General features: G+C 35.1%; 4 protein-coding genes across 4 annotated transcripts in view; 3 read left to right on the top strand and 1 right to left on the bottom strand.

Annotated features, from left to right (window-relative positions):
* LOC111620901 (hsc70-interacting protein-like) overlaps positions 1-19,751 on the bottom strand; it is a 25,127-nt gene extending 5,376 nt beyond the window's left edge. Inside the window, exons 1-18 of the mRNA XM_023362927.1 lie at positions 19,658-19,751; positions 18,345-18,476; positions 15,065-15,158; positions 14,183-14,246; positions 13,296-13,366; positions 12,591-12,657; positions 11,028-11,112; positions 9,262-9,372; positions 7,947-8,049; positions 6,910-7,029; positions 6,608-6,721; positions 6,058-6,071; positions 5,890-5,983; positions 5,008-5,071; positions 4,121-4,191; positions 3,416-3,482; positions 1,853-1,937; positions 87-197 (exon numbers count right to left, since the gene is read on the bottom strand). Of these exons, the coding sequence (XP_023218695.1) occupies positions 87-197; positions 1,853-1,937; positions 3,416-3,482; positions 4,121-4,191; positions 5,008-5,071; positions 5,890-5,983; positions 6,058-6,071; positions 6,608-6,721; positions 6,910-7,029; positions 7,947-8,049; positions 9,262-9,372; positions 11,028-11,112; positions 12,591-12,657; positions 13,296-13,366; positions 14,183-14,246; positions 15,065-15,158; positions 18,345-18,476; positions 19,658-19,668 (1,478 nt within the window). The 5' untranslated portion in view covers positions 19,669-19,751. The remainder of the gene's footprint in view (positions 1-86; positions 198-1,852; positions 1,938-3,415; positions 3,483-4,120; positions 4,192-5,007; positions 5,072-5,889; positions 5,984-6,057; positions 6,072-6,607; positions 6,722-6,909; positions 7,030-7,946; positions 8,050-9,261; positions 9,373-11,027; positions 11,113-12,590; positions 12,658-13,295; positions 13,367-14,182; positions 14,247-15,064; positions 15,159-18,344; positions 18,477-19,657) is intronic.
* Positions 19,752-80,153: 60,402 nt separating this feature from the next.
* LOC111620538 (cadherin-related tumor suppressor-like) lies at positions 80,154-136,976 on the top strand. The gene is made up of 4 exons (XM_023362470.1): positions 80,154-85,784; positions 134,988-135,299; positions 136,398-136,631; positions 136,702-136,976. The coding sequence occupies exons 1-4, from the start codon at positions 80,535-80,537 to the stop codon at positions 136,969-136,971; spliced, it is 6,066 nt and encodes a 2,021-aa protein (XP_023218238.1). The 5' UTR covers positions 80,154-80,534; the 3' UTR covers positions 136,972-136,976.
* Positions 120,202-122,244, top strand: LOC111620546 (diaminopimelate decarboxylase-like). Its single transcript, XM_023362481.1, has one exon. The coding sequence runs from the start codon at positions 120,418-120,420 to the stop codon at positions 121,672-121,674; it is 1,257 nt and encodes a 418-aa protein (XP_023218249.1). The 5' UTR covers positions 120,202-120,417; the 3' UTR covers positions 121,675-122,244.
* Positions 136,977-142,065: 5,089 nt separating the features above from the next.
* The window catches only part of LOC111620531 (cadherin-related tumor suppressor-like), a gene marked incomplete at its 3' end in the record, with an annotated part of 10,254 nt that continues 8,140 nt past the window's right edge, over positions 142,066-144,179 (top strand). Inside the window, exon 1 of the mRNA XM_023362458.1 lies at positions 142,066-142,078. Coding sequence (XP_023218226.1) covers positions 142,066-142,078 — 13 coding nt within the window. The remainder of the gene's footprint in view (positions 142,079-144,179) is intronic.

The following is a 144,179-nucleotide window of genomic DNA, read 5'->3' as shown; positions in this document are numbered from 1 at the left end:
TATTATTTCAAACATTTATAAAAACAAAAACTATATTTATAATCACTTAATTTAAGAAACTAAATTTTAATTAAGCATTAACATACCTTTGAGCTCTGCCACGAAATTTATAAGCTATGGGCTGATCAGGATTTAGTTCCAATGCTTTGTTACAATCTCTAATAGCTGCATTTGGTTTTTGTAGTTTAAGAAATAATCTATAAAAAATATATATATATAAAATTGTAATTTTTTAATGTAGATTATCATTTCTAATATAAACTAGTGTTACAATATCTAATTCATACTTTCATATAATTTTATTTACAGTAGCTATAGCAGGAGTGGCCAAACCTTGTCACGATAGGAGCGTATCAGCAATATAAGAGAACCACATCCCATATTGTAATGGTTTTTTAATATTTTACCTATATAAACTGTATGCACAGAGAAACTAAGAGCCAAAGAAGGGGATCCTATCCCTTATTACTTAGGTTTAGGACTCCTTACCCCTAAGTTATAAAAATCAGGGGTCCTATATACAAGAGCCCTATAAGCCCTTTTATTGAGACAAAGCATTAGCAAAGCCTCTTCTATGTGGCTTGTAAAATTGTGTTCATTCTCAAAATTTGATTGGTCAATTTTGATTAAACTTTGTCATTTTACAAAATATGAGACGAGGATAAAAATGTAATAAAAATCAGGAATCTGTGATTTCATTTTCAAGATACAGTGAGGTCAAAGTGACAATATCCAAGATCTCTAGCAAGAGTGCAAGCAATTTTTTTCTTCTTTTTATTATTTTATATGCCAGCAGCAACACCATTGCCGCAGTAGTGGCAAATGATTGTCATAGCTGGTCCCCCAAAATATTACTATTTACTTGCTAACACTTTGAATTCTTAGTTCCTGTTTGAACATAAAATGAACTGTGCATAGTTATATCTTGATCTTACATACTTTATAAATCTTATTTGCTTAGAACATTTTAAAAGATGTATTTCTAAAATTTGAATTATAAAATTAAAAGTGTAATTGATTTTCTCTCTTAGATGTATTTATTTAAATTACTGAATTAAACTGTCAAATAATAATCAATTTTTATTTGCTATTTTTATAAAATTCTAGAGAACTACACTTTGACTTATTATTCCTTAGCCATTCTTCAGTTTCTTGCAGTATTTCAACAATATTTTGTATTGTTTTTTAACAATTATTTCCTGAAAAAACAGAGAGAACAGCTGATAGAAATAACAACAACATATAATGAAGTTCGCTGAAATTTTTTAAGAATTGCAAAAAGTTCTGCGTAAAACTTAAATCAGGAATAGCAAAACTATAAGGATTTGATTGGTAATGATAAAAAATTAACAGCATATTTTATATTTCAATTTGGTATTTGAATAAAAAATTTACATCAAAACTACATTTAACTAATTTACATAAATAGATTAATAATCTTTTCCTCTTATGTCATAGTTTTTAATTTTTTTCCCCATTCATTTTAAGTTATTCCAGATATCACGTTTGTTGAAATTGCAGTTTCTCAACCGGAACAGCAAAGCAAGTTTTTATTTCCCAACTCAAATGTGATTATTTTACAGAAAAATTCCTGGACATTTCATTATGTAATCTCGTGAATTTGTTTTATTTAATTTGATATTAAAATTGATATTTTTATGCAAATATTTTCTTATAAATTAAAATTTTTTTTCATACAAAAGAGTTAATGATAAACTGCAAATAAGTTTATTAAAAAAAAATCAAATATAAAGTGTCTAGGAGGAAGTTGAATAAATAAGACTTATGTCCTTATATAAAGTTTGTATTATTATTATTATTATTATTTTAAAATAGTTGTTACGATTCTTACCCTGCTCTTTTTGCATATAAAGCTGCACTTTGTGGATTCAGCTGTATAGCTTCGGTGTAAAGATTAATTGCTTCTTCAAATTTTCCTGTAAAAAAAATTTAATTATAAATTAAAAATTGATAAAATTCTGTATCACTATCTGTCATAGAACAGCACAGATAACAAGTTTTGAAAAAGTTCCTCAATTATAAATTATTTCAAAATTAATACAGGAAATCCTCATCAGTTTGAAATTCAAGGGACGAAATAATCACTTCTAATTATCTGAGATTTACATATTTCTGTACAATATGCCAAATGCCAGTAACTGATGTAATTTATTAAGCAAATAGAATATGGCTACATTTACAGAAAGCTATTTTTGTTAATTAATAATAATAATATAAATAAATTGCAGCTAAACAACATGTGTCTGGTGAGACTTCACAGGTTGCCAGATAAGTTTTATAAAAAATAAAGCAGAATTCCTCAAAATATACCCCAAATTATTTTTGAAGTGTCCCAAAAACTAGTAAGTCACCCAAATGTAGTAGTTTCCTAGCAAATATCGCAATCTGCTACTCGTAGCCCAATCTTGCAATCCCAAAACCCAGCTGTATTTTATGAGATAAAGGAAAAAAGGATAGTCTGTGGGTAAGGTGACAACCAAAAATATGTTTATTACTGTAAAATCAAAGCAATATTGACCAGATTAAAGTCATTCTTGGTCTATTGTTCTTTTATAGCACAGAGGCACTTCGATCTAAATGAACGAGTTAACATACGTATATCGCAGATCTGACAGAATTTTCACTTTGAATTTCAACATAGCCATATCGAACTAATAAAATTCCTTAACATGTAAATCTCTATATCTCCAGACAGACAAAAGTGCAGTTACGAACTAATGAGATTTCAAATTATCAGAGTTTGAATTAACAATAATTTCCTGTATTTCAAAATTATTTAGTATTAATATCAGTATTTCAAAATTAATATTAAAACTAAATAGCAGCTTCTGAAGAGAAAATGTTTTTATGCTTTGATGTGAAATATACTGTACATCCGACAACATGAAATTACAATTTTATAGCTATGGTTTTAAATATGGCAATAACGCAGTAGAAATATTAAAGACAAAATATCAAAATCAAAAATGTTTAATTTTATAACAAATGTAACTAATATATCCGAATAAATCTAGTGTTTCTGAACAGAAGATAAACACAAAATTCTAAAATATTATTTAAGATATTCTGAATTGATGAGGTAATCATCAATTACTGAAAGGTATCAATCAATACAATCTAGCACAACTAATCTCGGTTATCTTTATGTTAAGTTACTGAGCAACATTTAAGGTTTCTTCAAGTACTCGAAACTGCAGAGATATTTACAATAATGTAATCCTTTGAAAAACAAAATTAAACAAACATGCATCTGGATTTCTTCTTTACTACAGTGTAAAGAGGAAATTCAGCTGCTTGTCTATAGAAATTGTATTCCTACGCTTATTATTTAATTCTTTTTCAAAGTTATATCAATTTTTATTAATACACGTAAATTAATGATTAATTTACTTGCCTTCGGAAGCAACGCTCATTGCCTGTGATCTCTTTTCGTTACTTTCTTCGATCATTTCATCCGTTACCTAAAAAAATGAACATTTAACAAAAGTTTCGACAATTTATTTTTCTCATATAATTGCATCGTAATAAATATAAACGTAAATATAATAAATAGTTTGTTATAGTGATTAACTATAAAAGTATCTAAGTGCAATATCATTCACTTATTGCAATTTTTTTTTGACAGCTAATTATGTTATTCTTCTAATGATTTATTTATTCATTCAGATCTTTAAGTGTCACATATCTTAGTGGATAAGTACATAACAACCAGAAAAAACTTTTTTCCCTTAAAAGAACATATAATTCAAACTTAAAATGTATGAAGAGAAAATGACGACATACAAGACTATTAGAACAGGTTACACCAAGTAGAATTTTTCTATCATAAATTTACATTTTGACTGATACGCTGACTTGCAAAACAACACTATCGTCCTTCTCGTCTTGCAATTTTATTGTCATTTCCCTCAGTATTATGCTATCTAAGTTAATTAAAAAACTAATTTCGAAAATTTGAAATTATTTCTTCCAAAAACAGTGTCGGAGCACATTTGATCTTGAAAAAATAAGAACTTATATACAATCAACAGCAAATGCTAATTGTTAAAACTAAGATATACTCATTTATATGTAATTAATGCAAACAGAATTTTCTTACGTCTTTGCTTTCATCGCCCATAGGGAGAGGTTCGTCAGAATCAGGCTCGATTACGCCTGAATTATCTAATTCTGAAACGAAAGAATTTATTATAAAAACTGAAAAACTTTTTCGAATTGCTATAATTAATGACTAAGTTTGACAGAAATGTTGCACATCTTTCAAAAATTAATAATTTTATTTGGTTTTCCTTTTCACTTGCTTAATTAAAAATAAATATATCTATAATAACTAACCTATTGGTTCAAATTACCAAGTACTGACCACCCTACAAACGGCAAAAATTTACAAAGAATAAGTGTCCTTAGTAAATTTCTGCAGGTTAGGTTGTCAGTACTTACTTGCTGTACTTACTCTAATTTTTATTATTCGTAGAATATAAAAATCAAATAATAATTTTATACATGTATAAGTATTAATATAGATGGCCAGATAGTTGGCCTACTGCTCTGTTAATCTAGGATCAAATCTGGGAGAGCTAATCCAGGAATTTTTCATTGGCGGTCTGTCCCAGATATACAAACGTACAATTGAAGATGACCCAACTGTATCCTGTGGAGTCTAAATCCAGATATCCATGCCTACAATGGAGTGATCGAGGCACTCATATTGAAGGCACAAATAAATCTATTGTAGGTGTAATTTAAAAAAATCCTATTAGTGACACAAGGAAGAGAGTAAAAATATCAATACATAATTATTGGAAGTTTTCCAACTGTATTTAAAATGTTTTATCTGAATATAACTTAATGATTTGTTAAAAAGAAATTAATAGATTTTCATTCTGAATAACTAAAAACAATTTTTGAAAATAAAAAGCTTACGCTACACTTCATTTTCTGAATTTTATTAGAGTTAATTGATCATAAAATAATTTATTTACTTACCAATATCGCTTTCTTCACTTTCGCTTTTTTCGGTGGATGGTGGATTCGGTGTCTCTTCAGGCTCCTAAATATTTAAATCCATAAAACAATGTTACAGAGAAATTTAAGAGGGATTTTTTATTTGTGTTATAAATTCTTCTTTAATTTAATTAGAATTTGATTTCTTTTAATCTTAAGACAAGAGACAAGTGATATCAGATACAATAAGTCCTCACATAACATAGTCAATAGGTTCTTGGAAAGAGACTTTGGAATATTTGTTCTAATTACGCTACTGTTCTTATTGAATTGTGTTTGCAACCTCCAGCATTTAATTCAACAGTAATAATTGAAAACTAATTATAAATGTAACTGTATTTTTTTCTCATTAATGTTATAATGAAACGACGTTAAGTGAGGACTTAATGTATAAACATTAATCAATTCAATCTACAGATTAGGATAATTAACAATTGTTTTATAGTTACTTTTAATTTTATAAAACATACAAATCAATATGTAGAATAAACTCAATTTGCATACATATATATCATATTAATTAAAAATTTGCCTGAATCAGCTCCACACATTCGGTATTTGCAGATTGCAGAATAATTGCCTTTCGCCAAAGTATGTGCTGAAATGTTTGTCGTGTGACGAGCACACGTACAGTACATACAACGATTTGCCGAGATCAGTTTATTATGGGAATTACATACGGTACTGTTTGTCCGAGAATAGTCCCTTTGACGTGGAACAACATACTGAATATTTGTCAAGCAAAGTTGCGAGTAAATCATCCACATTACTCGGTAGTGGCCAAATGTTTGTTTGGCATTTGGCAAATACCGAACACGCGGAGCCACCTTTGTAATAACTAAAATTATCACGCAATATCATTACTGTAGTTATTTCTTCTGGTTGTTCTTCTGGTTGTTCTTCTGGTTTTGATTCTTCTTCCGGTTCGCTAGGCATCTTCGGAATAGTTGCTCCTAAACTGTAATAATGTTTATACGTTTCTGTTATTAAAATATAACATGTAGCATAAAATTTAAACATTTTTAATTATACTTATTCATATAATTCTNAAAAATTAGTGTTGTTTTATATTTTCTTTTTTTTTTTTAATTTTTATTCACTGCTTTTTGCTTTCTTTCCTTCACTTCCACCCAGCACTTTCACTGGATAGAGGTCGCTTGATAAAATATCTATCCAAAGAGGTTTTGCTTTGCCTACTTTTTAAAATGTTTCTAAAATGACTTAGGCAAATGTTATTACTCCGAGCAGCAATACGGCCAGTGTGAACCTTTTCGGAGTGTTTCTTTTCAATAAAATCAGTCACTTTCTGATAATACCTCAGGATTTCCTTTATCGAGCGAGATCCTTCCACGACGAAGCAAACACGCAGACTGAGACCAACGAACAGAAGTGAATAAAAAATGGCGCTGCGAACTAATGTAACATCGTATGGTGAGTTTTTGTTTGTATCATGGAGCAAAAATATGTTCGAATTTCGTGTTGTATCCTGAAAATTTCGTATGCTGGGGCGTTCGTATCTCGAAGTACCACTGTAATTGTAAATGATTTCAGAAACAAGAATGAAAATTTATATAACATTAACCTGAAAAGCTTGCACAATTTCTGGATCTTGAAGTATCTGTTGGATATTTGGTGTAAATGGCATTCCTCCAGGAAAACCTCCAAAATCACCTGCTTTTTGCTGCTGTTCTTGAGCCTATAGATAAAGTAAAATGATCATGTTATGTTGTAAATAAATTCTCTTTCGTTACATTCAAATTGTTTTCAAATTCAGTTCAAATTTTAATGAAAAATATAGCATTAATTAGTCTTATTAATATAATAAAGAAATACAAATTTTTATCAATAAATAAATGAAGAGTGAAGCTATTAAAAATTATTAACTTCTTTTGCAGCTTTCTCCCTTTCTTCTTGAATCTTTTTCATTTTCTCTTCCCTTTCCTTCAGTAATTTTATCTCCTGCTTCCTCTCATATTTCCTCTTGTGTTCCTGTATTTTTTTTGCCTAGAAAATGTGAAAAGTGATTGTTACTTAATCTTCAATCTTTTTCAAATGTACTTTCTTATTTTTGATAACGTCACTAATATTTCATACTTATCTTTAATGTAATATCTGGAAAATCAATATTTAAAAAAAAAAATCAGTATTTAAGAGATGAGAAGTTACTGTGTTTTTACTGTTTACACCAGTGGTGCTCAAACTGTAGCCAACAGCACACATTAATTCAGCCTATAAACATATATGCAAACTTATATAACTTATGCAAAAAGTGAGTATATTTGTTTTGTTTATATGGGACTCCATAAATTACATAACAATATTTTTATACTTTTCAAATTTAGCCCCCAAAATTTCATAACACACATCACTGATCAAGCCCCTTAATTGCAGTAAAAAATAATACACAGCTTGGTGTACTGAACATTACATTATTTTATTAATTACATGTCCAACAAGCAAAGTAGTGAAATAAACAATAAGGTTTCCTCTGTAACACTTTGTAACAAAGCTGAGCCTGACCGACAGCCTTAAAATGTTCCCCTAATTTAGTTTAAACAATCCGGTTTTCTTAAAAAAGCTTTTTCATTACTTTTTGTTACAGATGATTGTTCTGTTACCTGAAGATTGAGACACTAGCAATACCCAATATTGTAAACACCCCCATCTGAATCATAACAATTACCCACATCTACGTCATGTAATTTATGTACTGTACAGCTGCCATGTGGAATAAACATAACATTTTGATCCCACCAATCAAATCTGTTTCCTTTGCTATCTAACAGGCTTTAAAATTTTTAATATTTTAATTTATAAGCAATGTTTAAAACTAAATACATAATCTCACTAAATAACATATAAATCTCACTAAATAACACTAAATACATAATCTCACTATTAACAAGGAAAATCTTACTTACATTAGGTGTTACTTCTTTCAACCATTCATTTGCTTCTTCGCTGTAATCCAAGTTGCAAGCCATGCTTAAATCTTTAGCTGCCTCAACCCAATTTCCAAGCAATCTAATTATTAAATTAAACACGAATAAACACGAAATTTAAAGCATTTCCTACTATGAAAAGTAATTAGTTTCTACGTAATTATTTTTTAAAATAATTAATTACAAATAAAATTGCTTTATACATTTTTGAATTTTTGTTCAAAATAGTGTAAAAAATGTTTGTTTAAAATATCTGAAAGCATTTTAGATATTAAAAATACTGTAATAATGGATTATGTAACGATTTGAAGGTCAAAAACATGTCAAAATCCTAAAAGAAATTTTTTGTTTAAAAGAATATTCAATTTTTAGATAATTTACAAACTTATATATCAATAGATTATTAACCAATCTTTTCCTTTAATAAACTTATTTCCGTCTTAATGTAACAAGAATTTCTTTCACAACATGATTAATAGCATGATTGTTATAATAAAAAAAAGTTTGTGTTTCATTTGTAAATTGCTTATTTTTTTCCTTCCAATGAAGTTGTGGATCCTATGCAGCATTTTTCTGCAGGATGCACATACTGTACTTTTTTATGCAATATTTTATTTTTATGCAGTCTTCTTTGGAGCATGTTCACCACTCAAAAAGAGGGATAGGTGTGCCTTCTCAGCAGTAAAAAACAACTGGAAGGCGATGCAACAGACTGAACAGTGAGAGCTGACAAGGTATCCAGTTTTGATACCTAATGCCGATATTGGCCGGTATCTACACTTTAAAACTACTCATTATACCAGTATCAATACTTTTGTGGTATCAAGATATCCCTAGTCAGAGCAAACAAAAGGAATTTCAGCAGCAGTAAGACACCATATTATTGACTAATTATATGAGTGCCTATAGAATTTAATTGTGTGAAAATATATTTCATAGTCCATTTACTACTTAATTGCATTAGTGCATTTTAATTTTTCTGTCAGGACATATGCTCCACCCTTTATATCTATAGTTTACTAGAGTATAAAAAGTGATTTTATACTCTAGCTAAAAGTGCATATAATTTAAAAATATAATTAAACTGAATTATTTTACCAAAGACTCAATGGAAAAATACAACAAAGACTATTATTTTTCAAGCAGTTCATGTAAATAATAGTATTTGTTACATTACATAGGCCTATATTATGAACATAAAAAGACATTATTATTTCAAACATTTATAAAAACAAAAACTATATTTATAATCACTTAATTTAAGAAACTAAATTTTAATTAAGCATTAACATACCTTTGAGCTCTGCCACGAAATTTATAAGCTATGGGCTGATCAGGATTTAGTTCCAATGCTTTGTTACAATCTCTAATAGCTGCATTTGGTTTTTGTAGTTTAAGAAATAATCTATAAAAAATATATATATATAAAATTGTAATTTTTTAATGTAGATTATCATTTCTAATATAAACTAGTGTTACAATATCTAATTCATACTTTCATATAATTTTATTTACAGTAGCTATAGCAGGAGTGGCCAAACCTTGTCACGATAGGAGCGTATCAGCAATATAAGAGAACCACATCCCATATTGTAATGGTTTTTTAATATTTTACCTATATAAACTGTATGCACAGAGAAACTAAGAGCCAAAGAAGGGGATCCTATCCCTTATTACTTAGGTTTAGGACTCCTTACCCCTAAGTTATAAAAATCAGGGGTCCTATATACAAGAGCCCTATAAGCCCTTTTATTGAGACAAAGCATTAGCAAAGCCTCTTCTATGTGGCTTGTAAAATTGTGTTCATTCTCAAAATTTGATTGGTCAATTTTGATTAAACTTTGTCATTTTACAAAATATGAGACGAGGATAAAAATGTAATAAAAATCAGGAATCTGTGATTTCATTTTCAAGATACAGTGAGGTCAAAGTGACAATATCCAAGATATCTAGCAAGAGTGCAAGCAATTTTTTTCTTCTTTTTATTATTTTATATGCCAGCAGCAACACCATTGCCGCAGTAGTGGCAAATGATTGTCATAGCTGGTCCCCCAAAATATTACTATTTACTTGCTAACACTTTGAATTCTTAGTTCCTGTTTGAACATAAAATGAACTGTGCATAGTTATATCTTGATCTTACATACTTTATAAATCTTATTTGCTTAGAACATTTTAAAAGATGTATTTCTAAAATTTGAATTATAAAATTAAAAGTGTAATTGATTTTCTCTCTTAGATGTATTTATTTAAATTACTGAATTAAACTGTCAAATAATAATCAATTTTTATTTGCTATTTTTATAAAATTCTAGAGAACTACACTTTGACTTATTATTCCTTAGCCATTCTTCAGTTTCTTGCAGTATTTCAACAATATTTTGTATTGTTTTTTAACAATTATTTCCTGAAAAAACAGAGAGAACAGCTGATAGAAATAACAACAACATATAATGAAGTTCGCTGAAATTTTTTAAGAATTGCAAAAAGTTCTGCGTAAAACTTAAATCAGGAATAGCAAAACTATAAGGATTTGATTGGTAATGATAAAAAATTAACAGCATATTTTATATTTCAATTTGGTATTTGAATAAAAAATTTACATCAAAACTACATTTAACTAATTTACATAAATAGATTAATAATCTTTTCCTCTTATGTCATAGTTTTTAATTTTTTTCCCCATTCATTTTAAGTTATTCCAGATATCACGTTTGTTGAAATTGCAGTTTCTCAACCGGAACAGCAAAGCAAGTTTTTATTTCCCAACTCAAATGTGATTATTTTACAGAAAAATTCCTGGACATTTCATTATGTAATCTCGTGAATTTGTTTTATTTAATTTGATATTAAAATTGATATTTTTATGCAAATATTTTCTTATAAATTAAAATTTTTTTTCATACAAAAGAGTTAATGATAAACTGCAAATAAGTTTATTAAAAAAAAATCAAATATAAAGTGTCTAGGAGGAAGTTGAATAAATAAGACTTATGTCCTTATATAAAGTTTGTATTATTATTATTATTATTATTTTAAAATAGTTGTTACGATTCTTACCCTGCTCTTTTTGCATATAAAGCTGCACTTTGTGGATTCAGCTGTATAGCTTCGGTGTAAAGATTAATTGCTTCTTCAAATTTTCCTGTAAAAAAAATTTAATTATAAATTAAAAATTGATAAAATTCTGTATCACTATCTGTCATAGAACAGCACAGATAACAAGTTTTGAAAAAGTTCCTCAATTATAAATTATTTCAAAATTAATACAGGAAATCCTCATCAGTTTGAAATTCAAGGGACGAAATAATCACTTCTAATTATCTGAGATTTACATATTTCTGTACAATATGCCAAATGCCAGTAACTGATGTAATTTATTAAGCAAATAGAATATGGCTACATTTACAGAAAGCTATTTTTGTTAATTAATAATAATAATATAAATAAATTGCAGCTAAACAACATGTGTCTGGTGAGACTTCACAGGTTGCCAGATAAGTTTTATAAAAAATAAAGCAGAATTCCTCAAAATATACCCCAAATTATTTTTGAAGTGTCCCAAAAACTAGTAAGTCACCCAAATGTAGTAGTTTCCTAGCAAATATCGCAATCTGCTACTCGTAGCCCAATCTTGCAATCCCAAAACCCAGCTGTATTTTATGAGATAAAGGAAAAAAGGATAGTCTGTGGGTAAGGTGACAACCAAAAATATGTTTATTACTGTAAAATCAAAGCAATATTGACCAGATTAAAGTCATTCTTGGTCTATTGTTCTTTTATAGCACAGAGGCACTTCGATCTAAATGAACGAGTTAACATACGTATATCGCAGATCTGACAGAATTTTCACTTTGAATTTCAACATAGCCATATCGAACTAATAAAATTCCTTAACATGTAAATCTCTATATCTCCAGACAGACAAAAGTGCAGTTACGAACTAATGAGATTTCAAATTATCAGAGTTTGAATTAACAATAATTTCCTGTATTTCAAAATTATTTAGTATTAATATCAGTATTTCAAAATTAATATTAAAACTAAATAGCAGCTTCTGAAGAGAAAATGTTTTTATGCTTTGATGTGAAATATACTGTACATCCGACAACATGAAATTACAATTTTATAGCTATGGTTTTAAATATGGCAATAACGCAGTAGAAATATTAAAGACAAAATATCAAAATCAAAAATGTTTAATTTTATAACAAATGTAACTAATATATCCGAATAAATCTAGTGTTTCTGAACAGAAGATAAACACAAAATTCTAAAATATTATTTAAGATATTCTGAATTGATGAGGTAATCATCAATTACTGAAAGGTATCAATCAATACAATCTAGCACAACTAATCTCGGTTATCTTTATGTTAAGTTACTGAGCAACATTTAAGGTTTCTTCAAGTACTCGAAACTGCAGAGATATTTACAATAATGTAATCCTTTGAAAAACAAAATTAAACAAACATGCATCTGGATTTCTTCTTTACTACAGTGTAAAGAGGAAATTCAGCTGCTTGTCTATAGAAATTGTATTCCTACGCTTATTATTTAATTCTTTTTCAAAGTTATATCAATTTTTATTAATACACGTAAATTAATGATTAATTTACTTGCCTTCGGAAGCAACGCTCATTGCCTGTGATCTCTTTTCGTTACTTTCTTCGATCATTTCATCCGTTACCTAAAAAAATGAACATTTAACAAAAGTTTCGACAATTTATTTTTCTCATATAATTGCATCGTAATAAATATAAACGTAAATATAATAAATAGTTTGTTATAGTGATTAACTATAAAAGTATCTAAGTGCAATATCATTCACTTATTGCAATTTTTTTTTGACAGCTAATTATGTTATTCTTCTAATGATTTATTTATTCATTCAGATCTTTAAGTGTCACATATCTTAGTGGATAAGTACATAACAACCAGAAAAAACTTTTTTCCCTTAAAAGAACATATAATTCAAACTTAAAATGTATGAAGAGAAAATGACGACATACAAGACTATTAGAACAGGTTACACCAAGTAGAATTTTTCTATCATAAATTTACATTTTGACTGATACGCTGACTTGCAAAACAACACTATCGTCCTTCTCGTCTTGCAATTTTATTGTCATTTCCCTCAGTATTATGCTATCTAAGTTAATTAAAAAACTAATTTCGAAAATTTGAAATTATTTCTTCCAAAAACAGTGTCGGAGCACATTTGATCTTGAAAAAATAAGAACTTATATACAATCAACAGCAAATGCTAATTGTTAAAACTAAGATATACTCATTTATATGTAATTAATGCAAACAGAATTTTCTTACGTCTTTGCTTTCATCGCCCATAGGGAGAGGTTCGTCAGAATCAGGCTCGATTACGCCTGAATTATCTAATTCTGAAACGAAAGAATTTATTATAAAAACTGAAAAACTTTTTCGAATTGCTATAATTAATGACTAAGTTTGACAGAAATGTTGCACATCTTTCAAAAATTAATAATTTTATTTGGTTTTCCTTTTCACTTGCTTAATTAAAAATAAATATATCTATAATAACTAACCTATTGGTTCAAATTACCAAGTACTGACCACCCTACAAACGGCAAAAATTTACAAAGAATAAGTGTCCTTAGTAAATTTCTGCAGGTTAGGTTGTCAGTACTTACTTGCTGTACTTACTCTAATTTTTATTATTTGTAGAATATAAAAATCAAATAATAATTTTATACATGTATAAGTATTAATATAGATGGCCAGATAGTTGGCCTACTGCTCTGTTAATCTAGGATCAAATCTGGGAGAGCTAATCCAGGAATTTTTCATTGGCGGTCTGTCCCAGATATACAAACGTACAATTGAAGATGACCCAACTGTATCCTGTGGAGTCTAAATCCAGATATCCATGCCTACAATGGAGTGATCGAGGCACTCATATTGAAGGCACAAATAAATCTATTGTAGGTGTAATTTAAAAAAATCCTATTAGTGACACAAGGAAGAGAGTAAAAATATCAATACATAATTATTGGAAGTTTTCCAACTGTATTTAAAATGTTTTATCTGAATATAACTTAATGATTTGTTAAAAAGAAATTAATAGATTTTCATTCTGAATAACTAAAAACAATTTTTGAAAATAAAAAGCTTACGCTACACTTCATTTTCTGAATTTTATTAGAGTTAATTGATCATAAAATAATTTATTTACTTACCAATATCGCTTTCTTCACTTTCGCTTTTTTCGGTGGATGGTGGATTCGGTGTCTCTTCAGGCTCCTAAATATTTAAATCCATAAAACAATGTTACAGAGAAATTTAAGAGGGATTTTTTATTTGTGTTATAAATTCTTCTTTAATTTAATTAGAATTTGATTTCTTTTAATCTTAAGACAAGAGACAAGTGATATCAGATACAATAAGTCCTCACATAACATAGTCAATAGGTTCTTGGAAAGAGACTTTGGAATATTTGTTCTAATTACGCTACTGTTCTTATTGAATTGTGTTTGCAACCTCCAGCATTTAATTCAACAGTAATAATTGAAAACTAATTATAAATGTAACTGTATTTTTTTCTCATTAATGTTATAATGAAACGACGTTAAGTGAGGACTTAATGTATAAACATTAATCAATTCAATCTACAGATTAGGATAATTAACAATTGTTTTATAGTTACTTTTAATTTTATAAAACATACAAATCAATATGTAGAATAAACTCAATTTGCATACATATATATCATATTAATTAAAAATTTGCCTGAATCAGCTCCACACATTCGGTATTTGCAGATTGCAGAATAATTGCCTTTCGCCAAAGTATGTGCTGAAATGTTTGTCGTGTGACGAGCACACGTACAGTACATACAACGATTTGCCGAGATCAGTTTATTATGGGAATTACATACGGTACTGTTTGTCCGAGAATAGTCCCTTTGACGTGGAACAACATACTGAATATTTGTCAAGCAAAGTTGCGAGTAAATCATCCACATTACTCGGTAGTGGCCAAATGTTTGTTTGGCATTTGGCAAATACCGAACACGCGGAGCCACCTTTGTAATAACTAAAATTATCACGCAATATCATTACTGTAGTTATTTCTTCTGGTTGTTCTTCTGGTTGTTGTTCTGGTTTTGATTCTTCTTCCGGTTCGCTAGGCATCTTCGGAATAGTTGCTCCTAAACTGTAATAATGTTTATACGTTTCTGTTATTAAAATATAACATGTAGCATAAAATTTAAACATTTTTAATTATACTTATTCATATAATTCTACATAAACCAATTTATTAAACATATTTAGTACCTATTTATGATAAAGTCTATTTTATTGTAAATTAAAAGATTTTCAACAAACTAATTACATAAACTGAATTTAAAAACTTAAATAAGTTTAAAGATACAATTATAATAAATTTTTCTTTACAAAGTTGTTATAAATCTTATAGTTGCATTCCATGCTGCATGTTAATTACCTTTTCTTTCTTTTATAACCGTAAAAATAACCAAATAACATCAGTGTTTAATAATCTAAGAGAAAATAACAAGCTGTTCAACAACTTTATTTTTATTCAACTTGTTTACTCACTAAAATAATTTTTATTCGATATTTATTTTCAATGCAGACAACTAGTCGTGACTAAATTTATATCTATTCGTGACACTTAATTGAATTATTAATATTTTCTTTCAAACAAGTGACCAAATCAACAACTTTATAATCAATCTTACTGCATCCTGAACCGGTTAAAATCCAGTATTTGTGATTTTAAGAAGCAATGCTTAGGTGAATAGTGTAGAATGATAGGCACAAATACTTTAGTTATGAAGTGTTTCATTCACACTTTCTCCTGACATGCCAGGACGCACACAAAATTTTGATCGTAGGGGTAAGTGCACCCATCTCCTTTGCATTCTACACACAAGACTCCTCAATATCTGGTAGAAGAAAGCATACCAGTGATTAATTATTCTGTTGTTATGAAGTTTCCAACAAAAGTCAAGTGTCCAACATTGTGTTGGACAATTGTTATTATTGACTTTAATAAACAGAGTGAAGTTTATGTACTGTGCCTTATTAAGAAGAAATCTAAGAGAATATTTGTATTTTCCGGTGGCCAAATGTAGAAAATTATACTGACATTACTCTCCAAGACGATGTCAAGTGTCTGGATCAAAAATGCCATGCTGAAAGACAGTTTATTTACTTTTTATTGCAACTTTAGTCTTATAACCAGGAATAAGATGCTTCAAAAGTAGTCCTAGACTATCTTTTCAAGAGAAAGTTACTGTCAAGCAATTTCATCTTGTTTCGTAAATCACTCTATATTTCTATTGCAATTAGGAACCTAAATTACAATAAATAATGCTGATTTTACTGTTGCCTTTTAGTATGCCATTGTTACTTCATTTTCTATTGTCATATTTGCATTGGAGCATACTGAAGTCTGTATACAAATGAAAGATTATTGTCACACTGATTTGACAGCTCTGGCAGTTGATTTCATTTGTATCTTCCTAGCTATTACAATGTAGAGTGCACTTATACCCCATGATATTCACAAACTATTACTATGAAACCAGGTCAGTTATGATTTTTTAAATCAGATAATCTTTACTCTGCTTCATTGGCTAAAAAACTCTCAATTCCAGAAATGCACTTACCCCACCCAACCCTAACAATTACAGATATGGTCCAATTGCATGACAGATAACAGTCAACAGCATGCCTTAAAATTGGTAACCCAGTATCCTATAAAAAAGCTTGCAGATTTACTGTGTTCAGAATTTTCAGCATACCTGTTGTTTGGAGGTCTTTGAATGCCAGGTATTCCTGTATGATGAAGTCAGACATTGTGCACAGCTGAAGGAGTTTAAAAAAGGCTGTATCTCAGGCTAGTGAAGCAGGATGGAAATTTCACCAAACTGCTGCTATCATAGCTGTTCTAACCTGCCTGATATGCTGAAGGCAATGGCTACATCAGGGCATAAATACACAATGGAGACTAGACACCCCAGACAGATCAAAGGAAATGTGATTGTGTTATTGCGTGATGACCATGAACAGCTGTAATGGCATCTTTGTCCACCATACAGAGACAGGTGGAAGCCTCACTACAGATTTCCAACTCTATATGCTAGTTGCCTGCCGACGTACATCAGGCAACTAGCAGAGGCCTGATTTGTATGCACAGCAACTGCTATGCATCCTATCATAAGCACACCAACATCATTAGTTTCATCATTTGCAGTGATACTGTGAAAGACACACAATGACTGTTACATACTGGCAACATATCACCTTTAGTAACCGAATCTGTCGTCTGGGAACAGACAGCCACCACTTTAGTGTATGGTGCACCACCAAGAGCACTTCAATCTTGCCTTTTCTGTTGAGTGGCCCACTGTTCCACTGCTGAATATCCCCAGACCCATCTTGTATGAAAAACAATCACCCCTAACAGTAATATGATAGATGTTGACAGCAGAGCAGTATGTTCAGAAAACCCTGCACCCTCATATTGCCTTTCATGGCAGGGATGCAAACAGCCCCTTTCCAACAAGATAATACTCAGCTGACAAAACTAGAGTTTCCAAAGAATGTCTGTTATGTTGTTACACTTCCTTGGCCTACTCATTCTCTAAACTTATGAAACCAGATGGGAAACCAGCTTCAGCCATGTGACAGTATAAAAAGTTTGGAGTGACAGTTACATCTGTGGGCAAATATGTCGCAGAATAGCATACAATGTCCATATGACTCCAGGCACAACTATAACACTGCATGTATCCTGGCAAGAGAAGATTCTGCAAAATAGTAAAGGTTCCTTTAAATTTTTCTGCTGCTTGGTACATAACCTTTTGAAAGTTTATAAGATACAATCTTTGTTTCAAAACTTGTATCAGTAAAATTTTCATTAAGTCCTATCCCAGACAACATATGACTAATGAGCCCTAGAGTTACATAATTTGAAATTTAATAGCCCCGATGCCCCTTATATACAAGTTACCATGCCTAATTTCATTTCTTAATCTTTAACCAATTCCGAGATATTAAAGTAGATGCCAACACTACACACATACAGAATTTTTTCTCCTTTATTCTGGGTTCGGGGGTCTGAAAACATTGAGATCTGCAAAATACCGAGAGGGCCAAATCTGACATTATTGCGACACTTTCCTCTGTTATCACAGCTGAAAAGTAACGACTACATCGACTCAAATATTAACGTTAAGTTAGTCGTATCAAAAAAAAGTTTTACACAAATAATATTCTTTGACGTAACAAATCTATAGAAGTTCTACGCACGTAAAAAAATCTATTTCGAGAAATTAACACTTAATTATTATAACAAACAAACCATTTTTACCTTTCCATATAATCCTTAAAAAAATGTAATTCTGGCATATGTAGAACAGCCGGATTTTCTTTGCAAAGATCTACAAATTGCCTCAACTGTGCTAGTTGTTCTTTATTTATTGGAGCCATTGTATCTCTTGTACTGTATTAAAAACAAAAAATAAAATATCTTTTAAAATTATTGTTACATTGTCATAAGAAAACGGCATCTATCACAATATATCAATGTTTAGTTTGGCTGCTATTCCAAATATTCACAATTATGATTCCATTAACTTCTAAAATTTGCAATATAATACTCTATAATAATGCAATGTCTTTACTTAAAATTATCAGATTATTTTTATAGTATGACTCATAATTTTTGATTTGATAAAATGTTATCTATCCTTCTTTAGTCATTTATATCCGAGCATTCGGAAACACAACAGGAAATACATATATATCGCTTCGAAATAGTCTTAATGTTGATAATATATACACATTTAATTCCCATTCGTGTATTTTTAAAGAAATATTATGAGTCAATGATAGTAATAAACCTTCACATATATATTCTGCATAGAGCATATAGTTTTATAATTTTAATTTCAGAACCGTTGAAATAATCACCATATATGAACAATATTATACTGATAAAAAGTTTTAGTATTTTCCGAATGAGTAGTTCAGATCCCAAATTTTAGATCTCCAGACCAATGTTTTTCAACAGTTGATGCACGAAAAAATTTCACCGGTATGCAAAAGCCGGCGTTGTCAATTACGGGTGACATTTAAATAGTAATCTAGAGTCACTCTATGTACTTTGTTGCATACAATAACTCCAGATAAGCATAAATACACTTAATAAATAAGCATAATGCATAGTAATTATAAAATTACTCAATCCAAGTAAAATTATCCACAACTTTACAAGAAAATAGTCAAAAAACACCGCTCCACACCACTAAACGAGTCAAACGAACCAAATCTCTAACTGCCACCCACGGAAAGTTAGAATATCCGACTAGGCCGTTCGTTAAACATGCAATACAGTGTGCGCATAGCTCAATCACGCAATGTTAACGTGAATATTAATAAAGTTCCTAGATGGCCAGATGGCCGAGCGGTCAAGGCGGCAGCCTGCCGATCCGGGGGACCCGAAATCGAATCCGGACGGGTCGAAAAATCCCTGGGGAGACAATCCGACCGGATAAGTCAGTCCCCCATCCTTCATCACCATTGTAGGTCTGGCCGAATCCATAACGCCCTGCTAAAAAGAGGCCCTCTTTAGGCCTCTTAGGGCCTCTATTTCGAAGAAATAAGCCAAAAAAGTTTTATTACGTAAATTCCATAGATTTTCATACAATTTTCCGAAATTTACTTCGAATTTAACGTGTTTGAAATCGACATTTTGGGGAAAAAGAAAAAAAAAAAATTCCAGTCACACGTCACACAAGAATTTCGTCTCGTGTTTTAAATTAACAAAACGTAAACACATACATTACAAATGCTAATTAATAACACTTAACGTGTGTATTTTTATAAATAAATGTAATATATAAGTATTATACCTCCAAATTTCCTTTTTAAAAAATATTCTTATCGCACCTCGACTATATTTTATTCGTATTTCCGATTTGAAATTTCTAACACTGGGTGGCGCTTTTAAAACTCTTCGTCCATTTTGAGTTTTTTTTTTTTTTTTTTAAATTTAGTTCTTTAATCATTAATTTAAACATTTAAATATTGTTGTAACTTTTTTGAAATTGCCACTTAATTTATGATAAATAATAATTTACAAAAACGTTAATAAATATTAATGTTTCGTGTTTAGATTAGATAGGATATTTTTTTTATATATAACTCTTTCTGCTCTTTGGGCGCTGAGGATCCGTTATGGGTTTGTCCAGGCCCTCAATGGGGTTGATATATTCGGACATATCACTCTCCCGAAAATTTCCTGGAGTTCTTGACCAGTCCGGATTTCGGGTTCTTAGAGTGGTAAGCTGCCATCTTAACCGCTCGGCCATCCAGTCGTGGTTTAATGGGATAGGTCTATGCAATACATGGGAAATTTACTAATGGGAATGCCTCCTGGAAGAATTTTCTACGGGAAACTGTTGAAGAAATCCCGGAAAACTTCACCTATTCCCTTTCAAGAGGCACGAATCCGCGGCAAACTATCAATGTTTAGTGGTTTTATCCACTCGGTCATTGATGGGAGACCCGGTATCGAATCTAGACGGTCAAAAAAACTCAGAAATATTTTGGGGTGGTCTGTTCCGGATATGTCGGGCCTTATCCTTTCCCACCCAGCCGCTCCATTGTAAACTTGGCTGAACCTGCGATGGATATAGTCGCACAGCAAAAGATCCCACACGGAAGAATGACTTAATAATATAACTGGTAGATGTTTCTCGTTATATGATAAAAAATGCAAAATCTTAACCCCTTTCTGGCACTTCCTGAACACTGGACTACTGGTGGCCGGATGGCCGAGCAGTCAAAGGTGGCAGCCTACCGCTCTGGGGGACCCGGGCTCGAATCCGGACGGGTCGAAAAATCCCCAGGAGTTTTTCGGGGGTGGTCCACTCGGATATGTCGAGCCCCGTCTCTCACCATCCGGCAGCCCCATTGTGGGCCTGGCCGAACCCAAAATGGGCTTGCAAAAAGAGGCCCTCTTAGTGCACAGGGCGGAAAGAGTAAAAACAAAAAAAAAAAAAAAACACTGGACTACTGTATTTCTCCAGAAGTTATTCAGTGCTCAGGAACCGGTTTGTCCCGGGTTCGCGCCTCATCAACCGGTTTTTTTCGTGTGTCGGACGCTTCAACAGAGGTCAGTTTTCCATAGAAAATTCTGCAGTAAGATGCCAAGTCTCACCTTAGCAGATTGCCACATGTTGATTTGTCGTATTTTCTCAAATCAAATCTTACTACACTAAAATCAATATATAGAATAAGTAAACAAATAAACAAACTGACTTCCAGCTTCATCTGAATATCAACTTATGCGCGATAAGAACAATACTATTTAACATTGTTGAAAACGGAGGTTTAAAGTCTCACCCGAATCTATAGTACACAGGATAAATTTACAAAACAATTTTCGTAAGATAATTTACAGACAGAAATCGTTAAATCATTGCCACGTATACAGTCGACCCCCTTATAACACGGTAGATACGTTCCGGTTTTTATGAAATCCATTTTCTACGAGTCCTTAAATACATGAGCCAATGACAGCCCGGCACGTATGCAGTTTACAGACTACGGTTGTTTAAAAGGTTTTCTTCCATAAAATTAATCGATTCTAGACTAATTCGACTCAACATTTCCAAAATACTGTACGTATAATTTTTTGGGAATAATCCATATATATCCATATCATCCATATATTGGGAATAATCCATAATCTATGCTATAAACAAAAAATTGTAGGATTACTTATCGAGCGTGCACCGTTCGACGACGCCATTGCTTAAGCTTGTTTTCGTCGTGGAGATTGTCATCGAATGGCGCTCGCGTGCTTCCTGATAAATTATTTTTTTTGCGAAAAATTCGCTGAACTTTAGAGACATCATTAATATAAATATAATTTTTATGGACGTTAAATAATAAATGGTTTCTAGTAGGTCCGCTGCTCGTTTAAACTCAACGGTTTGAGCAATATCCGCTATTGGTCTAGCTAGATTCGACCAATCCTGTCGCGACACGAGTCAGCGATGACGTTTTACTGAATTATACGAGTCTCTTTTAGCGTGTTTATACGAATACGGTGGCAATTTTTCGCCGTCATATAGGAATCCGAACTATATGAACCCGTTTTATAGGGAGTCTATTGTAGTGCAGTGAATTAGTTTTAACTTCATTGTCATTGATAATTCTATATCACCTTATCGAATATATAAAATAATAATTTTAAAAATGATCTTTTTATAGAAAATGAAACATTCCACTTTTAAATCATATCTAACTGTAATAAATGTATACAGTATATACTGTATTACTTTATTATTTATGTTTTTACGTTTTATTTTATTTATGAAAACATTTTTTTAATTTAAATACTATCTTAACAAGAAATAAAATGTGAGATAACAATCGAAATAAAAACTTTTTTCTACAAAAAAAATATCGTCTGTTTACAAAATAGCGAAACTGAGCATGCGCGAAGTGACAGTATCGTCTGGTAAAGTAAATACGAGTAAGTTCAAACTTTTATATTTATTTATTCGGAAAATAATAATAAATGTAGCCGCTGTGATAAATGGNGTATATCGCTATTAACCTACTTCGCGTTGAATTTTCATCGATGTTAAGCCTAACAAAAATTTTTTAAAATAATAATCGTCGCTATTGTATCGTTAAAAATTAGAAAATTAAGCCTCGTTTAAATACTGGCTCCCTTTCACGGTCGAATGAGTATTGCCAGCTAAAACACGTAAAAATAATGTTAAAGTAGCCAAGACAGCCAAATATTTTAGCGCCACATCACTAGCGGACATTTGAAATTTGCCGACTAGGACGATCGGTTAACCGAGGTGTCGGTTAATCGGGGGTCGGATAATCGAGGCTCTACTGTATTTGTTTAATTATTGTACGATTTAACGAATAAAATATCTAATTATTCTTAATACAATGTTTTACTATATCGTCCAGAAAATTGTTTTTCTCCCCCCAAAATATAAATTGTTACTAATCGCCCCCTGAACATGGAAAAACACCCACATGGGGGCGATATCGCCCCCGTTGAGAAACACTGCCCTACATAATACATTAAAAAACTTTCAAAATTGATTTCTCGCTTTTTCGTTTGCAAATCGGTCGATCACTTTCTTTAGATCAAGTTGATAAGCGATTGTTTTTTCAATTGATATAGACAGGGGCGGATCTAGGTTTTTCGAGGCATTGTGCTTATTGAAGTCCAACGGGAAACCATTTTTTATTACTACAGTAAACCCCTATAACACTGTTGCTAATTCCGTGTTATACGAATTCCATGTTGTACGAGTCACTTTGATTTTACAAATACTATGTGCCGGGCTGTGAACGGCTCACGTATTTGTAAAATCTAAGTGATTCGTACAACATGGAATTCATATAACACGGAATTATCAACAATGTTATAGGGGTCTACTATACAAATAACACTATAAATTATCATTATTATATTATTATTAATATTAACTATTTTTTACTATACGATAAATGCTCATTGTTAATGAAAAAGTATTAAGAATTTATGATAATTCAATTTTTGTGGGCCCGGGGCTTAAGCTCTATTAGTTTCTATGTAGATCCGCCCCTGGATATAGTAATCAGAGTTAAGACCTTTTAGTGTGACACGATGCTTCTTAAATAAGGTTTGATTAATTTTAGTTTTGCAAAACTTCTATGTCGTCGCCCGTAAAGTTAAAAAAATGAGGCATGCTGCAATAATGTCGGAAAACCTATTTGAGGCTGCGGTGTGAAATAAAAGTAGTTCAGCAACTTCGCTTATAGAAGTAATTTCTTTTACCTGACTACAAAAACACATTTTAAATCTAAGCAGTTGAGGTCCAAAACTAGACGAATATGCCGATTGTAACAATTCTGACTGTTTCAAAATATTTTTATCAGAAGCGCGACAAGATATGCAGGCGAAAAGCACTTGAAAAGTGTACATAATTGTCGAACTGATTCAAATCTAATAGTTAATTGATTAAATATTACATCCAAAAATTTTTCTACAAATGTTTTTACAAGTTTTTATTTTGCCCTTTATAACTTGGCGCCCTCATGATTCGTGCGCCTGGAGCAGTTTGATCCAACTGTTTCACGGTAGCTACGCCTCTGAGGCCTGTTATTTCCTTTCTGCACCCCCTCTGCAGATCTCTTGATCCTCTACTACAGGGGTGTCCAACCTTTTTGTTTTTCTGGGCCGCATTGAAAGAAGTCAAGGAGTTTTGGGCCACAAGTATATATAATATATACTTGTGGCCCAATATACAAGTATATTTAAAAATTAACATGTCTAGATTATAATAATAAGTATTAAAACTTTATCAAGAAAAAAGGATATTTTAAAAAATTACATCTAAAGACACTTTCAATTTTTACTTAGAAATAGATAAATTCATTTATTATAAAAGAGACTATAAAAAATTTATTTGAAAAACACAAATATTTGTTTTATTTGGGTATCTAATTAATAAAAAGCGATGAAACACCATTTTAAAGTGCATTTTTATTCAATTAATATAATTATAAATAATATGTAGCCGAAAAAAGTAGCCAAAGCGCCAAATGATATTTTTTACGTCAAGCAAAAAAAATGTAGCCACATTTGGCCCAATGTAGCAAAATCTTGCAACGTTGGAAGGAATACTAAATAAAGCAGGAGTTATGAATCAAAGGATTATAGACCCAAGTGCGGGGAAAAAGAGGCAAAGGACAAAAGATAAAGAAGTGAAAAAGGTTGAAAAATTACGGCTCCATATTTGCTTAACAGAAGATCTATTTAACGTTTCTCATTACTACATCTTTTGTCCTTTCTCTTCTTTCCTTCCTTTCCCCAAATTTGGGTCTATAATTTTTTGAGTCACAACTCCAGCTTTATTTAGTAATCCTTCCGCATTCACACATCTCCAAGTATTTGAAAATATTTTCTTTCCATTCAAAAATAAAATATGAATAAAGGTTTACGGCTTTGTGAAACTTTTTTTTTGAGTTTATGCCGTTGAAATAAATAAATAATAAAAAAATTAAAACATTTGTCAGTTTTGTTTACACGTTTATTGGGCCGCATGCGGCCCGCGGGCCGCGGGTTGTACACCCCTGCTCTACTATTTTGAACCATGTGTTTTTAGAATTTAATTATCGTACCCATCCTGACTGATTCCAGGATGGGCATGGCCGGGAATTGAGAATGGTCAGAGTTAAAGTGGCTGGATGATTAAGGGACCATATATTTATACACACTATACGACTGTTTTAAATTGCTTTTATTGAAAATATCTATACCCGTTTTACAGTGTTACAATGTCGTATACAGTATTTTCCTAGCCACATCAAATTATGCGATAAGAGTTAAATGTATGGTGCAATCTCCACACAAATGGGAAGTTGAATGGAATTTGTACAGTTTGTCATACAGTATTGTACATTAGACACGATCACTTGCTATTTCAAATGCCGTATTTCGAAACGCTGTTTCCTATACTACAGTGTGGGTGGAAAGTAACTAGGCATTGAGAAGTCGCTGTAATTTTTTACTTCTAATGCAAATATGATAAATGTTATTTGACGTGTATTTCATTATATTAAAATACGGATACATACCATAAAATACAATATAAAATCCAGACCATCCACTAACAACACGTTTTCCTCAAATCATTCTTGCGCTCGCTCCCGAACAGATAAGCGGTCGGCCATCTTTTTCTGCCACTGCGTGTGCGGCCTCTGTCATTCACTGCATACATAAGCAATGAGGGAATTATAAAATTTCATTGACTGGTGTACGTAAACACAAATTTTCTTACGATTGTATTAATAATACAAAAATTATAGCGATTTCTCGATACCTACTTACTTCTTACCCAGTCTGTAGATTTGAAGTTAAACAAAGATACAGTGAATTTATTTTTGTGAATAAGTTCACATGTATTCCATGACATGGTCCTAGATCCCAGATGTCAGTCATCTTTATTTCTTTTTTGGAGGATTCATTAATATTGTGTACCAAACGCAAAGTAGTGGAGTAGATTTGCTTCGGAGGATCGTTGCTGCTTGCAAAACCATCACTCTGCAGATGCCAAATACCCCTTGCATCTCCCACATCAAAACGTTGTAGACTGGTCATAGAGGCCACGCCATCTGTCACGTTACAAATGGAAGCACGTAAAGATTTACTGAAGTCCATAAATATTCGACAAGCTCCTCTATCTTGTTGTATATATGCTTTGTAAATTACAGAACTTTCATATTGACAGTTTTCATCTCGAAATGCTGTATTTCCAAATTATGTAATAGGAGAAAGGTACGGCCGGATGGCTGAACGGTAAATGTGGTAACCTACCGCTCGGAAATTCCAGAATCGAATCCGAGCGAGTAAACCCAGGAATTTTTCGGAGTAGACCCGTCCTATACATGACCACAAGTATAAAATCACTAAAAGCTGGTACATAGTCGCGGTTTCGTACCTCACCGTACGGAGTCTTCTGGGTTTTTTTCCCACAAAACACCTAAATACAGATCAGTTACTTATAGATAAGATTGGATTAAAGCAACGTATCACGATGATGATTTGCTAAAGGGAGATGCATGCTGATAATTGGTGACGGTTTCAAGCCTTCTCAATAGATTGCCCGCGTGCAAATTTTCAGGTGTTCTTCATGCGTCTAATACCCAAATAGAAATAACTTTCCTGTAGAAAGTCCTCCTGGGAGGCACCCCTTAGTAGTGTTGCACTGCGTTATCTCATCGATCCTACAATCCTATTCCTATCTGAGATGCTTGGATTATATTGACGAGATAATTTCCCATAGAAATCTATCTGGGAGGCAACCCATTAGTAGTGTTGCGTTGCATTATTCCAAGAAAAATGCATCCTAAATAAGTTTTCTATAGGATACTGACTCCTATTCAGATGAAAAAAACCCAAAAAGATGCCAACCCGCGACCAGTGTTCGGTGATTTTATCTTCTAGTGATTTCTCCCAGGTGTTTGGGCTTATAAACAGTTTTTAATCCTCCAAATTTTTTGACATTTCGTCAAATTCCAGTTTATATTTAAAGTAAATTTGTCACTTCGTTCTCTATTATTAATCCCGACAAGAACAAGCTTACTGTCAAAAAAACCGCACAAGAATACACCAAAAAAAAACAGTAGAAAAAAAATTGAATTTCTGTATTTAATACAGCCAAATTAACGTATTAAGTGTTATAAACACCAAATAACACTAGCCAAAATCTACGTATAGGGTATTAAAAATGTTTTAAAAAAGTAGGCCCTCTCTTTGTATCGTTATATTGTTCGATAATTATAAGCATTTTCTACACACTCCGGGTATAAATCTTACTTGTTACGAGGGTAATCACCCCAATTACCCCCTCTAGATCCGCCCTTGTGCATAAATATTCAACTTTAGCCTACAGTTTAGGAGGGTTAAGTTTAAAAAAAAAAAAGAAAAAAAATACAAAATGGCGTAGGAACAGTTCAAGTCGATAGTCTCTATAGGGCAATTTTGGGCTTTAAATACAAAAAAGTTCAATACTTTAAGCGCAATAATTAAGTATATTATTCATTATTGCTATATAATGGTGTCCCATTACCTACCTCGTTGTATATGATGAAGTATAGCGATGTATGATGTCATTTAACCACTCCCTTTCGGGCCAAAAGAGAAGATAAATACATTCTTTTAAAATTGATAACGAGCTTCCCTCCTAATCTCTTTATCTAGTACTTATACAAACTTAATTCATTTAAATATATTTATCAGAATGTATTTAATTAACTCGTGGGTTCTTATCTCTTTCCCGAGGAAATTTGAGGAAAAAAAAGACATATTAAAAATGCGCTTTCGGTTAGTTTCTTCTTCGTGTGTTTTCCTCAGAAATTCGGGTGTTTCGAGTTTTGGTTTCGATTTCCGACACCAGATGGCGACTTTGAGGTTTGCTCTGTTCTCTAGTGTTTGATACTATAGATATACACTGATGTATTATACGCAAAATAAGCCGATATCGTGTATAATGCTACGATACAGTATAGTATTTAGCATGGAAAGGCCTTTGGGCATGGTAAAAAGGCCCTCTTATTGTCTTACAGGGCACTAAGAGGGTTTTTTCTTCCAAACTTTACACCGCAGTTTTCTGTACAATACGCAAAATGAGTTGATATCCCATGCGCGAGACTAGCTACAGCTTTAGTATTTAGCGTGGAAAGGCCTTCTTAGAACCCTGTAAGACACAGTAAGAGGTCCTCTTTCATTTCCAGCGTAGATTCGACCAGGCCCACGATGGGGTACGTTATACACCGGATAATTCTCTGTATAATACGCAAAATGAGCTGATAATCTTGTATAATGCACACGCACGAGACTAGCTACAGTATCGTGCTTTAGCGCTTTACAAATAGTCCTGTCAAGTATGCAAAGTGGACAGTTTCCGCCTAAAATATATGCAAAATATAGATCTTCGCCATATTTGCATACCAGTGGGGGAGAGAGAGAAATTTAATATTTCGTCGGCGAACCAAACTTTCAATACTCTCCACCCTTCGATAATTCGCACGGATCCGTTCGAATTAGCAAGAATAATCTTGCCTGTAAGGTACTAAGAGGGCCCTTTTTTCATAAGTACCTACAGTTAACATCGTTAAGACTAAATTATAATTAATTCAATTGTGTTTTAATTAAACACCTTTCCACCAATTTTGTAGAGAAAAGCAGTGATTCGTGGCCCAGTTCGGCCTATGAGGCCTCGTGCCATGACTAGTGCCGGATTTGCTCATAAATTAAACTCACACGAGCCATTATCTGGTGAAGGGAAGGGCCTATTTCATACAGTTTTATAGCTAAGGGCCTCACTTAAGTCATTATTTGGATGAAAAGGAAGGACTATATATATTACAGTTTAGGGCCCCAAAAGATCCAATACCAACACAAAATTCAGCTTTATACCGGCGAGGCGCTAGAGCGCGATTAACTGACTTAAGGCCTACCCCAAACAGCAGACAATGAACGAGTAAAAAAAAAAAGGCCTTTATTTTTCTTGGTTTTAAGACAGTCGCATCGACTCAAAAGTAAGTTATTCTAATTGAAAATTCCTTTGTTTGTCGTCACAGCCGGTAAACACCGCAAATGCACTTTTACAAATTACAAAAAGGGGGATTGTATAATTCCAAAAAGGCATTCAATCTCAATTAATTGCAATTTTAGAATTAATTTTGGATTCCTCTTAGGAGAAAAATTTCAAAGGGAGGGAAGTAACATTAGAATTTGTTCCCATTTTCATTTTGATGAATGCAATTTCTTGGAATTTGATCTAAACAATTCCAATTTATGACTAGGAAGGGAATTATTTTCATGTAAATGAAGTTACCTAAATGGTATTTTGTATAAAATTAGGTAAATTAAATCGGAATTCTACCATTTATATGTGTTTAATTAATTAAAGGCTAGACACCATCGTTGTTCTTTATCGCGTGAATTCTAGGGCCTAATCGCGTGTGAAACGTGATTAGGCCCTATAATAAACTTTTATATGTGTTTAATTAAAGGCTAGAGTAAGAACTGTGCGAATTATAGGGCCTAATCACGTTTAACACGCGATTAGGCCCTATAGTTCACGCAAGTTCTTTGATTTTGTTCATCTTAAGTGCTGTGGAACGAAAATAAGGGACTAATCGTGAATAGGCCTTAGAAAAGGCACTTACGTTAGTGTTTTCTGCTTATTAGTAGAGAAAACACTAAGAGCATTCTCAGTAAAAAAAAAAAACATCGGGGGAAAACACTAGACAAATAACACATAAAACCGGGCATAGAGACATGGACAACTTTAGCTCCAATGGGGTTAAGTTATGCCGCTCGACCCCCCAAAACTAGTTAGATAATAAGCAAATTATAAATAGTTCTACATTCAGGCCGTAAACACGAGGTCTTATCGACCTATCCCATAGACAGAAGGGTGGCATAAGCTTATTCTTCGACTATAATTACGGTCGAAGAGAGAATTGCCAGTGTGTTGGTCCCCCCCCCGGCCGATTCTTCCGTGTTGTTATTAAGTGATATTACCCACGAAACAGAATAGGTCCGGCTGGAGGTGCATGTCTGATGAGATTATTCGCAGTGTCTGAATTTCCCAATTATCGAGGGAACGAAAGAAAAACGGAAACACCGGGGCAGAGAAAATTGTCTATCCTCTAGACCCGGGCACACTTGGGTTGGGTCTAAAATTACACACACCCCCAGTTTAGCGTGATATAAATTATAACCCTGTGCCATGCGTTGCTAGTGTGACGTAACCGAAGAGGGTGTTCGCAGAAGAAAAAAAATAAAAAAAACGCTCCAAACCTCTATCAAATGCTTCGCCCCGTTGTTAGAAGGGTGAAGTTTAAATTCGTTAAATCGGGGGCGAGACAGCACCCTCGATACAACGTCCCTGTTTATTCTTGGTGTTTTAGACGGCGATTCCTTCTTTTTACAGATTTTCTTTGCGGTTAACAGGGATTATTATTATTACTATTAAGCCTCTCTGCACCGATCAGGGGAGGACATACTCCTCTCGAGGCTCTGCCTCCCTCGGATTTAGCATCGAAGAGGCTCGGTAAATTGATAATTATTAATACAAATTGTTTACTATGTTTTAAAGTGCAAATTGGGGCCCTGAGAAATTGTATTTTCTTGTGCGTTTTTCCCCCGGGCCTTTCAAAATTTGTGCCCACCAGTCGTGGGTTTGAGTATGACCACGTGGAGTGTTTCCCGTGTTTTCCTCGCGTGTCTTATCACCCGAATAGGGGACATTTTAAGTGCAAATTGTCATGCCACAATCAGGGCCTCGTCTCACTGTTCGTTCATCATAATATATGTTAATTCTTCTCAAGGAATTAAATCCTGAAAAGGCCTTAAATCGATTACAGAGTGAAAATTGTCAAGTGCCAGCATGAGAATTTCTTAACAAAGTGCCCAAATCAAGCTCCTTATAAGTCCGGTCGGATTTCAGTGAGGAATACCTATATACAGTAGTGTTGAATTCAGACATTTTTCTTCATTTTTACAGGGAATATTTTCTTATAAAAAAAAGATTGGGGGCCCCAGGCAGTTGCCCTTTTTGCCCACAGAATAACGCCCACTTTTCAAGATAATAACTTTATACGTAATATAAATGGGCCTAATTTCGATTACGGATGTGATGTATAGCGGGGGGCCTACACACTAATACCTGGAAGTATAAATCACTCGAACAAAGGAAGTGACCTTGACCGGAAGTTGCAATTGTCAAGTCATATTGTTCTAGAAAATGGTCGAAAGGAGACTATTTCCTCCATCCTTACCTATAAATGTGGAAGGAGGGGTGAGAAAAGGCCGCCATTATTCAAGTCGAATCCTCTGTTTAACCTGTTGGATTGGATTTAGGTAGGCAGAGAAAGTACATATGTTTATCTTGTTCGGTGCCAGCACGTTAGAAAGTAGTGTCCCCACCCTAACCAATGCTCCTCCCTTTTTGGGATGCCAGGCAGTTGACCCGATCAAACAATCAAGTCGATCCTGATTACGAGACTATCCCAAAGGCATAAATTCCACGGAATTTATGCCTCTCGAAATTTATTCCACTCGAAAATCTACCATTTCTCCATAAAATTCTACCCCTTATAAAAGCAGCCACCCCCGTCACGTGTGCAGAACCTAATTAAAAAACGACCCCCCCTCAAACGACTAATTAATTAATTACATAAATCGATACGAAGGGGGGGAAGAAGAAGTGATTGGCATAAGTGTCGAAGGCCAATTATGTGTTAAACTTGGAGCCAATAGTTAATTGCAATTAAATGGTATTAACGGTTAAAATTTCTTCGTTAATTGCATTTAAATGGCTCGAAATTAGTTCAAAATTTCCACACCAGATGACAGTAAGGCTGTGTTTGGCCTGTCCGCGACTCCATATTGTAAGGCATTATCGGAATTCCATTCGACTTTTAAGGACAATTAAATGGGGTTTTTTAAAGCTACAAATCTACGTTAACAACGATTAGTTAAACTCAATTAAATAATGGTTAATTGTGACGTGTGTTGATCTAGTGTTCTGTGAGAGAAGACGTCACACCTAACCGTAACAATGCCTTACTTAATTGTAATTAGTGTGACTTTTTAATCGTGATTAACAGGAAATAACTTAATTGTTTTGTAGTGTAGCGACACAAGGACACGTGTTTTATGCCCTATTGTCAAAGCCCAGTCAATCTTTGGTAAGAAGAATTAAAGCAAGAAAAATATATATCAAATCTGTCAGTTGACAAGTCATGACGAAACTCGCCTTGATCCATTATAATACTTTTATTTATTTATTTATTTAATTCCTTTCTATGCAGGACACACGGACAATGACGAAAGGCTCGTGACTCTGTGTAATTTTCTTCTACAAAAATTGTCTTTCTTAAATTACAGCAGAAAGTATACAATACGAGTCTAACCTCCTAATGACGGACACTTGCCAATAGCGGTTACCTCTAAACAACGGCCATTTTCTCGGGAAAGTTTCTTTCGAATGGGAATGTTTAGCTCACTGAATAACCTCCGAACGACGACCGTAATATTATGTCCCCCCTCTCTCAGTGGCCGTTGTTCACAGATGTATCTATATATGTATTTTATATACGTTATAATTTTGTATATTTTTACAAATTTGCGTATAAAATAACCACGTTAAACCGGAGATATAACCGAGTAAATAATTTGTCGCAGAGGACAGAGAGGGGGGAGTGAAAAAGAGGTCAAACTGTGGGAAGTAAAGCAACTTTTATCATTTCCATAAGACCTTGCTATTGTTCTAAAATACTTTTACAAGTGATTTCTCTCTTCTATTCAAATCTGGAAGATCTGAAGTCGAGCCTAAAAAAAAAAGAGATTAACATTGACTTAATTTTCGGGCCGATACACTTACCGACCGTCCGTTTCTTCCCCCCCATTAAACGAAATCGATAGGTCACGCACTCGTACTTTACGAGACTCGGCCTTCACACGGTCACGTCACCGGTTAACTAGTGTTATTTAGTGTGTTAGCCCAAACCTTCCCTTAAGTTTATACCTGTTTACGTAAGAATATCGTTGGAGATGTTTACGGGGGGGTCGAGTTTAAGAGGAAGACCCCCTGAGGCTACATGAATGACTCCTTGCAGGCACTCGAGTCAAACCGCCACTTACCTTGTCCGTCGTATAGAGAGCGAGACGTCTAAAGGTCTCCCTTTTCCGAATACATACTAACGACCGGTTGCCATAGTAACAGACCGGGGGGGGGTCGTCACTTCATTGACCAATCATTCGCTTCGATAATTGACTAGAGCTGTAAAGTGTGACCCCTTAGGTAAGTAATTCATTTTCGACAGGACACACCAGAACGTCACACACACACACGGGCGCGCGACGGTGATGCTAACGACACTCAAAAAAATAAATAAATAAATAAATAAAAAATGTAGGGCCCATTACACGTTAGAGGCGGGTTACAGAACGTAATTTTAATTTACAAGAAAAAGTTTGATTAATGTCACAATTTACATAATTATGTCCTTATATCAAAATGCTCATAGCTTCATTGTGCAGTATCAAGAAGGAATTCTTTGACTTGGCCAGTGTGTATCCTCAGCACGTGCACTTTTGAGGAAACGCCCTACCTCGGAGGATATACTAGAGCTGAAATAATTGGGTACCTCTTTTTTTCTTTTTCTTTTTTTTTCTTCTTGTTTTTATTTGTACTACCCTTCTCCCCTGTGTAGATATATATATATATATACTCCTTCTCCTTCATGCAATGGCCACGCCTTTGATTTACCTTGAAAATTTCGACCCCTTTTCTTTTCTTTCGCTCCTCCTCTAAAGCGTGGCCAGCAATGGGGAGAATGTTAGATTTCTCCCTCCCCCTCTTTCTCTTCTCTCCTCTCCCTTCTCCCGCTTGCGAAGTGGGGCGCGATGACGTCAAAATGTCGTAAGTCTACATATTTGTCGGACTATCTCAGAAGAATGAAGGGGTCGTATCCATCTCTTCACCGTGACTCGATATGTCGGCAGAAAACCGCCCACGCCACTCACTTGCCCTCTTGGGTCACTTAAGGGTCGTGAACCTAGACGGTCGATTCCCTTTCCGGTTGTTTGACCCTTGAGAATCACCTTTGAATCACGTTTTGGACCGACACACACCTGTATGGCGAAAAAAAGAGATATCGTATTGTTCTCATAAGAAGTGATGAGGTAGATAAATGGCATCTTTGTTTAAATATGAGGTAGTTCCATTTCCATTTTCGGTTGATATCAATGCCAGGGGTCTTTTCGATCACGTGACTCGTTGGGACACATTTCGTTACGTGTTAGGTGCGTGTAACGAAGGGGAAAGCACAAGTATTACGTGATTGCCCCCTTCTTACTTCATCTATCTTTTTTTGTGAAATAATTTCCCTTGTTTTCGTGATATTCAGAAGGTAATTTCATCATTTAATTGTCGAATATACAGAAAGTGACAGTAAAAATATACTGTAGAGAGTGTATAGTTTCTTTAATGTAATTATAATAAGTTCCGTGGTAAATTAATCACATTATACGATACAAATATAAACTTTATGCTCGGATACTTTACTGTTTATGACGTAATTACAGTAGTTACGTTGTTAAGTATAGAAGCGCTTTATAAATTAAGTGTTAATAGCATTACATGCATTCTTCTTCTACTATAAATTGACATTACATAAATCATTTTATTTAAATTTGTATTAATTAAAATTTCTCGATGTAACATACCTCTCAACGTATTCCTGTTTCAGAATGGGTTGAAAATATTTTAAATGTTTCTCCAGACTAAAAGAAGAGACCGTAAGAATGTCGGGGGCATCTTTATATTGTTCTGTACCCTAATCTTGTGAAGCATCTTCCCATACCATTCTCGCATTGTCCTACTCCTTAACTTTGTCTTTCTATTTAGTCTTTTTCTAGTCTTAAATGGTCCTATTCCTCAGCCTACTTTTTCTATGCAGTCTTCTCCTACTCTTCTATTACCTTCCATTGTACTACTCTTCAATCTACTCTTTCTATCTAGTCTTTTCCCTACTCTTGCATCGTCCTACTCCTAATCCTAGTCTTTGGAAAATATTTAATTTTTCCCTACTCTTTCATTGTCCTAATCCTATTCTTTTACGTGTTTCTGCCATCTTTATTAAAGTATCATCTTCTTCTTATTTAAGTGTCTTAGTCTTTATACCACACTTATATCGATATGTTTATCGACACGGGTTTAGTATAAAGACTAAGACACTTAAATAAGAAGACTAGGACAGATGGCACACCAAGAGGGGAATAAGAACTAATAACAGTTAGTTCTCACCCCCCCTTAGTGTTCCATCTGGTCCGTCTATTTGTCAGATGCCTATAAGATAGATACGAAGAATTCAAAGCATGCAAAATCGCATTACGTTTGTTACGTTTTGTGTCAATCAGACACAGGAGAAACACATTTCTTTTGTCTTTTTTCGCTGTAGGACATAAACAATTTACTTGTAAAGATCTCGATTGTCTTCTCTAACAAAGAAAAAAAAGTAATTAAAAATGAAGGCAGAAAAAGGGGAGGGATGTTATTTACTGAAGATTTCCTAAAGGGGAGGAGAAAAATTCCCTGAATATTCCCTAAAGGAGAAGAAAAGAATTCCCTAAAGATTCCCTATAGGGGAGAAAAAATTTCCTAAAGGGGAAGAAGAATTCCCTAAAGAGGGATTTCCCTTAAAATTCCCTAAAGGAAAGAATAATTTTCTGAAGATTCGCTAAAGGAGAGGAGAATTTCACAAAGAGAAGGATAAAATTCCCTGAAAATTCCCTAAGAGAAAATTTCTTGAATATTCCTTAAAAGGGGAGAGATTTCCCTTAAAATGACTTTTTATTTATATTTGAATATCATACTCGACGAAAATTATATTTTTGTGTTTTCTATTGAATTGATTAATCTGTTCCTCGCAGGCAGGTCCTTACTACAGTGGAGTTGCTATTATAAAAGCCGGTACAAGGACGAATGAGTGGCATGTGGCAAGATTGATTCGAATGGCTCCAGGCCATAGCAATAAACAGAAGATCGGTAATGGCGCCTTCAGGTGTAGGAGGTGATTGACTCGGCAAATCACAGTTTGGCAAATAGTGCTGTCAGGACAAATCCTTTCTGCTATTCGCAAATCTTATCAGTCCTGCTGGTTTTACTCGTTCTAAATCCTCCCTAGCACGTTAATGTGGCGTTACTTAAAGCCTAACCGTCCATTGTAACAACACTGTCGACTCGGCCTCTCGATCGTTTTTTTTTATTAGTTTTTTTTTATTACGTACACGTCAATAGGGTAGACGAAAATAAAATGGGCGTGTTTTCAAATAAATTAAGGAATTTTTGCATTCACCTCCCCTTACCCCCTCGGAGACAAAAACCCGAATGAGTTCCATGTAAAAAAAAAAAGGTGGGGACCAATACGAGAAGCCACATTCTACCCCCCTTAATATAGACTCTGAGTCGATAAATACTTGAAGAATTAATATTCCAAAACGGTCACGCAGTAAATCACCCCCCTTTGAAAGATTTACTGTTTATTGCAGGATCAGAAAAATTTCTACCTCATTTTTTTCTTCCCTGTGTAACAAATGTCGGTTCGTCCTACCTCCTTACACAACCTCACTAAAACACAGCAGTTATTTGTTTCAAATGAGGTGATAATTAAAGCGTGCCTCATCCCCTTATTCTTTAATTACTTTATTTTCGTGAAAACCTGAATGAAAAACACCAAGTTTTTATGAACAGATTAGACCTTTTGTTTTTAATTGCTTCTTAAGTTTTCATCTTATTTGACGTTATCTTTCAGATTTACTAAAGTGTTCGGTCCGTCAGGCTGTAAGACATCTTTCTATTATAAAATGCATATAGTGGAGAAGACATTGAGTAGAATGTCGAGATAAAGAAAACGATAAGACATATGAAGGGATGTAAGAAGTAAGTTGTTAATGCCTCTTTCTCTCTCTCTCCTTTCTTACAACGATAAGTTATTTATGGATAGGGCCTATTCGAAAGTAACATAAAAATTTAATTTACTTTTTTTCTAGTTAGCTTCCAGGTTATAAAACTGGTTATAAAAGTGAGCTTTTGTTATTTTTTTTAAAATAAATATATATATATATGTATATATAAAATTATGAAATCTTATGCCTTTTTTTTCTCTCGAAAATTTGTTTCTCGCGTGAGAACTAACATCAAATTTATGAAATTCTGAGTCAGGCATTGTTCGTTCCAGAAAATTACTCGTTTCCGTACGAAATTAAGGTGTTTTATAGGCATTTTAATTGTTTGTAACTTAATAATTATATATTTAAGATGCATAAAAGGGTTATATTTAAGTGTTAGATGCACGAACGTCCAAGAGATTATCCTCGTGAGTTACTTTCGATCCGATATTGAGATTGATCGATAATTACTTTGATAGTAATTTTGTAGAATTGGGTAATTTTTGGGACTTTTTTTCCAGCGATTAATTATAAAACTAAATAGATATGTTTTTGGGTTATGTTTTAGGTATTATATTGTGAGGTATTTCTCCGGGTTTTTTCAAAAATCAAAAAGTGTTTTCCAGTTTCCGTCTAAAAAGCGAAGATTTTTGCCAGTTTCCATAGAAAAAAACAAAGATTTTTGCCAGTTTCCATAGAAAAAAACAAAGATTTTTGCCAGTTTCCATCAAAAAAAACAGATTTTTTGCTAGTTTTCATCAAAAACTGAATTCCTTTGCAGATAAATTTATATTTACCCTATAAACAACGAGCTTAATAAATTTGTAACTTCAAATAAATAAATAAATAAGAAACGATTACTCTGACACGAAAAGAGACAGACACAAAAATATAGAAAAAGGAATATATATTATAATATTCCGATTCAAAATCCATTGGAATCTCTGCAATCTTCTGTGAAATGTGTGTGTGTGTTTAACGAATTATAGTTTAAAAATGAGATTTTTATGAAGTAAACACGACTAACCTACAGTAGCTCGAGTTACACAATTTCCTCACCTTGCACCAGTCACGCGACTCTCGACCCGGAGTCACGTTATATGTGACTGGCCGACCCATTGTGGTACAAGAAGACGGAAGAATAAAAAGATAACGAGAGTAACGATGAAGGGGAAAAAAAGAAACGAGGTCGAGACGTTTCGTCACACCACGACGACGACGACGACGACGACGACGACAATCGGTGAGGGGGGTGGTGGCCCGGAAAATTTGTCTACGTAACCGATGACGTCGAGAACAATAAACCGGTGTTCCGATTTTGAAATCTGTTCCGATTGTTGACGTCACTCTCCTTTGTCGGATGCGGGACGATTCAACTTTCTTTTACTTTCAAATTTCTGGCCGAGTTTAATGGTAAAATTGGGCAAAAAATTTCCCTTTCTCCCCTCTCGTTTATTACCTTCATTGATTTCTTAACAGGGATTTCAGGAATTAAAGCCTTCTTTTTGCCTCCCGGACTTATAAAGGGTGGGCCAAAAGTCAGTCAACCGTGCATATCCCGGGTTTACTTAGGTATTGAGGCTTAGAACAATGCGTTTTTCCATTCGTTAAATTGGCAAAACCCAGATTCAAGGATTCAAAAATCTTTCTTAAGGAAGACACCAGGAAATACACTTATATAAAGGATGATAACTATGTTGGATCAAGAGGGTTGGATATGGAACTGCTTGGAAAGACCTTAGAAACTGTTAAATAATATAGGCTATCTATCCTATCTTTATGCTTTATAAAGAGATCCTAGATAGCCTACATTATGGCCTTTGTTAAAGCCTCTTTAAGTGACTTAAAGAGGCCTTAACAGATAGGAAAGAGGTCTAGATAGAAAAATGACCAAGAACAGAATGTCGTGATGCAGTTGGACACACGACAACTCCATACAAAAAATGGTCATGTAGTCTTCATGCCAAATAAAGAAGGGACTAAACAGGAGAGACGTCCGTATTATGGCCTCTGTTAAGGCCCGTTTACAACACATAAAGAAGGGCCTAGGTAAGAGAATAACCAAAAACATAATGCCACTATCCAGACAGATTCACAACGACAAAGTCATACTAAAAATGGGAGTACGAAGAAAAATTAGATCATACGGAAGAACAAACAGGAGCCAAATAAATTACAGTATTTAATTTTACTTAAATTAACACTAGAATCAGTTCTAAAGCTAAACAAGTGACATTATCACGGGGTCACGAGGGGTGTAGTTTGTATCGATAGCGAGTAAAATGGCGCATTGACGTTATGCTAACGTGAATGCCAATTTGAAACTGGGATAACTACATTGACGGAAGCTGTAAATGCTGTGTTTGTTTCTTTATAAGAAAAAAAGGGAATTAGTGGGAAGAAAATGTGAGGTTTTGTTCCCAAACTCGGGTCTTCGAACTCGAAAAAATTGTTATCAAGGTCGAAATATTTTATCAGATCTCAGTATCAAACGTTGTCTGTCCTGCTATCAGCAGTCGCTTTAGCATTTTTATGCTCGAACTAACTTGTTGCTTTTGTCTACTTCGGCACGATTGTACAAAAATCGTGCTTGTAATTTCTAACTTTCTATTCTCTAGCGGTTTTTCGACTGTGGGACGAGAAAATGTTGTGTTTTTTTACGCGCCATTGCACCTCTGATGGTCGTTTATTTATAACGATTTAAGATCTCTTCCTACCTGAAAAATTACCATAAACTTTAAATGGTATTTTAAAAAGGGATCAAAATTGTAAATATATGTTTATAAGTATGTATGTCTGTACATGTGTTTGTTAAGTAAAGGCTTCTCACTTCTAAAAACTACCCCCTGTTAACTGTTAAGCCCGAGAAGTTTTCTGTGTTTTGCAGTAAAATCTCGGGTCAATAAATGCACATTTTACTTACTAACACTTTCATCACCCCTCTCAATCCAAGAGGTTGGGTTGAGAGGTGGTGATAAAAACAATGGATACACATCTATTAATTCTATAAAAATCCCCAAATCTCTAAGGGATAGTTACGTTTCACACGCGTGCTTTGAACGTAGATGTTAATCTTTACACACTACTTAGAAAGCAGACTATTAAGGAAGCAGACTCGAAGGACTGTTAGAGGATTAATTTATCAAAACAAAGAGATTTTGACCTTCTCTTCAAAGAAATTTAACATAGAATTACGTATTTAGAATTCAACCTGCATCTGAAGGCGTTTTCGTTCGTTAAAAACAGTCTCTGTCGTGAAGGACGTTCGTTTATACTTATATTTTTTATTACAGATTTCTAAGATAAACTAATTAATATCGTGTGAACTGTATAAAGATAATTTTTTTAAGCACAAATTATACATTTTCCAGTGTATATTTCTGTAAAATATCGTAAAATTTACGGCTTAAACACTTGTACCGTATAAAATATATGTCTGCTTTTAAGCGTGAGTTATCTTCGAAGCTCGTCTTGGCACAAATTTCTTCTAAAATTGCATTATATAATTACGGCCTTGAAATGCAAATGAAGTTTTGTCGTTTTCGTTTGAAAATTATTGTCAGGAAGTCTATTTTTCTTAAATGAATTTCTCGTTTAAATAAGTCAAGGATAAAGTTGTAAAATTCTTCTGTTACTTTGTAAAAATGAAAAAAAGGTCTCCAGAATAGAATAAAATGCAATTACGGTTCGATTTTGTTTGAAATCGGAAGCAGTCTCGCTCTCTCCTATTGCTTGAATGAGCAACTTACTCACTCCTATTGCTTGAATGAGCAATTCACACTCACTCCTATTGCTTGAATGAGTAATTTACTCAACTCCTATTGCTTGAATGAACAATTTACTCACTCCTATTGTTNAATCGATACGAAGGGGGGGAAGAAGAAGTGATTGGCATAAGTGTCGAAGGCCAATTATGTGTTAAACTTGGAGCCAATAGTTAATTGCAATTAAATGGTATTAACGGTTAAAATTTCTTCGTTAATTGCATTTAAATGGCTCGAAATTAGTTCAAAATTTCCACACCAGATGACAGTAAGGCTGTGTTTGGCCTGTCCGCGACTCCATATTGTAAGGCATTATCGGAATTCCATTCGACTTTTAAGGACAATTAAATGGGGTTTTTTAAAGCTACAAATCTACGTTAACAACGATTAGTTAAACTCAATTAAATAATGGTTAATTGTGACGTGTGTTGATCTAGTGTTCTGTGAGAGAAGACGTCACACCTAACCGTAACAATGCCTTACTTAATTGTAATTAGTGTGACTTTTTAATCGTGATTAACAGGAAATAACTTAATTGTTTTGTAGTGTAGCGACACAAGGACACGTGTTTTATGCCCTATTGTCAAAGCCCAGTCAATCTTTGGTAAGAAGAATTAAAGCAAGAAAAATATATATCAAATCTGTCAGTTGACAAGTCATGACGAAACTCGCCTTGATCCATTATAATACTTTTATTTATTTATTTATTTAATTCCTTTCTATGCAGGACACACGGACAATGACGAAAGGCTCGTGACTCTGTGTAATTTTCTTCTACAAAAATTGTCTTTCTTAAATTACAGCAGAAAGTATACAATACGAGTCTAACCTCCTAATGACGGACACTTGCCAATAGCGGTTACCTCTAAACAACGGCCATTTTCTCGGGAAAGTTTCTTTCGAATGGGAATGTTTAGCTCACTGAATAACCTCCGAACGACGACCGTAATATTATGTCCCCCCTCTCTCAGTGGCCGTTGTTCACAGATGTATCTGTATATGTATTTTATATACGTTATAATTTTGTATATTTTTACAAATTTGCGTATAAAATAACCACGTTAAACCGGAGATATAACCGAGTAAATAATTTGTCGCAGAGGACAGAGAGGGGGGAGTGAAAAAGAGGTCAAACTGTGGGAAGTAAAGCAACTTTTATCATTTCCATAAGACCTTGCTATTGTTCTAAAATACTTTTACAAGTGATTTCTCTCTTCTATTCAAATCTGGAAGATCTGAAGTCGAGCCTAAAAAAAAAAGAGATTAACATTGACTTAATTTTCGGGCCGATACACTTACCGACCGTCCGTTTCTTCCCCCCCCCATTAAACGAAATCGATAGGTCACGCACTCGTACTTTACGAGACTCGGCCTTCACACGGTCACGTCACCGGTTAACTAGTGTTATTTAGTGTGTTAGCCCAAACCTTCCCTTAAGTTTATACCTGTTTACGTAAGAATATCGTTGGAGATGTTTACGGGGGGGTCGAGTTTAAGAGGAAGACCCCCTGAGGCTACATGAATGACTCCTTGCAGGCACTCGAGTCAAACCGCCACTTACCTTGTCCGTCGTATAGAGAGCGAGACGTCTAAAGGTCTCCCTTTTCCGAATACATACTAACGACCGGTTGCCATAGTAACAGACCGGGGGGGTCGTCACTTCATTGACCAATCATTCGCTTCGATAATTGACTAGAGCTGTAAAGTGTGACCCCTTAGGTAAGTAATTCATTTTCGACAGGACACACCAGAACGTCACACACACACACACACGGGCGCGCGACGGTGATGCTAACGACACTCAAAAAAATAAATAAATAAATAAATAAAAAATGTAGGGCCCATTACACGTTAGAGGCGGGTTACAGAACGTAATTTTAATTTACAAGAAAAAGTTTGATTAATGTCACAATTTACATAATTATGTCCTTATATCAAAATGCTCATAGCTTCATTGTGCAGTATCAAGAAGGAATTCTTTGACTTGGCCAGTGTGTATCCTCAGCACGTGCACTTTTGAGGAAACGCCCTACCTCGGAGGATATACTAGAGCTGAAATAATTGGGTACCTCTTTTTTTCTTTTTCTTTTTTTTTCTTCTTGTTTTTATTTGTACTACCCTTCTCCCCTGTGTAGATATATATATATATATACTCCTTCTCCTTCATGCAATGGCCACGCCTTTGATTTACCTTGAAAATTTCGACCCCTTTTCTTTTCTTTCGCTCCTCCTCTAAAGCGTGGCCAGCAATGGGGAGAATGTTAGATTTCTCCCTCCCCCTCTTTCTCTTCTCTCCTCTCCCTTCTCCCGCTTGCGAAGTGGGGCGCGATGACGTCAAAATGTCGTAAGTCTACATATTTGTCGGACTATCTCAGAAGAATGAAGGGGTCGTATCCATCTCTTCACCGTGACTCGATATGTCGGCAGAAAACCGCCCACGCCACTCACTTGCCCTCTTGGGTCACTTAAGGGTCGTGAACCTAGACGGTCGATTCCCTTTCCGGTTGTTTGACCCTTGAGAATCACCTTTGAATCACGTTTTGGACCGACACACACCTGTATGGCGAAAAAAAGAGATATCGTATTGTTCTCATAAGAAGTGATGAGGTAGATAAATGGCATCTTTGTTTAAATATGAGGTAGTTCCATTTCCATTTTCGGTTGATATCAATGCCAGGGGTCTTTTCGATCACGTGACTCGCTGGGACACATTTCGTTACGTGTTAGGTGCGTGTAACGAAGGGGAAAGCACAAGTATTACGTGATTGCCCCCTTCTTACTTCATCTATCTTTTTTTGTGAAATAATTTCCCTTGTTTTCGTGATATTCAGAAGGTAATTTCATCATTTAATTGTCGAATATACAGAAAGTGACAGTAAAAATATACTGTAGAGAGTGTATAGTTTCTTTAATGTAATTATAATAAGTTCCGTGGTAAATTAATCACATTATACGATACAAATATAAACTTTATGCTCGGATACTTTACTGTTTATGACGTAATTACAGTAGTTACGTTGTTAAGTATAGAAGCGCTTTATAAATTAAGTGTTAATAGCATTACATGCATTCTTCTTCTACTATAAATTGACATTACATAAATCATTTTATTTAAATTTGTATTAATTAAAATTTCTCGATGTAACATACCTCTCAACGTATTCCTGTTTCAGAATGGGTTGAAAATATTTTAAATGTTTCTCCAGACTAAAAGAAGAGACCGTAAGAATGTCGGGGGCATCTTTATATTGTTCTGTACCCTAATCTTGTGAAGCATCTTCCCATACCATTCTCGCATTGTCCTACTCCTTAACTTTGTCTTTCTATTTAGTCTTTTTCTAGTCTTAAATGGTCCTATTCCTCAGCCTACTTTTTCTATGCAGTCTTCTCCTACTCTTCTATTACCTTCCATTGTACTACTCTTCAATCTACTCTTTCTATCTAGTCTTTTCCCTACTCTTGCATCGTCCTACTCCTAATCCTAGTCTTTGGAAAATATTTAATTTTTCCCTACTCTTTCATTGTCCTAATCCTATTCTTTTACGTGTTTCTGCCATCTTTATTAAAGTATCATCTTCTTCTTATTTAAGTGTCTTAGTCTTTATACCACACTTATATCGATATGTTTATCGACACGGGTTTAGTATAAAGACTAAGACACTTAAATAAGAAGACTAGGACAGATGGCACACCAAGAGGGGAATAAGAACTAATAACAGTTAGTTCTCACCCCCCCTTAGTGTTCCATCTGGTCCGTCTATTTGTCAGATGCCTATAAGATAGATACGAAGAATTCAAAGCATGCAAAATCGCATTACGTTTGTTACATTTTGTGTCAATCAGACACAGGAGAAACACATTTCTTTTGTCTTTTTTCGCTGTAGGACATAAACAATTTACTTGTAAAGATCTCGATTGTCTTCTCTAACAAAGAAAAAAAAGTAATTAAAAATGAAGGCAGAAAAAGGGGAGGGATGTTATTTACTGAAGATTTCCTAAAGGGGAGGAGAAAAATTCCCTGAATATTCCCTAAAGGAGAAGAAAAGAATTCCCTAAAGATTCCCTATAGGGGAGAAAAAATTTCCTAAAGGGGAAGAAGAATTCCCTAAAGAGGGATTTCCCTTAAAATTCCCTAAAGGAAAGAATAATTTTCTGAAGATTCGCTAAAGGAGAGGAGAATTTCACAAAGAGAAGGATAAAATTCCCTGAAAATTCCCTAAGAGAAAATTTCTTGAATATTCCTTAAAAGGGGAGAGATTTCCCTTAAAATGACTTTTTATTTATATTTGAATATCATACTCGACGAAAATTATATTTTTGTGTTTTCTATTGAATTGATTAATCTGTTCCTCGCAGGCAGGTCCTTACTACAGTGGAGTTGCTATTATAAAAGCCGGTACAAGGACGAATGAGTGGCATGTGGCAAGATTGATTCGAATGGCTCCAGGCCATAGCAATAAACAGAAGATCGGTAATGGCGCCTTCAGGTGTAGGAGGTGATTGACTCGGCAAATCACAGTTTGGCAAATAGTGCTGTCAGGACAAATCCTTTCTGCTATTCGCAAATCTTATCAGTCCTGCTGGTTTTACTCGTTCTAAATCCTCCCTAGCACGTTAATGTGGCGTTACTTAAAGCCTAACCGTCCATTGTAACAACACTGTCGACTCGGCCTCTCGATCGTTTTTTTTTATTAGTTTTTTTTTATTACGTACACGTCAATAGGGTAGACGAAAATAAAATGGGCGTGTTTTCAAATAAATTAAGGAATTTTTGCATTCACCTCCCCTTACCCCCTCGGAGACAAAAACCCGAATGAGTTCCATGTAAAAAAAAAAAGGTGGGGACCAATACGAGAAGCCACATTCTACCCCCCTTAATATAGACTCTGAGTCGATAAATACTTGAAGAATTAATATTCCAAAACGGTCACGCAGTAAATCACCCCCCTTTGAAAGATTTACTGTTTATTGCAGGATCAGAAAAATTTCTACCTCATTTTTTTCTTCCCTGTGTAACAAATGTCGGTTCGTCCTACCTCCTTACACAACCTCACTAAAACACAGCAGTTATTTGTTTCAAATGAGGTGATAATTAAAGCGTGCCTCATCCCCTTATTCTTTAATTACTTTATTTTCGTGAAAACCTGAATGAAAAACACCAAGTTTTTATGAACAGATTAGACCTTTTGTTTTTAATTGCTTCTTAAGTTTTCATCTTATTTGACGTTATCTTTCAGATTTACTAAAGTGTTCGGTCCGTCAGGCTGTAAGACATCTTTCTATTATAAAATGCATATAGTGGAGAAGACATTGAGTAGAATGTCGAGATAAAGAAAACGATAAGACATATGAAGGGATGTAAGAAGTAAGTTGTTAATGCCTCTTTCTCTCTCTCTCCTTTCTTACAACGATAAGTTATTTATGGATAGGGCCTATTCGAAAGTAACATAAAAATTTAATTTACTTTTTTTCTAGTTAGCTTCCAGGTTATAAAACTGGTTATAAAAGTGAGCTTTTGTTATTTTTTTTAAAATAAATATATATATATATGTATATATAAAATTATGAAATCTTATGCCTTTTTTTTCTCTCGAAAATTTGTTTCTCGCGTGAGAACTAACATCAAATTTATGAAATTCTGAGTCAGGCATTGTTCGTTCCAGAAAATTACTCGTTTCCGTACGAAATTAAGGTGTTTTATAGGCATTTTAATTGTTTGTAACTTAATAATTATATATTTAAGATGCATAAAAGGGTTATATTTAAGTGTTAGATGCACGAACGTCCAAGAGATTATCCTCGTGAGTTACTTTCGATCCGATATTGAGATTGATCGATAATTACTTTGATAGTAATTTTGTAGAATTGGGTAATTTTTGGGACTTTTTTTCCAGCGATTAATTATAAAAATAAATAGATATGTTTTTGGGTTATGTTTTAGGTATTATATTGTGAGGTATTTCTCCGGGTTTTTTCAAAAATCAAAAAGTGTTTTCCAGTTTCCGTCTAAAAAGCGAAGATTTTTGCCAGTTTCCATACAAAAAACAAAGATTTTTGCCAGTTTCCATCCAAAAAACACAAAGATTTTTGCCAGTTTCCATCAAAAAAAACAGATTTTTTGCTAGTTTTCATCAAAAACTGAATTCCTTTGCAGATAAATTTATATTTACCCTATAAACAACGAGCTTAATAAATTTGTAACTTCAAATAAATAAATAAATAAGAAACGATTACTCTGACACGAAAAGAGACAGACACAAAAATATAGAAAAAGGAATATATATTATAATATTCCGATTCAAAATCCATTGGAATCTCTGCAATCTTCTGTGAAATGTGTGTGTGTGTTTAACGAATTATAGTTTAAAAATGAGATTTTTATGAAGTAAACACGACTAACCTACAGTAGCTCGAGTTACACAATTTCCTCACCTTGCACCAGTCACGCGACTCTCGACCCGGAGTCACGTTATATGTGACTGGCCGACCCATTGTGGTACAAGAAGACGGAAGAATAAAAAGATAACGAGAGTAACGATGAAGGGGAAAAAAAGAAACGAGGTCGAGACGTTTCGTCACACCACGACGACGACGACGACGACGACGACGACAATCGGTGAGGGGGGTGGTGGCCCGGAAAATTTGTCTACGTAACCGATGACGTCGAGAACAATAAACCGGTGTTCCGATTTTGAAATCTGTTCCGATTGTTGACGTCACTCTCCTTTGTCGGATGCGGGACGATTCAACTTTCTTTTACTTTCAAATTTCTGGCCGAGTTTAATGGTAAAATTGGGCAAAAAATTTCCCTTTCTCCCCTCTCGTTTATTACCTTCATTGATTTCTTAACAGGGATTTCAGGAATTTAAGCCTTCTTTTTGCCTCCCGGACTTATAAAGGGTGGGCCAAAAGTCAGTCAACCGTGCATATCCCGGGTTTACTTAGGTATTGAGGCTTAGAACAATGCGTTTTTCCATTCGTTAAATTGGCAAAACCCAGATTCAAGGATTCAAAAATCTTTCTTAAGGAAGACACCAGGAAATACACTTATATAAAGGATGATAACTATGTTGGATCAAGAGGGTTGGATATGGAACTGCTTGGAAAGACCTTAGAAACTGTTAAATAATATAGGCTATCTATCCTATCTTTATGCTTTATAAAGAGATCCTAGATAGCCTACATTATGGCCTTTGTTAAAGCCTCTTTAAGTGACTTAAAGAGGCCTTAACAGATAGGAAAGAGGTCTAGATAGAAAAATGACCAAGAACAGAATGTCGTGATGCAGTTGGACACACGACAACTCCATACAAAAAATGGTCATGTAGTCTTCATGCCAAATAAAGAAGGGACTAAACAGGAGAGACGTCCGTATTATGGCCTCTGTTAAGGCCCGTTTACAACACATAAAGAAGGGCCTAGGTAAGAGAATAACCAAAAACATAATGCCACTATCCAGACAGATTCACAACGACAAAGTCATACTAAAAATGGGAGTACGAAGAAAAATTAGATCATACGGAAGAACAAACAGGAGCCAAATAAATTACAGTATTTAATTTTACTTAAATTAACACTAGAATCAGTTCTAAAGCTAAACAAGTGACATTATCACGGGGTCACGAGGGGTGTAGTTTGTATCGATAGCGAGTAAAATGGCGCATTGACGTTATGCTAACGTGAATGCCAATTTGAAACTGGGATAACTACATTGACGGAAGCTGTAAATGCTGTGTTTGTTTCTTTATAAGAAAAAAAGGGAATTAGTGGGAAGAAAATGTGAGGTTTTGTTCCCAAACTCGGGTCTTCGAACTCGAAAAAATTGTTATCAAGGTCGAAATATTTTATCAGATCTCAGTATCAAACGTTGTCTGTCCTGCTATCAGCAGTCGCTTTAGCATTTTTATGCTCGAACTAACTTGTTGCTTTTGTCTACTTCGGCACGATTGTACAAAAATCGTGCTTGTAATTTCTAACTTTCTATTCTCTAGCGGTTTTTCGACTGTGGGACGAGAAAATGTTGTGTTTTTTTACGCGCCATTGCACCTCTGATGGTCGTTTATTTATAACGATTTAAGATCTCTTCCTACCTGAAAAATTACCATAAACTTTAAATGGTATTTTAAAAAGGGATCAAAATTGTAAATATATGTTTATAAGTATGTATGTCTGTACATGTGTTTGTTAAGTAAAGGCTTCTCACTTCTAAAAACTACCCCCTGTTAACTGTTAAGCCCGAGAAGTTTTCTGTGTTTTGCAGTAAAATCTCGGGTCAATAAATGCACATTTTACTTACTAACACTTTCATCACCCCTCTCAATCCAAGAGGTTGGGTTGAGAGGTGGTGATAAAAACAATGGATACACATCTATTAATTCTATAAAAATCCCCAAATCTCTAAGGGATAGTTACGTTTCACACGCGTGCTTTGAACGTAGATGTTAATCTTTACACACTACTTAGAAAGCAGACTATTAAGGAAGCAGACTCGAAGGACTGTTAGAGGATTAATTTATCAAAACAAAGAGATTTTGACCTTCTCTTCAAAGAAATTTAACATAGAATTACGTATTTAGAATTCAACCTGCATCTGAAGGCGTTTTCGTTCGTTAAAAACAGTCTCTGTCGTGAAGGACGTTCGTTTATACTTATATTTTTTATTACAGATTTCTAAGATAAACTAATTAATATCGTGTGAACTGTATAAAGATAATTTTTTTAAGCACAAATTATACATTTTCCAGTGTATATTTCTGTAAAATATCGTAAAATTTACGGCTTAAACACTTGTACCGTATAAAATATATGTCTGCTTTTAAGCGTGAGTTATCTTCGAAGCTCGTCTTGGCACAAATTTCTTCTAAAATTGCATTATATAATTACGGCCTTGAAATGCAAATGAAGTTTTGTCGTTTTCGTTTGAAAATTATTGTCAGGAAGTCTATTTTTCTTAAATGAATTTCTCGTTTAAATAAGTCAAGGATAAAGTTGTAAAATTCTTCTGTTACTTTGTAAAAATGAAAAAAAGGTCTCCAGAATAGAATAAAATGCAATTACGGTTCGATTTTGTTTGAAATCGGAAGCAGTCTCGCTCTCTCCTATTGCTTGAATGAGCAACTTACTCACTCCTATTGCTTGAATGAGCAATTCACACTCACTCCTATTGCTTGAATGAGTAATTTACTCAACTCCTATTGCTTGAATGAACAATTTACTCACTCCTATTGTTTGAATGAGCAATTCACCTCACTCCTATTGCTTAAGTAAGCAATTCACTCACTCCTATTGCTTGAATGAGTAATTTACTCAACTCCTATTGCTTGAATGAGCAATTTACTCATTCCTATTGTTTGAATGAGTAATTCACACTCTCTCCTATTGCTTGAATGAGCAACTTACTCACTCCTATTGCTTGAATGAGCAATTCACACTCACTCCTATTGCTTGAATGAGTAATTTACTCAACTCCTATTGCTTGAATGAACAATTTACTCACTCCTATTGTTTGAATGAGCAATTCACCTCACTCCTATTGCTTAAGTAAGCAATTCACTCACTCCTATTGCTTGAATGAGTAATTTACTCAACTCCTATTGCTTGAATGAGCAATTTACTCATTCCTATTGTTTGAATGAGTAATTCACACTCACTCCTATTGCTTGAATGAGCAACTTACTCACTCCTATTGCTTGAATGAGCAATTCACACTCACTCCTATTGCTTGAATGAGTAATTTACTCAACTCCTATTGCTTGAATGAACAATTTACTCACTCCTATTGTTTGAATGAGCAATTCACCTCACTCCTATTGCTTAAGTAAGCAATTCACTCACTCCTATTGCTTGAATGAGTAATTTACTCAACTCCTATTGCTTGAATGAGCAATTTACTCATTCCTATTGTTTGAATGAGTAATTCACACTCACTCCTATTGCTTGAATGAGCAACTTACTCACTCCTATTGCTTGAATGAGCAATTCACACTCACTCCTATTGCTTGAATGAACAATTTACTCACTCCTATTGTTTGAATTAGCAATTTACCTCACTCCTATTGCTTAAGTAAGCAATTCTCTCACTCCTATTGCTTGAATCAGTAATTCACACTCACTTCTATTGTTTGAATGAGCAATTTACTCACTCCTATTGCTTTAATGAGCAATTAATGCTAACTCCTATTGCTTGAATACTCACTCGTATCGCTTGAACGAGCAGTTCTTAATTAAGCATTGCTCACTCAACTAATGTGTTTTAAAGATGTTTTTTTCACATTAAATCAATTTTAAAAATTAATTATAATTAGAAAACAACATTAAATTTAACTCATTTAAATATTAAAAATTGATTATCGAAATTAAAACCTCAATTCGTCTCTATCCTCAAAATTAAACTCTTTTTCTTGCCATTTTATAATCATTAATAACATAAAAAATGTTTTTGTAGTAAAATCTGGTAACAGATGGCGCCACACGCAATTTTAACTTTTTTTTAATCGGGAAAAGTTACGCAACTCGTTAATGAAACTTTTTTTTTATATTTTACTCTTTATCTCTTCCAAGTAAATCAAGTGTTACAAGCATTTAATATATTCTTGTAATACTCTAAGCTATTCGTATAGGAGGATAATGTATAGGAGGAAAACATAGGAGAAGGAAAATTCCGGCAAAATTTACAAATGACCTGTTAACAAAATAATCCAGAAAATTGATCCTATTAATAAGAAAAGTAGTGTTTTTATTTCTTTGTATGGCCTAAGGGCATAATTTAACACGACAATACAGAATTAAATTTAGAAAATTTCATCTTAGACGTAAAAAATAAACTTATTTACTATCGAACCTCGATATAGCGTCACTAAATCGATTTAATGTAATCAGACTTACAACTTTTCTGATAATAAGTGACCTTTGCAATTCAAAATAAAATAACAATTAAGCTTCGTGGCGCTATATGGGGGTACGCTATATCGAGGTTTGATTGTACTTATTTTTTATGCATGTAAGTTAACACCAAGAAATCCTTTTTGGGGTACACACATACAAAATATTGTAACTTTTCGGAATCAGAAGACATGAAAAAAACCCAAGAGGAGGGGGGGTCAAAATTTGACCGTCTGTTATAAAGAGTGTGGGTGTCGAGAAGAGACAGAGCCTCATTCCTTTCGTCTAATTACAATACACGTATACAGAATAACGGAACAGGTAAAACAGAATATATTAAATACGTAAAAATATTATACAATTAATCAAAGCAGGAAGTGAATTACAGAAACGACAGAGTATTATCGACGCCAGTGTGACGACCTAATTCCGTTGTTAACATTTTTATTTATTTACTTGTTTAATTTTTCTTGTGTTCTTCCGTCTTAGTTTACGGTAGCTTCACACCTGGCAACATAATACTTTTCTAATAATTCGGTTAGGAGACGAAAAACGATCGAGACGTGATTTATAAAATAGTTAAATAAGAACACGTAAAGATAGTAATTACCATCCCCGGTCGATTGTCTTATCTGTTGTATAACACGTTCTTACTTTGCAGGTGTATCAAAAAGGGTTGCTGATCCGCGCGTGAGAAGGGATCGTACCGTTTTCTACGACCTTGCATTTAAGAGCGAAGGTTGTCCTGATGGGAAAAAAAAACGTATATTTTCGGCTCGTGCACGATCCCGTGTCCTAAATATCTATTCACTTTTTGGTCAAAAATTACACCTTCCATGCACGTAATTCACGTGCGAGATACTAGTTTTCACTACGCCCACATAATTATTTTAATTAACTTAAATATGCCTAAAGCGGGGATATAAATTAATTTTGTGATTTATCTTTTTTTATTGTCGCCCCCCTCGACAATACACGCACACACACCTTTTAAGAGAACGTGTTTTTTCTCTTTCTCTCTCTCTCCATCTCCCTCCCCCCAGATCTAATTTATCTTTAATTATAAGTAATTTTTGGGGGGATTTCTGTAAAATGGAGGTTAACGACGTCGAGCATTATGGATATTTTAATGAAATTGGCGTGACGTCACGTCACGGAGTCGAACGTGAGTCGATAGTTTCCGTCAACAGCATTCTCCTTGACCCCCGTTTTTCAGGCTAACAGTAGCCGTTAATGGAGATTTTAATTTTTTCGTCAAATTTTTTTTTATTACAGGTCTTGCCGGTAATCATCTAAGAAAAAAAAGTCTTTATGACTCATCCGAGAATAATTGGCATTCCTGTGTATTTAAAGTGGGTGGTAGCAAATATTTTAACACGATAACTGCCTAACGTAAGGTTGTATTAATAGGTGTATTATGTGCTGACAAGTTTCAGGTATTTTATTTGAGGTATTGTTAATGGATGGGGAATAGTGTATAAAGGGGCTGTAAGGTAACGATGATACAATAATAAAGAGTATACATTACAAGCAACGATACATTCCAGCAGCAATTATAGAAAAGCACAAGCAACACGCGCTCTCGAACAACAAGTATACAAAAACATAAGCATAAGCAACCCTCGAGGAACAATTATAGGAAAGAACAAGCAACTTTCCATCAACAATTATAAAAAAAGCACAAGTAACTCTCTAGCAACAATTATAGAAAAACACAAGCAACAGCAGTCTTGAACAAAAAGTATAAAAAAGCATAAAGCAACCTCCAGGAACAAGTATACAAGAGCACAAGTAACTCTCCAGCAGCAATTATAGAAAAGCGTAAGCAATTCTAGAGCAACAATTATAGCACAAGTAACTTTCCAGCAACAATTATAGAAAAGTATAAGCAATTCTAGAACAACAATTATAGAAAAGCATAAGCAATTCTAGAGCAACAATTATAAAGAAAGCACAAGCAACGCTTACGGCTTTTACATTTTGAGCAAATCGCAAACTGTTTGAGCGAGTTTCTCGTTTACTCGAACGTTAAATAGGGGGATGCAATTTGGTATCTCTATCATCATTTTTCTAAAAGACTAGATAAATGGATTTGCTAATCTTAACACCCATTAACCCAGTTCTCAGATGAAAATAACCATTCTCATGTGGCCAATCTAGTATATTAGTTGGTCATGTTCGCTCAAACCCGCTCTGGGCGTGGATCAATTTTGGAAAAGAGAAAATATGACGGAAACGATGATTATTTCCGGTGACGCCCTATTAACCATCAGATAATTTATAACAATATATGCAAATGGGGGAAGAAGAAGAGCAGAAACATCGAGTCCTAGACGAATTTCCCTTTATAGTAAGGGAAATACAAGAATTTCCTTTACTATAAAGGGAAATTCTTGAAGTTCGCCAGGATCTTGATTACATCTAATAGACCTATTTATGTATTGTTAATCTGATTACTCACTGGTGACGTAACCAACGCCATTGTCTTTTAAAAGAAGCGATACAAAACAACAAAAGACAATTCCATTAATTAAAAATGTCTTCCTTTCTTTATCGATTTCACAGCGTTTGACCGGGTAGAAAATAGGGGGAAACAAAAACAATCGATTGTTTAATTCCGGGTTGAGTCACATATTTCATTCCCCCCGTTTAGGGAATTTTGTCAATAAAATTGATGATTTCTCGGCCAAAAATTCACTTAAAACAATGAAAAAACGTTAATTGTATCCATTGTTTCTCACTGTATGCTTAACATTGGAAACGAAACACCCGCCAGCCCCCCAGTACTTCCGGTTTGCGGCGCGTGACGCGTCAACAGGAAAAATCCGCGCTACCTTTTATTAATTTTGACAAAAGGGATAAATTAGCGGAACGAGATTTTTCCCGCTGAAATCCAATTTTGCCATTCAGAAATTGTTGGGGGGTGGAACAACCTTGCAGTGAAGAAAGACGAGATACGCGAACCATCTGGGAATGCCAACAAAAGAAGGTAAATCTGGTTAATGTATGTGTGACCTATTTTAGTTAACAGTCCCGATCTGGTGAGCGATAAATTACCTGGCATATAATTAATATGGCAATAAGAAAGAAAAAAAAAGGTAAATTAAGCGGATAATTTATAATACTCCATATTCTCTCACTCACCCCCTCCCCTTCCCCTGTGTTCTTTCTTGGAACCATCGGTTAGTGGGTCTATTCAGGGCCGGATTTGCGCGTAACATCATACGGCTTTATGAGTCTATAGCTTAGGCCCTCGTGTTTTTACGTATGCTGTTATTTTGTGGAGAGATAGGGCCTGTTATATGTTACGGCTCAAGTCTACATCCAGGCCTACGGTTCGGTTCTCGCAAACTCTCCAGATTCACGTTTAACGCTAAATTAGGGCCTCACATTTCACATATATCATCATTTTGTGCAGGGAAGGGCCTCACAACGGGTCCAAATCCGGCACCGGATCTATCATCTGTTAGGGATTCGGTTCCAGCAAAGAAAAAAACGGACCGAATCCAGTAAAATATATTAATTTCAGAAAGGAGAAAGTCATAAAAATTCATTTTATGAATTCCTATAGGAGGGGGGGGGGCTTAAGTAGAGAGATACGGAGGAGTCGATGTATATATATATATATATTGTACAAGACTGCCGTAACGACTTAATGTAACTTCTATGTTATGAGATTGCTCTCTTAAAGAGCAACCAATAAGAGAACGTCCTGCCCATCTCTCGTGCGATAATGATCGAGAAAGGATTGAACGAGGTTTCCTAAATCCTGATGCACTTACAAGGAATTTTTCCATTGTCGATGAAGATGACAACTACAGAGAAAACAAAATGGCCCTATCTTAATGAGCAACTGCAGACCTACATTTAATAGATCTCACGGCCGATCTATGTAGGTGCGTCTGGTTTTGGGGAGGCTTGCCGCCGCTCTGCCGCCTAAGTTAGCTCATAGGTCACGCCATTTTCCTTCCCCCCTCCGACTTGCCTCCCGCATGCTCTGATAGCGCTAATGGAGGTAAGAAAGGACTGGTTTGGTGAGTGTAGACAGAGGAAGAGTAAAATAGCAATCTAGTTAAGTTTGCAGAATGCACTCATCCCCCCCTTTACTACTACGTATTTATATTATACGTGGGTTTGCATTTTAATCTATAATTTTGTACTGTACACTGGTTACTTCGCTCCGTCCATTGTACGATTCTTTAGTGTTGTGTGTGTGTGCTTCTAGGATTTGTACAGAAGATTAAAAATTGCATCCTTTCCACCCATTTTTTTTATGTGGTTGGGATGCTGCCGGCTCGGAAACAATGGGAGTGATGCTTAGTATTACTCAAATAACTAAACTATTTGGATTAGACACCATGTTATTATTAATAATACAGCAGACGAAAGTTATTTAGAAGCTTACTGTTGATTTATAGGTTGAGCTATAAGGCTATACAGCAGTAGGCTCATCAAACCAGACTTAGATTATGCTCGGTGAAGGCGGTGGTATCCCTATACTATAATAACAGACTCATTGAGCACCTGGGACTGATTTATCGTAGCCATTAATGAGAGGAGATCATAATGTCACGTCCAAACGGCCAAGCCCTTCCTCCTGCCCTATTGTCTGCCAGAAGTTTTCCCAGAGGCGGAGGTGGACTTATAAACTCGGAGAAGGAGGAGGTATGATCTTCGGTCCATCGGGTACTCAGATGTTATGGACAACCCTAGAATTCATCTAAAGCTCGTCATCATAATTTCGGAGATCCACTATAACCTCTGCTATTAGGGCTTCATCATTGGGTATCGCTCGATGTCGTGATTTGCAAACGTTAATACGTAATGACGTTATAACACAGAAACAAAATGGCGGCTAAGGGACGGTTCGTTCGAATGCATTCTTGTTGTTTTTTTTTTTTTATTTTCTTCCCGCGCAGGAATCTGTATTTTAATTTCCTGTTTAAGCTTCCATTTGTACTCAATTATCCGCACAATACCGACTGCAGCCATGTTTGTTGTGTGATTTCATCAATGCCCTGTAGGGCACGAAAGGGTACGAAGGTATTTAATTGCATGACAATTCTGTAGAAAATCAATTGTATGAATATCCTGTTGAAAATCGAGTTGCATGAATGCGGCTGCGGGAGGAAAGCAATTAAGTTTTGCGAATTTGCATGACAATTCGACAAGAATTTGAACAGCAAGAAATTGAACCGCACGAGTTGTTGTGTACAAAATTCGTTGGGTTAATGAGTATATTAACGCGACATTAATCTGCATATCTTTATCATTTATCAGGCAAAAAACTGGAGCAATTGCCCTTATAAGGGTCGACACAAATAGGGGATTATGACGGGAATATCTTTATCAACAACTCACCCAGCACGTGTGAACTCTATTGAGCTATCATTCAGTTTTTCAATATCAAACCGGCGATCCTTACTCTAAGCTTATAACAGATTGTATCGTAGAGAATTCATTAATAAACGACCCCAAAATGTGACACCCGGGTTATTTATGTCTGGTTCTTAATCGGAAACCCACGCCGCATCAACGCGAGTAGCCACGCTGCTAAAACTTTAATTTTCATCATAATAAAGATGAATCCAATTGGCTTGGATAATGAGAACACCAAGAAGAACTGGTTCCTCGGAGGATGACATATATCTCCCCACTTTCTATACAATCCGGTGATTGTCTGTTAATGAACCCTCTGCTCTTGTTGAACGCATTGCATTCAGGATTTATTACTTCATGACTTGTGGAATTTCAGCAAATTTTTTTTTCTTTTCTAAACATAAAAATTGCTGCGAAATTTAAATGAAATTCTAATTTTACTGGTTTAAAAATATTTTGATTGAATATTTCGTAAAATTTGCTATGCACGAATTGGTTTGCATGAGGTTTCAAGATTAGATTTCCTGTGTGACGTCGAGGGAATTGAGTGTCCTCCACACTTTGCTCCAAGTCATATTTATTAATTAAAGTTATTCAAATGAATATAAAACACAATTAACTTTGATTGCATGCGAGGAAATTGATTGTATGGATTCTCCTCATCTGAAGAGCACCCGTGCAGTTATTTCAGTAGGATAGATATTCAATTAGAAACGTGATTTTATAAATAAAAGAGATTTGATTGTTTGAATACTTTATAAACAGTTCAATCGAGTGGGCCTAGGGGTAAAGAGGACCCCTTTTGCCCTCTTTTTTTTGAACAAATGGAAAATGCAGGATGTTTATTAAATAAGTAAAAATAACGTTAATTTATAGGGTCCTGGGGGAAATCATCAGGCCCTGAGAGGTGTCATGCAAAATCATTCACTCGAAGATTGCTACGAATATTTTGTAAGAATTTAAATGAAATATTCACCTCCTAAACGAATATACACTTATATATTCAATAGAATATATTGAATATAACTTACCGAATAATTTAAATATATTATAAAATAAATTACAGAATATTTTTAAGCGCAGAGATTAAAATTTTTATTATTATTTTTATAAACTCGTAAATTTTAACCCATAAAACTTGAGAATTTATATACTATATTGTTTTATAAATTCTTCAACACTCACCGATCCACGTTGCACACGTTAAACAAATAGTAAAAGTAAGATACTTAATGGGGGGAAGCATTGTCGGAGATGATCCAATCATTGACAAAATAAATGGCAGATAGAATGCTCGGAATCTTCCATGTTGGCTGCAGGGGCACAAACATACACACCCTGAGTGCCGGGAAATTAGACTCATAAACATGTCACCCCTGTCCGGTATTACCAACCCCTGGTCCCCGGTTCATGTGATTCTGTTTTCTGAAGACATCCCTTGCATAGTAAATAGTGTTATGGGAGTGATTGAGAGGCCCTCTGATAGCGGTCATCGGCCGTACAAGCTGGCAACTAGACTAGAGATTGTGGGTGGCCGAGATTATCTAGGTCGTGCCGTCTGGCTCCTTCTAACAAATATGACAACTTATGACTCTTATTTTGGAACTTGTGGTTCCTATTGACTCATTTTTTTTCGGGGGGAATCGGTATCCCAGAGGATTCTTTCCTGTTTTCTTTTCGCTTCTTACCTTTTTCTTACGAGGAATTTGGCTCTTTGGATCCAATTTTTTTTCTGCTTTATTTGCAATTGGCCTTCGTATCTATGCTGTTTTCTTCATTTTCTTCCTTGATATTCTCCTGCTAAGGAATTTGGCTTTTTTTTATGTAAATTTTTCCTTTATTATCCATGCCCTTTTCTTACACTTCTTGCTTTGATATTCCCATTTTCTGCCGAGGAATTTGGTTACTTGAACGTAAATTTTTGCTTTATTTTGTAAAATAACTGCAAAATATATCAGGAAATGATGATAGGAACCGGTAAGATTAAACATTGCAACGAGTTTTATCGTCTCATTTACTATCATTAATTAACCCGCTAATTACAGTTATTATATTTTAATTATATGTTAATATTATATGCTAATTTATATTTTAAAAAAATATATATTAACTATTACAATAATTAACTTATTATCTCCGATCTTTTTCATCGTTTGCAAAATTGCTCGGAAGATCATAAATTAATTATGAGAAGCCACACGTGGTATTTTTTGATGTGTTCGAGAAGGACGTGATTACAAGTTATTTTAAACGTGAAACTTATGGAAAATCTATAGAAAACACAACATAGAATCTATATTAAATCGTTTTTAGACAGTTAAATATGTGTGAAAAACAATGGCGACCTTCGTTCGACTAGTTTTATGTTATACACAAACACATACATACTGTAGTCGAGCACGACGTAGAAAAGGATTGTACAATTGGACTTGTAAGTTGCCCACGTTGGCTTGTGTGTAATTATCACATCCATAATTCATGGTTGAGGTTCTTTTCTCTCTTCAATTCCCCCCTCTATGGAAAGCGGATGTCTGTCGAATGTCATTCCAACAACGCCCAAGACCATGTATTACAGATGTCTGTATGCCGGAGGGAGCTCGGCCCTACTCTGCACTCCCGGTCAAAGTTAAGGGGATGCTATATTTTCAGTAGATTTTTTTTCCACCCTCCCTACTGGCCACACTATCTAATTCCGTTTTGTCTTACATCATCTATAATCCATCATCATCTTTGCCCATTACTATTCCATCTGATTTAGCCAATCCTCCGTCCGTACAGAAATCAAATGCGTATACGATTCCCCCTTGTAACCTACACACAGACACACACACACACGGTCGTGGTATAAATACCTCTCTTGATTTCTGATCCTGTCTCTTGATATACACTACACAAAATCTGGATTTTTCGGAAGCTCTATGATTACAGGGATTGCTGAATTAGGATTCCAATTTCGATCTGTGTCAATGTGTGCCTTGTAAATTATATCTGGAAACAATTTTTGCTCAACGGTTTGTTTAAGATTCTACAAGAATCTCTTATCACTTAACTCTGATATTATTTACTTTTTATTCACACAAAGTTCATTCGATTTGGCCTAACGTTGACATGAGATCGAGCAGAAGCCAGTTCTTGCCAGCGGGATATCGTCAAGTCCAACTAAAGTAGACTACATATAACTTTTTATTCTTTTTTTTTTTACTTGTCTATTAACAGATTGCAGCTTCTGTAAGCCGAGTGAAATGCTGCTTTTTTTTATTGTTTTTGTTTTTTTTTTAAATATTTAAAATGTTCTGCTGCAACTGAACTTGCCGTGTGAAACGATTCCTTTTCGTGTTGCTTGTATTTGTCGTTTACACGTTATCAATACTGAAAAATACCTGAAATTCTATTCGAATTATTGCCTGAAATATCATTAATATTTGAAAATATTATCATTTTTTTTTGGGTGTTGGTACTTGTGGTTCGCTTTCTTCTCGAGACTCAAAGGTATTGCAAAGTAGTTTTTTTAGGTTTTGAAACATATGAAATTACGTGCAATAAGTATACAGAATATGTACTTAAATTACGTACAATTGGGGCAATAACTTGTTAACTCAGTTTCTCTTGAACATCGAACAGACACCACAAAGTAATGGCTTATAGATGAGGTTATGGTCCTATGAGAAGTTCGTGGCACAGGGCCAGTCTATGAGCCACAACTTCTCATAAACTGGTCTCCAACCCTCTAATATCACCATTCTTTCCTGAAACACAGAGCAAATTCGGAAATTTTCGGGTGATTTTCCTAAAAAATCAGTTAAAACGTTCTTGCTCCAAGGTCTTATTCCATTTCTTTTAGGTGTTATAAAAGATATAAATGTAACAATGAAGGTGTGTTTAGGTTAGATCATTGCGTAGATATTTCCTTAAAAAGTGCATTGTTTGTATATGACAGAGTAGTCGTACCCCCTCTTAAGATTAAACTAATAAATTGATGAAACCCCGTTATAACGCTGAACTCTCTCTCGTATATAACGATGGCTAAACAGTCGTATAAGTTATGATCGTAGAAGAACCAACGCCTACGTACGTTAACGTAAGACCTGGGGCATAATATTAAAATCTTCCAGTTTTAAATACCTCTGGTGTATTTATAACACTAACGAGGACAAATGTTTTTGGTATATACGCCTCGAATTTTAAAAATACCACTTCAGTATCGACCTTGAGAATATAGAAAAATGTAAAAAATAGAAAAAAAAAATGGCAGGAGTAGCATTATTTACTAAAAAAATAATGCAAATTGACGGGCATAAAAACGATATAATTGACTCACTTAGTGGAAAAATTTTCCAAAAAATCCCTAATTGAGGGAATGATTAGGGACGATGATAGGGGGGGGAATGTTTTAAGTTTTCTCACCTACTTTCAAAGGTTCTTTTGTGGTAACCTTCTTGATCCCATAACAGTTTGCCTATTGTTATGTATCTGTATGCATATATGTATCTGTGACCGTGACTAGAGGCTTACAAAGACTTGGAAATTTAGCTGAAATGCCTGACTATCCGCCCATCGTCTTTTTTGATGTATGGCTTTTACATGGCAACCAAGACATACAACGCATCAGTATTCAGTCCCATCGGTTTTTACATAAAACATTTTTACATAGGAGGGAATCTTTATCTAATTTACAACATTTCTCCTAAATACACGTCACAATTTACTTAAATATTATAAGACAGGATTGTAACTTGATGTATTGTATACCGAGATTGCTTATAACTCAATCGTAACCGTCTAATTTGATGTAGAAGTTACGGAATTGGGTTAGAATTAGGTTACGATGCTTCATACCAAGTATTAAATGGCCATTATCCGTTCAAAACATTCGTTATCCTTAACCAGAACTTGGTCAAATACATAGTTAATCCCTCTTCTCATACAATAGGTTATAATAACTAAAGAAAGCTTAAAAATAATGTTTTTAAACTACGTCACAAAAGTAGTATAAATGTATTGTAATTTATATACATACATACCAGTACATGTTTAAATATGTTTATTGTATATACATATACAGTACGCCAGTGTATAGCAGTGTACACCAAGTATACACATAACTTATACCAGGATTATTGAAAACGAATTAATCTCACAGTTTACTCAATAAGGAGTGGCCCTTTTACTTCAAAAAATATATAAATTTGGCTTTTAAATGAACCTGTTTGTTTGTACAACGTTATCGTTACATCGAGGCATTATAAATGCTCAATTAGATCAATCAAAAACGTAATTGTTGCTACTCTTCGCCCATTACAAAACATATTTTTTAATTCACACTGACCTATTTCGCTTCAGACAATGATTACACCTGAATCTGATGGCGTGAAACAAGGGATGAAGCTCAATATGACACTGAATATTTTACAGTTCATCAATTAAATAATATTCTAACGCTGTTTATTATTTCAAAGATTAAAATCTTCATCCTTTACAGGGGTGTGAATTAATATTCTGTGAGTAATTCTTTGAGAAAACAGCAAACGTGTGCTGAGACTTTGCTCTTAGTTATTACAGAAATCATTTTTTTTGTTTTATTAATTATAAAGCGATTCTGTTACAATAATATACATCCTCAAAGACGTATGTATATATTTTTTTAATATGTAAACCTTCTAATAATCGTCGACTGTCCGTTTTTTACAGGTAGAATGCAGGAAATGATCTTCAATAAATCTCCGTCCAAGGCTTTGAAAATGTGGTTTTATGTCTTATTAGTGGCAGTTAACCGTATCATTAGACTCTTGCAACAAACAGAGGATGGGTCTTATGCAACGATGTACCTACTTTTGACGTCAGCTATTATACATACCTGAAAATAAATCGGAGAGAATTCAGTAAATATTTTTAATTCTCTTCTTATTAATTTTCAAACACTGAAAAAAGTACAAAATGTACACGTTTTACACTCTTTCTGCTTGAGTAACGAAGCTAGATACGAGATTCTTTGTGCATTTACTCAACGAGTAGACCGCGAACCCCGGATATATATAGGCCTATATATGCAGGGGTCACGAACGTTGATATTACACATACAATCGAGCAAAGAACACTTAAAGATTTCACTTTTTATCTACACAGAAAGTAAACACGAGATTCCACCTTTGTAATTTTCATTTGATAAAAGTAAAATAGGAGCACCCACGCAAAAATCATACACATATATACACAAGAAAGAAAAAAAAAAAGAACAGGAGAAGAGGAGGAATAAGAAAAAAAATAAAAATAAAAATAGATAGTTACTACATTAGATAACCCGCACGAATTTCGTGAGGCAGAAAAAGTATAAAATTGCTCTTTAAGAAAAATCTTTCTTCCTTTTCTCGACCGAAGGAATCTAAAACCAAGCAAATGTCGTTCACCTTTGTTAAGGTAAAGAAGGGGTGTTTTGTAAAAAGACCGGTGTGTACGGTACTGTTTGGAAGAATCCATTGTTTCTATTTGTGTAGAAGGGTTAATGGTGACGTTCTCCCACAGCAATTGTTAATGGTGCCGTTGGAATGTCGTCCGCCGTTAGTCACATACACGACCGGCAAATATCGGATCGGAATTTTGGTCGCGCGTGAACCCCCCACGCTCGAACCTGTTAATACACCACACTAGTCGAATACACTAGCGTGGCGTATTAACCGAATATAGGAATTTCCCAAACTGTGACAGTACCGTTTGATGTACCATTGGCGATTCGCTGTACCGGAGTGATTTAAGCAACGAGCAGTTTGGTGCAGCTGGTGTTTGAATGTGCCAATTCGGTTTATCATACAGCTTATATTTATTGTAATGTACAATAGGGTAGTTAAGGAGTAAACACTTAGGTACAGGTCACATTTGGTACAGTACAGTAAATGCTATACTGCGTCACAGGGGTTGTTGAAACAAATACTTCGGTACAGTTCACATAGATGATACACGATACAATTAACCACATCACTTTAATTGTCAAAAAGAGCCATTAAAATTTAAACTCAGATCCTACTTATTTATAAAAATATACAGAGAAGTGAGATCAGAATCATTGTTAAGCATTGTTATATTGTCTCGTATTCTAGTAAATAAAAATCACACGTAAAATGTCAGAGCAGTGTTTTATTTTTCGTTTCCAACACTGTATTTATCAAAGACCAGTTCGAAGCATCGAGCACGCTCTGCTTCATGCATAAGGGTGTTAAATTATTGCCTCCTACAAAGGCATTCATTAGTATTAAGTTCCTGGCAGACATTTCGAAATGCAGAAAAACATTTGCACATTTCCTAACATCCGTAGGTTTTACAATTTCAAAACTATAATTTATTTAAGGCGAGGTCACCTATTTGAATACACCACTTCTTATTTTACAGTATGTTTGAACTGGTTCTTTGCAGTGTTCGTAAGACGAGAAAAATGGTAAACACAACGCGTAACACACGAGAAAAAATAAAAGATAAATAAAAGAAAAAAAGGAGCGCAGCCAATTTGCGAAGGAGGCGTCACGAGCAGAAAGGTTAGAGAAATTAGGATGACGCCACACAGACGACAAAAACAACGCCCTTTGTTGGTATGGACACATTGTTTGCGACGAAACTCGATATTTCAATGTCGACGAATAAATCATCGGCCTTTATTTGCAGCGCCATTACTGGCCTAGCTAATAACAATTTTGAATTTATTAAGTATACAACGTTATTATTCTTGACCTTATTTTCTCCACCCCCTCGCTCACTCTCTCTCTCTCTCTCGTCTTCAATTTTTGTTTTTTTTGTATTTTTATACTAAAAATTCAAAAATTTTTAGTATAAAAATTTAAATATAATTTCAATTATTTCAATTTTTAATGCAAAATAATTTGAATTGACTATTTTTGTATGTGTGTGTATTATTTTCAATTTTGTACATTTTTTGTATTGTAATTTTTTCCAATTTTCTGAAAGTTTTCCTCTGCGATTTTTCAAATTCTACATTTTTCATTGCATTTTTTAATTGTTTTCACATATTTCACTGCAATTTTTATTTTCCCATATTTTCAATGCAATTTTTTGAGTTTTTCTCACATTTTTTCATCACAATTTTTAAAAAAAATTTCTCAATTTTTTAATATTTTTCCCACATTTTTTGTTGCAATTTTTTTTTAATTTTTCGATTTTTTCCCAAATTTTTACAGCAATTTCTCGATTTTTCCCCACATTATCCCTAAAGTTTTTCGGCTTTCCCCATATTTTCCCTAAAATTTTTCGATTTTCCCCACATTGTCCTTAAAGTTTTTCGATTTTTTCCCCAAATTTTTCAATTCCCACTCCACATTTCCATAGCAATTTTTTTGACTTTTCTCCACATTTTCATCGCAATTTTTTCATTTTTCTCCACTTTTTCCCTGCAATTTTTTGACTTCTCCACATTTTAATCGGAATTTTTGGATTTTCCCCACATTCTGACAGCAATTTTTCGATTTTTCTCCATTTTTTCATTATAATCTCTTGAACTTTTCCTTGCAATTTTAAATCCCTCTCGATTTCTTCTGTTTTTTAATTTTTTTAAAAAATGAATTAATCATTTTCGAATTTCTAAAATTTAACCTTTTCTTTAATCAGTTTCATCGGAAATATTCTACAAGGAACTTTAAACTTGGTAGAAAACGATGAGTTCGTCCTCCATTGGTACATCTAACTGTATAGTTTACGGTTAGAGCACATGCAAGGGTAACTTAAGACAATAATATTTTGATAATTAGAATGGATATGACGACGGTTCTGCTAATTTCAAGTCGGTCGACCGACGAGAGGCGGTTTGACACGCCTGGAGGGTTGACATATAAAGTATAATAGGAAGAATTACTCACCACGACACACAAAAAAGTGTCCTCATCCCGTTAAGTCCCAAAAGATTTCTCTAAACACTAGTGAAGAATTCATCTGGTCCCACTTACCGACACACATTTACTGTGTTAAATACCTTCTTACATAATTAATTGACTCGGTTACGAGTTTGTAGTAAATGCATTTGTTTACAACTCATTTATAAACGTAAATGTATATTATTTTATTATATTTTTTCGATTTTTCTGCATTTTATTGCAATTTTTTTCCATTTTTCTATCTTTTCCATGGCAATTTTTACTTATATCAGGCTTTAATTTATTATTTTACATTATAAATAACAATCTTTCTTAATTTTCTTGATAAAAATCAGCGAAAAAACATTGAATGGCTATTTAATAAGTTTCTTTTTGATTATAAAATAGCCAGTCAGTTTGTCGAAACGTAATAAAATTTATAATTTCAAATAAAAAATGCAAAAATTCTTACAGAAAAACTAAATTTGAAGTAGAAAAATTTAACAAAAATTCAATTAAATCAGTAAAAAAAAAAAAGGAAAAATGGACTCGCAGTTAAACCTCTCAACAACGGACACGAATGGGAACATAAAAATATGGCCGTTGTTTACAGGTGTCCTCTGTCGGAGGTTCGACTGTATCTGTTTAAAAAAAATTCTTTTTCGTGCATTTTATAAATTTAAAAATAAAATTTAGTTCTTAAATTTATAAAATAGTTTTTAAAATATCTTTAAACAGATACAGTCGAACTTTTAACGACGGCCACCTGTAAACGTAAGTTCAGTTTAACTTTAAAATAATTATCTTTTTGAATCTGAAAATAAAAACGAAATTTCTTTTTAAAAATTTCTAAATTTTGCTAAAAACTAATTTGATTCTATTAAAATCGTTATTATAAACCGAGAGATTTTAATACAACTTTCGACTTTTTTTTTGAAATTTAATGAAATGTTTGGCTTCATCCCACATTAAAACACACAGAAAATGCGCTAAAAGTGCAAAAGGATCATAAACATAATACAAAAAAACCCAGAAATAAAGCGCTAAACATGCAAAAAATCAAAAATAAGGCGCTAAAAGTACAAAAAGAGCAGGGATAAAGCGCTAAAAGTGCAAAAAAATCAGGAATAAAGCGCTAAAAGTGCAAAAAACCAGGAATTTTGCGCTAAAAACACGGGGAGGCACTAAACGGGGCAGAAAAAGCGCTAAGGTAAACCCCCGGAAAACGGCGCTAAAATTAAAGGGGGGAATAAGGCGCTAAAATAAAACCCCGAAAATAAATCGCTAAAAATGAAAAAATCAGAAATACATTGCTAAAAATGCAAAAAAAAAAACATGAATAAAGCGCTAAAATGCTAAAAGGTCTGGAATAAAGCGCTAAAAATACAAAAAATCAGAAATAAATTGCTAAAATGTAAAAAAAAATCTCCAAAAAAGCTTAAAAAACAACAATAATTCGCTAAAAATGTAAAAAATCCCAAACGAGGCTTTAAAAACACAATAAACGCAATATTCTTTTAAAACAATTTGCCAAAAAATTCCGCAAAATTCTCGCAAATAAACACACATCGCACACAAGTAACCATTCCATTCAAAAGGTTACCCCCGTGCCCCAAACATTCTCATCTTCTCATTGCTACAAAACGCATCATTCTCCCTCCTTAAAACGAACTCCCCCCCCCAGTTTAGCGACAGGATTCGATTATCCCGTCATCGAGCTGCCCCAAAATATTTTCGGCTCGAAAATAATTAAATAATTAAACACGAATATAAATGAAGTGGAGGGAATGCTCTAGGTTATAGGACAACTCTTGTGTCTCATTTAAATTGCTAACACCAGAAACAAAGTATCACCTAAATAATTACTGTCTGTGTGGAATCGTCAGATTTCCTCCAGCCATTGTCTAACAGCATTTTTAGGGGATTGAAATGTCACAAATATTTCAAGGATCCAAATTACACTCCTGAATTTCTCAGGATTCGTGTTTACTCCTGTGTCTTTAAAATGCCCGTTTTTTTGCGGTATTTCGCGCGTGCCGGCCTTGAAATTACGCGTATATGAGAGTCGGCGGGTTGCCCAAAAGTCTGTTAACCTCACACGTCGTAATAATAAATTTACCCTCCGCCTTTTAATTTTTACTACAGAAACCACGAAATCGCGTGAATTTCGGACAATTTTTCACGGTATACAGGGTGGCCTAAAAATCGGTTAACACTTAGAATAATAGCTTCAAAGCGCTGTTGTAACTTACTGCTGTTGGTTTTTTTAGTGTCCGAATAGGTCCTTTCCGTATCACCGGTTAACTAACTTTTGGGCCACCCTGCAGGGTTGTCAACAGTGCGTAAGATGCCCCCTCGATGTTTGGGGGTGTATTATTATTATTGTTATTACTAATTAAATACCTAAATTCATTTATTCGAAGACCGAATCAATTTCCAAGATTTTCCCCTAAAATTTCCAGGAAAATTCGGTAGATTTCTAGGGAAATTCGACGAAAAATCCCGACTCGCTCTGGAAATTTTCTGTATATTATTACGATTAAAATAGAGTCAGTGAACTGGCTGAGGGCGGTAATCTGGTCCATTCGACAAGTTGGATGAATTTTGACTGCAGTAATTGTCCGGGGTAGTGAGGGGGGAAGGAAATGGGTTGGGTCCCCGACTTGGTACCGTGAGTTTTTGGGGTCATGACACGGTGAGTTATCCCGTCAGAGCCACTGTTGTTAGATTTCTGTAACGTTGTGCAGATGCTTCACTTCTTGTGTGTTATGGACGTCGACCCGAAAGAAGGTAAACAAACTAAAAGAATTTGCTGCGAGTCGCCAAATTTACTCCTCTCCCCCCTTCCAAACTTTCATGAAAGTGAAAGGAAATTGTTTGCCTCTTCCTACGTGTCTATGGTTTTACTATCGACTTTGCATCCTATTTTTGACGCTTCGTTTTGAAAATGTTTTGGTATTTTGGAATGCATTTTTCAGATTTTTTAGGATTTCGGCATTCTTTTAAGGATTTCGAGGGTTTGGAAATGTAAGGATTTGTCCAGGAATCGGGAAGTCTTAAGGATTTTGACATTGGGTGTCTTTTTAGGATTTTCAGGACTGGAAACGTAAGAGCCTCGAGGATTTTCGAAATTCCTGAGAGAAATTTAAGTATATTTATTTATTTAAGGATTTTTTTAAGGACTCTCCCACAATTTTTACTGTTAACTGGCAACCTTCGAAAATATTTTAACAATCCTTCAAGATTTCACCGTTGCATCAGCCGCCAGACAAACGAACGTAACAAAACAGGCCAAGTTGGTCCGTCTCAGACAGTTTAACACACCAAATACGTCATCATCTATGGTTTTGTATCGAATATTGTCGATGATAAAAAGGGATGGACGGGGTCTACTGTTTTACTAGTTAGTTGCACGTGGCCGTGTGCCAAGGTCGTACCACCCTGTGACTTATAACCTGTTGCTGGTACGGGATGAAATGTGTGCCCAGCTGACATGCCAGCAACATATAACATCAGTTAGTGGTAGAATCTGTCAGTCGACTTTGGTTTCTTGTCCCTGCCTTAAAAACAAGCTGGTCCCTCTTGTGTTTAGTCTAGCTTGGCTCTGGCCCTTCAGCAAAGAGGGTCCTTCAGGGGGTATCCTTGATTGATTTGTGTTTTTTTTTCTTTTCCCCCCTTCAATTCGCATTTCCGAACCGATGTGTTTCTATCTGATGTCAGGCGTGTTTCTACTCGTCACAGGGGTGGATTTATCGACATCTTTGCCACTCGTCATATATTACGTCACAGAAATAATTGTGTTTCATTCGCGTATTAGTATTCGAAATATTGGCATTTACTACATATTTCTCTTCCACAAAAAAATGCAAACAATATATCATTTTATAAAGCTTGACAATTTAATGGGGGGTGAAATTGCTTAATCAATTCTGGTGTCACTCTTGCCACTACACATTAATGAACCAATGAATTTATTGCCTAAATATTAACTATGTAAATCTCTGGTAAACATGCTAAATTTAATGATAACTTGTGTGCGAGTATCGTGTGACGTATTAATAACTTTCCTTTTTATTTATCTGTTTTAATACACCAGAAAACACCGCGGCGCCGTTTGTCACCTTTTATTAAAAAAAATATCGAAGATTTGCGGCGAATTTCATGTAAATTTTAACTACTTCCAACTTAATTAAACCGCTTTCCTCTCCAGAATTAAGTTTCCGTTATAGACAGGTTTACATAATTTAAAAATGTCAAAGATTTGTGGTAAATTTAAATCACGTCTAACGTAATTAAACCACTGTTTTTTGGGGGTATTAAATGTCCGCCGTAGACGGGTTTTGCTTAATTTAAACGCATTTTTGCCTGGTCGAAAGCAATTTTTTAGCACCGCCAATTGCAGTTTAGCACCGTACAGGGCGATCTTTTATCCAACTTGAGTGATATCTTCCGGGGTCACTCTAGACATTCCTTATAAGGAGTTCCTCCTGGTCGACTCGCTTTGAGGTACGAATTTGTGTTGGCCTTCTACTCGAATTTCGTCATTTTAACTTGCTTAAAACGAATCTTTTCGATTTCTAACACGCTTAAAACACGAACTTTTTCCGTTTTTTCGATGAAGAAACCTTCCTCCCCCTCCGATAACAGCAGAAAAGTGGCCGCAATTCTTATTTTATCTCAATAAATCGCAAGAAAAAAATAAGAAAAAACCTCCCCTTAACTAAATAATATATATTAAATATCAATTATTCAATCAAAAATTAAATTAGCCCAAGGGAATAAATCAACTCTCGTCAAAATATTTTTATTTCGGGTTGCATCTTTCTTTTCTGTTGTTTTTTTTTTACCCCATTTTTTCCCCTTCCCCCCTCCAACCTTCTGTCAATCTCTGAACTATCCAACATTCGATCTATTCCCTAATAGAATTTCTCGTTTGTTTTCGATGAGATAAGAATGTAGACTAAAAGCCAGATATTCAAGTTTTGTTTGTCTGGAATCTCACAGCTACATATGAATAATAAGCAAAGTAATGAATGGATCATCATCCTTCTCCCTCAGCTGCTTGGTGTGACGTATAGTGATTTATTTAATTATTACTTAGATTTGCGGGAAATCGAGAATTTCAATTTGTTTCCTCACCCTTCTGTATATTGTTTTCCGTGATGTTTCCTTGTTCTTTAATTTGTATATGGGGTAAATCGACAGAAGAGCGAAATTGCTCGTGCTGTTGTGTGCTCAAGAACACGAGCAATTGCACTTTCTGTTGGTGTAATTGTTGGTGCTGTTGTTATACTCATTACGAGAACGAGAGTATAATCAATTGCTCTTTCTGTCGAATAATTGTTTGTGTTGTTTTCAACACGAAAACAAGAGCATGAGCAATTGTTGTTTCTACTGAGGAATTACTCGTATTGTCTTCACCAAGAGAAGAAGAAACAGAAAAGCAATAATAAAGAGGAACGAAGCAAGAGCTCTTTCTTGTTCTCGTGTGAGGGGGACAACACGAACAAAATAATACATGGATTTTCTATCGCCATATTTCGTCGTTTCTTATTTTTCATAAATAAAAATGGCATAGAACAATGTAAAACAATACAAAAGCACTATAAAAACCAGGAAACAAGGAATATATAAATTTTATATTTGAATTTTCTATTGTTACTCAGTATAAAATTCATATAATTCCGTTATTTTTTCTTGTTTTCTTATGCATAAAACCAACATTAAACACACGAAAACAATATAACAATTAATAAAAAAACAATGGAATGTGTAGATTTTCTATTGCTATGCAAGAGAAATTTTACACCTTTCATTGTTTTGTGTGTGCATCTTGTTCTCGTGTTGATATGAATTTTCTATTGCATAACAAAACAATAGAAAATTTACACATTCCTTCACTCTTTCTTGTTTCTCCTGTCTCTATCATTCTCATTAACAAAATAAAATAAAATACTACAAATTAACCTCCAAACAACGGAAATTTTTGAATGTTTATGTCAGTGGCCGTCGTATACAGGTTTGACCTGTATTAAGATCTAAAGCTATTTTCTATCTGTCAATTGATCAACGTATCAGACGATTTCTTCCTATTTACAGAATAACCTACTATTTTATTGGTTATCTCTATCCTAAATTACAAGTCTGACCTCTTAAAAACGTACATTAGTAGTGCATAAATGCGGTTTTTAACCCACAACTTAAATGAATAACGTGTCAGATATAGTTTAAACTTGTGCAAAAGCTAGCGTAACTGAGTACACGTAGATATGTACTGTACTTAAATACAGTAGTTTGTTTCATCTTGAACTGCAGCATGAGCTTAAGCTACTGACTTTTGGACCACCCCTTGTATAGTAAGGAGTAAAATCCGGCAGTTATAGTTTACAGATGAATATAATCTAATGTTTACAATGGTTAACTAACTTTTGGGCCACCCTTACAGTGTAAGATCGAAGTATTAAGTCTAGGGTGCTGAAATTTCATTGTTTGATATTTATTCCAGTACAGAGCTAAATATTCACGAGAATATTCAATTTATACAATAAATTAACTAAGAATCAATCTTCTCAAAGGCTATTCTAATAAAGAATATCTTTACTGTAAAAGAATTAACGATTTTAAAAGGTCAAAGTTCAATATTTGACTCGGAAGCGAGATTAGATCTTAGATTACGTATGTAAGATTTAAAAATAAGATATTTTTCCAAGCAAATTAGGTATAAATAACGAGAATACTTTATAAAACAGGCATTATACGCCTCAAGGGAGCTATTTTGCCCTATTTTAAGGCTTCGAGAGGGATTAAAATGCATCAAAATATAACACGGATCCTTCAGGGAAATCGTAAATAACGTTTACTTACGGTAGACATTTTGTAAAATATTCTAATTTCTTTCGTGATTCTTTGGCATGTATTGTAATAGGGAGGCATTCTAATGCCCTTTTTAGTCTTAGAGTGAGACAAACTGGCAGCCTTAAGGCTAAAAAGGCACTTTCTTTGACACCAGATACTCTTATCTTAGTGTTGTATACGAGACGACTTCTTCAAGGACTAGTTTTAACGCGATTCATATCGATCCTTTTGTTTCACGTTAGAGATTTAATTGGATTCAATTAGGATAAACTTTGAAAAAAATTCTAATTAAATTCATTTAAAAACTCCTGGATCCTAGGACTCGAATTACTAAACATTAGGACTTGGACATTGGGGGATTCATAGCTTTAATGTAGGCCTATGAAAGCCGAATCAAGGCAACTTGTGACAAGTTTTTGAGGTTATCCTTTGTGTGAATCACTTAGATTTATGCTTACGCTGACACACCTAGAGATGATGTTTGTTTTATTGTCTTGCAACGACTGTTTCGATCACTTTAATAGAGTTATTCCTATCGATGCAGTCACCTGTGTTAGCTTAATTACCATTAAACATCAATAGGATCTTGCCTTGCTGTTTTACGGTAATTCAGCAGGAATTTCGTCAATTCCATAAATATTTGTAAGGAGCCGTAAGAGTAAAGTTGACATTTTTTTTCACAAAATAGTTATTCAAATCTTACGGAGGAAATCTTTAGAAGTAAATATAACCAAGCAATTTTTACAATTCTTAAATCATTTATGTTTTAATAATATTCCTCCGTGTCCAGTTTAAGGGGCCTCCTTAGGGCCTCGCGTTTATAAAATTACTAATTTATTTGATGAAGGACAAGATTCTTTTTTATTCACCACAACGAATCTAAACCCAGTATTGCTTCTCTTATTTCTAATTTAGTTTTCTTCTGTTCATATCCAATCTTCTGTTAATCATTTCTCCTATTCCCATTTACCCTTTCCTTACTCTCGTACACCCATTTACTCATTCTTTAGACTACCATTCCCACTTATTTTCTTCCCCCACTCTCCTATTCCTATTTAGTCTTCTACTTAGTCTTTCCTTATCTTCCTACTTCCATTTATCCTTTTCCTATCTTTCTATTCCTACTTAGTATTTCTCTATTCTCCTATTTCCATTTAATCCCTCACACTCTTCTACTTCCACTTAGCTTTTCTCTATCCTTCTGTTTCCACTGCGTTTTTCTCTATGCTCCTATTTTCAGTCTCTCCCCACTCTCCTATTCCTATTTAGTCTCTCCTAACCCTCCTGCTTTCACTTAGTCTTTTCCTAAACCCCTATTTCCATTAAGTTTTTCAGTATTCTCCTATTCTCATTTAATCTTCCCCTATCCTCCCCTTCTTCTCCCAACTCCAATTACCCAGTTAATTTTTAATTAATTGTCACCAGGCCCTAAAGAACTCCAAATTCATCTTCATTCTTTATGAAATTCGCATTTCATTCAGCCCACATTTCGTGACATTCTCTAGATAAGGACCGTAAAATTCGTGAAGCCCACCCGTCACAACAAACAAACGAACTCTCTCCTTCCAATCGAAGGCCACCCTTCGCTAGTATATTTATAACATTTTAATTGACTTTATTCTTTCATTCGCTGGTAATTACGAGTAACACGCCAAGTGTAATCTCTAGTGAGTACGCCACGCTTTCCTACTAGCAAAAAGATTACAAGGGGCACGAATTTCATGTTTATTTCTGCTGATAAATATATGAATTTTTGGCACAAATTTAAAATAATCGAGAGAAATACCCTCGTTCCTCAACGTAACTCAATGGTAACATCTTTTTTTAAAGGCCCTAGTTCAAGTAATTCGGTAGAAACGTTCTTTTTAAAGGCCCTAATCCGACATAATTCTATAGCAACATGGTTTAAAGGCCCTAGTACAACATAATTCTATAGAAACCTGCTTTTAAAAAGCTGTAGTTCAACATAACTTGAGAGACACATGGTTTACAGGCCTAATTTAATATAGTTCTATAGAAATATGGTTTAAAGGCCCTAGTGTAACACAATTCGATAGAAACATCCTTCCTAAAGGTCCTAGGGCATACATAATGCATTTTTTACTAAAATAAATACGAAATTTCAATCGATAAACATAAAAATCCACGCAGAAATCTAAAAGAACCGCGAGGAATATCTGCTTTGTTACAGGTAAACAGTCCAACCCCTGTACTTACTTAATAAAAATTTGGCAAAAACATCCTTTTCTCTGTTTCTCATTGGCCCCCTTCTCACTACAGAATGAGATTTTGCTCGAAAGCTTTTGAATAGTAACACTGAAAAGACACGGATCCGCTCGATCGAGTACAGGAGTACTCGACTATGAAGTAGTAATGTTATTATACGGCGGGTTCCATTCATCAACAGTTAAAAAACACTTGCACACAATAGTTGACGACCCCTCTTCCCTCTATTCATAAAAATAAGGCAGAAGGGTGGAAGAATTCCCGAAGAATTCGACCCTAGTAAACACTACTTAATTAACACCCAGAAGTAATTAGAGTAGAGTACACAGAGGTGAGGGGTGGATAGATTTCTTCCAATGGGGAATAAGTTAATAGAGGGGTTTTAGGCCGAGACTAGGGCCTTATATCTGACAAGGAGATATGCAGCTAAGTCTAAGTGATGTACCATACAAATTGCTTATTGTCGAGTGAGATAACGGGCATTGGAAGGGAAGGTGCGTCTGGGTAGTGAGGGTGTCGAAGATAACACTCCAATGACTGGTTTTTTCGCCTTGCATACCTCCTTCCACTGCTTCAGAAACTAATTTGAGTGCAGAAAATGCAACTACGACCAGTCTCACGTGTCCTCCCTGAAGAATGACGTTAAGCAATGACCATATCGATATATTTTTTTGGGGGAGGGAATTCTTGGTTATTTATTATGCAAATCTTGTAGCAAACCTGCTAAACTGCAGTTTACTAGTTATTACTTTTTTCTTGTTTTGTAGTGTTTTCTTCTTATTCTTTTAAAAAAAAAAGTTGCATTTTTTTTAGTGATTTATAAGTCTGTTTATAGTTTAGTACTGTATAATTACTGTAAAATACACCTGGTTTTTCGAATCTTGTGTAATTTTATCAAGCTGGTAGCATGGAGAATTCGTATGGTTTATTGTATAAACTGTAGGAAATTCCATTCAAGACACACTAAATTTACACTAAATCGTATTAAATTAACACTAAAACCCACCAAAGTTTCACTAAACTGTACGAAATTTACACTAAATCACATTAAAAACACACTAAATTAACACCAAATTCACACTAAAAAAAGCACTAAAGTTTCGTTGCAACATTGGCGATTTAAAAGGATTTTTGAGTATATTTTTAATAAAAGATTTGGTTAAGTAGTCCCTAAAGAAGGTGTAATTAAATAATAAAGGTTCCCTGTAAAGGTCCTTTTTAAGAAAACCTTAAGAAAGGCTCTTCGGCAATGGACACATACTGTACTTCCACAAGAAACCTCGGTTTAACAGCCGCAAAATAAGTTTATTTCATTAAAAAATGAGGCGAAATTTAGTTTAAAGTGAGGTATTGCCCTATTGGGCAGTTATATTTTACAAAAAACAGCTAAAAATGGCCTCCACTTATTTGAAACATTCGCAATTTAAAGGGGTTTTATGGTGCTTTTTAAATGAAAGATTTGACTAAAAAATCTCCAAAAAAAATGGGTCTAATTAACTAATAAAGGCTCCCTTTACAAGCTTTCTTCTATGAAAGGTTTCGTCTAATACAGGTTTTCGTCTATAGAAGGCACTGTCTGAAATACAAGGTCTCTTCAGCAAAAAAAAGGCCCTTCAACATTGGACACATTCCTCTACAAGAAAACCTCTTTTTAACAGCCACAAAATTAATTTACCTCATTAAAAACGAGGCCAAATTTAGACTTAAAGCGAGACAATGCCCTATTGGGCAAGTATATTCCACAGAAACGGAGAGAAATGGGTCAAAAGATAATTAAAGAATGCCAGTGTGGGAAACTTTTCGTCCCATGTTTTTGGCGAACAAATACGTTAATCTGCAGCAGGTAAAGCAGTCGGGCGGGACCTCAAAAAGGTGGGCAAAGCGGGGGGTGGGTGGGTCGTATGGGGGGAAGGAGAGCCCCGAAGGAAATAGAGATTTCACAGAAGGTTCAGAACAAATATCTCGCCCGTGCACAACCCTACGGAGGGAGATTGGTTTCACCTCCACCCGCGAGGGTGGAAAACCGGAGGGGAGGTACCAGAAATATTCTCTTACAGAAATTTGGAGCAAACTCAATCATAGTCCCCGACTTTCAGGCGTGAGATAAACTCCCTCTGGGGTTATTGGGGACCCCTGACTGTTCCTCTTCCAATTGACGCTATAATTGAAGTGTGTGAACAACTACCACTATGGATAGCGCTATTACGGGTGTGCGACTATCACACTATGCTTCGCGCGCACGCGACTCTCTCGCAAATAAACTTCGTTCTTTTTTATTTTTTGGTACGTCTGACACGTTAAAATAAACCGCCTAACATCTTCCTCACTCGATTTAACGCTGTTCTATCGAATTCCTAGCGTAGTTTAAAGCGAGTAGGCGATATTAATACGTCTATCCTCCCTAAAAAGTACCAACCGTTCCTCTTAAATCGAAGCTTCCTAATCGTAGAGAATTCCTAGCGCTATTTCGGGGGTTTATTTCGATGGTTTACAAGCGGGTGGCAATGTACGAATAAGTATTTTGACTTCCAAAAACGTAGCCATTCCACTTAAATCGAAGCGTAGTTCTATCTTCATCACTCGATTTAACGTTATACCGGCGGATTAGTAGCGTTATTTCGAGGTTTATCGATGGTTTACAACCGTAACAATGTAGCAAATAACGCATTTTTCGTGGTGTCTTTACACAGAAGACACCAGCCATCCCTCTTAAATCCAAGTGAATTTCTCTCTCTTATCATTCGATTTAACGTTACACCGGCAGATTCCTAGCGTTATTTCGGGGTTCGTGGACAGTTTACAAGCGCCCGGCAACAGATCAGATTGAAATAATCATTGAGGTTTTATCAGACGGGATGGCCATTGTTGCATTTGTGATCCATCAAATCATCTATCAATAACTTTGATAATTTAAATTAATACAATTGAAGATTATCTCCTTTTCTAAATATAAAATTGAAGGAGATAAGTTTCAAATTGTGATTTAATAAGCGATGGAAATCAATTCAATCCCTGTTTAAGGCTAGGGTTGAGTGATTCGTAATGTGACGTAAATCCACGTTAACAATACGAATATTTTTCCAATGCCAAACGGTAAACAACTGATTTTTCCAGCAAGCACCTGGCCTCTTATAAAAAGGCCTAGATAAACTAGGCTTGCAACGAAAAGTTCGCCTCCCATAAATATGTATAGACCTATGTTTTCACGTCAATTGTCTCGTGGAAGAGGGGAGGCCCAAGTGCAGGTTTGGCGAATAGAACCGAGGATACGAGCCGAATAATCTTAAAAATAAACACTGTAAGGGGGAAAAGAGTGTATTTCTCTTGGTTCCAACCATACACCAGGAGGTCATTTATGCAAATTAGGCCAATTCGACTCTTAGAATCTCGTGGAAGAGGGGAGGAAACTAGTCGATGTGACTGTATACAGTCGAATGTTCTTAAAAATGAACACTGTGAGGGGGTAAAAGTGTATTTCTATTCGTTCCAACTATACACGGGGCTCATATATACAAATTTGATGAATTTGAGAGTTAAAATACACCATAAAACCAGAGTAAGAGGGGGAGGAAACTATTCGATTTGCCTATGGGAGAGCGTATAGAGGGAGAGAGGAAATTGTATTTTTCTTCTCTTCAACTGCCATTTATGCAAATTAGACGAATTTGGGGATTAAAATACACACCGAAACTCGAGTGAGAAGTGAGAATTTATCTGTAAAGAGTGTATTTCTCCTCGCTCCAACTACATATCGAGGGTCATTTATGCAAATTACAGGAATTTGGCGCTTAAAATCTCAAATAAGAGGGGAGGAAAGCATGTGATGTGACTGTAGAAGAGTCGAATAATCTTTAAAATGTATACTTATTTCTCTTGGCTCCAACCCTACCACAGCGTCATTTATGCAAATTAGATGAAGACGGAGCTTAAAATAGTCCCGAAAACTATCCGATTCGACCGATAAAAAAGCATATAGGTCCTCAGACACAAGTGTTATTCGAAACTTCTTTCTCGTGTTACGAGTTGTCAAGTGGTTTCCTGTGACACCATTAAAAAGTTACTCGAGTATCAACCGTCAACCCTTTTCTTATGCCTCCAGAGGATCTCTATCTTCGTGTCAACCGTTTCATCCTACACACCTGTCGTTAGGTAATCGTCTATAGACTTGGAAAATAAATTCGACTCGTGTTAAATCACTTCAAAAGGTCAAAGTATTACCTTTTTTAAATTTCGATAGTTCCAGCACCGAAAAAAAAACAGCGTTATTTCGAGGTTTTTCGTAAAATTTTAACTCTCGAGTCCCCGTTTCTCTGCGCTGTTTTTACTGATGTAAAGAGCAATTTCATTTGAAATGTATTTTAAAATTAATTAAAATAATTCGAAGAAATTCAGAAGATTCATTAGTGTGAGGCGGGTTCTACGCTAATTTGCTGCGAGTTAAATTGATTTTTTTTTTCTTCGATTTCATAAAAATAAATTGCAAATTTCTTCGATGCGAAACAAAAATTGACGTAAATAGCCCATGGGTTTTGTCAAAATTTTAATTAAAAATGCTAATTACCAGTCAAAATTCCAAAAAATTCCTTTTTTCTTGACAGAAAATCACGGAGGAAACAACAGAAGAGTTCGTTGCACCTTCGCAACTCCACACCGTAAATAGAAAATATATTATTAGAAAAATTAGGCTCAAGAAACGGAAAAATAGAAGAAATTAGGCTGAAAAAAGAGAAAATTTGAAGAAATTAGGCTCAAAAAAGAGGCTGAAAAAAAGAGAAAAATAGAAAAATGATATAGTCGAAGAAAGGAAAAAAATTGGAAAAATAAATGAGTTTTGTTTGAAAAAATAAAGAAAAGTGCCAGACCTGGACGTAGTAAATCCGGAGCCGTCGAAGAGGCAAGGGATAGTTACAAGAGATAAAAGGCTCAAGAGAGAACCAGAGCCTTTGCCTCCTCTGTCGGCCGCACGAGGCGCCACCGTCGAAGGCCGAGGCAATGAGCGACAGCGTCTCCCCTACGTCACGTTTTGCGCTCCGCCTCCTTCTCGGAATGCGGCACTGGCCTCTATTGACATGCAGAGTGGTACGAGGCACGAACGGTAGTAACTAGTGTGTGTGCGTGCAACGTTGTGTATCGTGTGGTCACATTAGAGAAATAGGAGAGACGTAGAGGACTGCTTGGCTGTCTGTCCGTGTGGATCGTGGTTAAAGTGTGCTGGCAACGACTTACGGCGTCGAGAAAAGGAGAGCAGAAAGACTAACTGACGCTGTATTTGCCGTGCCTAGGCAGCCATGGCTACATAGCTGGGCCGGAATCACCAGTTTCTCTCTTGCCCCTAGGCCTTTCGGAATGTTAAGCAGGTTGGGTCGGTGTCGAGCCGCAAGGTGGAGCGAGTCGATGGCTGAAATAATCTCGGAGGCCTTATATTGTAAGATGGACATCTGACGGGGGTTGCCTTCCGTCTTTTATTATGTTAGCATCGCCTGTACGTCTAAGGCTGTAAGTGTTGCCACGCGAAATGTAAGTGCTCCAAGGATGTCTATGTTTTAGCGTGTATGGGGATGACGGTAATGGATAAACCGAAAACCAATCGTAACTCTCGAAATGTTTTTGAGGGTGGTTGGAAAAGATACCACACTCTTCCCAGTTGCTGGAGGTTGAGCTGGATCCTGTTGGCTTTGTTGCTCTTTCTCGTACGTTACGCTCAGGGTCAGGGGCCCGGCGTCCAGGTGACGGGATCTTCTAGGTCCAAGGAAATCGACATGAGAGTGCAGTTCGAACTGGTCGAGGGCCTTCCGCCCGGTACGGTGGTGGGTACCATACCCACCAAGCCCAATTTCACCTACCGCTTCAACGATAACCCTCCCGAATTCCATCTCAATGCCAGCACTGGCATCATTACCACCACAGTGGAGTTGGATCGTGAGTCTCTACCCAGCGATCGCTTCGACCTAGTGGTACTCAGCAGCCAACCTACTTACCCTATCGAGGTGCGTATCATCGTTCTCGACGTCAACGATAATGCTCCTACTTTTCCCGAGCCGGGTATCGAAGTGTCTTTCTCAGAAAGTGCCAACGTGGGTACCAGAGTCATTTTGGATACCGCCACCGACGGTGATGCCGGTGTTAACGACATCACCACCGATTACAAGTTAGTGTCCGGTAATGAAGACGGCAAATTTAGATTAGTGGTCACTACCAATCCCAGTGGTGAGATGCCTTATTTGCATCTAGAAACTATGGGCAGACTCGACAGGGAGGTCAAGTCGTTTTATCAGTTGAATATCTCTGCGCAGGATGGTGGTACCCCCGTCAAAATCGGTCATCTTCAAGTTAACATTAGCATCCTCGACGTGAACGATAACCCACCAATTTTCGATCACAGTGATTATTCGGTGAGTTTAAACGAAAGTGTGCCACCCGGGACTAGTGTTCTTCAAGTGAGAGCTACAGACAACGATATAGGGGATAATTCGAAAATCACATATTTTTTAAGTGACACAGAAACTCAGTTTTCCGTCGATCCTCAGACGGGGATCATCTCTACCGTGGATCATTTGAATTGTCAACAGAATTGTCCACCACCCGACAACTGCCCCAAGAGTTGTGTTTTCACTGTGTTCGCTCGCGATCACGGATCGCCCAGACAAGATGGAAGAGCTTACGTCACAGTTAATCTTTTAGATGCCAACGATCACGATCCGATCATCAGGTTTCGATTTTTTCCATCTACTGCCAATTACGCCACGGTGGACGAGAATGCCCAAAATGGTTCCGTGGTTGCTGCTGTTAGTGTCATCGATTTCGACGAAGGCCCCAACGGGGAGACTACGGTCGACATTCAAGACGGCAACGAATTTAATCATTTTCGACTCGAATCCACCCCCAGTTTCGATATAGTTAGGGTCAGTGCCATTTTAGATAGGGAACAAATTAGTAAATACAATCTAACCATTACTGCTATCGATAAGGGGAGCCCCCCGAGAAGTTCGACGGCTTTTCTTATAATTCACGTGAATGACGTAAACGATCACGAACCCGTGTTCGAAAAAAATGAATACTCTACCGTTCTCAGCGAACTAGTGCCATTGGGTACCTTTGTTTCTGGTATCACAGCCACAGACGAGGATACCGGTATCAATTCTAACATATACTACTCCATTATATCTGGTAACGACAGGAGATGGTTTGCCATGGATATGCTCACAGGTCTAGTGACAACTGTCAGGAGGTTAAACAGAGAGGATCAAGACTTTGTGGAATTAAAAATTTCAGCACGCGACGGTGGACCGAGCCCGAAATGGGCTTACACCTACCTTAAAATCCAAATATTAGATGAAAATGACGAAGCCCCTTCATTTTCTCAGACTTACATTAACGTTTCTCTATCGGAACACGCGCCACCAAATTCCTTGATCACTATCGTTTCTGCCGTCGATAATGATTTGGGAACCAATGGAAGCATCATATACAGCCTGGATCCGGAAATGGAACAGATGTATCCTGGAAAATTCTCCCTGGATTCAACGTACGGTCGTCTGATTGCCAAAATCCAGCTGGATCGCGAAGAGCTCGGGATATACTTCATAAAAGTCATTGCAAAGGATCAAGGACAACCCGCCCTGTCTTCCACGGCAACCGTGCAGTTGAATATCTTGGATGTGAATGATAACACGCCATTTTTCTATCCCAAAATATATTTTACGTCCGTTAATTACGACGTTGCCGTTGGTACTTCAATATGCAAAGTGATGGCCTTCGACCAGGACGAAGGGAGAAACGCAGTCATTGTTTATAATCTGATGAACGGAGACAATAAGTTGTTTGATATTTCCGAAAAAACGGGTATGATTACCGTGAAGAAGAAATTACAGGTGTCTGTGAAATATGAATTATTACTGTCTGCCCAAAATCCTGGTGATAAGGACGTTTCGGATACGGCAACCGTCGTCATCTACAGCAGCGATAATGCCACCGAAAACAATAAAATGGAATTTCAGCAGAAGAACGGGTACCATTTTGAAGTGGAGGAGGATCAATACGCTCGAGAACCCAATGTTGGAAGAGAAGTAGGAAGAGTATACGCCATACCACCGGGTTCCAAATACGTCATTGCAGACGGTGACGAACTAGGATGGTTCAAGATGGACGAAAGAACGGGCATCATCACTACTTCACGAGGTTTGGACCGCGAGAAAAAGAATAGCGTAACTTTGAAAGTAATAGCCTACAGCGCCACGAATTTCGTGACGACCTTTGTGAACGTCACCATTCGAGATGTCAACGATTATCCACCCACCTTTCTCTCACCTGTCAGACAAGTGGAAGTGATGGAAGATTGGCCCGTAGGCAGGGAGGTATATCTGCTTCAGGCTACCGATTTAGACGAGGACATCAATAGCAAGATGGAGTATCACCTCATCTCTAACCCTCAAAATCTCTTCTCTATTAATAAAGTCACGGGAATGATCTACATAAACAAGTCGTTGAGGCACGAAGCTCGTAACAGGTACACCATAGAAGTGATGGTTAGGGATTCTGGGATTCCCTCTTTGTCTAGTAAGATACAATTAGGGATTTTAGTCAACGACGTCAACGATCACGCTCCCATATTCGATCACCTGACATACGAGATATCCCTGATGGAATCGACGTCCGTTAACGACAGGTTTTACGCACTGCACGCCAGTGATTCCGACTTTGAGGAAAACGGCAGAATCACTTACAACATCGTGGATGGCAACGAGGAAAACAAATTCGCCATTTTTCCGGACGGATATATCTACGTCAGAAGTTCGTTGGATCGAGAGAAGCGTGACTATTACGCTCTAACCGTTACGGCAACGGATAATGGCACCAAACCGCGCACCTCTTCTGCCTACGTCATCATTCACATCATCGACGAGAACGACAATGCACCAGTGTTTAGCAATGACACCTTTGTTTTCTACATACCAGAGAACGAACCGCCGGACACTTACGTTGGCAAGTTGTCCGCCGAAGACGGTGACAAGGGGCGAAATGCCGAACTTACCTACTCCATCAGCACCAACCAACACGACTTTTTAGTGGACCCCAAATCTGGTTTCATCAGGACGCAAAACTATTTCGATCGAGAGAAACTTGTGGAAATTTCTGGTCATGACTACATCGTTATAGAGGCAGTGGTTATGGATGGAGGGGTAACGAGGCTTCGAGACGAAGCCAAAGTTACGGTGTATATAGCCGACGTTAATGATAACGTACCACAATTTATTCGCACACCTTACAGAGCAGCTGTTTCCGAAGGTGCTCCAACCAGGACTCTAATCGTTAGAGTGAGTGCCACAGATGCGGATGACGGTTTGAATGGCAACGTGGTCTACTCCATTACGGGTGGGAACACCGACGACAGTTTCGTCATCGACCAGGATGCTGGACAGATCACTCTGCTGAAATCTTTGGATAGAGAAAGCGTTTCCCGTTACGTCCTCACCATAGAAGCTAGAGACAGCGGGGAGATGGCCATACTCTCCTCCACGGCCACAGTCACCATAGACGTGTTGGACGAGAACGATAACTCTCCCCAATTTTCCGTCTCCACCCTACACATAGAGATACTAGAGAACACCCCGGTGAATATGAAAATATTTAATTTTACCGCCACCGATGCGGATTTGGGACTGAATGGGGAGATTACGTATTCCATTGTTGCGGGTAATATAAAAGAAACCTTCAAGGTCGATGCCGGTACCGGTGTGCTTTACGTGTCTAGGCCATTAGACTTCGAGGAGCAGAGCGTTTATCATTTGAATATCACTGCCAGCGACGGTGGTGCTCCCAGGCTGACTTCCACCCTCCAATTTACCATCAGGATTTTGGACGTTAACGACAACGCTCCCACTTTTTCCAACGTGGCACTGGTGAGGCAAATCGAAGAGGGAATCGCCATAAATAGCCCCATACTGACAGTGGTGGCTGAAGATAAGGATTCGGGTGATAATGGCAAGGTAATCTATGGCTTGATCGATCAGGAACCACCTGGAAATCACTTCTCCATCAAGCGCAATACCGGTGTCGTAACCACCACTCATCAGATCGATAGGGAATACAGCGATACATTCCGTTTGAGAGTCGTGGCTTACGACATGGGATTGCCTAAACCCCTGTCTGCCGAGAAGACCGTGACGATTATAGTGGAGGACGTCAACGACAATGCCCCCACCTTCGTTTCTATGGATACCGGCGTCCTACCCGAAAATTCGGAAAGGGGTTTCGTGGTGATGACGTTATCGGCAGTGGATCCTGACGCCAATATGAACGGTATGGTAAATTACGAACTGGTAGACGGTAATCACGATTTATTTTTTCTGGATCGTACCACGGGCGATCTTTACCTATCCAGGAAAGTGGATCAACCCGACGTCATCTATACTTTAACGGTGCAGGCTACGGATCAAGCTCCTGGTGCATACAGGAAGACGTCAAGAAGTAAAATTACCGTGGTCGGTACCACCGATCGCCCGACTGGTCCAGTTTTTTCTTCGTCGGAGTACCTTGGTTCCGTGTTCGAAAACGAACGCGTAGGTACCAGCATTCTAGGTGTCAGAGCTCAGTATAAGAGCGGTTCGGCTACCGTTTCCTACTATTTAACTGGGATATATTCAGAGGATGTACCACAGAAGCGCGTGTTTGCCATCAATCGTCAGAGTGGCGTCATCACCACCGCAGCCGTTCTGGATCGAGAAAGTGGAGCTCACGTTTACGAATTGGTAGTTTACGCCGTGGACATCTCGGCACCCAGCCCCCACACCACTAAAACAAAGGTAAGTGACGTCACACTTATGTTCTTCCGCGGATTTTCTCGCGACCGAAAAAAAAACTGCTATTAAGAAACGTGGAGGTTATTGTCCAATTTGCCGCTTTTCCCCATCACGTTTTTTCTCAAAATAAACTACACGATCCCTCAAACGACAGGTGGGAATGTTTCGGAAATATAAACAGGTAGAAGAACCTTTGACGAGATGGACGTACGACCTAACCCTGGAGCTACTGCAGAATTGGGTCATTAACTAAAATTAGTTTGTCCACATGTTATAGACGGTTGCAAAATTCACTCCCGTTTTTTGGTGGAGGAGTAGAAAAAGGCTGTTAGACAACATCCATGTTTTTTTTCTCTCTCTCTCTCTCTCCGTCTAAATAACCCAAAGATTTATTACTCCGGGTGTATCGGCCTTTTAAACAGAAATTTAATAGATTTTTCTGTATCCAATTTTAATAATGAAGTTTCGCCTACTTAATTATCCACTTTAATACTCGATAATAGGCCATTTAATAAAATAAAACCATGCTAAATGGTGTTAGCCTCTTAGAAAATGGGGGAGGAACTTCACACAGGTAACACGGATTCGTTTTTTTTTGTTTATTTATTTATTGTGAGACAATACGGAAGAGTTCCGTGTGGAACACTTAATTTAAGAGCTGTAAATAATTTAATTGTAATTAGTAATGGGCTCTGTTACCTAATTAAGGGCTGTAGATAACCTGAAAATAGGTTATGTACCATCTAAAAATAGCTTTGTGTGGTTGGTTAAGGTCTCTGGTAATTGTCTTTCGGTTAATTAAGTAGTCTGATGATTTAGTTTATTTAAGAAGATTTCTTTTTTTTATAGGGAAGAATTCTAAACAATTTTTCTGTAATTTGTTAAAGGGTATTATGTTTTATTTAACTTCAAATGAGATTGGTGTTAAGGTAGAAGGTTTGGGATAAGACAATACAACACATGGGCGATATGCCAAGGAGGAATGGACTTTCTGTGGGAAATTGACATCTATTTATGTGGTAGACACGAAGAAACTTCGGAAAACTTCACCTGCGACCATTGTTAACCTGATTTCTTCCGTTGAAAGTCACCAAATGTACTTAGGTACTTCATAGATTTTCATGGCTTCAATTGAAATTTACCTTCCGAAGTTTGTCGTTATTAAAATAATTAAAAAATAATAATAATACCTAAAAAACGAAGAAAAATGGGACCGATATAAGCTACCGTTAATAGGATAGAATAAATAAATGACTTCTGGTTTTACCGGTGTGACAGTGAACCATAGCAGAGACGTGTTTTGCTGCCTTTAGAAGCAGAAGCGAGGCACATGTTGTGATAGGAAGCCGGGGTTAGCTAAGACGAAAACATGCTCCAACCAATGCATTCTGTGTTATTAGATAAGGAGAAGATAGCGCAAACATTTGTCACCGTCTTCTTCACACCGCAACTCACCACAGCAATGGCAACGCACGGATCCTCTTAAGAAATCCTCAGAAGAAACAACGTTCGAGCAATTATATAACACGGAAAAAAATGGCATAAATTCGAATTTTTTTCGGGGGAGGGAGAGCGATTATTAAGCGGGTTGTAAGTTTAAAAATAGCACAATTAGATTATCTTTGCATCTCGTGCGAAGTGAAAGAATCCTTTCATAAAACACCGGCGTTGAGATGTTAATTGGATGTTGCTCGAAGCAGAGCGAAACACCTTGAACGGGATGCACCTTTTTCTACGTGTTACTACCCCCTTGAGGTGTTTTATTCCTCTCCTCCCATAACACACTAGTCTATTGAAAGTTTGAGATTCTCACTCCTTCGGGGAAAGTAAAATATTATTAACTATAGACATGCAATATGGCCATTCCTTATAATAACTCAATGTCCGCTAAAGCATGATTGCTGGGATGGAGACTGCTCAATGCCCCTCTATCCGGTCTCGTGTATCTAGAATTATCTATCTGGATGATAAATTCGAATCTGTATACAGAATTTCCTTACTTTTTTTCAATTTTTTTCAGCAAGTTCCACCCGTTTTCTATCGTTTAAGTGCTCCTGTTATATATAATTTATTATAGAAAAATGCGAGATTTATTTGTAACGTAATTATCGTTAATTCGAAGAGGCGAAACGTTAAAGTGAGGTAAATTTTTAACTTTTATACGATATCGGCGAATAATGTAAATACAAATCTCCAATTTCGGTCAGAATTTTCGCATCTAAATTCGTTATAACGAGGTAAATCGGAGTTCAACTCTTGGTGTTTTGTATAATGGGTATCGTGGATTGCCCAACAGTTACTGGATGTTTAAAACCACTAAACAATCGCGTATTCGCGCCTGACCACGTGAAATTTCCCGGGTTTTTTCCACGTTAAATAGGGGCCAAAATGTCCTCTCTGGGAGGCACAGATCACCCGTGTGTTGCGTTGCCTCATCCCATCAATCCAACGCTGAATTAGGATGTTTTAAATAACAGAAGGGATCTTTTGCAGAAAATTAAAAATAAATTCGACTTGGTTTACTTCAATTTAACGAATAAAAGAATCCACATTCGTCTTAACGCCAGTTAACAAGTAGGAAAACACGCGTTATGTAACGATCGTCGTAAAGTGTTGGAAAATATTTCAAAAATCTCTTCCTCCATTTAACGCAAGAATAATAGGTTAATGGAAGTTTAATGGTCGATATAACGAATTATCTAACGGAAGCCATTTATTGTCAATTGTGAGTTCTCTATCGATCTCTCAATATAAGGCCTAGAAATATAATAGAAAATAATCAATCTCTTGTAAGAAATAATTAATATTTAATATAGAATTTTCGAATTATTCTATCGGATCTACCGACAATATTATCTTTATCGTCACGAGTGGAAGAATAAAGATTATAAATGAGACAGATCGCCTCTCCGACTATTATTTTTGTCGTAAAATTGATTTTACGACCTGTTCTATTCCCATACGTGAAATAACTGAAAGGGAACTAATTCCTACTGCTTAGCACATAACTTCCTAATCAGTTGATAAAACAAAAGGAGTAATTGAAGTAGAAGCACTTTTCTTCGTCACACTATAGACGTTGCTGAACGTTCCCTCTTTGCAAACACAGAAAACGTCATTAGAAACTTGCACCGACAACATAGACAGGAATAGTGCATTCATTTTTAACTGTCCACACCCAGAAATCTTCAGGATTTCTTTATTTTCGGGCGCAAATTTGTAATTTCTTCCATCTCGGTATCATTAGAGTTTGCTGACCGTCCATCGCTTTGCAAACATAGAAAACTTCACTCGAAAATCGTATCGACGGTGTAAACGGGTACGGATCATCCATTTTTAACTATTCACACTCAGAAATCTAAAAGATTTCTTTATTTTTGGCCTAAATTTAAAATTTCGTACAGCTTAGTATTATTACAGGTTGCTGCTGAACGTCCATCGCTTTGCAAACATAGAAAACTTCACTCGAAAATCGTTTCGACGGTGTAAACGAATTTAGTGCATCCATTTTTAAGTATCTACACCTGGAAAGCTGAAAGATTTCTTTATTTTCGTGTCTAAATGCGCCATTTCTTCCAACTTAGGAAGTATTTTTAGAGTGGAGGGAAGTCAAACAGAGTCTTAGCGAATATATTATAGCGGTAAAGACCTCCTACTGCTCTAAAAAGAAGGAGTGCAATGTAGATTGGGAGTATTACGAGCGAATCACTCGGGCGTAGATTGAGGAGTGTGAAGATTTTGACTACTCTACAAGTAAGCGATGTCTGTGGCTCTCCACCAATGACGATAAGAATAATAGCCCTTTGTTCGTTTGCATAAATTAGACGTTGGAATAAATTAAAATAACATCCCGAGTGAAATTATGATTTATCGTATTTTTGTAATAAATTTGAAGGTAATTTAAGTAATTTTTTTTTGTTTTTTTTGTGGTGGGGAGAATTCAAAATACAAAAAATACATCGCTTAACTTTTGTTTTTTTTTTAATTTGTGTAATTTATCCTTCTGTAATTTTATATATATTCGTTAATTGTTTAAATTTTACGTTATTTTATACATATTTTCCTTTATGAAACCCAAAAAACCCATTAATTAATTAATTAATATTGAAGTTTTTTAAAAAAAATTAGAGAAAATCCTACAAACTCTCGAATAAAATTTGTGACTATTGATATTATATATTCTTATTGTTCGTAATTGTGAAATTAATTAATTATCTAAGTGTAACAAATGATTATATGACGTTTAATATTAATACACATAAATAATTAATACACATTGTTGATTGAATTTATTTAATTAACAGATTGTAAATTAAAAACCCATTTTTTACCCCTTTTTTTCTAATCACTCTTATTAAATTCTACAAATCTAAACTTTGCTTTTGTCACGTTAACACTTACACTTCTGTTCGTGTGTATGTGTGTTAACAATTGTTTATTCACGTTAACACTTCTATCCATTTGTATCACTTCTGCTTTCTCACACTTTTATTTCTAACACTTGTATTGATAACATTAACAATGCCTGTTCCTAACATTTCTGACTAGTCATACTTAATGTAATAATACTTATAAACAATCCCTTTACCTAATGCTTCTGTCTATTCTTCTTCCACTAATATGCCTACTCACACTTCCATTTCTTACACTTTCTTTCCTCACATCTATTTCTAACACGTACAGTACGTAATACTTCTATCTATTTAACACTTATGCTTGCTCCTTATACTCTTATTCATTCGTGTTAACACTTCTATCTACTTCTAACACTCTTACTCACTCACATTTCTATTTCTAACACCTGCAATGATAACACTAACAGTGCCAGCCTAACACTACTATCTATTTACGTAAACACTTCTGTCACTATCTATTTCCGACACTTCTACCCGTTTATACTTCTGTTTACACCTTAACACTTCCACTCTAAAGTATAGAAGAGAGATTCCTCGAATGGTTTCTGCAATACACCAGAATACATACACAAGAAGTAAAAATAGTGTATTTACTCCTATGAATTTTGGATACTGTAAAATATAACAAAGAAACACAAGCGAATAACAGTTTTAGGAAGAGGGCTAACGGAATATTTGGATACTTTATCGATAGTTTTCGCAGGATATTGTGTACAGCTTGCGGGGAAGGAAAGAACAGATGGCAGAAACAGTGAAAAGGTGGTGGCAAATAATATGACTTCTGGGGATTTAGCGGATGTCGTTGCACATATTGACAGAAGACCCACAAACATTTGGTAAATATACGTATATCTCCAGGCATATTATTATTTAAAAGGATATCAGGCGTGCATACGGTGATACCAACAATACATGAAGTATCAAGAATATCAGGCATAGGCTAGTGATTAATATAAAAGTATCGTTATACAGGAATTTCTTTGCTACACCTCGAAATAACGAACTTGGAAAACGTTATATCGAATGAAATTTTGAATGTTTTTTTTTTTTTAGCAAAAATTTATTTACAAGTGTGTTGTACTGTACGTGCTTGCCGATTGTTTCTCACGTGTAATACGTTGTTTACTGTACAATTTTCATGTAATTTTCAGTAAAAATAAGCTCTTGGAACTCGTTTTTTTTACACGAAATTTATGTAAAAATTTTGTTTTTACTCCATTGATATACAATGTATCCATCAGTAATTACTTGTAGTAATCGATAGGTCTTGTACAGAACGTTTAATAATCGAAACATAAGAAAAAAAGAACTCAAACAATTACGTGCGCTATTTATGATCACTTGTAATCATGTATAATAATTACAAGTCATCATGCATTGCACCTTATGTACTGTACAAGGAATTCATGCGCTAACACGTAGTCGTGTATTCTACTGTACTTAAGTGTTAAGTGTTGGCACGTTTATCAGTAATTATACGAATTGTTTACGATACGAAACGTAGATTAATCAATTACGAATTGTTTTTCAATCTAATTGTGAAGCCAGGATTAATACAGTATTGAAGCTTAAAGCGTAGTTGTTGTTTACCAACACCTCGTGTAGGCCTTGTATAATAGTAGTGGACTTTATACACTACAATAGTGGACCTTATATATAGTAAATTCAGCAATATTGAACTTCATACCCTTAGCAGTAATGGACTTTATACACTTTACATTCAATTGAATCAATCAATTTATCGATGTAGTGTATTATACTTTACATTCTTTACAGTATTATTGGCTTAATTTAATATATTTTACAAATTATACACTTATGTCAAGTGAATGCATTACCGAAGGGTTGCGTAAGAAGGGGTTTTATTATAATTTTTTCCACTTTCTCCTCAACTCCGAATCATGTCGTTGCCCAATATCTTGTCATCTAAGAATAGAAGACTATCATCTTTTCTGAGAAAAAGTCCATATTTGTTTATTTCTAGACAGGTTATTTATTCGGAGATGGCACAACCGATTATTTTCTTCTAACATCTGGCAAGAGACGGCTCTTTGTTGTCTCTCTCTAGTCAACAACACTTTGTTAAATGAAATCTGATTGGCTGTAAATTATACAAAAGTCTATGCACGTATCAGTTTTCATTATCCAGACTTACAAATTTCAATTGTAAATGTAGAGTTTATAAGGTAGGAAATTCCGGTATTCTGAACGTGGGGTATGGGATTTTCTGTAGATAAATGTAAAAAGATTACACAACTTTTAAACTTTTGGTTAAGGGGTGTATAACCCTTTTTTTCCTGTTTAAAAACACTTATTTTTTAACAGTGATAAAATTCGTTGCTGAAAAATTATATTATTTATTTTTGCCCCTCTTGCGATATTATAAACCTTCCTTTTCTGATAGTTATTATCTTATACTTTTGATTTTTTCTGTGAAGCATCTCCTGTTCTTCACTACGCTTTATTTTTCGTGGATCGTCTCCTGTTCCTTCTTCTACCTTTCCTACGCCTTATTTTTCTGTGGATCGTCTCCTGTTCCTTCTTCTACCTTTCCTACGCCTTATTTTTCTGTGGATCGTCTCCTGTTTCTTCTTCTACCTTTCCTACGCTTTATTTTTCTGTGGATCATCTCCTATGTTTTCTGACTTATTTTTCCTATAATGTTTTTCCTTTCGGTGAAGTCCTTACTTTTCTATTAATTATCCTAGAAATCACTATTCTTTACGTGTATAACGAACAATTTAGCTCACTCCTTTGAGAGTTCATTACATAGAGAATCCACTGTAATTTTATATAATTTTTACTATATGTAAAACTTTGTTTTATGTAAAATATACCTATTAATATAAGGATTTATATATGAAAATATTGGGATTTGTATATAAAAATGCAGGGATTAATATGAAGATTTGTATCAATATGTTAAATATAGGGATTTATACAGAGGTTAGGTCAAAAAACAGGCGACGTGTTACAGCTGATTTCCTGCATTTTCCTCAGCAATTTCGGAAAAATAATAAAATTTCTTTATTCTTTGGCCCTCCCCTATCGCAAACAATAAAAAATCACACGTCACAACGCATTAATTCTATAGGTTTTCTACGTAAGAACACAAATATACAGTTGGACGAGCGAGTGTAAAAATGATTCGGGGGTGAAGGAAAGTAAGCCAAATGACAGACACCAAGTTTAAATTTTGCATTTACTTTTTTCTTCCGGCCACGGACCAAAGGGGGGGGGACGAAAATTCGATTTTAATTACGTAATGCGTGTATAGAAAACTATTAAATAATGCAGCTTTACCATTCAACTTTTCATTGCCCGTAACGAACAGAGGTTAAGGTTAGTCATTTCTAGGTCATGAGTCACGAGTTACCTAATTCTATATTTTTCTTTCGTTCCTTCTTTTAGCCCCGGGGGAATGCCAACAAAGTGAATTTCACACCATAAAGCATTGGGATAATATCGCATTGTTTTCTTTACTTTACCGCCAACATAAATAATAATATATTTAAAGTCTACATGCGGAATATCTTCTATGTTATTTCTCTCGAAGGGAAGATACGACGCCTTTTTTTCACCTGGTGTCGCGTTAGAGAGGTTATTTTTCTTGAAAGATGAAGCTTTAGAACAATTTTACCTACTTTAAGAGGTTAATTTTCTTGTAGTACACATCTTTCTCCCTTACGCCATTGTTTCCTTCCTAGTTCCATAGTAAGAAAGGCAGAAAACAAGGAAGGAAACAATGGTGTTTCCTAGCAATATACAGATACTGGAGGGTAGAAGAAGAAAGCTGTTATCGAGGTGGATGCCAAGTATTTTGGTACATTCAGTTTCATCCTCAGGCAACGTTTTCCAATATATCGGCTGGCCCCATGCTAAGGGGAAGATTCTCTAGGCACAAACACACATATACATTACTGAAGTGAGGGGCGTGATAAGTTTACTTCTTGTAAGGGCTCGAAATTTTTATCCATCGATCCCTCCCCCCACTGTAAAATTTATTGTAATATATTATTTAAATATCTCGCTATATAAACACGTCACCACTTTCTTTCTTTATTTATCTATTTATTTTGGTGGTGTGTCGGAGGGGTGGTGGTAATCTTCTACATCTTGTAGCATACAATTTTAAGTCGTATCTGTCGATCCACTTTATTTTCTCCTCATGTCTTATAAGTCGCAGACATCCTCTGACCTTGGATGATCAGACCATAAGTGACTTCGGTCGTTCGACCCCTCCCAATTGCTTGAAGAAAAACTCTGTTTATAACATAAAATGGCGACGGTCCGGGCAGACATACGGACACTCCAAATTATATCTCTCAAATCCTTTCGAGTTTTCTCGTGTTTTACAGTTATAAATTGTACTTTATATTCTCTGCCACTCTTATTTTTTTCGTTTGTAACCTGTAAAATTACATCGGCCCCTCTGCTTTTTAGTAAAAATACAAAATATTAAAGTGAATTTATCATTTAATTTAAAAATGTAATCGCTTCTTTACGCTGGAACCATTAAACTCTAAGTAAGAATAGTTAAAGCGATTTTAATTACGTTTTAATTTAATTTTAATTAATTTAACGCTGTGATTTTTATTAAAAATTAAATTTTTATTGCGTTTTTTTGGTTTAAAAACGACATTTAATTTAATTTAATTTTTTCTCTCATAAATGAGACAAACGATTGAAGGCTCGGCCTGTTGCTTATTGCTTCTTCAAGTTTTCCATGTAAACTTTTCAGAAAATTTAATAAAATTACCATTTTTAACTTATTTTATTCAATTTTCTTCCATAATTTTTTATCTCAAACCTATTTTTTTCAGTGTTTATTTCTAGAAAAGCCTTTACTCTTGGCTCACTTCTTCCCTCATAATGTGAAGTCTGCGTGGTGCTTGTTACTTTTCCATGTAAAATTCCGAAAATTCGCCTTTTTTTGCCATAGTTTATGAAATTTTCTTCTATATTCTATCATAATTTTTAAACAAAACCCATTTTTTCAATGTTAATCTTTTACTTTTGGTTCACTTCTCCCTCATACATGCAACCGGAGTAGTACAAAGGCTTGAAGGATCTACGTGTTGCTTGTTGTTTTTCCATATAAAATTTTCATCAAATTAAAAAAAAACATGCTGAAAATCTCCATTTTTCATCTTAGTTTATGAAATTCTCTTCCACATTACACCACAATTTTCAGCAAAAAAAAAAACCTTTTTCTTTTGGTGTTTACCTTCAGAAAAGTCTTGAGAATCCATTTTTTAGGGTCTTGTGTTAGGTGTAATGTTTTTTCCCTCACTTCCACTCGATAGTCAACAGAAAGGCCCCCTAAATGATAAACTTGTGCCAGTTTTTAATCATTATTTTAGCCGTGTTTAGGCGTTTTAAATCAATATTATTGATCTATCAAACGTAGAAAAATGGTCATTTCGAGGTTGTCCGCATCAAATTTTTCTCCATGTTTCATCATTAATCATGGAAATGTGGTGTCAGTCGGCCATTATCTCGGATTCTATGGCTGATTATCTTGATAAAAAACCATTAACTCGAATTGTATACATGAGAAAAAAAAAAGAGCACGCTTGATAAATCTCTTATGCTTATGAGCATAGATCTTCAAAGAGGGGTGGTATTATTCATTAAACCCCCGTTAAAAAAATGGGAATTTCTATCCTCTTCCAGTTTATTTTTAAGAAAATATTCCATCCTTGAAATTTGTTATATTTTAATGCAAATCTTTCTTCCTTTCTCCCTCCCCTTGAGCCATCAAATGGGGAGTTAAAATTGTAATTAATTTGTATAACCTCTTTAGAAATGGGCTTATGATTTATGTGATTAATGGTCACATGATCAATACGTAATTTGCTCTAACTGGAATATCGTTAATGGCTGCTTAAACCCCCCTCCTCCATGATAGATGATATCCCATCATTTGTTGTTATTATTTATGCTGTTTGATGCTATATTAAAATGTATTATGTGTGATAAGTTCATTACTATGGCTAGTAATCGTAAGGGTGGATTGGCATTCTCTCCAGTGTCACTCCAACCACTTAAATAACATAATTTATGCTAAATCTTGTCGAAAAAACTGCACATTTTTTCAATTATTTGGTGTATAAATAGCACTTCTTATACTCTTTATGCATACATTTTGAATATTTCTATGCTTCTATTCATTCCAATAATAGGTTTGAGCTGCTCATCTATAGGATTATATTATAGAAAAAGTGTAGGGTATGGTGTAATAAACTGTATATTTATTGTATAAGTCGTGGGTTCGGTTCCAAAGCGGTTTTTCTGTTTTCTACGAATGAACAGGAGGATTTTAAGGATCATTTGTGATTATTTATCGATAAAAACTATGCTGTAAGTCGTGGGTTCGGTTCTACAGCTTATCTTTAAATGAAGGATTCTTAGATTAGTCGTGGGTTCGGTTTTATATTTTCAAAAAGACACGAGTAAAAAGACACGTGTTGGAACCGAACCCACGACTTACAATACTGTTTATTAAGGAATATCATAGATATTCCTTAATAAACAGTATTGTAAGTCGTGGGTTCGGTTCCAACACGAGTCTTCTCTTATTAATTAATCTTGATTAATTTTTTTCTACGAATAAAGATGTAAAATTTCTTTCATTAATCATGTAAATTTATTTTTTAAAAAATGAATTAAACAATCGCATTTGTTCCTCCACCATTTTTTTATTCCTTTTTTTGGGTCGAATATTATACATTCTACATAAAAGAAGTGGTAAATAGTCTACATATTGTGCAGATGTAGAAGGAACTAAACGACAGAAGGGCCTACAAAGAAAATATTCTCTGTGGTAGAGAGGTGAAATGTCACGAACCATCATCTAACCGATGACAGACTGTTTATTTTGTTTGGCTCTTTTCACTAAACTACGTCTCTTTGACCATCTGACGAATATTTTCTGTTTTATGTATTGTATGGGGGGAAAGAATTATCGGGTTGTACCATAATTTTTCTCATTTTGTACCGCTCCATTTTTTACTACCAATTTGTACCACATATTTTTACCGTAGGGAAGAAAATAATTTTGGGTAATTAATACGAGCTAGTGTAGTTTTACTCTTACTATTAAAGATTTTGAGGTGTTTTTTCCCCCAAGAGGCCTACTAACACAGTCTTAACACTTAATGGAATTCGTATAAATAAATATCCCTAAATTCCCTGAATTTATAAAACGAAGGGGGGACATTTTCAAGTTAAAATTCTCCAATTTTCTTACTAGTATAAAGCGAAAAACGTTGTACAATTTGACGTAGAGGGAAAAAAGCAAGTAAAGAAAATACAAGAAAATCGTTCGTCAATTGTCCAGAACAAGCTACTGTAAGTAGCCAGACTACAACCGACTCTAGGCACTGATATCATTATTATTGGAGGCCCATTTTTGTAATGATCCTATAGAGATTGCTTGAAAAACTGTCTTATGTAGTTTTTAAGAGAATCCATTACATAAATCTTTTGAATTTCTTGCCTTTTTTTTATTATTATTATTCTTGTGAGGAGCACAATTGGGCGTTCTATTAAAACACTATAACACAAGAATTTTTGGTATATTTTAAGCTTAATATATAGAATAATCGCTTAGCAATGAGTGTGTTCGGGTATTTTCGGTGTGTTTAGGGAATATTTTTTTTAGAAAAAAGAAATTTATTTACAGCACACTCGTTCAACACGCTGTGAAGTGTTTCAATTGTAGATTGGTTTTAGCCCACAATAGTATATCCAGGGGTGATTCTCATTACTTCCAATGCATCTCAAATGCAGAAATGAAGTAGTCATCCTTTCCTGTGGGAGACAGGAAGATAGATGGTGTCCCCTGCTGTGTTTTTTTTATATTTTTCTTTTTTCCTCCCCCCCCTTCTTCAGGATACGAGAGCGGGCAACCATGCTGGACCACAGGGTCATCCTTACTAAATCTAATAACAGCGTAGTTTAGAAAGCCATTCCCTCCTCTTCTACCACCAAGAAAACTCTTCTACCCCTCTGACACTCGATCCCCGCTGCTTCACTGATTATTATTATTCTTTTTTTTATTTATTTCCTCCCCCCGCTCGATCATCCGTGCCTCTGGCTGGTGTCATTCTCTAACTCGAGATCGTTGTATAGAGGAGATCCATTCTTTGGGGTGGTTAAAGGTAGTATTAAAGAGAACACCGCGTGTTTCTTTAGCGAATTCCTGTGTTTATAACTTGAAATTTTTCGTTCTGCTTCTACTGTTGTCTTTCCCCCCTCCACCCCGAAGTAGCGGGTTCGTGAAGCGCGATAAAGTAGACAACGAAAGGTGTTCGTTTGAAGATGAAAGGCCTTTCTACAGAACTCGTGGATTATAGAAACGAGACAGGTGGATCAGAATTACTTGATGGACAAGTCAGATAGCCGAGAGGCGTTTTTATATTCTCGACTTTTAATTGCTTGCATACCTATCCGCCTCTACTATATCACGTCGAGTTTAATCGGAATTAACGTTTTTCAAAAACGTTAACAAAGGGGTTAATCGAGAACGAATACACGAATTGGCTCCGTCACCTGTTAATTCTATGTTTTCAACCCTCCCGAATACCCTCTTACGCTTGTCTTTTTTGTAAATAGTCAAGCGTAACTTACGCGTTATGTTCGTTTTCTAAGCGTAACTGATGAATTTCGAGTTAAAACGTGATAAAACTTCACCCTATTACACTACTTTTACGTGTTTGTTTACCGAATAACCAAGCGTAACGTACGCGTTACGCCAATATCGATTGGTTTAGATATGTTTCTTTAAACGTGCCTGATATATTCGTGGTGGAGAGGAAGAGGAGGAGGAGGAGGAGGGTGCATTCGAGTTAAACGTAATGAGCACGTGATAAAAGAAGTTAATCTTGACAAGGTCGAAACCTTGCAAGGCCAAAGGAAAATGCTCTGATTTATTCAAACACGTAACGCCGTAACTTAATCAATGTCGAAAATAACTAGTCGATGTCTTAAATTTCGTTTTTCTTCTATAAATTTCACGAAATTCTCCCCATTTTTTTCATTAACGGGGGGGGGAGGAAAAAGTGGCAGTTTGCGACGTCCTTCAGCTTAGATTATCTCATTGTTCAAACGGGGTCGACTCGTATCGAAAGTGTATAGAAACGTCCTGTAAGCCTGTCTGTCCGTTATAACAATAATTATACGGTTTAATGAATGTAATTTGTTTATTGGGGTGAGAGAACATGGAAGATTTCTCACTGACGACATTTAAAGTTATTATGACAAGTTATTGAATGCATTTAAGGGAGTAGATTTGCGGTAGGTAGGCATAGCCTTGAATGACAGCAGGGGTCTCTTGTTCTGTCACCCTCACTGTAGGTCGGGAGATAACCGTGTAGACAAAAAGGTGTGTTAGATGAATCGGTTTAAAAGGTGGTTCCTCCAAACTTCCATTAAGGGATACTTCATCTTGAATCTTCTCTTCTCTTCACCTATTTATGGGCATCAATTTATGCTAGATAATATAATAATGCTTGCATTTATTAAATAATTAAGCCGCACCATAAATTAAACAAGAAGAATGCCGGTGTTTTCTAGGTGTTACGGTTATTGCATCGAACGGCTGTTGAAATATCTTCGTGGTAACGTATTGTAGATGTTCGTATTTATTAAGTATACTGTTACGAATGATCAGTAACAGTTACGTCGCTTTACATGCCTCGCGTGATCAGTAACAGTTACATTAACAACAACAGTAACAGTAACAACAATTACATTAGTGTCTGCTGGAACACGTGTTAAAACACCTCTTATCATCGATTTAAATGGAATTTTCTCTTTAAAAAACGCTAAAATTTCTTTTAAAAAGTAGTAAAAGTATTAAAAAATACAATTTAAATCGTGAAATTCATTTAAAAAATCGCATTTTTTAAGCGATAAAAGCGATAAACTTTAATTATGAAATTAAAACAATTCGAATGCTAATTAAGAAAAATGAAATAATATTCGAGTTTTAATCAAATAAAATATATTAAATTATGCGGTTTTAATTGACATTAAATACATATGTAACATTTAAATGTAATTATTTATCTTTTTTCTAATTTGTATCGCAAATGGAATCAAAGTATCGTTTTTTGATATTTCACTCGTTGAAATTCATTACAATATTATTATATTAACACACGATACGGTGTTAATTTATGTAACAAATGCGGTCCAACCTCCAAATAGCGACCACCTCTAAATGGCGGCCATATTTTAGTAACTTCTTTTTTTCGTGGCTTATATAATAAACTCCAATCAACGGACGTTTTAACGTTCCCGTCGGTGGCCGTTGTAAAGAGGTTCGACCGTACAAATAAGGCGAAAATTTTGCTAAATTTCTAGGCCCACATTTTAATTTCTTTCCTATAATTTTTTTTGCTATATTTTACGAATTTATTGGACTGATTAATCCAACAAAAATTCTACAAATTGCTGGATTTTTTTTTGTACGTGGCATAAATAATTCGAGTTTTTTGTTTTTTAATTTGATTTTTATGGAAATTTATGTAGTTATCTTGATGCATTTTTCTTTAAATTTTTGGAATTTTTGATGATTTTTTTTAGACTTGTAATCTTTTCTTCTAGGTTATTGGTATAATAATCCCAACAAAAAATCGAAAAATTGCTGGATTTTCGGTAGAAAAATGTTTTAGAATGTTGGATTTTTGATAGAAAGTAATTTTAAATGTTGGATTTTTCATATAAACTACCAAAAAACATTGGCTTTTTCGTAGAAACTGCCAAAAACCATTGGATTTTCCGTACAAATTACCAAAAACCATTGGATTTTTCGTAGAAACTACCAAAAACCATTGCATTTTTTGTATAAACTACCAAATAACATTGGATTTTTTGTAGAAATTACAAAAAAACATTGGATTTTTTGTAGAAATTACTAAAAAACATTGGATTTTTTGTAGAAACTGCCAAAAACCATTGGATTTTCCGTACAAATTACCAAAAACCATTGGATTTTTCGTAGAAACTACCAAAAACCATTGCATTTTTTGTATAAACTACCAAATAACATTGGATTTTTTGTAGAAATTACAAAAAAACATTGGATTTTTTGTAGAAATTACTAAAAAACATTGGATTTTTTGTAGAAACTGCCAAAAACCATTGGATTTTCCGTACAATTACCAAAAACCATTGGATTTTTCGTAGAAACTACCAAAAACCATTGCATTTTTTGTATAAACTACCAAATAACATTGGATTTTTCGTAGAAATAACCAAAAAACATTGGAGTTTTTGTAGAAATTACCAAAAAACATTGGATTTTTCCTAGAAACTACAAAAAAACATGGATTTTTCGTAGAAATTACCAAAAACCATTGGATTTTTCGAAGAAACTACTAAAAAACATTGCATTTTTCGTAGAAACAATTAACAAATATTGAATTTCTTAGTATAAAGTACTAAAAAATGTTGTATTTTTGGCAGAAAGTACTAAAAATATTGAATTTAAAACATATTTTTAAAAAAATATACATTTTATTCAATTACCTCGATGCTTTCTTTTCCTTTGAATTTTCAGGATATTTTCGTGTTAATAAGTAAAAAAGAAAACCCAAAAATTGCTGAAATTTTTGAATTAAAATTTCCCCCAAAAAATCAAACAATTTTTTCAGTTTTTTTTTCTTTTTAGATTCGATCGCTGATTTCTCATTAAATTATCAGAAATTTTTGCTGATTTTTCGTAAACTCTACCGAATTATTTCTGCGTTTTCTTAAATTCCACACATTAGAAAATACACCCCACGAAACTACTCAAAACCCCGCACGGTTCCCTCGATTTAACGTATTGAATTTCAATTCATCCTTGTAAATTTCAGATTAGTCACGGGATTAGGATTTAACATCCGTTACATTAGCGGAGAGATCGTAAACGTGTGCCACAAGATTGCGTTAAATCGAATAAACCCCGCCATAAAGCCAGCAAGCAACCAAAGAGTTGAGAGGGGGTATGAAGAAAGCCCCCCTATAGTAAAAGATTTTTATGATGCAACGCGATAAACGTGTAGGAATTCGTATAAAACTATATTAAACCGGAGGGGGATCGCATCTGGAACACTCAATTTGTCAACCCCCTGAAGTAACACGACTTTGCTCGGGCATTGGGGGAAAGGGAGGGGGGAATTGGAGATCGTCTCGAGTAAAATGCTCTTCAAAATCCCTTTCCCTTGTCGAATTTTACGACTTGATTGTAAACTCTCTTGAAGGTTTCCCCCCTCATCTTCTCCTTCTTCTTCTTTAATTCTGATTAGCTACTAAACCCGTAAAGTGGTAATTGTGCTATTGTTGAACTGTAAATCATCCAACGAATTACTTGTCAACCCCACTAAACCCATCTCTTACCCAATTTTTTTTAATTGCCCAAAAATTGAAATTAGTGCCAAACTAGATTGACACTTCGCTCCTCCTCCTCCTCATCTTCTTCTTCTCCTATTTAAAAATTAAAAAAAAAAATGGTTAATTGGGACCTCTAGAATTTTATTTATTTATTTATTTATTTGTCCAGTGCCTCTTTTGCTTATTATTTTACTCGAAATTGCGCCATTTTGGACGTTAAATCGAACGAGGTGTTAGGTTTGTAGATTTGAATTTTGCTTAAATTAACGCTCTCGGTCGAACCTGCGAACGACGGACACCGATGGAAACTTAAGAAAGTGGACGTTTTTTTGGGGGAGTGGACGTTGTTTGGAGGATTTTTACGTGTGTTTTTTGTTCAATAAGAGAGAGGAAACAATAACTTCCCGAAAGAGTGGCCGCTATCACAGGTTTGATCTGTGTACATTATATATAAGAACTGTAAGCAGCTTCATCCTACAGGATGATAAGTTACGATTTCTTATTGGGGGTGGCCTATCATCCTATATAAAAGCATGTGACATTGACAGGATGATCATCCTATTGATGATAACACTGTAAGATGATAGATAAGCTTATAACTGTGCGAAAGGTTAAGATAAAACATCATTAGAGCCTTAAAAATGTATTTTTTAACTTCTATCATCTATCAATTAACCTGTGGAGGGGTGCGGATTATACACAGTTACGCACTCGTAGAACGAAACAGCTTAGAAATAGCATATTAATGAGTTAAATTTTTTTAAGATTTGACTCTTGTATATATATATATCAATGGCGTTATATCGAGGTTCGTGTCGTAACGTGGCAGTCACGCTTAGAATCACCGCACTCGAGTGAGGTAAGGCAAAATTCCCAATACCACCTCGTTATAGCGTATAGTTTCGATTTAAGAAACATCACCGTCAAAAAAAAATTATATATAAACCCCCCTTAAACCGCTTAGGCCGAACAGAAAACGGGAAAAATTCCTCACAAGTTAGTCGGCGTATAGAGCGTGACGGACGGACGGACGGAGATTCGATATAACGAATAATTTCTTAAAGATTTTAAAATATTCTGTTCGATTCTTAATGATCCTTATATTTAAAAGTACACCTCATTCGTGTGTTTAGAAAAAGAGAATTTGGGAGTGTATAACCCGGGGTGAAGTTAAACACTTAAACGATGATCGGATCATTTGTCAAACGTCAAGCCAGCTAGTCCTGTATTTCTCGTTGCTGTAAGGTGTACAGAAACCATAATTCTGAATGACGTTATATACGGGACTTCATATATATATATATATATATAAAAACGGCCCCCTTAATGAAACTATATACTTAATTTTATACGTAAAAAAAAAAAACAAGCATAACTGGACTTAGAAACTATGTTAACAACACCGACTTACTCCATATTTTGTAGAAAAACTCTAGAAAAATCACTTATTTTCTCGTTTTAATTGTAATTTTTAATTGTTTAAGATAGTACAGAGATTAAATTTCGTGAAAATAGAAAAGGAAAAGTCACCGTCTTGATGAAATTTCTGTAAGGAAATCGTTTAATTTATCAGAAATTTAATAATTCTAGAATATTTCTTGTGTAAAAATTCTTGTATTTATGTTTTTTTTTGTACAAAATTCTCCTACGATTCTTGAATTGTTCTAGAAGAATTCTTGTAAAATTGTCTTAAAATTACTATAAGCTTTTTGTATTATCGTAACAGGAATTTCTCTTATTGTTCCACAAATACAAGAACATCCGACCGTTTAAAGAATAAAAAAAAAACAAGCGAAAAAGCCAGGGCAGACCCTTAAAATGCACCTGTACCCCCTCCCGTTGCCTGTAGTTTAGCATGGAAGTTAGTTAGAGAGTGCAGAAAATGAGGCATCCACAAGCTTATAAAGTCAATCGTATTCATGGAATGTTTGCCGCTAACCAAGAAGATTTGGTGATGTTGAAGCCGCACCTTGAGGGGAGAACAAGGGAGCGGTCATACTTTTTCTAGGTAGGCCTACGTCAACCATACTGGTTTTAGCCCGTGTCGGGATTCTTTGTTTATCGTAAGCCAGACGTCTCGAGCCGAAAAACACTCGAAAAACAAATCAATTAACCAGTTTAATTACAATTAAATCTTAAATAAGATTAATCTTACAGATTAATGGTGTTCGTTTTCGCATGATTTCATACGTTAAGGTAACACACAAAGTAGTGTACTAGCACAGAAAATACACTTGTATATATGTGTGTGCGTATGTGTATAAAGAGCCTTCTGTTGGGGGGTATCTTTAGCTTTTATCTCTCGATATATCTGGCGACAACGTGAATTCATCTAAGATATATCTGGTCACGTAAGGCATTGATCAATCTTCGCTGTTGGGATATCCACAACAGCGTTTAAATATCAGATCTGCCACGCCTCGAGATGTATCGTTGCTGCCTATAGGTAAGGAGATCGGTGTCGTATAATGAATATGATTTAAAACCTATACTACCTGGTTAAGAATACTGATAGCTTCAGCACTTTTGTTTCAGGAATTTCCTACAGGAATATTCTTCCCCCCCCCTTTGCATACTTTCGTAAGCTACGTTACCTGAATCCTACCCCACTCTTAATGAGTTTCCAGCACGTTCTTAGACGTTTGGCCCGCCATTTTTGTTAGTTTAGCCGTTTGTTGAACCTCCCTCCCTCCATCCGAGGTTTTTAGGCGTTGCTGTGAACGTGCATGAAAATTACTAATTACCTCCTCTTTGGGGGGAGAAGGAAATTAGGGATTTTCTTCCATGTTCCTGGCGTCTTCTAATTGTGCTCTCCTCCAGTTTTCCAATCAAATGTGAGCCATCTTTCCCCAAAATTACTCTAGGTGTCTCTTGTTTTTCCCTAAAATTCTCATTATTATTTCAGTTGTGTCATCCAAAATGGACACGAATATTGTTATTATAAGGTTTATTTTAAAAATTACGGTGAAGATAGAGATGAATATATTTCGGTATTCTTTCTGTGAGGTATTCTTTCTTGTTCTTGATGTCTTCAATATTGCTGGCTCAAAGGGGGTCTTTGACACGCTCTATATTAAAATATTCTCTACACAGTAATGTCGTTGATATTCTCTACATTCTGTCTCAGGAGGACCCTGATATTCTCTAAATTCTGACTCAAGAAGCGTGCTGATATTCTGTATATTGCTGATTCATCAAAGAGCCATCTTTTCCTACGTTTAATCGCCTCTGGAGCCAGAAAAAAAAATCAATTAGTTAATTAAAATCGGGTAAAAGATCACAAAAATGTAATCCTATTGAAATTTTCTTTATTATTATTTATTTATTTAGGACATTTTAATTTTTAAATCTTCGGCCATTCTCGCGGGCAATCAATTTTTAACATCCTACAATAGGGAGGAGTGTAACAATGCCCCTAATTAATTGGCAAAGATTCCTTGTAGATTATAAGGATCGTTTAGAGGGAGACCTTCTTCTTCTTCTTTTTTTTTGTAGTTAAGACACTAAAAATATCATACGGAGAGATTGGTATGCTGTGTCAAACACGGTAGCTTAGTGAAATGAATGGTTCACGTTCCATTCCCTCCCACCACGTGGTCGAACAATGGCACTCCCCATTTATGTTAGCGAACGAAGCTTCCACCCGGAGGACGTCTGAGCGTGCGCCATACGAACAATCACCAGATTGGAGAAGACAGCTGAAGAGGAATGCTGTCCGACCGGTGGGGGGGGGGAAGGAAAGTGGGGCTAACCGGTAGGAGGAGACTCGTAACTGAAGGCTCACAGTTTAGTAGTGGTTACAATGTATATCACTGGTTACACCATTGAGGAAAGGTGAGGGAGGGGTCTTGGGGCGGTCCGACAAACTTCTAGAGCGCTTTTATTCTGTTTTCTGTCTGATGGATGTAAACGGCCCCCCAGGCCCTAGAGGACCAAGTTTTTTCTACGATTTTTTTTCTGTTTTTTCCCCCTGTATGTCGTTACTTTCTGTTTTCTACGTACTAACAATTGCTCTCTCTGTCTCTCTCTCTCTCTACTTCTCCGCCCCTGAGAGAGAAGGGGGGTTGGTAAATTGATTTAATTTGTACGGTTCCTAGTTAGGAGTTAAGTCCTACTCCCCTAATTCACACGGCATTTAGACTCCTCTACCGCTTGGGTAGACTGACTGTACAGTTTTCTATCCCTCTCCATCCCACCCCGATTTAAAAGCTATCGAGTGGAATATCTAAAGATACAATATATCTTAAACGTGTGTTTGGAGCGGATATTCATTATTATAATATAATCTGACGCCATCTTAATTTTTCGGTTGAGAAGGTAATTTAAATGAAGCGCTTATCTTCATTTTTTGGACTTCGGTACCTTTATTAAATGGGGTAATTTGATTCTTTCATATTTTCTTCTTTCAATTTTATATCGAATCTTTAAATTAGTCTCGGCCCTATTAGTTTCACTTTAAGTAAATGAAGCAGAAAAATAATACGTTTCGAGTTAATCACATTAAGATAATAATCTGGCATCAAGACATCTTGATATTTTTGAAGTGTTAGGTTAAGTGTGTTTCTATTGTTTATCAGACTCCAAAAGGAAGTAGACGAAAGGAAACATTGGCTTAAGAAGGGCGTCGGGGGTGGCTTCTTCTGTGGGATGCTCTTAACACTACAATTTAACAAACAAGAATCAAAGCCAAAGTCATGGCTTCTTCTGTGTTATGCCCCTAAGGCCACAGATTAAGAAACAAAGTCTGAACCAAAGCCATAGTTTATACTTTACTCGTACATAGACATAAATGCTCAAAGGAAAGGATTAGTTTGACGCAGGGGTGGTCTAATTTGTGGTATAGGCTAGACTTTGTTCCAATCCTGTTCTCATTTAAACTTAGACATTGAGCTCGAAATTGAGCATTACCTTTAGATCCTTTGTTCTCCTTGGTGGTGTTGTGGAAGCTCACGAAGAGCGATAATACTTTAGAATCATCTATTTAGGTGTTGTTGAGGTGTGTACAGGAATACATTTTTCAATTTTATTAATGGTAGAATTGCATTTAACCGAGCTAAATTACTGCTCAACTACAGATAAATTCCTCTTCAAAATACTGTAAATATAAGACAAAAATAGGGTATATTTTAGTAGAGCCACATTAAAATACAAATAAATACATATATAAAAGACTTTAATTGAAGAATTAGGGACGTTCGATATCGCGTTAAATTTTTAAAAATAAATTATCAAAGGCCTCCATCTTTAAATATACTTTTAAGCAATTTTAACGCTTATTTAGTAGTTAGATATTTAATTAAATTGATTTAAAATGGCTTAAATAATTAAATTATTTAGTAAATTTATATATACACATATAAATATATAATTGGAAACGAAAATGGCAGAGGGCCTTATCTCGAAAACATTTTCCTTACAATAAACCGAACGAGTGGCGACCTTGCCACATTTTATTCAATTTACTTCTCCTTAATAACTTACTCTTCCCCTTCGTTATTTCCTTCCCTATCTTCGACACCACGTTTGCGTAATTGGGTGCTATTTGGCGCGAAATTGCTCGAATTACGGAGGTAGGAACCGTGCACTTTCCCCATCCTCCCATTAAGTGGATGCCGTGGGTGCGTGCACTTTTTATAACACACGTCAAGAGATTGAACAAGGGCTACTGCAACCTTGGCCATCTTAATTTCGGTATATCGGGGGGCTTTCTCTCTGCCAAACTTGCACTCCGACATAATTCCTTCTAGTTGTCATTTGATGTATGTACGCTGTTTAGCCTACCGCCGAGCCTTTTTCCCCCTTCTTTGCAGGATTAATCGCCTTTAAAATAACGAACGATTTAATCGATATTTAAATATTTATGTATTTATATCCCATTGGTTAATTCGCGGCTCTGAAACCGACGATATTGTTGTCGATTCGCGTTTGTTAACGATAACGGATGAATTGACAAATCAAAATCCACAAATATAACGGTCTTTTTTTTAAATTATTTTTTAAAATATATTCGAATCTCTCAACAGCGACCACCTCCGAATAACGGCCATACCATCACTGGCCGTTGTTGATAGGTTTCACTGTAATTTACGCTGTAATATAGGATTTAAACGTGTGTAACTTACGAAATATTTAATTGTGATTAATAAAATTTGGCAGGTTTGTGCTGTAAGGTGTCCTAATTATCCACAAAAATTTTGGTATTGATAGATTCATTCGTTAATTAGATACGATCAAAAAAGTCAGACGGAATTTTTAATTAAAATCCTCAAGTTGCTCGGTTTTGTACATTTTAAAGTGATTTTTTGAAATCTTTGAGGGGTTTTAGGCCCCATATTTATATTTTAATATAATTTTCTATCCGAATTGATGATTTTGACTCAAATTTATGAATGTTAATTGAAAGTTTAATGTTTATTACTTGCAAAATTTCTTGAATATTGTAAACAAATGCTGTTGTATTGTACCGTACATGCAACTGAATGTGAAATTATAAATTATGATCATTATCATACGGTATTTTATGCATTTAGACCCCATAATTTCTACTTTTTTGCGTGTTTTGAGATATATTTTACACTTGAGAATGAGTTAATAAGGTTTATATGTGCACCATTTGTGCACCCATTAGAAGAAATGTTAACTTGCTTATTAGGCCTTCGATTATACAGTTACTCTGCCTGTTGTTCCGTACGTTCTCGTAAAATATACTTAAAGATGGCATTAAACTTGAAGATTTACTTTAAAATAATCTTAAATTAATCGGATTTTATAATATAAAAAAAAGAAAATGCTTATTTTATTTTTAAAAAAATACAATACAAGTCCTNTTAACATAACCCCCCGAAAAAAAGAAATCCAGTGGCGTTATGTCAGACGATCTTAGAGGCCAAGATATGGGTCCTCCATGACCAATTAATCCATCTACCTCAGGCAATTGATACCAGAAAAAACTCTTAGATGTCTTCATTCTTTTGCAGCAAACTGCATTTCATTTCACCTGTTAGTATTTTTATTATTCATGTTTAGAATGATAAAGATCTTTCTCGGACACCTTTTATAAACTTTTAGGTATATAAAATGATAAAAATTATGTATGTATACACAAACACAATTTCTATAATCTTTATGTATACTACATTGTGTACTCATGTATATTGTATCAAATACCTTTGTATCAAACCTAAAACTTTCATTTTAGCTCTATTCTGTCTTTAAATGAAAAATTTCAATTCATTATATTTTCTTAATTTTTCATTACATTTATTATAATTGAAAAAATTAAAATTGAACATAAATGATAAAAACTATTCATGTATTTTAAACTAAATTTCTACTCAAAGTAACTAGTGTTAGTTTTTTGTTTTGTTATGTGAGTTTTTATTTTTAAAAAAATATCAAATTTTGCAATTCCTGTACAGCTTGTTTCATGAATTTGGCCAGGCATATTTTTACAATACACCATAACAGGGACCAGGGGCCATATTCTGGTCACTGTCTCTGGTCTCTCTTAAGCCAGTCGCTGATTGGTTAATCCAAATGATTAGCCAATCAGCAACCAGCTTGTGAGAGATGAGAGACCAGAGACAATGACCAGAATACGGCCCCAGTATCTACTTAGTAAGAGTACAGATTGTTTGCCAAATCTGTGACACAGTCACCTGCTTTACAAAAATGGGAATCTTGGATTTTAAAAAACTCTAGCAATGAGTTGCATAACTTTTCCAGCTGTTATGATATTTTATTTTTAAAAAAATACAATACAAGTCCTTGATATTTTCAGTTTAAAACTGATTTATTATCTGTAAAATTGAACAGAGATGCTTGAATTTTTCATGTTATTGCAATGTATAATCGCCTTAGATTACGTACAGGGTGGTTCAAAAGTCAGTTAATCGTTATAAAGGTTAAATTGGCTATTTTGTTCAAAAGTCGATAGAAATTTAGCCCAAAAATTTACATATTTGGCAATGAGTTAATAAGGCAACGTTATAGGAATATAAAGCAACAATGGCCTTACAAGAAATCATGCTACAGAACCAAATTATATCGTTTTATAATTCCTCTATCAGGCTAAACCGTGAGAAGTATGTAGCTTTATACACTATATAAGGCTACTTTTATAAACCATGAGAAATACAGTATGTAGCCTTAACCACTAAGAGCTAATAAGTACCTTATTAATAAGTATGTAGTCTTATAAATAAATAATAAACTGTATTTAGCCTTACACACAACACAAGACCACCTTTATAAGTAATAAACTGTAGCCTTATACACCACACAAGATTAATTTTATAAATAATAAACCATATATAGTCTTTCACAGTATATAAGGCTGCTGCCTTTAGAATAGATAAACCGTAGCCTTAAACACATTATAAGGCTTTTATTAACCTTAAAAAGAAATGCAGCGGTCGAGGAATTATGCAAAGTTGTACAGGTTATAAGAGAGATCACAGCCAATTAGAGGTGACAAGAGAAGGGATCGAAGGTGGAAATTGTCAAAGCATATTGTCGATATTACATCAATGCATACAAAGACATCCCACCGAAGCACGAGACACGAACAGAATGCACACAGATGGCTGGAAAATTTTTTGATGCATCAAACCCGTTATTTAACATTGAGTTAATTCCATGGATGCCATCCGTTTCCCTTTCATCACTGGAGTCCGGATCTTTGACGGGTATAAACCTATAATCAAAGACGTCTTTCGAGGATGGAGGAAATTAATGTGATCTGCATGAAGCCAAGAACTGAGCTTCACTTAAACACTCCAGGATAAAACGCTGTGTGGGAAGAGCTGCTACCTCCAAAAACCCTTTCAACTTACCAGAGCCTCACTCATACCGGAACTTCAAGTCAAAATGAAAGGTTTTTATCTAATCATTGCTTTCTATGGATTTTTCTTTTTCTCTTCCCTTTCACTCCCGAAATACCTTTATTTTTTATTTTTTATTTATATACACAAAAGGATCCCCCTTATATACCATCTCTTTCGTGGTTTTGTTATTTATTTTCTGTCAAGTCCCGGCTTGGTTCTTCGCGGTTTCGAGTTGGATACTTTGAGGAAACGTTTTGTGCATTATCTTTCGATTATACGCTGTCTTCGTTTTAACGCTCGGCCTCTGAGTGTGGCGTTATATCGAAGTAACTGGAAAATAAGAATTACGTGTGGTAGGGACGTTTGAAAGCCACGTGTTTTTGGTAATACAAAATAATTCGTTTATTAATTCTCTAGTCAATATTTCGCGATGATCTCGCTTTACGAGGGTGGCACTATATTAAGGTTTAATTATTCGGATCGTATTATCGATTGATTTAATTATACTTCACTATACTAAGCTGTAACATAACGGGCCCTTCCTATGTAACGAATAATGATAAACGTAAAGATTTCAGGCCCTAAGCGTATAATTAATTAATTTTTAAAAATATCATAAATAAGTAATTATTAAATAAAAATGAATTATTTAAGAGATTTGATATTGAAATTATTTTTTAAATAGGTTTTATAATACTATATTATATTTCTATTAGGGCCTTACATTTGGCATAATTTTTCATTTGGAACCTGTATTTGCATAATCTTCTAATGCCTTCAAGTATGAGGTTATATTAAATATAGTTTTGATCTGGATTCTTATTTGTTTATTTATTTTTTACATTTACTCTTCGAATATTGATAGGGAAGAAACTTTTTTAGAAAATAGAAAAAGAAAATTTACATTTTCTTTCGTCTTTCATTCTTTTTCTTTTTCGTTTACTCTTTGTTATATTTTATTTTTCTCTCTCTCCTCATTTTTTCCCTCTTTCATCTCTTATTTGCTCTCTCTCTTTTTCTCATCTTTCATTTTTTCTCTTACATTTTATCGTTCTTTTTTCTCTTTTATCTCCCACTCTCTCTCTCACATTTTTCATTTTCTCTTTCCTTTATCTCCATTTTCTCTCTCATCTCTCATTTTTCCTCTTTTATCATCCATTTTCTCTCATTTTAACTCTTTTATCATCCATTTTCTCTCTCTCATCTCTCATTTTTCCTCTTTTATCATCCATTTTCTCTCATTTTAACTCTTTTATCATCCATTTTCTCTCTCTCATCTCTAATTTTTCCTCTTTTATCACCCCTTTCTCTCATTTTTCCTCTTTTATCATCCATTTTCTCTCATTTTTCCTTTTTTATTATCCATTTTTTCTCATTTTTTCTCTTTTATCATCCATTTTCTCTCTCTCATTTTTCCTCTTTTATCATCCATTTTCTCTCATTTTTCCTTTTTTATTATCCATTTTTTCTCATTTTTTCTCTTTTATCATCCATTTTCTCTCTCTCATTTTTCCTCTTTTATCATCTATTTCCTCTCTCTCTCTCATCTCTCATTTTCTGGGTAGCACAAAAGTCAGTTAACCGCTCGAACCAGCCGTCAAAGCCCTTCAATTTGTTAAAGAAACGTATTTTCTGTAGTCTGTCTAACGATAAGGGTCTCTGTAAGGTTTGTATTTAAATATTACAATAGCTTTTGTCGTTACAGTTAACCGATTTCTGGGTCTATTGACCTCTATTGTAAGAAACCAATCTCAGTGTTCGATTATACAGTCAAAACGGTCTTAGAATTGTCAACTGACTTCTGGACCACACCGTAGATTGCAGAAAAAAATATATATATCAAAGGCAAAAGAAGTAAATTACAATATTATTCGAGTAAATACTAGACAGCGGTTGTTAACCGATTTTTGGGCCACCCCGTTTATATATTTCCTAATTTGATATTATTTTATCAACCTCCCCCATAGATTACGAATTATTAATGGGGTTTTTCCCCCTTCCAATAATTCATACGTCTAAGAGGTAAATCCTTCTGTCTGTGCGCGGGAGGAGGGAGGGGAAAAAACCTCGATAAAATAATAAATTCAATTTCTGTGACGTCAGAAATCGAACTTCGTGACCCCCGAAAGGAAAATAAATAATACTTTTTTCTGTTTTTTTAATAATTTATAAACTGGAAATTCCACGTGGAAATTGATGTTACGTCGGATACGATTGGCGCAAAGTTGAAGGATTTAAAAGGATATTTTCTGGCGTGTAAAGTATGGTCATGTGCCGCACGAGGTGAATCATGTTGCACGAGACTCGGTCGCATGCGCAAAAACCATTTTGCAACAGTCATAAAAATGATTTTATGTGTTGTTCTGCAAGCTGCTGACAAAATATACGATGGGCTCTCAGACGGTTGCCATTAGCGAGGGGTTAGACGATTGAGTTATGTAGTTACATTGTTTCGTACACCCAACGAATATAATTTTTCCAACGCGGGGGGAGGGGTGTACATACAGCGTGTCTCCGACTGTGTCTCGAACATATATAGGATGTACAACATTGTGTTATGTGACATCTTCACGTGGAGTTTCATCTTTACTGCTGCGGTGCTTAACGGAATGCAAAATCATGCGACTCCTTGTACATTTGTTTAAGGATCTCCTCCTCGTCCTCCTCCTTCTTCCTTCTCTCAGAATTAATACCCCCCTCCTCCTCGCTACTTGTTAAGTAAATACAATTTTATTAATAAATCTTCCCTCTTAAATATGTTGTTGTAATTGATTTACCCACGTTTTCCTCTCCTCTTGTTGTACACGTCGTTGATTTTTTTTTAACAAGTTATTATATGGCTCCTATTCTCGTACAGAAAACCCCTAAAACCCCTATTTGAAATCGTTTAATTGTTTATTTTAGAATTTTTTAGAAGGAAAAACGTTAAAAAAATACCTTAGTTTCTATACCTCGTGTCTTCTTACAATACAGGGTGGAACCAAAAGTCAGTTAACCGTTGTAAAGACTAACTCGACCTGTTCTCGTCCGAATATTCGAGTGTAAATGTGTAGCAATTATACGACAAGTAAGCCACTACAATAGTTAGCTGACTTTTGGACCACCCTTTGTTGTAAAATGTTAAATGATACCAATCAAGTAAAGGTGTATTCAAATATATATATATATATATATGAGTACAAGCTATACAACAATTCAGTCTTTACAATGGTTAACTGACTTTTGGCCCGTGTTTTGTAAGAGGTTAACAGGTCGAGGGTAAGGTGCCAAGACCTATATTTAATTAATTGTACAGTCAAGTAAAGGTGTAGTGGAATATGTACGGTATATACAGGAGTACAAGCTAGACAATAGTTAATTGACTTTTGGGCCACCCTTATTATTAATTCCCGAATATAATATCGTTCAAGGTTCATCAATTTTTGCGAGATTTTAAAACGAAATTACAGAAAAAAAGTTGAAGGGAAAGTACGGAAATTTTTATGAAAAAATGCTACGAAAATTTTAGGGAATTTTTTGGAATTTTTAGGGAAATTTCTTTGAAAAATTTATCTTAAATCTTTCTAAAGTGGACTGATTATCTTCCAAATGACGCAAACATTCTCGTCACCCCCAAAAACTTTATAAGATATTTTAAAGAAAAGTGTTTTTAAGGCGTCGCTCAAACAATTCTTCGAGCCTTCGGGACGGAATTTGGCACCCCAAAACACCAGAAATCCCCTAAAAAAAAATAATACACCCAACAACCGCGACGCGACACCAAACGACAAAAGACGGTCAAATTCATTAGGCAAATTTCCACCAGGGGAAAGAAGGCAGCAATACAATTAAAAATGGGGTGGAAGCGGGCAGGTGACAAAATCGGAAGGAAAGGACAATAAATTAAGCTAGACACGGGACGGAAACGGGATTGAAAAGCCAAAGAGGACAGTTGTCAACACGGCGACTGTTTAGAGATCGTTGGATTGGAAAATTAGTCCTTTCACCAAGACTTTCCATTAGAGACTATTGGGGGTGTTCCGCGCTCTTGTGTTAGCTAGTCATTATCGGAAAGCCGCAGTTCAATTTAGTGATACCTAACCGATTGTCTTGGAGCAATTTCTTAAAAATGCCCGAGACGTGTCCACATGATCGCAGCAGTAATAAAGACTGAGAGCTTCCTGTAACATCACACTGTCTTTAGATACAACTGCACCTTTATCTTTACGACTTAATGCAGTTTTTTCCCTAACTAAAAGGGGGAAAAAAGAAGAGGGGGTTCTTTTTCTTGGCCAGCTGATTATTCTTTCTTCAAATGGGCTAAAGTAAATACTGAATTAATCCGTCTAACGTTTTTTATTTATTTATTTATTTATTATTTTTTTTTTCATTCTTCTCTTCTTCTTCCCTCCGGGTAAATTTCCATTCTTGTTTTGGATTATTTTTTCTTTTAACTTGGTAGGATTTTGTTCAAAATTTGAGGATTTTTTTAATATTTATTTCTGTGAGATTTTTTCTGGAGAATTTTGAGATTTTTCTAGATTTATTTTTGTAAATTTATTTAGAGGAATTTTGTGATATTTTTGAGGATTTTTTGGATTTTTTTCGAAGATTTTTTAGGGAATTTGTGAGATTTTTTCAGGATTTTTTGGTATTGAGTTTTGCAAGACTTTTTAGGGAATTTTGTGAATTTTTTTGAGGATTTTTTTGAAGATTTAGAGAATTTGTGAGATTTTTTGAGGATTTTTTTGGTATTGAGTTTTGCAAGATGTTTTGAGGATTTTTTGGTATTAAGTTTTGCACGATGTTTTAGGGAATTTTGTGAGATTTTTTTGAAGATTTTTTAGATTTTTTCGAAGAATTTTTAGGGAATTTGTGAGATTTTTTGAGGATTTTTTTGGTGTTGAGTTTTGCAAGATGTTTTGAGAATTTTTTGGTATTGAGTTTTGCAAGATTTTTAGGGAATTTTGTGAGATTTTTTGAGGATTTTTTTGGTATTGAGTTTTGCAAGATGTTTTGAGGATTTTTTGGTATTAAGTTTTGCACGATGTTTTAGGGAATTTTGTGAGATTTTTTTGAAGATTTTTTAGATTTTTTCGAAGAATTTTTAGGGAATTTGTGAGATTTTTTGAGGATTTTTTTGGTGTTGAGTTTTGCAAGATGTTTTGAGAATTTTTTGGTATTGAGTTTTGCAAGATTTTTAGGGAATTTTGTGAGATTCTTTGAGGATTTTTTAATTTTTTGGAATTGATTTTTGCGAGATTGTTTAGGGAATTTTTGTAATTTTTAAGAAAATATTTTCGAGAGATTTTTAAGACAATTTTTGCTACTTTTTAAAATTAATTTTTGTAAGACTTTTTAAAGACATTTGTGATTTTGAATTTAAAAAAAAAAAAATTACTTTACGGAATTCGTGAAAATTTTCAGTGGTTTTTTAAAAAAATTATTTTGAATTCTCGAAAATTACACACACGTACAAAAAAATTAGCAAAATAATCTCGGAAATAAGATTTTTAAAAGAATTTTCGATCTTAGTGAGTAACTTTGAGAATAGAACTAATAAAAATTCACAATGGAAGCGAATGAAGCTCTGTGCTAAGAATTCTTTTCGCATTTACAATTCGCAAAAACTCGAAAAATTCAGAAAAAAAAAACTACAATCTTCTAGTAAACACGTGGAAAATTTCCTTCATAGAATCGCCTTCCATCGATAAGTATCAATTGACAGAAGGAGCGATGGATTAGTCGAGCAAACGACTAGAAAACCATGAAAGATTCCACAAAGAAATCTCGGAAAAAATATCCTTCTTTGTCGTTCACGAATTGGCACTCTGCAACGGTAAACCATTGCAGATTGCCACATAACATCTCGCGGGGCATTTGTGGATCTTGTGTTTGTATGTGCGTGTGCATGTTTACAAGAGAAAGAACAGGAACGTTAAATAAAAGAGTGCTTTGTCTATCTTTCTCTCTCTTCTGCCTTCGACTTCTAGTACCGTGGCTCCTAGTCTACTCTCCGCAATCTTCCCTACATCCTGTACAGCGTACCGGACAGACAGAATTTAAAAAATATATATATATATATATGAAGAAACACCAGAAGAAGGAAAAAAAAAACTCTGAATTTCCATACTCGTAGTCGTAAAATTAGAGGAAAATCGTACGGCTGCTGCACGTTAACGAGAGGGAATAAGCATGCTGCTAGTGTGATTGCGCGGATACAAATAAGTTTGTATGAGTATGCGACCTTGAAAGAAACAGCAGCAGACATGAAAAACTAGTTGAGCGGGCAGACAAAGTTCAAGGGCCTGATCGCTCCATGTTATATTGGATGGGTACGGTCTCACTCGGAAGATGGAGGTAGAACGGGAACGTTAACGCTACCAGGTGGACCAGTCTATTTTGGCGGGGGCGTGGTTTTCTGATATAGTTTCCAAGGCTGTCCTAGGAAGGGAAGAAGTGTAGGAAAACCACACTTGCTTTCATGGGCTGTGGGAGATTGCTGACTTTATATATATATATACATATATACAAACTACACGCTGGCATCTTTTGTCCCGTTTTCCATCCTATTCTACCTTCGATTTAACACTTAAAAAAGGTGGGGGGATTTAGTTGTGAAATCCACAGACGAGGAGGAAAGATCGCAATAAAAGAAACTCGCGTGCAACAATTTAATATTTTGTTTCAAAAATAAAGTAGGACGATTTTGGCCAAAACCCACGCTTCTATCGGGTAAAATCATAAATCTTTTGAGTAAATGAGGTGTTTATACGTCGTTGTACAAAATTGTACGGAATTATACATGATGAGATCGTTTCGTGTGAAGAAAGATTGCGAGTTTAGAAGTATCTGGCCTATAGAATGCATGCTTTATCATTCTATCAAGCTGTAGTAAAGGATTCTGTTCACAAAGACCATTTCTGCTTACAATTGAGAGAACAATAGGAGACGGAGACAGTAAAGAAAGGTTTTGATCCTCTCGTCCAACACTTAAGCACGTGTTTGAAGAATTTCGTGTGATTTTCATAGAAAATTCTACCACAGAATTATATAGAATTTGAAGCAAATTTCGATTCAATGTTTCACGCCCGAAACACACTACAAACTGCATTGTTACAATTTAAGAACTTTGTATTATATAATTCGAGTGAATAGACTAAACACGCGACTCCATTTACTCAATGTTAAGCGTGTGTTTTGATTATATTATTTCCGGTATCGATCATAAAACGTCACAATACCTCGCACGTGTTTATAGAAGATCGAGTGTATTTACAGAGTATCGCCTTACACCTTATAATAATTTCTGGTCGGGCGAAAAATGGCTTACATACTTCCACCCCTTTGTCCCTAATGAACTTTTTTTTTCGGTGATAATTCTAGAATTTCTACTTTTAGACAGTAGAAGACAGGGATAAGAAGTGTGTGTGACGTATTTAACGAGCGTATAGATACGCAAGGCGGTCCAAAAGTCGGTAAACCATCGAAAAGACTAAATAGCTGTCTAGTTTGACTAATTTGTTAGGTAAAAATTGCCGAATGGCTTGAGTAAAAGTTAACTGACTTTTGGTCCACCCCTGTATACTCAATGTTGACTTTTTTGAATTGGTTTTCTCTAGTTTTTCATTTAATTTATTCGCGATTTAACGCCGATTTGATTTAAATTTTCTCGAATTTTGACTAGTTTAAGACGTGTTTTAATTCTCCTGTCCGTTTCATTCGTTTCAAAGCGTGTTAACCCCTCGAATTTACGAAATTTTCTGTAGAAAAAAAAAATCTTTTTTTACTTTGTTTGATTAATGGATTTAATCCGTTTAAATCCAGAACTTGTCGTCATTCACCCTATTTTCTACGGGATTAAATGCTAATCATTGTTAAATTAATCCCTCTTATTCTTTGTTCACGCGAACTTTATATGGAACCACGACCAAGAGAACGAAATGTTAAGATAAAAATGTAATTTTCAGGGTATTTTAGCTCTTGTATTCTGAAAAAAAAAGAGCATTGTTGGGTGGGGAAGTCGGTGCGGATTAGAACTCTCCCACATCTGTTCCATTACGCCTCTTTTAATCCGGTTTTGTAGCTTAAAAAAACGTTATTTTTTAGAATTTTATCCTTAAAACCTATTCTACAAACGTTATAGAGTTAATGTAGATGATATTTATGCCATAATTTAAGTAAATATGCCTTATATTTTACCATTTTCGATGAAATCTCGAGTTTACTATACTAAAACATTCAACTTTAGTCTCCTACTTATTGTACCAAAATATCTGTGACGTAATTTACTCTAGTCCCCTGCTTACTACATAAAAAAACACATACACAAAGCTACTCGTTCAAGTAGTAAATTTGGAAATCCCCTAGAAAAGAAGAAAGTAGGAGCAGACCCTTTGACTCTTTGTATTAAGTTACGTTATTGGGTGACAATGACGTATTTCAATACACAACTTTCAGTTTATTTTACGAATTTCTAAACAAAAAAAAGGTCCCTAAACGACAGCCAACTTGTAAGAAGCTTAGACATGTCTCATCCATTCAGTACCACTGATAAAACGTGTTTGAAAGCGTATAATAAACGCTCTCAGGGGATAGACACACACACACACACACTTCCAGTTTCTAGTCGCCATTTTGGATAAATTCGTGTCTATGTTTTAGTAGTTTCTAGTGGGGAAATCACCTAGAAAACTAAATTTTCTACGTGGGCATCCCCTCGCAAAAATTATCATAAATTTGGTGTTTATGTGGCATTAAATTAAAATTATGCGTGGGAATCAGGGTTTGTTTAAGTGTAGATAATGCTGATATCGGTAAAAATAATGAGGTAAATTACTCTACTATCAGCAACCGAAGCGTACAGCTGTTTGTATCTTTACGTATTTCATAATTTAACAAAGATACAGTCGTTTATTATCGTTGTACTGTTGGATAAAACACAAAGTATTCGATTTTTAGATAGCCAACGTGTATAAGAATGCATCTACGCTCTACCCAGGCCGTCTGTCGGTTGATCCGTGCTCTTAAATCATGGCATTTCACCGGAGCCATGGAGTATTATACATAGAATCCCTTCCTATCCAAGACTTGGCGAAACAGTATGGCACCCCTCTTTATCTTTACTCCAAGCAGATTATCCTGGAAAAACTGGCCCAGTATGACCGGGGTTTGGGAGGTTGCGATCACGTAATCTGTTTTCCGGTGAAGTGCAATTCCAACCAAGCTCTGCTGCACTTACTGTGTCGTCAGGGGTGCGGTTTCGACGTCGCATCTTCGGGGGAACTGCTTCGTGTTCTAAAAATCCATTGCAACCCCCAAAATATCGTCTTTTCTGGTGTAGGCAAGAGTACCAACGAGCTAAAAATGGGTCTCGAAGTTGGGATCAAGTGTTTTAACACCGAATCGTGGCAAGAAATCGATCGCCTGGAAGAAATTGCTAGGAGCAGTGGCATTGTGGCACCCGTTGCAGTTAGAGTGAATCCAGACATCGATGCTGCAACGCACCCCTATCTTGCAACTGGATTAAAAAGTAATAAATTTGGCATCCCCCTAGAGGAAGCCCCCGAACTGTACTCCAGGATACGTTCTTCACCCTTCTTGAAAGCTGAAGGTGTGGATTGTCATGTCGGTTCTCAAATTCTACACCTCCAACCCCTACTGGAAGCTAGGGATTGTTTGCTGGAATTAGTGAACCGAGTCGGTAAATCTGGGGTTGACTTAAATTTCGTCGATCTGGGAGGTGGTATAGGTGTCCCTTATCGTCCCAACGATCCCTCACCAGATATTTCCGAGTGGGTTCGAACCCTCGCCGCTCCCATCTTTTCTAAAGGCATGCAAGTTATAATGGAACCAGGGAGATCTTTGTTGGCAGAATCGGGTGTTTTGGTCACTACAATAGAGTATTTAAAGAGGGGGTGCAAGAATTTTGCCATTGTAGATGCATCTATGACAGAATTAATTCGTCCAGCTCTCTATGGTAGTTACCATAGGGTGGAAGAAGTGATTAGGAGGGAATCAGAGGGCCAAATATACGATGTAGTGGGACCCGTTTGTGAAAATTCCGACGTCCTAGCGGAAGAACGACTCCTTCGAGTGTTACCAGGTGATTTGTTGGTTATTTACCATGCTGGAGCCTATGGTAGCTCCATGAGTTCTAATTTCTCCAGTAGGACTAGAGCTGCAGAAGTTATGGTAGACAATAATGCTTCTTACTTGATTAGAGAGAGAGAATCGGAAGAAGAGTTGAGGAGGAGAGACCATTTACTTCCAGAAGTTGCATTTAAATAACTTCGATTTAGCGCCGTCGTTGGTTTGTCTCCTTGAGAAGCTGAAAGTCGAGGGATCTGGTGAGTTTGAGGGGTTGAAAGTCAAGTGATTTTAGCGATAACATTGCCGTCTGTGATGCATAACCGTACATTTAGTAACTGACAGACTGAAGAGTTCGCATTAATTTATGGGAAAGATCCCTTCACAAGCACTCATCGCCACTTGACGGGGTTGGCGCAGTTCGGGAGGGCGATTTAGTCTTTAGAATGGTGACTTTTTGGCCACCCCACGCGTTGTAGGGAACTGAAAGATGTAAGAAGTAAATGTAAGCATTTATAAGGTACCGAGATTCGTGAGAATAAAGTGAAATTAAAATCGATTATTTAAAAGGTTAATTTAGTTTTCTAGAAAGGTTAACCGACTTTTGGACCACCCTGTAGCGAGGAATGCACGCTGAAACGAATACTAAACTCAAAAAGTCAAGCCTTGTTGTATACAGAAGCATCGAAGTTTCATTTTCAATTGTGAGAAAGGCGCGATGTTTATCACCTCCAACCAAGGAAGGGGACAAATCCCTCAGCAAACAGAAAAATCTCCCCCCAAATTCCTCCCTGTAAACAACGAAATCCCTCAAACAACGAATTCTCTCGCGGTTCGACGGAGAAAATTCCCCAATTCGCTGCCCGAAACGATAAATTCCCCAACGAAAAACGGAACCGAACCCGCGACTCCGACGTATTTCCTAATTAATAAACGGTTAAAAGGGGAGCAAATTTCAACATTTTCTTTTCTTTTCTTTTTTAAAATTATACCTCAAACGACTTAATTCCTCCTTTTAATTTTAAATCGGAAAACGTCATTCGAGACGGGGGCGGGGAGAGGGGCGGAGAAGTCGTAGTGTTTTTTTTTTATTTATATTTAAATTAGGAATTTCTTCGTAACTTTATCAAGCAGGTAGAAAAAGGGAGACGAAGTTGTGGCTCTCTAACACACACACACGAAACACAACGGTTAAGTATTTTTGGTGTTACGTTGCACTAAATCGTGATGGTTCCGTAACGTAACGTGGACTTTAATTAACTGGCTCAGTGTCGGATTCAGTCGAAATGACTGTATTTTATCGTTGGTATCTGCAACGTAATATAAAGCTTATTGTGTGTCTGGCTTGTATATTGGACGTCTTGTAAATCATGTCTTAGTTTATTACAGAAGGAAATATCGAGTGCTGTAAATCCCCCCTTTCTCCTCTCCTCCTCCTCCTCTTCTTCCCCCTTTTTTTCCCTATTTTCTTACGATCAAATTTTAATAAGGTGATGACAAATTCCCTTCTTCTCCGTAGAACACTAAAAAAAAACACAACAAAACACACACAATGCTTATTGTGCATTTGATCGATTGAATTCTACCGTCGAATTCCTATTTTTTTCGGAAAAAAATGTATTTAAAGTCGAATGGTTAATTTAATTGTGATGAATACTGATACCACTAATTAAATGTTTTCTTTTTATTCCCTTCTGTTTCTTGAAATACAAAAATTACACTTGGATTCTAGCCCAACGCTTCATTTCTTTGTCTTTTCCTCACATTTTCTATAGCTCAACACTTCATTTCTTTGTCTTTACCTCACATTTACTATAGTTTAACGCTTCACTTCCTCACCTTTTCTATACTTTAACACCATTTCTTCGTCTTCGTTTTTCCTCACATTTTCTATGGCTCAACACTTCATTTCTTTGTCTTTACTTCACATTTTCTATAATTGGAAGCTTCATTTCTTTGTCTTTTCTTCACATTCTTTACGGTTCAACCCTTCATTACCGTCAATATCAAATCTATAAATGCATTAAAAAGTTCCCCTTTTTAACTCCCGTTTTTGCCACCTTGTACTCTCCTCTTTTCCTCGTTCGTAAAGACAATTATAGCAGCCGACGATTGGTTTCTCGTGACTTCTTAAGCACCCCATCACCTTATATATATATACTTGTATTAATTGCGCAGGAAACAAGTGAATCTAGTGGAAGAGTATTAACGGGAGGAGAGAGATTCGATGTTTACCCTTTTTGCCGACTCTTTTAAAGGTGCGGGGTGATGGATGTTCGTCGTTTTTCTCTTGGCATTATCGAACGATCCACCCTCCTCTCTTTACACACGACTACAAAGGAAATGGCTCCCTCCTTTCTTCTTTCTTCCTTTCCTTTAAGTTATTAACATACCCCAGAAGTTTACTCCTGTTCTGCAATAAGCAGTGTTGTGTGCGATTTTTTTTTCCTAGTATTTTCCGTTCTTAACAAGGATTTTTGCGTGTTATTTAAGCATTTCAGGTATTTTCTAATGATATTTCCCTTTGTAATTTACATTTTTATATATCTACTTACTTTTCTTTATCCCATTTTAACCGGGTATAACGTTCAACTCTCAGTTCAAGCACAAAGGAAAGCCATAGACGACGTCACCCTCCATCCCCCCCGCATTATTTGAATCAATTTAACGAACGTTTCGTTAGAAAAATCATCTCTAACTTAATTAATTCTTCTAAAATAAGTATTATAAAATTATTTAATCTCACTTAAATCTCAATAATTTCGTTTAAAACGGTCGAGAAGGAGCCACTTTAAAAGCTTCTATTGAAAAGACGAGGGGGAAAACCCCGATATAGCGCATGTGTTTAGCCCAGGAGAGGTGACAACATCGCGAATAGAATTCGCCAAGTTGTTTGACAGAAGGGGACCGACTGCGATAGAGGGTTGCTATCATTCATCTTGTCTCTGCCACTAATCCTCAAGGCTAGTGGATTCTTTCGTCCCTTCCCAGCGTGACGTAGTGCCTGCTGACCCGAGATTAACGTTGCATTCGTTGTTTAACTCACGTCAAAAATCATAAATTCGGACGAAGGTTTAAATGAAATTACATTTCCTTCGGTCGTTTCCTCCATTTCCAAACTCGTACGACAAGTTGGGAGACAAAAGAAACACACTACGAAAGGGGGGGTGGTTGTGGTGTAAAAAAAGTGTGAAATTAAGGTCACCCTCCCGGCCGTTTTCTGGGTATAAAACCCATCTTCTTCAATAAGCAACATAGTTGAAAGTGTGGGTAACTCGAGAAGTCCACGCGTGTCGTTGCATCGAGTGTTTGTCTAACGACACAAGTCACTCATGGCACACTTGTGTCGTCGGAATGGTCAGGGGTATTTCGATTAATTCGTTTACAGCTAAAATGGGATTAGAGTAGCCAAAAATTCATACGAAAACGGGGTTACATTTGCCAGAAATGGGGGGTTACAGTAGCCCTAAATAGGTCAAAAAAGAGCCATTTTCTAAGAGGAACCAAACCAAAACGGGGGGCCAAAATACGTCCAAAAATGGGAGAGTAAGTAAAGACGTCAAACCATCGGTAGCCGGGGTGGGTCGAACTTCCCTACGGACACTCTTAAAAAGAGAAGAAGAAGAAGAAGAGGGATACCAAACGAAGCTTCCCTCTAAAATCCCAAGCTTAAAACAGCATTGGTACAAGTGTACACGCCCGAGGAGACAGACGCGTACCCTCCTCGGTCCACCATTACCGGTCGCAGCGGAGGTTTTTACGAGAATTTTTATGACCGGCCCGGGAGGCTCGGGGAATTCCAATGGGGGAGGCTGCGGGTCCCTCTAAAATAAAAAAAGAAAAAAATATATATACAATATAAAAAAAAAACGTCGCTTCCCTTCGCGTGCTAAGTAGCGGGGGAAATACGTCGCCAAATAAATCAATAAAAAATATTTAAAAAAATGCAAATGGCCACCGAATTTTTCGGCTCGTTACCATGATTCTTTCCCCCTCCTGTGTTTTTTTTTTTTAATTTTATTCTTACCATCGTTAATTGCCGAGGGATAAGTTATGCCCGAGCACCGAGTAATTCGCTCTGCATATTTTTTTAACGTGGCGAGAAATTACTCGTTGCGTCATCGCACGTGGTGGAAGAAGAAGGAGAAGAAGAGGATGAGGAGGAGGAGGAGGAGGATGAAGACAATGACGTCGCACTTCGGTGCTTCGTTCCTTCATCCTCGTGTTAATTGCCGTCTTAATACGTTGTTTCCGCACAGATTGTTTATCTTTTATTATTTTACGGTTCGTATTGGCCCACCCGACCGCGCGGTTAACTGATTTTTGGTCCATCCCGCGGGCATTAACGACGGGAGTAAAGGGAGATGCAGTTTTTCACTTTAACGTAAGGCGTAACGTAACTAACTGTGGGTTATAATGTGCCACACAGATACAGAAAAGTACCCATATCACGTGGTAAAGGTTTTATACGCCTAGGGCCTCACGTGTCGAATTTAAGTATAAGGTGGAGGATAAGTTACAGCTTCGATCATTTTTGAGGGCCTCACTGGTGTTTCGACTTGGTAACCACGGTATGCCTCAGTCGACAAAGCGGTAGGGCCTCCGTGTGACGAGTTTGCTCATTATATAAAGCGACACAGGATGAGAAGAAAGGCCTCGAAATGGAAAATTTCACGAGTGAAGAGGTCTGGCAAGATATTAACTGTAATTGCGATGGTTGAGGGCATAGCCTAGGTGTTAAAAGACGTTCGTGCCTGTCTAGTATACGAGATGTTGTCTGCAGCCATCACACAGCGGGACCGTCTTCCATTGTCAGCAATGACGTTTGAATCTTATGGTGTTGTCAGCATTCTATTTGTTTTGCAGACGCCAAATGGAAACTGTTTGTCAGCACATTCTGTATGAATGATGTGCAGAACCTGTTTCGTTTTCCCTAAATAAGCAGCAGTTAACAGTTTCGTCCCGCGTGTAGGTGTTTCTATGCCTTATGTAGATCAAATTATCGTTTCAGGTGTCATTAAAGCTCCCTCTCTCTCTCTGCTCGTTATTTCACGTCACTTGGTAGCCAAGTGTTCGTTTCCTATCCCTGGTGTATGTTAGCAGAGCGTGCAACCTGCTTTAGTAGGACTTTGCAGCCATCCCCCTGAGTTATTTTGGTGTTTCTAACAATTCTTTGCATAATTTTACCTGTCTTGAGCTTAATTTTATGTTATTTATTCTACAAAATGCTCTTAAGTTAAACAAACTATAGCTTGAGGTACCATACTTTTCAATTTATTATTATTTGGTGAAGGGGAAGGGCCTCTTATACATTACAGCTTAGACTAAATTCGCTCTTAAATAATCTTGTAAATGGGCCATTCTGACTGCAAAAATCCACCAGAATCGTGTTGGCTAGAGGAGACTTTTTAGGTTGTTTTTGCTATTTTTTCAAGTCGCTTGTCATTTTGCCCGAGAGAATTAGCTTCTGTCTCGGGTGGTGACTCGACATTGGTGAGTGCCACCCACCGAGAGGGTGGAGTGTAGTCATCACTGATGCAGACTCCAGGCTGCCACTCGGATATTCGACTTTAAAATCGATTAGATAAGTTGAAAATTTTCAAAAACACTCTCTCTTCTTCCTGTATCGTTTTCCTTAGCAGAAAACACTACAAAAATCCCTCAGCAAACAACATAACAATTCCATCTCGCAGCAAAATTTTTCATTCTCTTCAGAAAACCTAGCGAAATCCTCATTTTTTAACCAGAAACACAGTATTAAATACCAATATTTCATAAGAAAACACAGCGTAATTCCATTTATTACCAGAAAACACAACAAAATTTTACTTCGTCATTAGAGAATACAGCAAAAACCCTCATCTCTATAGCAATTATCAGGAAACAATTATCCCTATTTCTCACCAGAAAACACGGAAATTATTCCCCATTTCTCAGCAGAAAACACGAAAAAAATTTCAATTTCTCACAAGAAAACACAGGAAAACCCACGACCAAACAATACAGCTAATCCAACCTCAATAGAAAACATAGCAAAATCTCTGCCAGAAAACACCGCAAAATTCTGAAACAAAATAAACACAAGAAAACGCAACAGGGTGGTTTCCTGTTGCATTTTTCTTGTGTTTATTCTGTTTCAGAATAAAGAAATTTCCACCGAGTTTCAGGTAAACTCGGTGGAAATTTCTTTATCTACTTAAAGGTATTTTTAAGTCGTTTGAAAGGGGGGGTGGTTGTGGTGTAAAAAAAGTGTGAAATTAAGGTCACCCTCCCGGCCGTTTTCTGGGTATAAAACCCATCTTCTTCAATAAGCAACATAGTTGAAAGTGTGGGTAACTCGAGAAGTCCACGCGTGTCGTTGCATCGAGTGTTTGTCTAACGACACAAGTCACTCATGGCACACTTGTGTCGTCGGAATGGTCAGGGGTATTTCGATTAATTCGTTTACAGCTAAAATGGGATTAGAGTAGCCAAAAATTCATACGAAAACGGGGTTACATTTGCCAGAAATGGGGGGTTACAGTAGCCCTAAATAGGTCAAAAAAGAGCCATTTTCTAAGAGGAACCAAACCAAAACGGGGGGCCAAAATACGTCCAAAAATGGGCGAGTAAGTAAAGACGTCAAACCATCGGTAGCCGGGGTGGGTCGAACTTCCCTACGGACACTCTTAAAAAGAGAAGAAGAAGAAGAGGGATACCAAACGAAGCTTCCCTCTAAAATCCCAAGCTTAAAACAGCATTGGTACAAGTGTACACGCCCGAGGAGACAGACGCGTACCCTCCTCGGTCCACCATTACCGGTCGCAGCGGAGGTTTTTACGAGAATTTTTATGACCGGCCCGGGAGGCTCGGGGAATTCCAATGGGGGAGGCTGCGGGTCCCTCTAAAATAAAAAAAGAAAAAATATATATACAATATAAAAAAAAACGTCGCTTCCCTTCGCGTGCTAAGTAGCGGGGGAAATACGTCGCCAAATAAATCAATAAAAAATATTTAAAAAAATCAAATGGCCACCGAATTTTTCGGCTCGTTACCATGATTCTTTCCCCCTCCTGTGTGTTTTTTTTTAATTTTATTCTTACCATCGTTAATTGCCGAGGGATAAGTTATGCCCGAGCACCGAGTAATTCGCTCTGNTTCTTTGAAAATATTTCCGCTGTCGAAATTATTTCCAAAATTTTTGTCGTTGAAATTCCCAAATTCGACAGCAAAAATGTTTTTTTTTTCTACCGAAATTTCCCATAAAGTAATTTTTGTTTCTGAATTCCTCCAAGAAGTGTCATACAGAGTCGAACCCTCTGAACGACCACTGACAGAAACCCCAAAAATTACCGTTACTGAGAGGTTATTTTGTATATACTTCATAAAGAAACATTGCTAAAAAAGGAGGTCGTTGGAGGGTTTTTTAATACTTTTTCCGCCCTGTGGGCACTAAGAGGGCCTCTTATAGCTGACTTATTATGGGTTCGGCCAGGCCCACAATGGGGCGACCGGGTGGTGAGGGACGGGGCCCGACCACCCGGTCGCCCCATTGTGGGTCTGGCCGACCGTATGAAGTTATAAAGAGAATTTCAGTAGCTTTCAAGAAAGATTGAAATTTTTACATTATAAACAATATTTTTTTTATATACAAATTTCAAATTATTACACTCAAATTGAGTACTAGAATAGAATTCATTGTCCTGTAGGGATTCTTGCACTCGTAATATCAAAAATAAATTTTCTAACCTTTTTTTTTATTATTGTATATTGAACTTAACAAGTTACATATATAAAAATTAAAATTTTTTTCTCTCTTACATTCTTACCCTCAACGTACACCCAATCTTTCCATTTTTGCCCTTAGTATACATTAATCCTTCCATTCTTCCATTAGTATACGCCCGATCTCTCCATTCTTGCCCTCAATCCTCAAGCCAATCCTTTCAGTCTTGCCCTCCCTTTACACCAATCCTTCTTGTTCTGCCCTCAGTTTACACAAATCCTTCCTTCTTGCCCTCAGTTTACACAAATCCTTCCTTCTTGCCCTCAGTTTACACAAATCCTTCCTTCTTGCCCTCAGTTTACACCAATCCTTCCTTCTTGCCCTCAGTTTACACCAATCCTTCCTTCTTGCCCTCAGTTTATACCAATTCTTCCATTCTTATCCTTAGTTTACACCAATCCTTCCTTCATGCCCTCACTTCACACCAATTCTTCTTGTTCTGTCCTCAGTTTACACCAATCCTACCTTCTTACACTCAGTTTACACCAATTCTTCCATTCTTACCCTCAGTTTACACCAACCCTTTCAGTCTTGCACTCAGTATTCTCTAATTTTTCCATATCTGCCCTCAATACACCCAATAGTTCCATCGCCGAACTTCTCGCATTGCTATAACATAACAAACATTCCCCCCCCTAATTTATCACATTACAAGAGTGCAAGAATCTCCCCAGAACCATAAAAAATCTACATTTAATTACAGATTCATACGAAGCAAACGAGACATTTATAAACGTTAATAAATAATTTATCAAAAGAAAAAAAAGCAAGGGGGAACGATTCATTCTATAATGATCGGTTTGGATCAGAGTCATTATTTCTAATTAAAGACGATGTTAATTTTCACAAAAATCACGGACCAGATCTTATTAATTTCGTCATCAATAATGGCGCGGGGAATCAATTACTCCAATCTGATAAATCTCCGAAGATCGGAGGAACCATTTTTATCCCGAAAAAAAAGATTAAAAAAAATTCCAGAAAATCCGCTCTTAAAGTGGATATATCACAATTTATAACGCCTTGTTTGAATTTTTGATGATTGGAGCAACAAAGATAATGGTTTTTCCCTCAAGTGGATTATGTTTCTTGATGATGATGGATGATGGATCCATGCAAGAATTCCTCCGAGCTCCACAACATCAATGTGGTGATGTTATGGAGCTTGGAGGAATTTTTATATATAAAACTATGCCCGTATTTTTTATTTATTTATTTAATGATAGATATTCATTCAATGCTTCGGAATTTATAATCTTTTTTCTATCTTATCAACGTCACTCTTCGCCCTTCTATTCTGAGTCGGGGTCGACATCTTGACTTTTCGATTTGTCATTCTCGTGTCGATGCTCCTCTATTAAATTCTATCAAGAATACAACTAAGTAGATAACTCGAAAATTTATTATCTTTAGTAAATAAATTCCCTTTAAATGTATCCAAAATATTTTATTTCTTTTAGAGTATTTTAAATTCGGCATTTAAAAACACGCTTAAAAAATATATATATTTTAACGGTTTAAATACGTTAAAAATATGGAATTTAATATCATTTTAGATGGCGTGGCATATTTTTTTTTTCAGTAAACGTCGGACGTCACGAGTGACTTTCCTTTGTCGGGTCAGTCGTTTTGGGCCCGCGTGAGGCTAAAATGTCAACTAGAAAGTTACATTCTTGGCATAGCCGAGACTCAGCGATCAGAACTGATTAAAACGAGCTACTCAGGGAGGGGTCCCGGCCCGGACGAAGGGGATGTTAGACTGAGGGTCTATCGTGTCACTCACGGGGTGTGTCACCTCCAGATCGGAAGACGGGCCGTTTTGACAGGACTCGTTAAAACCACCCGAGGCCGTTAGCTCTAATTAGTCGGTCTGCAGAAGAGATCGAATAGCACTGCAATGGCCGTCTGACGGGCTGATGCACGGTGCGATAGAATAGCCGTGAACTACCTCCAGGCATTTCTTACCGACCTTGGAAGGTTTCAATAAGTTCTATATGGAATATCGTCCGTATACTTAGTTTATCTGTACTCAACTTAACCTTTTCCGTTTGTTAACATCAGTGGAATGCCTACCGTTGCAACCTACTTTCCGCCCTTTGCTCTCCCCAATATTTAATTATATAAAAATTTAACAAATCGAACACCCGATTCCATTCGTAACGTGTATAAATCTTCACGTTTTCATGCCTCAGCTTGCAAATTTTGTGGCTCCTACGGTCTAATATACGTAAACAGACCCGAATTCGGACTTATGGCCATTTGAGAGGCCCTTTTCTTTACGAATTTAAAAATGTCAGGCCCTTAACTGTCGTCGTAACGTCTTCTATATCCTGAAATTTAATAAACCATTACTAATACTCGAAGAAGAGAGGAAAAAATCGATTGATGCTAATTGTTCGAGCATATCATTTAATTAACCAATTTAAAGGTTAATCGTTACTATTCGTGCGATCAATCATATTTCCTTAATTTAAAAACAAGAAAGCTAGAATTCTAATTTGTTTTTTTCTTCTGTAAATTATTCAGAAATTCACGCTTTCATGTTGAATAATCGTGAAGATCTCCAGAATTCTCCATCTCGTAATTTAAAAAAATATCTGTTAATAGTTGTGTTAATTATGGAATCTGTGGAAGAACAATTCTGGAAGTATTTTTCCGCAGTACAAAGAAGAGTCTACGATTAACAATCGTGGAATTTTCTACAATTGGTCTCCAACGAAGAATCCTCCACAATTCCACTGTGTACATAAGAATCTTCTACAGCTGTTCTTGTACAAAAATCCTCCACGACTGCAGGATATTCTTCTTGCCCACTGCGGAACCACAGAAGATTCTTTGTGGAAGAACAATCTTACAAACTTCACGATTAATTAGATAATCTTCCGAATACTCGAAGAACAATTTTAGAAGATTCTATAGTTAACAAATGCGGAATCTCTACAATTGCTCGCCAACAAAGAATCGTGCACAATTCCACACGAATCCTCGACCATTTCATTCATAAATTGGACGTGTTAATTCTTCGTATTTACTCGCTTAGTCATCAAATTAAAAACGACCTTGGCTGATTTTATGGACCGAAATTAAATTAGAAATTTATTAAAATATAAAAATTAAAAAAAAAAAGAAAATAAAAAAGGGGGGAGATGCAAAGGTAGAGAGTCGTCTCGATCACTTTAATGACAAATGATTATGCGGTAGATAACCGACAATACCTACAACTCGTTGGCTTTAGTAACATTCGCTTATATAGCCCAGGTTACGATCAGTCCGACAAATTGCTCAGGGGTTGCAAAACGAAGAGGGGGAGCAGAACCTCACGTATTAATTCACCTCCTGCGGCAGGACCACTCGTTTCGTGTTTGTTGGAGCCGATTGGTCGATCGGTTTACGGCGACCTCCCTTAAAAGAGGGAGAGAGAGAGAGAGAGAGAGAGAGAGAGAGAGAGTCGTTATCTAGATTCACATAAGGATCGTCTGATTCAATCTGGATTTTCCACCCCCCCATTGGTAGTTCCCACACATGGTGGATGCCAAGTCGTAAAAGACTCTTTCGTGGTTTGCAAAAAAATACTTTTTTTCTTATTTTTTTCTTTTTTCTTTTTTGCAAAACCCGACTTTGGTTAATGAGGTAGTTGGTTGCTCACACTCATCCGAGACATCGTCTGACACTGAAGATGTTTCTTTATGCTTCTTCTACTGGTTTATTGCACCCCCCACTGAACTTGGAATTCGACGCCAGCTTCAAAACCTACCCAACGCTATAAAAATACAAGAAAAAAAAAACTAGAAAAAAATTAATCGAGTCTTACTAGCTGCTTATTTATTAGCCATTGTGTATTCGTGTCGATGAATCGCTTTATAGATATTTTTATTAGATCTATGAATTATTTTGAAAATGTTCTAGAGAAGATTTATTTCAGGTTCCGGTTGGAATTAATACTCCAAGCTTCAATTTTATTTTATTTTATTTTTTTTTAATTTTATATTCTAGAAAATTATCTTTCGATTATTGTCGATTTATACACTTTCGCACCTGTTCGTAATTTATAATTTTGTTACGTAGGTAAGTAATTTTTTTCTGGGTCATCCGAGATCCATTCGTCATTGATCTCTCTTATGAGTATGTAATATTTTTAAATTAAAAATCTATTTGAATATAAATTTAAGGATTATGTAAGTAGAGGTGACTGAGTGAAGGAGAAGGAACTTTACTCCTAAATTTAGGACACAATAAATAAAATGAATTGTTAGCAAATATTGTTTTAATTTACATGCCTATTCCTAAAAAAAATAATGTAGAAAATATAAATTTCAGTAAAAAAAATTAATCATTGGGAATATCGGTAGCAGAAATTACTTTTTGGGGAATATCAGTGGCAGAAATTACCTTTAGGGGGGTTTTAGTGGCATAAATTACTGTTTTGGGGAATATCAGTGGCAGAAATTACTTTTGGGGGATATCAGTAGCAGAAATTACTGTTCTAGGTATCCTTAAAATAAAGGGCATTCGCAATATTTTGGAATTTTCAAAAGTCGGCCAAAATATAGGGCATGTCTCATTATATACATAAAAATATGAACATAATTATGTTGTAAAATATATGAAAAAGTTAAAGAATCTTTTATATGTCTCTAACTTCTACCTGAGGAACATGATGAATCCGTGTATATAAAAGGGTGACCCAGAAGTCGCTTAACCATTATAAATACTGCATTTCTGTCTTGTTAAAATACTTGATTAGTTAAAAACTTTGCAAAATTTGTTAAATATAAGATCTTGTCGAGGGCTTGCATAAAATACGGTTAACTGACTTTTGGTCCATCCTATATTTTTGACAGGAATATTGGTTGGATTGTCTACCGAGTACGGATCTATGTGGAGTGGTTGAAACTACCATAAATTGGGTCATTAGAATAGTAGAAAGGGCAAGGTGCAGATTTTACAAAGGAAAGTAAATATTTAGGTTAGGTCTTAATGACATTAGAATTTTAATTAAACATCTGAAAAGAGAAAAGTAAGATAATGAGTGAAGATGTGTATCATCTGATATTTATTTAATCAATAAAAAGAGACGGAGATGATGAAACTTTAGCTGAAAGGTGTCAAATGTAAACGAACAAGTAGCAATTAACTTATTTAAAGGAAGTGTGTAGAAGGAAACACTGCTGATAAGATGATAAAAATACTATCTCTGTGTAACTAGACACGTAATGAAACAAGAGTTTTCCCTGTGTCTATGATGTGTAGCAATGAAGTCGCACCTCTTCTTTAAATATTTTTTCCAATGCTAACCAACTAATCCCAGTAGGAACAGCAGTAACATAGTTGCAAGCAGTAAAATAAGCCCAAGTATCAACATCTATCCCCACATTTGATGAGCCCATACAATAAAACACCATCTTCCAATGATTACCATAACATAAACCATACATACTCAGAGAACCAAAAGGCTACCTCTTACTCGTATAACGATTAACAATATGAGAAATCATCCCAATTTCCTTTCATCCTTCACCATTGATCGGTGTTACGTTTGATCGTAGTTTTGGGGGTGTCGAATTGCTATTTTGGATTTAGATACGCGGCTTAAAATATGAATATAATTATCTATAAGTTTACCATTTAACACAGTAACATCCACGCGCTTCTATATGAGATCCTTCATTAAGAAATCTAATATTACATAAACAGCAATAGATTTTCAGAATTTTATATTAAAAAAATGGTTTTTCTGTTATAATTTTAGGTTATCGTAACAGTCCTAGACAGGAACGATAGTCCACCCGTCTTCCGTAACGCTCTTTACCTCATCTCTCTGTCTGAAGATGCTCCTCCTGGCCACACCGTCACCGTGGTTTCTGCAACAGATGCAGACACAGAAGGAAGTATCACTTATTCTCTTGTAGAGAATAAAGACAACAATTTGTTTCAACTAGATGCTAAAACTGGAGTTCTTCTATTACGAGAACCTTTGGATCGTGAAGTAACATCCTTACACAAGTTACTGGTTAGCGCTAGTGATGGAGTTCAATCGTCCGAAACGACAGTCACTATCGAGGTATCAAGTGTTTATTTCTCTTCAATTATTAATATTTTCTGCACACAACTGATATAAAAGCATTTCTTAATAGTTGTAGTTAATATATTAAGTATAAATTTTCAGAAATCTTTCGTGTTAGTGAGATCTAAAGGCCTACTTTGATAACTCATGTAACTCTTATTCTTATTTTACCATTCTCACGAATAAATTAATCATAATAATGAAGAGATTTTTGTATATTCAGATCCTTTTGTGGATCCAAATCTGTTTTAACGCTAAATAAATTAATAATCGTGGTATTTGAATATGTTAAACCAAGTCCTTCGTACAGCTTGGTATATGAAGGATTCACAATGGAAGGATGACAGTATACAACTACACTATATATCCCTATTTATAAAGCTCTATTCTGTATCCTTAATCCGTTTCCTATGAAATGGACTATGCCATTGGTTTTCTTAGCTGTCTGCTTCCTAGATACATCCATTATATTTGGGTAAACAGGCCCTTCTTTTTTTAATGTGGCTGATAAAACTACTGCTTTAAAATTATTGGATATAAACAATAGGCCTACCGGATGAATTATTTCTTCACGTTATATACATTTTAAAATTGTTTTAACGTGCCATTTTAATGTTAAGAGTCAACCACACCAAAATGTCTTCTAATTGTAGTGTTATTTACTTATTTTGCATGGTGTTATCAGTTCAGGCGAATCATAAAATGATTACACTAAGCGGAGTCTACTGTACATAATTTTGTTAAATGGACCGTTCAAGTATCACGTCAGAGGTTTATGTTGGGGATTCGTTTGTATCTGCATGACAATAGGGGGGAGCCAGAGTTAATCTTTGATGACGTAAGATTGCAACCGTCGTTTATTTTTCTCTCTAATCATCACAAAATTGCCTGAAAATAATTCCTGTGTATTTGCAAATGGTTTAAACTTCTGACCTGATGACATAATTAGGAGGAGGGCCACCTTGATTCCTGATGGTTGGTGATGATGATGGGAAGGGGGATTTAAAAAAAGGGCAAATTTTTGCTGATGCAATACTTGAACGGCACCCAAATACAGTATCATTTTAAATACTTATGTAGAAATCTTATGAATAGGTCATCGACACAAATGACAATCCTCCAGTTTTCGAGCAGTTTGCATATTCGTTCGATATCGTGGAAGACATGCAGAGGGGTGCTCAAATAGGAACAGTAGTTGCTACCGATACTGATAATGGAATCAATGGTCAAGTAAGCTACAGCGTGTTAAGTGATTGGGGAAACGACGTATTTTCTTTAAATCCTCAAACTGGGATCTTTACTTTAACTTCGCATCTCGATTACGAACAGGTAACTACGATTACAATACTCGTAACACTCCTGGTGTTCTTAATAATGATACATTACTTATGAAATTCAGGTTCAGCATTACATTTTCGTGGTTCAAGCTCAAGATTCGGGACAACCGAGTCTGTCTACAACTGTTACAGTTTATTTCAACGTTCTAGATCTAAATGACAATGCACCCTTATTCGATCCCATGAGTTACAGCGATGAAATTTTTGAAAACGTCACAGTTGGAACCAGTGTCATACAAGTTACTGCTACAGATTTGGATTCGGGTAAGTTAAAACATCGTTGCTACTTAAATTTTACATTATTTTATGCTGATTTATGTAATTTTCCATGATTTTAACATTGAATTAACTGTATGTAGATATTGAAAAAATGGGCACACCAGAAAAGTCTAAGAAATGAAACACTTGAAACTGATTTTAAAACTGTTAAATGTATTATTATACGGTATAAAAGATACAAATTCAGCTCTGAATAAAGCTGTTGGAACCTTATTAGAGCTGTAAACATGTTAGAGGGGCAAAAATTTGGGGAGGGTCCAAACCTCTCATTCATAACTGCAATTTTACTGTATAGATAATAAGTATATTTTACTAAATCAGGATTTTTTGGTCTTTTCTTTGGTAGTTTGTTGCCTGTTTTACAGTCAGAATTAAAGCAAAAACCTTGCTTTGATACTTCACATGCAGTTGAAACTAATTGCTTATAAGCAATAAAGGAAATTTGAATTATTAAAGCAAATTCTTTTGGAATAAATGCCAGAATAGCTTATAATTAATGTTTCCAACACAGTAATGCTTCTTATATTTATAAAAGTAAAGTAAATAAAAAGGAATTAAAAAAAACAAGAAAATAAAGTACTTAATCTTTATAATTTCAAGCAAATTAATAAAATTTCATGTTAATTATAAAGAAAAATTCCTTATTTCTTTTAATAAAGCTTCCTTTGCTAAATATAATCACTCCAGTGAAAGATCTGTGCGACAACACCAATTAATGCAAATTAACTGGTGAAATGATTTAAACAGAATTTAAATAACAAAGAAGCAAAGGTACTGACATTCAAAATATACAATTAATGAGTATAATATAGTTTATTTTTTTTTTGTTAAAATCATATTGCATATATTCATAACTAACCCAATTTTTTACATATCAACTACGGGGATAATATTATTTATTCTTGTAATTAATTAACCAGTTTGATCAGAGATAAAAAAAAAGTTTATTTATTAAACAGATAAACATTTACAGATTAGTTAGATCAACTCTAAAGTTGAAAGAACTACAATGGATCAACAACCACTTGTATAAATTAAACTGGTTGTTCATCCTCTAGTTCATTAAATTAACTGATTTGGAAATAGGTCTACATCATTAATAAAGACCTCCGAAAGACGCGACAGTCTTATATTTTTTTAATCTTCGTGTTTTATGGAGAAGAATGAGGAATTTAGTTTCGGCATGAGTGCAATTTTAGCGGGAGAAAATCCGGATTTTTATGATAGCGATGGAAGTTTAACAGAAGCATTCATTTCAAACTTATTAAATGGATTTTTCTGTTTGGATCTCTGCAAGTTGGAATTCCTTTTTGTAAGATAATCTGACATTGAATACAAGAAAATAGGTGCGATTTAAAGACTAACAATTACATTTTATATCAGTGCAAAATGTATTATGAAAAATAGCATCTTCCTATATTGTTGCTATTTTTTATACAATGTTATGAAAATAATAGATTATAAAGGAGTTCAAACTATTTTTTCCCCTAGTGAATTTCTTAAAATCTTTACTAATTTACAACTAATAATATATATGAACTACAATCACAATGATAGGATAGGAGCTATCTATGCTTCATGCATTCATGGATCACAGATTCATGAACTATTATTATAATTACCATTTAAATTTAAATAGTGCAGTTTAGTAGTCCAAAAACAGAAAATTTCAAAGAGGAATTAAAAAGAGAATAAGACAGAAGATACATAATAGCAACAAAATTTGGCAAAGAATAATTTATGTACAAAAAATACAGCATAAATGTGGTAAAACCTGTCCAAAATAGAATCCGAATAAAACAGAAACCTGATTAAACAGGCAAAAAATATTCGGTACCGTGCAAGTCTAGTTTACACAAGTTTTACTGTATTAATATGTATAAATATGTAGCGAAAACACCAAACAACTAGTAATGAACAAATGGCCATTGTTTCTGATGAATACTTCCGGACTACAAATCAACAGACGAGTTTTTATATCATTTGATGTTCTACTGATATTCCCGAATGTTAAATTAAATGAAATCAATGGTTTCCATTTGCCATATCATCTTATTATTGTCAACTGATATCATGTAATATGTAATACTCATTAAAATAGGCTAATTCATATTAAATTACATCTATTAAAATTAAATGAAACCAATCATTATCATTTGAAATACTTCAAATACTTTTATCAACAAGTTCATTTGTATCATCTTACATTCACACACTTTTATTGATCATTTTGTGTGTTTCAAGAGCTATTGTTATTTCTAGTAGGGTCTTGAGTTTGTCAGTAAGTAGATTATTCGTCATTCTATCTATGAATATTGTTTAAATTATTCAGTGAATATCGTATATATTAAGTAAGCAATAAATATTGTATAAATGACAAAATTACATTGCTGGATTAACGAAACCAAGCTATATTTTATCAGAAAAGAAAATGCTTTCATACTAATTTAGGTCAGAATCTGCTGTCTAAATAGAATTTAGATACAGTTTAAAAGACATTAAATTATCAGTTGACACCAGAGTAATTTATTACTTTATTTTTGGAATTTGAATTTGATAAAAATAATGCAAATGACAAAATTCATTAATTCAGAATTTCTAATTACTAGTTTATCTAAACTGAATTAATTAGAACAAGTTTTTTTCTTTCCGATTTAAGAAAAGAAAGATTAGAAGTTGCCAATTTTCTCGGATTTACCAGGATGCTTTTAGAATTTGGCGAAAATGTTTAAATTCTTGGATTTCTGAATCGAAGCTTGTCCCTCAATGAGATGATTATCAGACTAAGAATAAGCAATAGTGTTTTGATGTTGTCAACAGTAAAAAGATATCAAATCTCCCAAAATTTTTACTCCCGGAACAGAAAACTTCCAGAATTGGCTCTTTAGGAGTCGGCAAGCTTAGTAGTAGTAACAAGTATGCACTACATAAATCTGTTATCTCTCAACAACTTTAACCTGACAAAACCTAGAAATAATCTAAGAAAAAAGATCAGCACACCACCTCCTGTCCTTCCATTAATTTTTATTTTATAAAAAATAATTTTTATTAGATGTTCTTTCACTGTTCATTTATTCATCTTCTGATTTTTTTTTCAAAAGCAGTCTTTATAGAAATATTGTGTCTACATTGCAAGGCAATGATAATATTAAAAAATTTAGAGTACTTGTACGTCTCAGTTACTTAATCAAGGAATTTCAAATACAATGGTAAACTAACAAGTGAAATTCTCATTAATTCTGACCCCACTCGAGATCTCCCCACCCCCTCGACCCTTAACCACCAAAATTTAATAGCATCAATGCCCCTTACATATAAGTTACCGTGCCAAATTTCATTTCTTAAACTTTACCCCTTCCTGAGATATTCAATGAAATGGAGGCCCATGCATACATATCAAGAGAATTTTTTCCCATTTTTATATTTTTTTGGGTTTAGTGGGATATCAGAACATCAAGATTTGCAAAAGTCCTGAAGGGATAGTAAACATTTATGATTCAATAGCTGGAAAAAAATGGTCGCATAACAAATTTAAAGACAAATTTGCATAACTTACTGTTAATATACAGTGGTACCTTGGGATACGAACGCCCCAGCATACGAAATTTTCAGGATACGATACGAAATTCAAACATATTTTTGCTCCACGATACAAACAAAAACTCACCATACGACGTTACATTAGTTTGCAGCACCATTTTTTATTCACTTCTGTTCATTGGTCTCAGTTTGCATGTTTGCTTCATCGTGGAAGGATCTCGCTCGATAAAGGAAATCTTGAGGTATTATCAGAAAGTGACTGATTTTATTGAAAAGAAACATCCCAAAAAGGTTCACACTGGCCATATTGCTGCTCAGTTTAATGACATTTGCCTAAGCCATTTTAGAAACATTTTAAAAAGTAGGCAAAGCCAAACATCTTTGAATAGATATTTTACCAAGCAACCTCTATCCAGTGAAAGTGCTGGTGGAAGTGAAGGAAATTAAGCAAAAAGCAGTGAATAAAAAATTAAAAATATATATAAAACAGAAAAGATTAAAAAATTGGTGTTAAGTTATTTTTAAGTTATCTTTACATTATGTTATATAAGTTAAGTTTTAGTATCATTTCCCTTCTCCCTCTCTTCCGCCACCAGTTTACACCTCCACCATCTATCCTCAAAGGTAAAGTGCAAATAAAACTACATTTTTTTATCAATTATTATTCTATTATGGTTATTTATACATTTCAACTATAAAATGCATTTTTCAGTGATTTCCTTACTATAGTTTTTTTTTTTTTTNAACACAGAACAGAACCAGAACGAAACATCATCAGAAGAGAATCAGAACAGAGCAACACAGAACAGAACCAGAATGAAGCAACACAACACAGAACAGAAGCAGAACAGAGCAAAACAGAACATAATAAGAATGAAGCAACACAGAACGGAACCAGAATGAAGCAACACAACACAGAACAGAAGCAGAACAGAGCAACACAGAACAGAACCAGAATGAAGCAATACCAGAACAGAATTAGAACGAAATAACACAACAGAACCAGAACGATACAATATCAAAACAAAATTAGTAGGGATCAATATTAGGTAAAAAACAGGACTAGAGAAACAGAGAAATAATATCTGAACACAGAACATAACAAAATCGGAATATTACATAAAATTTACTCGTGTTAAAAAATACGAAAAAAAGAAAAGTTTATATTTAACGAGTAAGAGGAATGCAAAACAGCGAAAAATCAGAAAAACAACCGATTAAACTTAATATTATTCAAATATATAACTAATCTCGTTGTAAAATATGTATTTCCTAAAATTTAAGCACAAAATAACAAAAATAAAACTATAAAAAATTAAATTTTAAAATTAAATTTTTAGGTAAATTAAATTCGAAACATTAATCACTTAGTAACATATTTTTAAAAAATATGTTTAATATTTACCTAAAACAGAATATGATTTAAATTAAAGGAGCGTGTTGATGATTAATGGAAAGTATTATTCGATGAAACAGAAAGTTAGTAAACGTTTAACATTATATAATTAATCTAATTTGTTCAAATGATAGTAGAAAATAGAGACAAATGATAAAATAAAATGACTTTTTATAAGAGGATGAGATAAATGTAACAAATTATCTTCACAATGCAGCATGACAGTAGGTGGTTTAACAATGAGTTTTAGTAAAGTACACAATTTGGGCGGATCTCTCTTTGGCAGTTGTAAGTTTAGTTTACATTGAAGCAATTTAGCAAATTCTAGAATTATATATATATACAGTTCTAGAATATATATAATAGAATCCATCTAAATATACACCTAAACATGATTATAAATGAATTTTCATTCGTCTAAAGGACTTTACACATAAATTAAATGCTTTAAAAAGGAAAAAAAAGGGCAAAATGATTCCTTTTAAATTACCTTCTTAAGGAACTTTATTATAGTGAAACTTGTCTAAAACGGAACCTGAATAAACGTGTTTAAACATAAAATTTTCTTCAAAACAGATGATTTTCTATGTTAAAAAAAACCTGTTTAAAACGGAACCTGCTAAACTGAAAAATGTATTAAGTGCCATGCAATTCCGGTTTACGCAGGTTTTACTTTTTTTATATATTTTAAGGATTTTCAAGCATATTTAACCTTTAAGGTGTATGAATCCGTGTAAGATGTATACGCATGAAGATAGCTGCAGATAGATTTGTGTTATTATTAAAGTGTAAAATATACAGTAAAACCTGCGTAAACCGGAATCGTACGATTAGGAAGGTTTCCGTTTCGAACAGTTTTTTTAAACATAAAATCATCTGTTCCAATGAATTTTTCCCGTTTAGACGGGTTTCCGTTTTATTCGAGTTCCGTTTTCCACAGATTTTTCCTATACTTTGAAAAAGGGAAAGAACTTTTCTTTTTAAGTTGTATTATTAAATAAATTTTAGGGATTTTTTTATTAATTTAATGTATATTCTTGCAGTTTATTCAGCACTCAATCTCTCCATTTAAATGTGTACCCAAACACGATTATGGATAGGTCTTCGTTACTTTAAAGTACTTTATACTTAAATTGCATGCATTAAGAAGAAAAAAGACAAAAAATGGGTCCCTCTAAATTAAGTTATGGAGCATTTTTTAAAGGTTTTTAAGTGTTTCAACAAAGATTTTGTAATTCATTCACGTACAGCTGTAGATGAATTTTACTTTTAAAAGCGGTTTTTACTTGAAATGAACTTACAAAACGGAAGAAATTTATAAAATTGTATTAGAATTCAGTAATTATAGTAAAACCTGTCCGAAACGGAACCTGAATAATAAGGAAATCTGTATAAACGGAAAAACTTCTTCGAAACAGAGCGATTTTCTATGTTAGAAAAAGAACCTGTTCGAAACAGATACCTGCCAAACAGAGAAAAATATGTGATTCCGGTTTAAACAGGTTTTACTATACATGCACCACCTTGCCAAGCCATCTTTTATTAGACATAGAGTAATAATTATAAAGAAATATATTATTATAAATTAAGATCGGGCAGATATTTGGGTTGAGTAATTGGCAGCGTATCTAAACAGTAAGCAGGAGTTACGGGTTCGAGTTCCGATCTTTAGTTTCATATTATTCTATAATTTATTTATAATTATTATATTTAACACAAGATGGCAGCCTGGCAGCACGCCTTCTGCCAAATTACTTAGTAATTATTTAGCTATAATAGCCCAATAAAAGAACTCAGATATAAGGTAAGTACTTTCTGCTATCAATTGAGAACTCCCAATTATATTTTACAAGAGATGGCAGACTTCTGCCAAATTACTTAGTAAAAATTTAGCCTCATAGTCCAATAAAGAATCCAGCTATCTGTTTGGCATATTCACTTCTCTTGGCATTTATATATTGTTATACAAAAAATAATCACACAATTGACATTTTTAAAAGGAATTTCATTCTCCTTCCAATTATATTAGAAAACAGTCGCTAATAACAAATTTATTAAAATAAAATTGACGATGCGCATACAACCATTTGCTGCCACAAGAGCATACCAAATTAAAGCATCTGGTTGTTGATGTCAGTGCTGGTAGCAGTAAAGAAATATTTATGAACTTGTAAACATATAATTAATTGTTTTAGATAACAATGTCAACATTTATTTTTCATTATTTAAATAAATCAATAATATAAAAATAAATTTATTCTCTTTGGTCAAAGATGATAAAATATTTATAACTCCATGCATTTAACAATTATATATTCTTTATGA

This window comes from Centruroides sculpturatus, unplaced genomic scaffold (genome assembly GCF_000671375.1).
Source record: "Centruroides sculpturatus isolate CEXI.00-Female unplaced genomic scaffold, Cexi_2.0 scaffold74, whole genome shotgun sequence".
In the NCBI taxonomy this organism is placed as follows: domain Eukaryota; kingdom Metazoa; phylum Arthropoda; class Arachnida; order Scorpiones; family Buthidae; genus Centruroides; species Centruroides sculpturatus.
Note: the sequence above shows the minus strand (reverse complement) of the source record. Positions and strands in the feature narration are given on the sequence as shown.

Coding starts and splice junctions, on each gene's coding strand:
- LOC111620538 (XM_023362470.1), top strand. CDS start 80,535: ATGGGGATGACGGTAATGGATAAACCGAAAACCAATCGTAACTCTCGA. Junction 85,785..134,987: donor CCCACACCACTAAAACAAAG/GTAAGTGACGTC, acceptor TTATAATTTTAG/GTTATCGTAACAGTCCTAGA. Junction 136,632..136,701: donor CGCATCTCGATTACGAACAG/GTAACTACGATT, acceptor TATGAAATTCAG/GTTCAGCATTACATTTTCGT.
- LOC111620546 (XM_023362481.1), top strand. CDS start 120,418: ATGGCATTTCACCGGAGCCATGGAGTATTATACATAGAATCCCTTCCT.